General features: G+C 44.6%; 2 protein-coding genes across 2 annotated transcripts; both read right to left on the bottom strand.

Moving 5' to 3' along the window:
- Positions 1 to 13674: 13674 nt before the first annotated feature.
- Positions 13675 to 38442, bottom strand: CFL2 (cofilin 2). Its single transcript, XM_066608431.1, has 4 exons — positions 38247 to 38442; positions 24366 to 24673; positions 22867 to 22943; positions 13675 to 17780 (listed from the first exon to the last, which is right to left on the bottom strand). Exons 1-4 carry the CDS (start codon positions 38247 to 38249, stop codon positions 17665 to 17667), a joined length of 504 nt encoding a protein of 167 aa, XP_066464528.1. The 5' UTR covers positions 38250 to 38442; the 3' UTR covers positions 13675 to 17664.
- A 12284-nt stretch (positions 38443 to 50726) lies between these two features.
- BAZ1A (bromodomain adjacent to zinc finger domain 1A) lies at positions 50727 to 113684 on the bottom strand. Its single transcript, XM_066608430.1, has 28 exons — positions 113530 to 113684; positions 113235 to 113363; positions 106761 to 107039; positions 105809 to 105940; positions 104806 to 104907; positions 101770 to 101857; positions 99962 to 100087; positions 89776 to 89854; positions 86703 to 86905; positions 85599 to 85694; positions 84130 to 84268; positions 82728 to 82874; positions 81922 to 82017; positions 78565 to 78789; positions 78320 to 78485; positions 77353 to 77460; positions 75950 to 76062; positions 75238 to 75762; positions 69761 to 69918; positions 65432 to 65577; positions 64886 to 65034; positions 64177 to 64269; positions 63818 to 64065; positions 61761 to 61939; positions 59174 to 59679; positions 56889 to 57034; positions 56173 to 56260; positions 50727 to 51574 (listed from the first exon to the last, which is right to left on the bottom strand). Exons 2-28 carry the CDS (start codon positions 113345 to 113347, stop codon positions 51384 to 51386), a joined length of 4641 nt encoding a protein of 1546 aa, XP_066464527.1. The 5' UTR covers positions 113348 to 113363; positions 113530 to 113684; the 3' UTR covers positions 50727 to 51383.
- Positions 113685 to 118484: the final 4800 nt, after the last annotated feature.

Raw genomic sequence — 118484 nt, 5'->3', positions numbered from 1 at the left:
CCAATGCTGGTCCCACACGACCGGATTTGAATGGCGGAGTCCGCATAAGACGATCCGCATGTTTTTTCGAATTTTCCTTCACATTCACGGGTATTGTGTATTCTGTGAGTGGAAGAAAAATCGCAGCAACTCTATTTTAGCGTGTATTCCGCACAGAATTGATGTCAATGGAGGCGGGCTATCCTCAGCCCATACGTAATTAACATTGCGTTTGGGCTGCAAGTACCCGCGTCATCGCTAAGCGACGGCGCGGGGAATACAAAAAACCCTGTAGTGCGCATGAACGCCTGCGAGCCTCCGCGGTAATACGCAATATAGTTACTTGCCGTAGGCAGGGTCACTGGCTGGGCTCATAGTCGGAATCTGCTGAATGTAAAACCTGCTGGTGTGAGCCCGGCCTAAGACAAAGCCAAGATATGGAAAGTGAAGTGCTGGTGTAAGCCCTACTTAAAGGGGTTGTCTGCCCATTTTATTTACTGTTGCATTAACTGATCGTAGGGGTTCTCCACTCGGATTGAAATCAATGGGAACGCCGTGCTGCTACGGCACTTCCTGCTGTCCTGGACAGGACTGAATATGACATCATCAGAGTCCTCTTATGACAAAGCCTGGCCTGCGGCATTGATTGGTTAACAGGCCGGACAATCAGCTGATGGATGGGGGTCTTGACTGATGGTTCCCAGTCTATCATCTAGTGATTACCTATCCAGAGAAAGGTTTTCAGTGAAAAAGATGGACTGACAGCCCCTTTAAAGTGACCTTCCAGTTTTGGGAGAAAAGTCTATCCTGGACCCGGAGGTTGGTAGAGGTATCTTATCTGTATTCAATCTTCTCTTCTTGGCCCCATTGTTCCGCTGGGCTGGAGCCTCATTTTTGGCCATCCTCTGTCTGATAGACACAATGAACTGCTGTGAGATTGGTCAGCACTGATCATGTGGGCAGCAACTGGCCAGTTACAGAGCAGCTACAGTGCATTGGTAGTCTTAACACTACCAATGTACTAAGAAGGTTCTGGTAGTCTAAAAATGGTGGTGGCTGTCTTAGTCGCCTGAAAATTAAATTGGAAGTGGCGAAACAAAGTGCCAGGAAGAGAAGATAAGGTAGAGGTAAGCCACCCCTCCGGCCCCACGACTGAATTTTTTCCCAAAACCGGAGGGTTGCTTTAAGCTGTATTGAAAAGTATAGTCAACGAGCAAAAGAAGTATGCTTTGCAGCATGGTAGACTGTGGGGATGTATATATGTTCATACGAGGCTTAGACGCCACAAATTTGAATATCAGAGTCCGTGTAAAGATTTTTTCATTAATGACACCGTTTCAAACAGTATATAAAGATAAAAGTGAATTAAAAAATATAACAAATTAACTTTGAGATGTTGTTTTCTGTGCCCTAATACCTGGTGATGCCCCCTATAGGTAAGACCACACATGGCAGCTGTGGAGTTTTCAGAAAACAGTCAAAAATCATAGCATCATAGGGCTTTACCGGAAACGGGTGCAGTTTTCAAATACTTGTTAACGTGCAGGTAGTATTCACATGGTCGATATTTCCACGCACATTCTATCCGTGTCTGGCGCAGAACTTTCGCGAAGATTAACCCATTCATTCGTATGGGTTCAGTTACATGAGTGATTTTTCACTTGGACCAATGAAAGGTTGCTTTGTGTATTTTCATGCGAGTCTCCCATGATAACTGGAGATATAATGTGTGGAGTCCCGCCCTTAGAGCGGGTGCCCGTGTGCTGTGCAATATGAGTTGTGCCCAAAAATGCCTGGCACAACTCTCATTCACTTCCGTGTGAATACGGCCCTGACTGCAGAAACCATACAGTCTTAAGGGCGCATTCAGACTAACGTATATCGGCTGGGTTTTCACGCCCGGCCGATATACGGCGCCCCTCTCTGCAGGGGGAGGAGGCTGGAAGAGCCAGGAGCAGTGCACTGAGCTCCTGCTCACTCTCCGCTTCTCTCCACAATTTGCAATGGGAGGGGCAAGACAGGGTGGTGCTACATCCCACACTTATCTCCGCCCCATACCGCCCTCCCATTGCAAATAGTTGCGAGGGGTGGAGAGGGGGCGGGAGCTCAGTGCACTGCTTCTGGCTCTTCCAGCCTCCTCCTGCTGCAGAGAAGGGCGCCGTATATTGGCCGAGGGTGAAAACCCAGCCCATATATGGTAGTCTTAATGCGCCTTTAGGGTGGTTTCACAGCATGCTTTTTGGGGGAATAAGATACACTTTTTGTGGCAGTTTTTTGAGCCAAAGTCGAAGTGGATTCCAATATTTGATCCAGCACAACACACCGAAAAAAATAGCGCCGCACGTAGCACTTTTTCTTCTGGTAAAATGCAGAGCATCTGAGCGGAAACTAAACGGTCCCTAATATAGTCAACGGGGTCTGTTTGGCGCTGTTCGGTTGTGTCATTAGACGGACCCATTCGGCAAGGGGATTCCCCTTTCCTGCTCCCCAAACGAAGTAGGAAAACGGACCCCCCTCCCTGCAGATGTAAAAGCAGCCTATACTTCTACTTCCTGTTCCATCCACTTCTGGTTTTGGTTCATAAAGTTGGAGCAAAAACTGCCACAAAAAATTGTGTGTGAAGCCACCCTTAGGCTGGATTCACACGGGCGTCGTCGTTTTTACGGTCGCCCGCCGGCGACGTAAAAACGCATGAACGGGTGCACAAATCTAACGTTTATGCATCCGTTTAGACAGCCCTGGCCCGGCCCATATATGGCAAGTCTGCAATTCCGTTGGGTGGGGTGGGGGTGGGGGGTGGGGGGGAGACAGCTTAGCTCTGTCACGCTCCTGAACTCCCTCCCACCTCCTTTCTTCGACAGCTGTCATAGGCTCCCATAGGAGTCTATGCAGCCAGCGGCGGCATAAAAGTGTCCAGCGAAATGCCCTATCTTGGCTGACCGGCGCTTTTACGAAGCGGAAATATGCCCAATGCATCAGAGAGGCAGTGATAATCGGCCAGGCGGGAAAAACCAGCCGAAATACGCTGTGTGAATCCAGCCTTAAAGGGGTATTTCTATTTAAGCAATTCTTGGCTAAAATGAAAAACCCACGGCGGGCTTCACTACCACTGTTCTGCGTGTTAAGGAAACAGTTAACCCCAGCAGCACTACGCCATTCCATAACTCCCATTGAAGTGAATGGGAGTTTCCTAAACAGCCAAACCAAATCAAAATGAGAATTACGGAAACGGCGTGTGGCTGTTGAGTTCAGCTGTTTCCGTAACACCCGGCTGGACGGTTGGGTAACCAGCTGTTGGTTTTTCATCTTAGCCAGGAAGTGCTGAAATGGGAATACTCTTTCCCCAAACCCCTTGAGGCTAAAACCCCACCAGCTGCGGCAGCCAATGGCCACCCAAGCTTTCCAATAACATCGGCAAGATTGTGCGGCTTTTAGCAGCCACAGCTGGTGGAGTTTCAGCCGCAAGCTGTTTTTCCTGTTTACAAATGCAGCCTGACAAGCATTTGAACAGAGTGACGATTTGCTCTAAACCCACAGATTGTTATGGTCAGCGTCGTGTAGCCTTATCCTACAGCTCTCTGGGCATTGACTTGGGAATTTGACATTACTGGAATGGTTAGAGTCATATAACCATATAGCAGAGGGCAAAGAGGAGAACTGTGCTTAGTGCCCTTTCTTAAATAGGTTGTCCCATGATTTGTAGCTAAATCCAGCCAATGGTTATAAACATTTTTGTCTTTACACTTCTAAATTAATTGTTTCTATCCTGAGATATTCCAGGACCAATGTTAGAATAGCGCCACCTGCTGTTTCTGCTACACAGCAATCTAGTATGTTAGGCTGAAGGGAGACAATGTCCTTCTAGTTCAGCTTGTTTCCACCCCAATTTGTTGATCCAAAGGAAGGCAAAGAAAAACCCAATGAGGCAGAAGCCAATTAGTCCATTTGGGGGGGGTGGGGGGGGAATTCCTTCCCGACTCCATAATGGCAGTCAGAATAATACCTGGATCAAAATTTTGAAAGTTCCTACCTGACTCCAAGACCCGGATCAACAACTCTGCTGTTTATTTAATGTCTATATCCTGCAATGTCGTAGCACGCTAAAAAGACGTCTTGTCCCCTCTTAATCTTCTTTATGGATTTTGCCATCACCATGTCCTCAGGCAGAGAGTTCCATAGTCTCACTGCTCTTACAGTAAAGAAGCCCCTTCTATGTTGGTGATGGAACCTTCTTTCCTCTAGATGTAGAGGGCGCCCTCTTGTTGGCGTCGCAGTCCTGGGTATAAACAGATCATGTGTCTGGCTGCTGCTACTGATTAAATGCAAGGTTCTCCAAAACTACTGCACAAATACACAGCAGACATATTACTGTAATCAGTGAGACAGGCACTACCTTATGGTGCTCTCAGTGAGGGCTGCAAAAAGATGATGGTGATAGTCTCTTTTACCCCTTAATGACAGGGCCTTTTTTTTTTTACATTTTCGTTTCCACCCCCTTTTAAAAAAAATCATAATTCCTTTATTTATCACATCAACGTAGCTGTATGAGGGCTTGTTTTTTTGCGGGACGAGTTGTATTTTTCAGTGGCACTATTTAATGTACCATATAATGTACTGAAAAACGTAAAAAAAATTCTAAGTGGAGTAAAATGAAAAAATAAAAGAACTTCCACCATCTTTCGGTGCGTCTTGTTTCTATGGCGCTCAAACTGCAACAAAAATGACATGATAACTTTATTCTAGGGGTCAGTACGACTACTACAATTCCAAACATATAGTTTTTTTTGTTCTGTACTACTTTTATTTTTTTTCAAAGTCATTTATTTTCTTTTTATTATTTTCTGCCGCCATCTTGTGCATACAATAACTTTTTTGCAGACGCAGCGATATCACATATGTATTTTTGTTTCATAATTTAGATTCTTTTATTGTAAAACATCGCAAAAGATTTTTTTTTTTTTTACTTTTATTACTTTTTTTTTCAACAGTTAGTACAACTTTATTGTTCTTATTTTTCCATTTTTTTAATCCCCAGAGGGGACAACAACTGCTTTGATCGCTCCTGCAGTATGATGTAATGCCGTAGCATTACATCATACTGTGATCGGGCAGGCAGTCTATCAAGACAGCCCTGGCGCCTTTCAGAAGGCGCCCGGCTGCCATGACACCCGCACGGCTCCCTGCAATCTCTTTGCGGAGGGCCGTACAGGACCCCCCAAGATTGTTCGGGGGATTTAAATGCCGCTGTCAGAATTGACAGTGGCACTTAAATGGTTAACAGCTCCGTTCAGCTGCACAGAGCTGTTGCGACCGGGTGTCAGCTGTAACAAACAGTCTGCACCCACGCTGTGTGAAGGGAGATCGCCCAACGGTCTCCCTTCATAACTCGTACATACCCGACCCCGCAGGAGATAACTGTACATTCTATAGTGGGAAGGGGTTAAATTAAAGCGAGTCTCACAGTTTAAACATGCTGTCAAAACTGCAGGCAGATTATAATAGAGCAGGAGGAGCTGAGCAGGTTGCATATAATTCAGTGGAAAAAGATTCAGTATCACTTGTATTTGACGTAGGGCTAATGCCCACGGCTGGATTTCTGCCGCATGCCCCGTGGCGGAAATCTGCATGGAATAACGCAGCTATTAGGTTTTATTGAACCTAATAGTTTTTCTGCCTGTCAGTGCTTGCCTGCGTGCTTCTGGTATGCTTCTGGCAGCTTGAGAAAGACTCTGTTTTTGTGAGTTGAAACGTCGCTGCATTTTGGTGTGTGGGAATAAAAGATACCATACTTTGAGACATACAAGCTGTGTCTGCTATACATTTGATGTCTTCAGTTTAACATCGTTGGATGCTGCTTCTTTTTCTATCACTGTGCTTCTGGAATGGATTTCCACTGCGGCAAAAAAAATTCAGAGCATCTTCTATTTCACCGTGCTTTTCCGCAGTGGAGGTCTCCATTAATATAATATTGAGACTGCAGAAAGACACACGTTTTTCTGCAATCACCAGCGGGGACTTTTTGTTTACTACTGCAGTACTCCCATGGCATAACTCTGAGGGCGTATCTTGCTCTGTCCGTGGGCATGAGCCCTTATTTAACCTGAAGACGGAAGCGGTTTCTAACTGCTTTTTCCATCTCTTTTCCAGCCTACATAGCGTTCAATGAGTATTATGTAGTGAATAGAGGAAGCCGCACTGCAGTTTCCTCTGTTGGACCCGACGGTCACATGATGCCAGGGATCCAGCACATGGCAGAGCTGAGAGGCGCGTACACGGGACTCTCAAAAGTGTCTCAAAAGATTTTCCAGTTCGCCATGATGTTTAGTGAGCAGGAACGGGTGTGGAGGAGTATAAAATTACATGATCCGGCTCCCTGTCATGACCCCTTACAGCACTATAACTTAGTTTATAGTGCAGTGGGGATGTGACAGCTTCCCTTTAACCTGAGAGCAGAACACAAGATGCTTAAAAGGGTTTTCCCAGTCTTAACTATTGATGACCCTATCCTCAGGACCGGTCAACTATAGTCAATTGGTTCAGGACCTTTGGCAATCAGCTGTTCCCAATGTCAGTGTAGACAGAGCCGGTGATCGTGGCCTCCCACAGTTGGTAAGACACCTGAAAGGCAGTTACTAACAACCTGTTTGGGTGCTGTCATCCGGACCTAATAGGTTCAAGTCCCGATGACATCATCACTGCCATTCAATCACAGTACTGGCTGGGAAAGAGACTGGTGCACAACTCGCATCCGACAGTCCGTGTGCTGTCTGATATACACGTTCGCAGCACGCTGACATGCGTTGCCATGTCATATTTCTTGTCCGTAAAACTGCCATATTGTGCTAAATGAATTTGACAATAAGTGTGCTATTAAACGAGCATTTCTCCGGCACTAAGCGCAGGTTGAGCTCCTCTGATTGCAGCCCGTGCCTGTACTTGTCATGCTGCTTGAAGTGATCAGTCCAGCTGTCGGTTGCAGATAAACTGCTGTTTGTGCAACCTGAAAAAAATTGAAACCATGTAGTTATGTGAAAGAAACAATTAAGAAGACAACTCCATAACTAACCTACTGTGTGCAAGTGATTAGCTAGTTTTTGCTACTTCATACTCAGCCATATCAGGACAAGTGGGTGATCGCAGTATTTGACATTCATCAGATGAGCAGCAGTCATAGATGGACTGATAAATCAGCAGATATTATTAGCTACTGTAGTTTCAGTTGTGGCAATCATTGCATCGATAGGGACAATGTTATTGCTCCAGGCAGACCAGACCAACAGAGAATATATCAGATCTGGTCAAGATTATGGTTTTGGAATGATTATTGCATTTGGGAAGATTTGACCTTCGAAAAAAAAAAAAAATCATCCAGAACCAACGATCACATTGTACAAATTGGATCTTGATCGCTGATATCAGTCTGCATTCTTTTCATGGGTCTGCAGGGAATGAGCAGCGAATATAAAATTCTCTGTAGTCATGTGGGATTAGTAAAACTGCCACAGCCAAAAGGGGAAGATAAAATAAATATAGTAATAAGGTTCTAATGGAAAAGCTTTACTTTAAGATAACCCGCCGATGTCTGTAATATTAATCCTTTCCAATCCAATTTTGGATTCAGGGTTTCCTAAAAGGCTTTCTCTTTTTGCTGTTATACAACGATGCCATCTGTTGGCTAAACCCAGTGTGTGTGCACCAGAGAGGCTCCGACCGCGGAGTGGCTGGCAATAGATGGTAAGAATATCCTGTCGGACGTCTTCTGACATTGGAGCTGTACAAGCTTCAATCAGAATGCAGAAAGACGGCAGGCAATGGATTTGTAAGGGTTAATAGGATGGAACAGAAGAATGCTATGTACTCAGCAGTGACAATATACTGTCCACCACTATAGTCCTGTATCACACATTCTACTTGCACACAGCTAACTTACCTTTATCTACACTTGCTTGTAGCAATGTCCCTATGACTCCAGCGTCACGTCACTGTCCCTCCAACTCCTTCCTGATCGCATCACGCAAATATACGTATTACAATTACAAAGGGTGTATGGCGCAGGCTAGGGAGGCAATTAATTTAGCCATTTTTGACAGCTGCTGGCAACTACCGCAATCGGAAGCAGCAGTTAACTATTTAGATGCCACAATCAAAACTGACCGTAGAACTTCACAGCCAGCTGGAGGTTGGATGCAATTGCAGGGTGCCGGTGGGTTAACAACGGAGCCTGTACCCTAGTGAAAGCTTCCAGGGTTGCCATCCATGAATTCCCCAAAAGTCCTGTCTATTGCAAGGTTTAATAGGCAACACTTAAAATTATTATACTGAAGTAGGAACATAAAAAATTAATGTGAGAACAAGTGTGCCTGCAGGTTTTTCTTTTATTATGTCGCTCGGTTGCCTTTCAGTGCTGGGGTTCTAGGTTCATATCCCATCCAGGGCACCATCTGCATGGACTTTAAAAAGCTCCATCCAGATGATACCGAAGTCAGATTTAACCTATAACTCCGAATAAACAGTATAAGTCAACTGCAGCACTCACATAGATTCAATCCAATCCAATTTCTGTTATTCTGCTGTATATGCAGCGAAGAGCAAATGGATGCAGCAGCCCAGTTAGGTCCGGATCACAACCTAATAGTCATCAGAATTACAAAGCGTAGACCAGACAGCATCAGATGAGTTTTCAAGATAGTTTTCAAACCTTTATTCCTCCATCAAAGGAAGACCAAAGCAGTGGCCGAAACGTCGCTGGTCTTCCTTTGATGGAGGAATAAAGGTTTGAAAACTATCTTGAAAACTCATCTGATGCTGCCTGGGTCTACGCTTTGTAATTCTTAACCTATAACTCCAGCGCCGCAAAGAAACAGCACTAACAACTGAGCCACCACACGTCTGTAGTCAAAGGACTGATTTGAACCTAGGACTCCAACCCTGCAACAGTGCTAATGTCTGAGCCACCACACCTGTTCTTGCAGACAAGTGTTGTTGCTCAATTGTTAGTGCTACTGCTTTTCAGTGCTGCAGTTATTCGTTCAAATCTGTCCAAGAGCAACAGCTGGATGGGATTCTTCTCTGTGTTTATTCTTGCTCCTCCTCTACAGCAGAACAGGCAAGTGTGGTGGTCCAGTTTTTAGTGCTGAAGGTGTAGGTTCAAATCTAGCCAAGGGCAACATCTGGATGGGGTTTTCCCTTTCTCCTTGCTGTTCATCTCCTCTGGAGGAGGACAGATAGGTGTGGTGGTTCAATTATTAGAGCTGCAGCTTTGCAGTGCTGGAGCTGTAGGTTCAAATTCAGCCAAGGGTATCATCTGAATGGGATTTGTTCAGTTTGTTCTTGCTGTTCTCCTTTGGCACAGGATAGACAATTGTGGTTGCTCAGTTGTTAGTACTGCTACCATACTTTGCAATGCTGGAGTTATAGGTTCAAATGTGACTAAGGGCAACATCCGGATGGAGTTCTTCAAAGTCCATTACAGGCCCTTGTGTCAGTCGGAACCATTTCCAGGTGCTTGGCTGAAGGTCATTTAGTCTTTAGCCCGTTACATGTACTGCCTTTGACATCCATTCTCTGTTTACAGTGATGTTGTGAATCTGTGCAGAAGCAAACATGCTCCGGTAGCTGTAGCACCTGGTTGAGATTGTGTAGGTGAGCAGCACAAGCCACTGATCTTATTTACCTCAAAATTAACACCTTTTGCCAGTCTTCTGCTGCGATATCTACTCCCAGCTCCCACACCCTAGTAAAATCAGGGCCAATCCCACAGTTCTCCTGGATCAACATGTTCTAAAGAAGGGATATTGTGTGCCTGGGTGAGGATATGTTTAGGAAAAGTGCTTCAAAAAGGCCTTGGGAGAGCCTGGAAAAAGCACTACCCCCCTGTGACCCTTGATACAGGATTGTAACTGAATATATTTCAGCCAAGAAAGTCTAACCACACTATCTCGTGATCCCAACTCTTGAAAGGAGTGCAAGAATATGATGGAACCGTGAGTCTTTCGACACCTGCCATCCTAAAATGCTTCCCCTCTTCTACCCAGAAGAAAATGCCAGGTGCGTTCACAGAAAAACATGCTGGAGATGGCTTTTGGCTGACCACTTCCATGCACAGTAAACAGGTAGTCGTTCATAGATGAATGACTGCCTGACGTTGTATAACCAACCGTGAAATAAGAGAAAAGGCAATGATAAGGCAACCGGGCGATGGCTAGATTCGTAAGTATTGAGCATAAACAGTTACCCCCACCTGAAGATCTACTTACCTACTCCGTAACCCACTGTCAAAATAGGAGTCTTGGTCCACCCATGGTGTACAGGATGCCTCTCTGAGGGCAACGAGCTAGAAGCAAAACACAATTAAAAATCTTTTCTACAAATGCCCACTGTTGAAACCTGAAGACCCTGGCAGAGAAAGAATAGAAAACCATTACCACCTAGGCAGTTATACAGGGCTATTCAAAAAGAGCTGATTTGGGGATTTAATTACAAACTGCAGAAGACAAATACACAACACACACATCACTGAAAAGAGGAAGATTAAAGGGGTTGTCCCGCGCCGAAACGTTTTTTGTTTTTTTTTCAACCCCCCCCCCCCGTTCGGCGCGAGACAACCCCGATGCAGGGACCTAAAGAAAAATCCGCACAGCGCTTACCTGAATCCCCGCGCTCCAGTGACTTCTTACTTACTGGCTGAAGATGGCCGCCGGCATCTTCTCCCTCCGTGGACCGCAGGGCTTCTGTGCGGTCCATTGCCGATTCCAGCCTCCTGATTGGCTGGAATCGGCACGTGACGGGGCGGAGCTACACGGAGCCCCATTGAGAACAGAAGACCCGGACTGCGCAAGCGCGGCTAATTTGGCCATTAGACGGCGAAAATTAGTCGGCTCCATGGGAACGAGGACGCTAGCAACGGAGCAGGTAAGTGAAAAACTTCTTATAACTTCTGTATGGCTCATAATTAATGCACAATGTACATTACAAAGTGCATTAATATGGCCATACAGAAGTGTATAGACCCACTTGCTGCCGCGGGACAACCCCTTTAAGTTTTTTAACAAACGAGCAAGTTGCATTTTCTGCCACATTGCAGAGCATTTTCACAAGACGTGCCGTGGGCAACCAGTGCTCTTCTATTGGTATATGCAGCCAAGTGCACAACTTTTCTGTGCCCCTCGTAGATTTGCTTACAATGAGACGGGGGTTTCTGGAATAGACAGCGGAATTCCCCTTGCACTTGAACAATGGATTCCCACTTGGCCAAATCAAGCACACAAAACAATTTCTCCTGTGGCGTCGCCATTTTCCTATACTTGAAACAAAAAAAAAAAAAACACAGCACTGTAATGTGGCAGAAAATGGAACTTACTGGGATGCCAAAAAAAAACCGCCAAACCTTTGAACCTTAGTCTGCTCACACAGCCCGCGGCTTTTGAAATGCCACGCTAAATTGCAGTACAATGCCTCAATTGATTTCAATGGGGCTTTGCAGACTAGCGCTCAACAGTGGCCTTTTTAATGCTGCAATTTCCCAGCGCTGTTTTCTCTATTCTTGTTAATTTCAGCACTTTTTAATGCACCGCATCACCCATTACAATGTTTGGGTGCGTTAAAAAAAAAAAAAAAAAGCTGCAAAATGCATTCAAAAACCTGGCTCGAAATTGCGGTAAAATGCCGCAGTTGTGAACACGTATACTTTTCAGTAATGTTTGATCAAAGGGCAGAGAAATGACTGGATATGAAGGCAGGTGGGTCTAAACATTTATTCAGGAGATTAGACTCATATGGCCTAATTGCTAGACTTTAGTGCAATTAAAAAGTGTACTTCATATGGTGCACTCTCATAAAAGGGGATTGGAGACATGTTTAGGAGTCGCAGCAGTTGCCCAATAAGTGTTGTCAGCATATGATGTGGAGTGCCATGTAGATTTTATACTTTGAGCCCGACTAGTGGTTCCAAATGTTTTAGTTTGGAACAATTCTAGTCATAGTCAACATTAAGAGCCTAGCGCTACCATTTCTGTCCAGCGATGACAAGATTAGGAATGTGTCTGCTATTAATAGGACTGGTGTATGAGGGCCTGCAGGCTATATCATGTTACAAGCTAATGTTCCTACAGATTGCTTGTCCTGTAGCCTAAATGGCATTTTACAAAGAATACATTAGGAAATCATATTGTGGACTCGAGTACCTGTAGGTCATTTATGCGGGTTTACAGAATTCTTTTAGTGCAGGTCAAAATATACTGCATATCATATGTTCAGTGGAGATTTGTATACAAGGTACAGTAGTCTCAAAAGTGTGAAAACTCCCACAGAATGAAAATGGTTTAGAAGATGGTAATCCAATTTTGCAAACAAACAGCAGGGAAATGTGTTCGGCTGTGTCACAATAGGACCGCCATTGTGAACGCCACTAGCCTGGATGAGACTAAATTTTTCAAAAAGAAGGCAAATATGTAGTATATCAAACTGGCACAGGATTGCAACAGAAAAATAATGGTGTGCTTTATTTTAAATGAAAGAATAGTAAAACAGCGCCTCGTACGTCCTGAATATTCAATGTATAATGGGAACGTGTACATATACAAAAAGGTCCCTTTCCATGATCCAGCAGGTAGGCTAGAGAAGCGTCCTGGAGTAAATCAAGGCTCACCAGCCTGGGGAGCCTTGTAGCAAATAGAAATCCATATAAAAATCCAAATAAAAAGTAGAACTACTTATACCCATTTGAAATATCTTTTCAACAATCTCCCCAGACCCGTGGAGGGCAGGGTATATACTTTTTCTTCACTTGCGTCATTTTAACACGACGACTATTTGTTCTCATGTTAACACAGGGATTTTTCTTCATTCCAGGCAATGTGAATGATGGTATTATCTCAAGCAGTACGTGTTGTTGCCGGTCTAGTGAACGAATCACATGTATCATCACAGCAGATTTAAAAACACCCCCCCCACCACCACCAGACCTCCCATTACCCACAGTGTAGATGCCAAACTTCTTTCCGAATTCTGAGAAACCACTTCTGTCACTGATAAACCGAATATAAACCAATGTCTGGAGAAGAGCCGACATGACACATTTATAGCGCCATTGCATGATTTGACACCAATGTATGTGAGGACACTGTTTAATACCTTTATAAAAGTAAGGATGGTTTCACAACTGTGTGGCGGTTCAACTTTCCAGCTCCATTTGGGGAGGAGCAAAGGAACTTCCAACCATATTGAGATGCAAAAATGGGCTTTAGGCCCAATGTCTACAGACGCATTATTGCTGCAGATTTCGTGGCCAGACGCGTGAGGCTAATTCCTCAGCAATGTCCGTCCATAGACATGCCATGTTACAAGATTCTCCCCTGCCGAGCAGAAGTCAACTGCGAATTTTTCGCTTGCGGGGGAGAAAAATCGCAACATGTCCTATTTTCCATTGCGGTCAATGGAAGCAGGCTGTCCCATGATACTTCTGCAGTGAGCTCTGCGGAAATATTGCAGGAATCCACGTCATAGCCCAGTGCATCATGCGCTGCACTGCGCATGCGTGCCAGCCAAGACACTCGCAGCGGATCCGGACAGCTGAGAATAGCATCCCTGGGGGGCACTGGGTCGGGTTCCTCTGTGATATTTCGCAGTCGGAATCCGACCCGGCCATGGGCACGAGGACTTAAGAGTATTATAAAGTATAACACTGTAAGAAAACTGTAATAATCAAATATATGGTTTATTATTGTTTGGCACAAAAGTCAACAAAAACAATACTTTGGTTTAACAACGGATGTCTGCAATCAAAATCTAATATCATTTGGCATGGTTTCTTAGAACATTGAAATCTGGAACAGCAGGAAAATGTGTGTTATACAAAAGGTCTTGATTATAGGAAGTATAAAGGCACATGTTTGGTCTAATATACATACCAATAATACAGTGTGGAAACCATATTTGGGACCATTTAGTGGATTATGTTACTGCATGTAGTTTTAGAAATAATAGTGTCAAGTGCAACAATATATCTATTGATCTCTGATGACTGGCTGGTTACTCTAGCACAATGTGTCTTAGGCAGCTTTAAAGTGAATGTGTCCGTTCCTATGAGCACCATAAGCACAGATACATCAGGACATTAGTCATTAAATGGGCATATTCTGCTATGATGAGAAGGTCTTTCCCTGTCAAACTACTTCTCGTTGATTTAAATTGGTAATGAACAAGAAAAAAATCCTATTCATCTTATAACAGATGCAAAAAATTTCCATTGGTTGGGACTGATCATTTAAGTACCATAGACATGTTAAATAACTTTCCCTACAGTTATGGCGAGCTTTAGGCAACTTTTTTTGTAATGTCAGTGTTCAGTTTCATAAGCGTGAAAAAAGAACAGGTGGCAGATAGTGGTGTTAAATATAAAGATAGCCATACAATATGATGGCCATTGTGAATGCTGCCATCTCCTATCCAGCACCACCACCTACCCAGAGGTGACTGCAGCCGTCACATGCCATTCATGTGACTTCTAAGCCATTTACTGACCTTACAGTTCAGTTCATGCACAGATGCCTGTTGTAGCCAAGTGTTCGCATGACTGATGAACCGTATAGGACCACTCCAGTCACTTCCAGGATTGGAGCTGTGGCACTGGACAGGGAAGAGGCGGGTGTTTTTTTTTTTATATTTTAAAAACTTACCTGCTGCCTGTAATTGTTTTTCTTAATGTCATAAAAACCCGTTAATATAAAAGTAATTCATATAATCTATTTGTCATCATGTTAAACGAAATGGTTTGTATACATTGTTTCTTAAGAAATTTAAAAGGGATATTTCAGGCTTTTACTACTGATGACCTATCCTCAGGACAGGTCATTAATAGTTGAATCAAAGGGGGTCCACCTCTTGGGATCCCCGCCAATCAGCTGATAGTCTGGCCTGTTGCCAGTACAGAGGGGCTGGATGTCATCAGTGGTCAGGGCCTAAAGTGTAATGGACAGCTTCACTCCCATTGAAATCAGCGGGAATGATGCCTCCTATTACACGTCTGGCTCTGTGTTGCAGCACTGAAAGTGGGCCTAAGGATCCCAAGTGGGATCCTGAGGATATGTCATCAATAGAAAAAAAGCTCTGAATCCCCCTTTTGAATTCTATGCTATTGGTTGAAGAATACTTGTAAGTTTGATGTTTATCTAGTACTTTGGCTCTTTATTTACCTCTTTTTTGGCTTACACACGACGTCTTGCTTAGCAAATATGCCTGTTTTTTTTAATTGCATTAATCTAACTGTAAATAGGTTATTTTCACCAACTACTAGTTTCCTTAATTATTGTTGTGCCACTTGTAGCCCCCACTATGGATTTGTAGGATTCTTCTAGAGAAAGCAGTAAATTAAATAAGGAGATGTTTCATTACTGTTGCATGGATAATATAAGACTTTCTACTTGACCAAGGTCTGCCTAGAACCTGCATTCTGGGATGTTCAATCTTTACTTATAGCAAGTTAGAGAAGCTTTTAGGAATAAAGGCTGGTTTACATGCAATGATTATCGGTCAAAATTAGTCCGAATCATGGCTTTTGAGCGATAGCCGTTGCATGTAAATGTGTGCCCATCGTGCACTCTTCGTCCATCACTGAGTTCAGCCCAGCATAAAAGCCATTGTCCCTGATAACAGGGATGGCATGCTGTGTCCTCCGCAGGCAGTGCTGATAGCATTGTATGCAGCCAGCAGCTAATGGCAGAACAAAAGCAATGTATATAGAGAACAGACCACCCGCTGTTCTCTAAATACATGCAAATGAAGCTAGTTTGCAAAAACGAAGGATGGTGCTTTAGTCGGTCCACAAACGTGTTAGATATTTCCAATAGATACCAACAGAATTGTGAATGCAGCTCTGGACTAGAATTCAAGCTGTAATACAGGATCAGTACAACTTAAAGAGGACCCATAACCTCTCCCAGCATGTCTGCTTTTGTAAATATTTGTATTTCCCATAGAATAACAATTCTGCAGAATAACTCTGGGTTGGCCGTTCCTTTGTTATTACTCTTCAAAATTGATGAATAGATAACTGGATGTTACTATTCTCCTTGCCTAAGGGGCGTGTCCCTACACAGTCATACTGCCAGCAATGATTGGACAACAGTGTAGGGACACACTCAACTGCTAACACCCAGTTGGCAATGTACTCATTCATTTCTAGGAGGAACAACAGAGGAACAGCTCATACAAAGTTATAAGAAAACATGCTCCAGAATTGTTATATTACAGGGGAATACAAGTATTTACTAAAACAGACCTGTCAGGACAGGTGACAGGTCATCTTTAAGTAATACATGTTTTAAAGAGCTGGTCTGCTTTGGACAATCTTTTCTCGAAAGGTGCCCTAACAATAAACAGATCACGGCAATCAGCTCTAACCTGGGGAAACTCTGCAGCAAGTTTTCAGTTTTAATGCAGCTCCACCATAGGGGAAATGAAGCATTACAAAGTGCTTGTTTAAAGCAATGGGCTACCTGTTTATTACATGTACATGTCTGGACCTCCAAAACGAGAGACATCCTTTGTAGCTGCTGTCAACTCTGATAGAGGAGGGGATTAAAAATACCCTAATAGCGCATTTGAAAATGGATTTTAAAGGGATTATCTGGTTTAGAAAAACCCAACTCTGAATTTTCTTTCATTCTTAAATCCAAAATTAATTAATTCTATGTCGTGTCCTTTTAGGGGTCAGAACGTCATTTTCCTAATACAGGCTCCCTTTGTGAAACACTGCTGTTGATTTCTTTGCATAAACCCTTCCATGACTATGCTTTGCCAGCTCTGCATGGTCACAGGGAAACTGTCTTTGGGAAAACCACTGCAGACAAAACATGGAGGAGTTTTCTATAGACTAACTTGAGTTAGAAATGATTTGCCAAAAGGCAGTTTTTTTTTACATTTTAAATATACTAAGAAGTGTTCTTAAATTTACTAAATAGGACTTGTCATATCTGCATAGCTTTGCAGCCATGGCCAGCCAACTTAAACAATTTCTCCGCCCCCCCCCCCCAATCTACTTTCTCCCACCCTCTTAGTTTCTGTGTGAATGTGTCAAGTGGGTGGTCCTCACTTCTCACTGTCAATCAATCCAACATCATCCATTAACAGTGAACATTGGGACCACCCACCTAACATTTACAGCTCTGGGAACTGAAACTGAGAAGAGCTTTTACACATTGGCAATTGCAAATCCAAAGTGATCCACCACAAAGCCATGTTAGATATGTGGATTTTGGTGCATACATGTTCCACGCAGAATATCACAGTTCACGTGAAAGCAACCACTACCCAAGGAACTTGCTTAAATCGTGCATACTATGTATAATTTATACTTGCATTTTACAGCTCCTTTTTAGCTTCTGTTTTTAAGAAAACTAGAAAGGTATCCAAATGACTGGATTGGGTTATGCTTTGCTAGGTTCAATTCCAAGGCTGTGTGAACAAACCCTTAATGCTGTTCCATTTAGTTTGACTATTGCAATGCAACTTGTGCTTTTGTTAGTTCTTCACTTCATTTCTCAAGCACCAAAATGGTTTATTCAGTTCGTACAGGTAAAAGGAAATGAAAACAAAATCAATAAATTAAAAAAGAAAAAATAATTTCCTATGGTCATAACAGGAATTGCTACTTAAATACTGTAAGCTTCCAAAATACAGGAATTGCTCTCATTTTAATGGAAAACCTTCCAATGAAGTAACCACATTCCCTCCTAGTTTATCTGCCAGGGTGGTTCGGTCTCTAATGTCGTCCATGCCGTTCACTTGCCACTCATGTTTGATACCTAAAAATAGTAAATACATGTGAGATAAAATCCACATAATACATATAATATACAAGTCAAAATTGTTCACTCCAGTGTTAAAGCTTTCCGCCTCTGATCTGTTTTTGGAGCACAGAGAATTAAAAGCAGAATTAAACTCTTCCATTTTGTTTCCCCACCGATTTTAATGAGGCTTAAAAAATTAATAACGACTTTCAGGTCGCTTCCACTCTTAGGCTGCATGCCCACGAACGTATATCGGCTCGGTTTTCACGCTGAGCCGATATACGTCCTCCCCATCTGTGGGGGGGGGGGGGGGTGGATGGATGGAAGAGCCAGGAGCAGGAACTGAGCTCCCACCCCCTCTCTGCCTCCTCTCCGCCCCTCTGCACTATTTGCAATGGGGAGAGGCAGGATGGGGCTAATTCTCAGAACTTAGCCCCACCCCCGTCCCGCCTCCTTTCATTGCAAATAGTGCAGTCGGGTGGAGAGGAGGCGGAGAGGGGGCGGGAGCTCAGTTCCTGCTCCTGGCTCTTCCATCCTACCCCCCTTCAGATGGGGAGGACGTATATCAGCTCGGCGTGAAAACCAAGCCGATATACGTTCGTGGAAATGCAGCCTTAGACTTCTTTCATATAAAAGAAATATATAGTGCATGGTTATTTGTTCTGTTTAAAAACGGGAACTAAATATAGCGGAAGGAAAAAATTAATTTAATTTAAATTAAATTGTGGAATAAATAAATAAATAAAAAAAACAGGAGCATTTAATTCTGTTCTAATTCCGTCTGCTCCAAATAACTGAAAGACAAAATGCCAATGCAGGCTGAACACAGGTGTGATTAATCCCTAATAGAAGATGGGGTTAAAGGCTATGTTCACTTTTGCAAGTGCATTTTTGATCCAATGCATCTAAAATAAGTAGAAAATTAAGGCCAGTTTCACATCTGCATTGGAGCACCTCCGGTTGGAGGTTCCATAACAGATCTGTCTCAAAATACCAGAAGGAAGAGCACTGCATGCAGTGCTTTTTGTGCTGTCCAAAAGCCAGGCAGCTGAGTGAAAAATGGACAGACACAATTAGTCACAATGGGGTCTGTCTGGCGCTGTTGAGTTCCGTTCAGAGACTGAGCCATTCGGCCGCAGGGACTTCTGCTTTTCTGCTCAATTTGGGGAGCAAGAAAGGGAACCCCAGATACAGGTGTTAAACCACCCTAAAGCGTCTTTGCAAACATTCTTGTTGAAAAATACAATGCAGACGTACATAGGAGCTGTAACCAGAAAATGGAAAGGTAACAATCACCAACAAACCCTGTATGGTCTAATCCAGCAGTTCTATTTCCTTCATCGGTCCCTACTTCTTGCCAACTTTCCAAATATGGGGGAAGGTAATGCAATAGCTGGATGATAGTACACTAAGTTTATAGTCTGTAGCAGTGGTTGCGAACCTACGACACGCAGAGCCCTCCCTGCTGGCTCGCACCGCCGTCAGCCACTCACGTTAGTGAAAACTGGCAAGAGCCGCAGCTCCCCTGCCAGTATTCACTCAGCTGGGCTGCTAGCGGCACACACTGATGTCAGTGTGCAGCCGGAATCCTCCTCCCCCGTCCCCTGATGTCTGCTACTTGGTTCCCCGAGAGCAGGGCAGGAGGCGTCCAGCAGCACACAGACATCACACTGTGCACTGGGATCATCGCCGAGCAGAGGAGCAGTGGAGCTTCCATGAGGAGGAGAGAAAAAGTATGTGGGTCTCAGAGGGTGAGAAGGTGGGCCGCTGTGGGGGTGTCACCACTACTACTGGGGGCCGCTGTGGAGTGTCACTGCTACTACTGGGGGCTGCTATGGAGTGTCACTATTAACGCTGGGGTTGCTGAGGGGGGGGGGGGGGGTCAGATTTTGACTGCCTTTGAATGCGGAAATGCTGCAGAATTTTCCACAGAAATTTCCGCTGCAGCATCCAAAAAGCAGTCAAAATCTGCACCCTGTCTATTTTGAAGCGGCCCTGACCCTTTCAGAATGACAGGGGTAAAATCATACGTTGTGATAAGCACCGCCCCCTGATGTGTTGGTACGTTGCGATAAATAAGTGGGTTTTGGGTTGCAGTTTGGGCACTTGGTCTCTAAATGGTTTGCCATCACTGGTCTATAGCCATGGAGACAGAAGACGTCAAAAGTAGCTGTAGAACTAAATGGTAAGGTCATTTTAAATCAAGACAATCTGCAAAGATTTTTTTTATTATAACTACAAAAAATGGTTGCAATGGTGGACATAGCTTTCAAGAGTTTGTTCCCACAAGACAGACCTACTGTGAATTGTCTGCAGCGGCAAAAACTGCACCAAATATTGCAGCTTTTGCCGTGAATTTAGTTGAAAAAAAATGCACAGATTTGTCAGAGTGGAAACCCCAGAATCCGAAGCATAAAATAGACATGTAATACAAGTCCGTACCATGCCAATTTCCATGCTGTTTTTTTCTCGGGGTGTGAATAAGATTTGCTTAAATCTCATCTATTATGCTGCTACTGTAAATGCAGGGTTGCCAACCATCCAAAGAACTCTGGACAGTCTGTAAAGATAGACTTTTTTCCATTGCCTGACAATTATTCGTTGGCTCTGATGTTTTTGAGGCTGCTGGCAATTGAGGAATTATGACTCCAATTATCATTTTACAGCTCATAAGTGAATGCTGGTAATGGGATCATATCAGTATCTGAACTGATAGGTGAACTAATTTTTATGTTTCAGTATGACTTTCAGATGCATCTGTAAAAAAAAGTGTTGGCTAGCTGTAATTTTTGGATAAGTTGTCTATAAAAATATCAGGTTGCCAACCCAGTGTAAATGCTGTGGATTAGCATAACAGAATCACTTCAGTAGAACAGGCCATTAAAAGGGGTATTCCGGAGACTGGGCAAAAGTTTCAAAATTTCCCACTTAACATTTTTTTCAAAAACGCCCATCTAAATCATCAAGCTACCCTTTTTTTTGCCAATCTGCTCCACCTCTGCTTTCCAGCCAACTTTAGATTTCTACATTTAAAGTGGTAACCAGGGAGTACAAAAACTACATTTCCCAAAATGCCCCACTGCCAGTGCACATTTACAACCATATGAACTGTGTCGTCATTACGGAAGTTGAAGGCACTGAGCAATGCCTGACCAGTAGAACGTACAGGTCATAACCAACTAAGCAGGGGGAAGACCACATGTAAAGCAATATCTCTCTAGCTTTGTAAAACAGGTTATAATATTGTATTACAAAATTACACTTCATTGCCTTATGAAGCATATAACTTTCACTTTGAATCGCCGGAATACCCCTTAAAAGGGTTTCTCTGAAAGTTTAATAATGGACTATTATCAGACTGCTGGGGGTCTGACTTCTGGCACCCAGCTCGATTAGTAGATTGACGTGAAGAAGCCACAGCTCTTGGGCGAACGCTGCAGCCGTTTCATTTTTACTAGGCACAGTGCAATACATTTTGTAGCTGTTGACCAGCAGTACAAGACACGGCAATCAGCTGTACAGAGGTGCCTGGTAAACTATGAAGTGACCACATTGCTCATCCAAGTGCCACTGTCCTTCGATCTGCTGATCAGTCAGGGTGCTGGACCCCCACTGATCTCATATTGTTGGCCTATGTCAAGGGTAGCGGGAAAAAGATAAAACACCAGACTTTAGTACACAAGGTTAAAGGATAGGCCTTCAATATTCGAGTACAGGAAAACCCCTTTATGTCACAAAGTAAAACTTGCCACTGTCTATGAACGTTTCCTAACCCCTTAATAATCAATGACAAATCTACATTGATACTGCCTAGTGTACCTACAAGATTGCAGCAGGGGCATGGCTGTAGTAGACAGTTAGGTCCCTGCCATAGCTACCAGGATTTGAGAACTTATCGCAGTAGTTTAAAGGCGTTGTACTAAGATCACAAGTTATCCCCTAGCCACAAGATTGGGAATAACTTGCTGATTAGTGGGGGGTCTCACCGTGAAAATTCACGTCGATCTAAAGAACAGGGAGTTCCGTGTAACCCTCTCTCCAAGGTTTGCTTCTGATTCAGCAGTGATGTCAGAATGAATGTAGCACTGGCGAAGCTTGCACGGTCAATGTTCCATTCATTTCAGTGGGGCTGATGGAAATGTACCAGAGCGCTTGCAGTTGGGATATCTGCAGTCCCATTGAAAGTGAATGGAGCGGCAGTACGCTTGCATGACAAGCTCTCCATTTAGTCATATCCTCACTGCAAGGGTTGCAGTAAGCCAGCAGTAAGGAGGACAAGGAACAAGACACCCTTGTTCTTTGGATCAGTATGGGTCTCAGCGGCAAGACCCCGACTGATCAGCAAGTTGTCCCCTATCCCAATAACTTTGATCAATCAAGCAGGTGTATAGTGTCCTTGACTAATGATGCATACTTGTGCATCTGGTAGTCAGAGAAGCTGGTGAGGCCATTTTTGTTCCTGGACCAGAGGGTTGCTTTAAGGCCAGTTTAACACAATTGCATTTGTGCTGTAAATCCCAGCCCTCCTGAGGGTCTAATGACCTGAATTGACAGCAACAAATTCCTATGATGCTGTTCAGAACATTAGAACCGCAGTTGTTTCAGGAATTGCGATCATATGGCTGCAGAAATGGGTCTGTATTATGCTCATGTGACTCTGGCTATAGGCTGAAAAACACAGAATACGGTTTTAGTGGCAGCTTTTGGTGCGTTTTGTGAGCCATGGCCAAAGGAGGATTCAAAAAGAAGGGCAAGTATATAGAAAAACGATTACTTTTAATTATGTCTTCTCTCATGTTTAAAAAAAAAAAAAATGCAATACATGTAATACAAACTGGCATCCAACCAGCATCTGTATATGACACTGGCCATAAACATAGTTTCCCAATCAAATGTTAACCATTGGATGCCCAGTTTTCAATTGACCCAATTGCAAAGGCATGAACTTGTTACTATTTGTAGGCTAAGAAAAATTTACTTGCTCTTTGGGCAAACCATATTATAGCCAACCCTTACAACAAAACATACAACATGCATTTGGAAATGATCACCATATTAAACATGTTAGGCTGACACAAAGATAATAAGTACTACAACACACCCGTGAACTTCTTCTTAATTGCATCTTTTGAACTGGCATAAATCATCTTGCTTTTTAGAGGTGCATTGTCAGGCGCCCTAGAAAACAACATAAAAAGCAAAAAGCAAGGGGTATAACAACAAATCTTTCACTATATGGCGTATAGAAAAAAACAATGTAGCAGAATACTTCATTAAAGATTTGTTCTTTTCTTAATTAAAATTGACAGACACTAGTGTTACATATAGGTGGAGATTATTTTATTGGCTTTTTAGCATTTGTGATGCTGTCATTTTGTATGCCACACTCTGGTATTATGTGTGGGTCAATAGGAGACTACGAAATGCACTATAAACACTATTTTTCCGGTATTTTTTTCATAGGCTTTTCTGTAGAAAATAAAAAAATTGACAAAAAGAAAAAAAATACACAAAGTGTGACATCAGCATCAGTGAGTGGGGGGAAAAAGTGGATTTAAAGCAATTTTGTTTTTACAAGCTAGAAAGAAAGATCACCAGAAAAAAAGCCTGAGTGTGAAGGAAGCCTGACACTGTTTTAAGGGGGTATTTTAACAGACACTTTTAGAAGGGCATTACATCAAAACACATAGCCCTTCAAAAAGGTATCGTGTGTAAAGCTACCCTTAAAGGGGTTTTACCATTACAAAAAAAAAAAAGCACTTAACTATTGCTCCCCAGGCAGCCTTCTTACTGCATCTTTTCCTCACTGATCTTCTCCAGTCCCCCGGGTCACTTCACCGCAAGCTAGCCGGATCCTCCTCTTGTTATGAGCTATTCTCTGCAGTTTTCTTCCTGCAGGTTAGTGTAGGTTACGCAATGTTCACCGCCTAGGAAGGAATGCCGATCTATTGCAAAGACTACACATGCGCGCTGTCTTGCTGCAAGAGTTCATATACTATTACAGAGAGACAGCACACATGCACAGTCTCAGCAATAGCTTGTCATTCCCCGCTAGGTTATGAACACTACATCACTAGTGACGGAGCATACATTGCCCTGCAGGATGGAGACTGTAGAGAATGTATGCTTTGTCACCAGAAGAAGAATCATCCAGTTGGAGGTGACGTGACTCGGGGGGGGGGGGGGGGGGGGAACTGCTGGAGCCAGGAGAAGATGCCGTAAGAAGACTGATTGGGGAGGAATAGGCAAGTATAGAATTTTTGCTTTTTAATGACAGAACCCCTTTGAGTAGATGAGGTGTGTGATATGGACTTTACGTAAAGGAGTTGTCTAAATAAGAACTCCTTTTTAGAGGTATCCTGTGTACGCCACCCCTATTATGAATTGGAGCCACATTATTTCCGGCCTTTATCTATGAAACGGTCCCCAATCCTAAAATGGTTCCATCAACAAAACCTCCTCCACAACCCAATTACAAGATCTTCAAATTAAGTGCTATTGTGAAAATTATGTACCCCTTTTTACAGTATTGCTATCACACTGTTTAGGGATAAGAAGGAGCATCTGCTCTTATTTTCCACACCATTTTAAGGAATGTACCAGAAGATGAAGACAAGATCCTCTTTCTTGGACTCCTTGGTCTCATAAGTAGCATCATACAGTCCATATCGACAGTCGTCAAGTGGCAGTAGATTGACAAAGGTCCTGTAAGGGTCCTCAACTGTATCTCCAATGTCTCCTACCAAGATTTGCTTGGCCTCCTCCACAATTATCTCACGTTTATCAGGGCTTAGACAAAACAGAACAGCCTTCTTCCTTTTCTTTATCTCGTCAGGAGATTGAGCTTTTCTCACCTTCATCTCATTGAATACTTTGATAACTTCATCATTTACGGTGACACCAGATGCCTGTTTAAAACATGAACACAGATTAATAGTTCCTCTTTGCTCATATTAATACAAACTGCAGTCCTGTGCAAAAGTTTTAGGCAGGTGTGGAAAAATGCTGCAAAAAGATTTTTTTTCAAAAATAGGTGTCTGATTAGCTCCAAATTTATTCTGCAGCACGACAACACCAAACATACAGCCAATGTCATTAAGAACTATCAAAATACTAACGACCACCAGTCTGAGTGATGAGCGACAGTGTGAGTTACATGTTATGTCACTGTCATGTGATCAGTCACTGGGGCTCTGAGCACCACCCCTGATCACATTATGGTGACATCATAACAGGTATGAAAACATGCAGAGTCTGACAGCAGCTGTGTACTTACATGACCTGCGAGGGCGTCAGTCATTTGATCAGGGGCGGAGCTCAGAGCCCTGGTGACTGATCACATGACGGTGACATCACAGGTCCTGTAAACACATGGCTGCTGTCTGGCTCTGCTGGTTTAGGACCAGTGACCAACTCCAATCCCGTTCACTATATTATATTAGTAAGTGGCGCATTAAGCCATCAGAAACACTGGTACTAGTCTTCAATATAAAGAAGAACAGTGGGTCCTGGAAGTGATGATATGGCCCCACTGAGACCTGATCTCAACATAATCCAGTCTGTCTGGGATTACATGGAGAGACAGAGGGATTTGTACAAACCTTCAAAAATCAGCAGAAGATCTGTGGTTAGTTCTACAAGATGTTTGGAACAACCTCCCTGTTTACTTAGGCAAACTGGAGCAAGTTCAGAGAAGAGTAAGGGCTCCTTCCCACGGACGGATTTCCGCCGCGTTGCCCGTAGCTATTAGGTTCTATTGAACCTAATAGCTCAATGCTCACGCTGCGGAATTCCGCACTGTGAAATCACCCGACCTCACCCGCGGCGGGCATGCTTCATTTGCCGCAGGTTTACACGGTCGTGTGCAGCCGGCCTTACCAAGATGGTGAGCGGTCTTCAAATCATGTCCTATGAAGAACGAATAAAGGATCTGGGAAGGTTTAGCTTGCAAAAAAGAAGGCCGAGAGGAGACTTAATAGCAGTCTACAAAAATCTGAAGGGCGGTCAGAGTGCAGAGGGATCAGCCCTATTCTCATTTGTATAAGGAAAGACTAGAAGCAATGGGATGAAACTGAGGAGACACATTATATATTAGAAAAAAAACTTTCTGACAGTGAGGGTGATCAATGAGTGGAACAGGTTACCACGCAAGGTGGTGAGTTTTCAGTCAATGGAAGTGTTCAAACAAGGCTGGACAGACCTTGGTCTGGGATGATTTAGTGATCCTGTACTGAGCAGGGGGTTGGACCAGATGACCCTGGAGGTCCCTTCCAACTTTACCATTCTATGATATGATTCTAGGAGTTCATTTAAAAACTGTGTGCAAGTGTACCTAGGAGAATTGATGCTATTGTGAAGACCACACCTTCCTAAAACTTGTGTACAGTATTGTACATCTGCTCAGGAAGGTTGCTGGTTGCATAGTGTTCCAGATCTGTAATTTGGGGAAAAGAAGTTGAAATCATAGTCCAGCATTTATGAGCTCTGAACAAAAACATGAGACTTTTGGTTATGCATTAGCATAGAAGAACATTGACAATTTTTAGGTATATTCTGCCTTTTGATTGCCATTGTGATGCCTTAGACTGTTCTCTTCCAAACTGCATTAGTACACAAAGGGGAGGCACTCCTCCACTCATATTCCATTTTTATGGAAATTGGGTCCTTGGCAACTTTTTTTTCTTAGACAATTGCTCATGCAATTTCAAAAACAAATAAACAATTTGGTAAAAAGGGCATATGTGTTTAAAACAATACTGCCATACAATGCTAAATAATTCTTCTATACAATGTCCCCATAATACTGCCACTCAACCCCAGAAGAACCTGAGCTGCAACCTGAGCCTGAAGCATATAAAAACCTTCTAGCCCTGGACTACAAGGAACTTTTCTATTATTCCCTTCACTAAGCAGACATCTTGAAAAACCCGAGAAAGTCATGCAGAATGTATACTGAAAAAAAATCTCATTATACAAAAGAACAGTTAGCTAAAACTGGAATACTCCCTTTAACAAAAAAAAATAAAAATGTCTGTTTCTAGCTATGCTTTTTTGGGGCCTCTGACTGTTTTGTCGCCGACATGTCTTATGCCATTACGATTTGGTTCCAGTTTTATTTTGGTTTCTATGCACATCTAATTAATCTGCTGGCTTCCCAGTCTATCAGCTGACAACAAGTGTTATAATGTATCATGTTTACTTAGCATTAGCATACAATCCATAATCTCCCTCTTGACAACCAATGCCAAATGAGAATCCAAAAGACACTTCTATCACATGGACAAGATTAGAGTAGCTAATATGATGACTACGTGTTGCTGTACTGTAAAGTATTAGGGTATAGGAGAGATACATTTTACTTATTCTGTGTGCAGCCTGTATCACAGATGCACATTTGATACCGAACAGAATGGACACATTATATGACATTTTACATGCATCAATGAACTTGTTACATGAGGCCCTCAGAATGGTATTGATGACGGGAAGTGGTCAAACATGAAAGGAGCAATAGTCGCACCGAAAAGTCCTTCTGCCATCCAGATGTCACATCAGTTAAGGCTTATTCATGCACTATCCAAGGATTTGGACACAAAGGAAAAAAAAAAAAATCATAGCACACAGAGCCACATGCACCGAATGCCCATTTGTCATCCGTGAAATTGAACAAGACGACGGCACCCAGCGATTTGTTTTCACACGGACCATCAGTCATCATCACAATCTATCAGGTTCTAAGTTCTGGTCACTGGACCTGCAGTTGGGCCAGGACAGTGGTCCGTATTAAGGGCGCATAAATCCATCCGTAATACGCTTGTGTGAAATTGGCCTATTGGCAGGTTCTCAGAGTTCTGTTGTGGATTTGCATGTGGATCCACACATGGATTTAGCTTCATTTAATGGGGCAGATCTACGTGCAACTCCCTAATGCAGTTTCCAGATGGATGCTACATCAAGAAGGGACACGTCAATTATTTTTCTTTGCGAAACACATTTTAAAACCCATGCCATATAAAGCTGAAGAAGTTTAGGAGAAGTGTCACAGCGCCACTGGTGTCAACAAATTTCTGGTTCAGGCACGCTGCATAAACTGTCATTCTGCACTGGGCGCCAACGGAGTAGCGCCTCCGGTCTTGTCTTTTAGCTGATGGGCTGGGATGATTGACAGCACAGCCAGCCAATCAGTAACTTTCTTAAGGCACTTAGTCCGGTTCCTTTTAACAGAAGATGCCAGTAATACTTTGGATACTATTGTATAGTGGTCTGGTGTGTTCTAGTGTGACTTTGCCCTGTTTTTTTTTTTTTGTAATTCTTCTGCGTACCATTTTTGTACTTTGACTCAGATTTTCTACTGCCTGACTTAGTTACTTTCCTAGATTCTCTTACCCTTTAAATCGCTTACTACTATTCATTAGTCTTCTCTGCCTTGCCCTGCTCTGGTACTCATTATATTCTCCATATTACAACTAGAGACTGTTTGGAAATAGAGGAGATCTCAGGCCGTGGTGTTGCCCTTTGTAGAGCCGGTGCTCCAATTTGTTGCCGGGATCAGTCAGAGCATATCCTGGGAAAGAGCTTTCCATTCCTTCACTGTCTCATACATCTAGTTACTCGGTTAGCTTCCTTGTTTTGCATGCCCTCCAGCCTGTCCTCACACTTTGTCTCTTTATTTGTCATTTGCTCCGTTGATTGATTAGTGGAAGTTTTCAGTGCTGCTTAAAATCTCTCTATACGTATACACGAAAGCACTCACTCGCCACTAATTCTCCAACTTCCCGATGTCGTAGAAACATGAAATATGGTGCAAGCATAGATTATGTCATAAATAGGAAAAGTAAAGGGGTCCCAACTCGATTATTCAATTCTAGCATAAAAGAATTAGCATCCAAATTTTACGTACAAAAGCATTCTCTCACTTCCCGATGTCATAGAAACATGAAATTTGGCACGAGCATTGATTATGTCATAAATAGGAAACGTTAATGGGTCCCACCTAGAGATGAGCGAGTATACTCACTAAAGACAATTGCTCGAGCGAGCATTGCCTTTAGCGAGTATCTCCCCCGCTCAAGACGGAAGGTTCGGGTGCCGGCGCGGGGGAGCAGTGAGTAGCGGCTGTCAGCAGGAGGGAGCGGGTGGGGGGGGGGGGGGAAAGAGATCTCCCTTTGTTCCGCTCTCCCCCGCCGGCACCCGAACCTTCTGTCTCGAGTGGGGGAGATACTCGCTTAAGGCAATGCTCGCTCGAGCAATTGCCTTTAGCGAGTATACTTGCTCATCTATAGTCCCAACAAGATTATTCAATTCTAGCACAAAAGAATTAGCGTCCAAATTTTATGTATGAAATCTAATTCTCTCACTTCCTGATGTCATTTTATATAAAGGAAACGTCGCATGGTTACCTCCCCGTGGTGTTTCCTGGGTAACGCAAAGAACCATGCAAAATGTTGAACATATTTTTTTCCCGATATCTCTAAAGTAACCACGACTTCATAAGATTTTCAGTGTGAACCCCAGATAAACACCAGTTCCAAATTAACTCGGGCGAAGCTGGGTATATCAGCTAGTAATTCATAAAGAGTAATCTTTTGTCAGCACCTGCATTTGCCATTGTTGTTCTGGACTCTGTGAAAATGTCTGTTGGAGCTGCAGTGAAGCCATATTTATTTATTTTTTTTTGTGAAAAGAAAAAGCTTTTCCATGTCAACGAGCACAGAAATCTATTGCAATTTGTGCCCACAGATGGAAAGTCGCAGCATGCTCTATTTCAGCTTGGATTCCGTGCGCACGGCTTCCATTAAAGTCAATGGAAGCCGTCCAATCCGTGGCCTGTCCACAGCCAACACTCTGGATGGGCCATGGAACCCGTGTAATCGCCTAGCGACAGCTGGCACATCCGCAGCACTGATCTTACAGTTAAACAAGGGTTGGATTCCGCTGCGGAATCCCGCCTGCAGAATCCAATCCGGCCATGTGCATTCGGTCTGAACTTTCTACAAAAACAAACAAACCTCATTTTCTTAATTGCATCAGATAGTGTCCAGTTTGGTATATGACATTTTCAAGGACTTATGAATGAAATCATTCCCTATATTTGGAAGGATCTATTAGTACTTTAGAACATAATAAAACTATTAGTCATAGTACAGATATACTGGGATTATTATTAAAGGGGGATTTCCAGGTCTTAAACATTGGTGGCCAGTACTGCAGCCGAATCATTCTTGACACAGGCACAGTGCTTGTCCATACATGATGCTGCAGCTCACTCCCAGTCCCTTGAATGGAGTTGAGCTGCAGTAACAAGCACAGCCACACTTGTATGTTTTGTGCCTAGTTTGCATAAACAATAAGGGGGCCATTCTGGAGCTCCACAACCCTGCTGATTAGACAAGGGTGCTGTCGTCTAAAACCCAGAATATGCCAGTTATTGGACCTTGGAGGCCAGTGCCAAGTCTTCACATCGTCCCACAACAACTTTACCGATAGTAATACATGAGTGGCGTAGGCCACCGATTTATCTGATGGGCTGCCATTTGCACTCACTTTGCCGAAAAATGGTACTATGTTGATGTGTAGGAAATACTAGATTGCAGCAGATGAATACTTGCGTATGACTAGTGATTGGAAGACAATACCACAGAAAAGGAACTTGCAATTTGAAAGATTTTTCATCTGTAGGATGATGCAAATTGAACACATAGGATGGCATTGCCCATCACCCATCACATCTGTTATTCCATCCCCCTGATGGGGGTGGGGAAAGGCAAAAATAGCGAATTTTACCTATCTCACCTTACAAAAAACAAGCATGATGTTTTGGTCGCTTTCTATTATATGGATCAACAAATGTTTACGACGTGGCTGCGGGGTACTTAACACACCAGGACGTAAACTTACGTCCTGTGGATAGCACAGGCTCAGATTGCTATGTAGATCACGGCATGTAAAGGGTTCACAGAAGTAGCATGTAATTGTGGAGGGCCGATGGGTTGCCGTAACAACTCGGCACCATCTACTGGTGTCCCAGCTTGCCATTGCCCATGATTGCTATTGTGAGTAATATGGCATTGCAGTACAGAAGTCCTGCAATGCATTTTCATAGCGATTATAGATGCTATTGTTCAAATCCCCTACAGGGACATAAAAATGAAAAAAAATTCCCACACTTGGCATCATCGTATCCATAATAACCTGTACAATAAAACGAACACACTATCCTGCAGAGCAAAAACTTTAAAAAGAAAAAAAATCTCCTTTTTCTTAATCATAAAACCACCTAGATGCCACGGTTGGCAATGACCACAATACCTGCAAGTTGAAACGGCACACAGTAAATAGATGACCATCAAAATGTGACAATCAGAGCAAATAGGTTGTCAGATTGAGAAGGGGGTGATAACATGAACACAGTCCATATCATCCTTCGCCTGGGACAGGAAAATAACAGATTGTGCTCTACTGGCTGTCCCCTGCTCAGTTATTCCCTGCCCACAGGATAAGGGATAAGTGTCTGATCACTGACTGTGCCCACTGGAATTTCTGGCAATTCCGAGAGCTATGCCTTTGTGAATGACGTGGCAGTCAAGTAATGTGCACTGACATTCCATTCATACAGGCATTTTGGGGGTGCAGTTCTTGGGATCATTGAATGACCAGAGGGTTTGACCTGTGGATAAGGGATACGTGTCATTAGTGGAAAAACATTTTGAAAATTGTAGGTTTATTTATTTTTTTTTTTTTTACAGTGTACATGTAGATTACATCCATATCATTAGTAAATATATGGCATTGCTCATTACTGTGTTACTGTAGTGGACACATTAAGTTAGCATCTGGTAATTATGACCCTTGTAGAAATCTTGTGTCTGGCCTTTCTTAGAAAGTTGGTGATTATTACGTATTGTAGAAAAACAAAACCAACTAAAGAATGCAACAGGAAATTGGCTAAAATGTTTCTTAGAACTAGTAATAACAGCACTACTTTTCTTTAACTGAACACAGTAGAATCTGTAATATAGATTCTGCTTCAAGCATATGACATATAGACATAACTTATAGCTCTTGAAGAAAAAATGCGATAGAGATATCCATCTGTACATCTCTCTTATTTGTTTGGCTTCTATTTTAAAACGTATTGTAATCTGGGTTTTTAGAAAAGCAAAAAAATTGAATATAAATTCAGAAAAATCATTGTACTTGCTGTACCTTTTGTTCTCTGCGTTTTATTAGGCCGAATGCCCATGGACGGATTATCGCTGCGGAAGTCGCAGTCAGGACACCTGCTGTGATTTCCGCAGCAATGTCTGTCCATAGACCTGTGTAAAATGATTCTCCCCTGCCCCTGAGTGGAAATCAGCTACGATTTTCTTCTCGCGAGGTGAGAATCGCAGCACGTTCTAATTTGTGCAGAAAAAAAACCCCGCACAGATGGCTTCCATTGCAGTCAATGGAAGCCATCTGTCCCTCGATACTCTGCACTGTGGGTACAGTGGAAGTATTGCGGGAATCTGCATCATACTCTGGTGTGTAATGCACTGCACTGCGCGCTGGCCAACACTCTCGCAGCGGATCTGGACTGGAGAGTATGAGGTCCTTGGGTGGGGGGGGGGGGGGGGGGGGGCGGCCGGGTCTAATTCTGCTGCGAGATATTGCAGGTGGAATCCGACCGGCCATGGGCATGAGGCCTTACAGGATGTGGGATATCGTGATCTTTAAAATGCAGGCCTGGAGAAGTCCCAGGTAAGATTTTGAGGGGGGAGAAGTTAACCCCAACCTTGAGCAACAACTGCTTAAAGGTGTTGTCTGATATCAAGCTTCTTTATAAAACTAGGTGCCTTGTCTGCAAAACATAATAAAGAGCTCCTACTCCTCACTCGTCCCCTGCAGGGAGCTCTGGATCTCCCGGCTGACGTAGTGCTTACAGGCTTCAGTCAGCCTGTGAGATCCCGTGAATCTGCTGCTGCAGCCAATGGCAGAACTCATCAATGATTGCTGAGCTCCGTTATTGGCTGCAGCAGCCTGTTTAGGAACAACTCAGGCTGACTGCAGCCTGCAAACATTACATCAGCAGAGAGACCCAGGGCCCCTGGTAGTAGTATAAGGTTTTTGTTACGTTGAGGCCATGGTGATCCGGTTATATAAAGAACCTGCATCTCGGACAACACCTTTAAAATTTTCCTGAATGCAAACGTACATAGTGTATTTTTTTTTTACTTTTGTGGCAACATATGGAAGGATCACCCTAACCATCAGCCACAGTAATGCCAGTTTGCCAAATAAACCAAGAGGGGCTAAGTAATATTTTTAAGAAATACATCTATGTATCTGGATATGTTCAAGCTGCAGTATGCTCTTGGCAGATGTCTGTATTGCTATTTTTTTCCATTGTACTTCTTACATAACTTCTGACTCCACAATGGGTGGCTCCAAGTCCACTTCATGCAATGGTCCTGGTATGTACTTGCAGGCATATAGTTCCTCTGTGTACTTCCTCCAGTTATCCTTGATACTCTTCGTGCCAGTACCAATGAAAACCATCAGTGCTGTGCCAGGTAGTATGGGCATCCACGCAATGGCCACAGGACTGGAAAAAAAATCTGCCTTCACCACTCTACCAAAGAAAGGCGACTCCCAGAATTGCTCCAACTACCATACAATATCGCTCATTCCGCATGCAAGGAAGATCCTTTTCAAAATTCTACAAGACGACTGAGATCAGTAGTTGAGGTGGCACTCCCTGATGTGCAGGCAGCATTCCAGTGAAGACGTGGCACCCGCGACCATATTGCACGCCTGCGATGGATCATGGAAAAAGCTCAAGAATACCAAAAGACTATCTATATGTGCTTCATCGACTATATCAAGGCCTTTGACTGCGTCGACCATGACAAGCAATGGCGTCCGACGGGGCTGCATCCTCTCACCCTTCTTGTTTAACCTATATGCAGAAGTGATCATGCCTAAAGTGGGCCTAGATGAATTGGAAATTGGGGTGAACGTAGGTGGCAGAAACATCAACAATCTCTGTGGAAGATAACTCTACTTGCAGAAGCTGGTCTGAAGCAGCTGATATGTAAAAAAAAAAAAAAAAACTATGTGGAAAAACGGGCCTCTACCTGAATTTAACAGACCAGGCTGTTTTGGTCCTAAAGGACCAGATACTTTAGAGATTTTACTCATGTGGTGGTTTTACTGCCCTATTATTTTTACCCCTCAACTACCAAACTTCTTATGCTGCGTTTTATGATGCGTTTGAGCTGTGGTGCTGGCGAACGCTGCTGCGTATACACAGAGAGAGAGAAATAAGAAGAAGTCCTGAACGTTATAAGACCCGATATATCACTGGGGGACAAGGGGACTAGACTCAGGCTCACGTATTTTGGCCATGTAATGTGAGCAGAGTCATTAGAAAAAAATCTATAATGCTTGGACAGCTCAGTGGCAAAAGACCCGGCGACCAAAGGACACGTTGGCTGATACTGTCAAGAGCGATACTGGCATGGATATCACACAAAACCAAAAAACATGTAGGGAGCTTGCCTTTAGGGTCACCGAGGGTCGTGAACGACTGAACGGCTAACAACTTCTCACATGCTCGTCAGAATTCAGTAGGTGTTTCCTTCAAAACATTCACTCTCTGCCCCCTTATCTCTTGGTGGTGGGGTTACAGAGACTTTCAGCAATGCTTCATGGGAAACCATTACGCATATTCTGATTTGGCCGACATTGAGCTACTTTGCACACCTTACTTATCTGAATGCTGTGGCCTGTTTGACTGTATTTTCTCATCTTGACACAAGTGTAAGCTGTGCCTGCAATACAACATTGGACCACTGCACAGTGCATGGAGCCATCTGCTTCCTCTCCATACAGGGTAAGAGCTGGCCCAGCAAACAGGTGATTGGTTGGGGTCCTGGCAGTGGATCCCCGACGATCAACTATTTATGGCATAGGCTGTGACTAGGTCATCCACTTTTTAAGACCTGGAAAACCTCTTGAGGCTACATTAACACAGGTGAGCAAAATATCAGGTTGAGTTTTTAAGCCCGATATCGTGCTTGCCAGAGTATGTTTTTTACGCAACTGTAAAGCGTTTTTCATTCAAAAAAGCCTCCTATCACTTCTGTGAAATTGCTATCCTCAGGTGCGTGTTTCACGCGTGTCAGAGGATTGCGTTTCCCATTAATTTCAATGGGAGACATTGCACATCACATGACATGCAAGAGCTATGCAATGTTCTTAAGGTCCCATTGAAAACACTGAGCAAGGTTTTCTGAGAGAATGCCATAAGATGGAAAGTGCAGCAGTTTTTATCCTTGCAGCTTCACTGCAAGGGGGAAGGAAATAAAAAAAAAAAAATGCTCATGTGAATAAGTCCATTCAAAAGAATAGAGTGGATATTCATGCTAGTTTTCTGCATCTTGCAATGAAATGCTCACTGGTGTGAATAAGCCCTTAAGAATACATAACATGCTCTGGTGTGACCGCTGACCTCAGCAGTGCCTAGCAGGAGGTTAACAAGAAGGCAAAGAGGGGGCAGTGTTAAGTGACTAATATATGGCGCTACACAAGGTATGCTAATCAGGGAGCAGCAGTTGTGTTAACCTGGAGAACTGTAGGCTTGTATAGGGAAAGAAATGTAGTATAAGAAAGGGCAAGCCACAGAAAGGATAAAGCTAATAAAAAGCTATCTAACACTTCCCAGCCAACTCTGTTGATGACTTGCACTTAGGAAAGCTCAATCCCTCAGCTATAGATAGAATCCTATATTTACTCCTCGGTCATGTTCACACAGGATAACTGTGTGGTAGTTTTTCTACTGCGGTATCTTTCTATATAGGCCTTATGTGCCAGGTCAGTCATCATTTACATGTTGCATTTGTTGAGTAGCCTGAATCACAAAACTCCAACATCCCTAACTTGGATGCTTTTAACCTCCAAGGTAGAGAGAAGCAATAATTATGGAAACAATGTAATAGGTGCAGTTTTAATAGAAACCGGTCCAGGACACAGTAGTTTTAGTTGCTGCAAATGCCAATATGGGTTTCCTGAGTTTTTAATGGTGGTTTCATATTTGTGTTGGAACCTCAGTTCCATCGCAGATCCATCACAAAATACCAGAAGAAAGAAAGAGTTGCATGCAGCCTTTTATTTATTCCGGTAAGATGTCAGGCAGCTGAGTGAAAACCGAATGGACCCCATTATAGACAATGGGGTCTGTTTAGCATTGTTCGGTTCCGTCCCTTGGCTGATCGGATCCTTCTCGGGATTCCCCTTTCCTGCTCCCCAAAAAAGACAGGAAAAACGGAATCCTGAGCAGAGATATGAAAGCAGCCTTAGGCCAGCTGCACACGACTGGGTCACATGCGGGAGCCCGCAGCAGAAACTGACCCTGTGTCCAGCCGGCACATACCTGCTTTCTTCTATTGCCGACTATACTGCGGATTGTCTGCACGGCTCGCTGTCGGACACCTGCAATACAGTTTTTTTGTTTAAATCCCAGCTTTTCCTGCATCATTGGTAGGTGATGACGCAGAATCCACGACCTTTCTGTAATGTCACTGTATAAGAGCCGCGGATCAGATGGCTTCTATTGACTTCAATGGAAGCAGTCCTTGCGGCATCCGCACAGAAGTGGAGCCTGCTGTGACTTCTCCTCCGCAATGGAAAATGACAGTTGATTTCCGCTGGTGGAGAGGAAAACGCGTTTTGCCATAGCATGCTATGGGCGGTATTTCCTGCGGAATTTGGAGGCGGATGCCCGCTCCAGTTTCCACAGTGCAAATCCACCCGTGTGCAGCCAGCCTTAAACTGGAATCATACATGCAGCAATTTGAGCCAAACACAGGAGAGGAATCAAAAATGGAGCATCAGTGTTTTGTTTATACTTTTTGTTCTTTTGGGTCCAGTTTTTGCACCAAATTCTGCATGTCCGATTCTAGCCTTAAAGGGTTTTTTGCCTAGATGATCTGCCTGATCACTGAAATGAATGAGAGATACAGGAATAGCTGAGTGCATGTCAGTTTGTTGTGAAGCAGTCACCCCCACTAATCAAGGGTGTAACTATGATGAGTGCAGAAGATGCAATTGCATCCAGGCCCTGGAGCCTTAGAGGGCCCATATTGATCTTGCTCATAGAAGGAGAGCAGTACTATGAATGCAGCATCATCGAGGGGGTCTGTTACAAATTTTGCATAGGGGCCCAGCAGCTTCAAATTATATCTCTTACTAATCACATTAATGCCACAAATTTTAGTGGACTTTTCACTATTTAATAAGTAAACCGCTATCACCCTGTCTACAAGGTACAGTGGTACTTTTTCAATCCTGTTAGATCCAAAAAAGGTGTTTTATTGCTAGTTCCTTTACCATTGCTATCCGATTGCAATGGAGTGGCCGTACGTTTATGTATTTGTAAGTTATAATTGTACTATAGTGTGGTATATAAAATGCTCAAATACCACCATGCCATTGCGGATTACCATCCAATTTTCCTTCCACTTACATACCGGTACATAGATATTAATGTTAGTACATAGCACTATACTGGTATAAATTCACCATTAAGTACTATAGTGTGTATTTAGTACATAAGGGAAGCAAAAAAGTAAGCGTTAATATAAGCCAACGTAATTCAAATGCATTAAATCTCACAGATATACATATCTAAGTAAATGCTATATGTTTGTAAGGGAGTGCGGTATAATACAGTATTTGTCTTCAATACACAGGTCTAATAATATAAAGTTACACACAGGAGAAACAAATTGAACATCCCCTCTCCCTCTCGCTGTGTCTACACCACCTGTCAAACAATAACTATGGTAAGGATTATTCTCCATTACTTGACCTTTTAAGGCATTCTCCTATGCTGTAGTCATTGTGAAAGTAATAGCTGTACAGTAGCACGCGTATACCACCATATACATTATCCTGCTACTCACCGAGTCTAGAAAGTTTACCACATGCGTTCTGAGTCATAGTATTCACCATGTGAAGATCATAAATGAAATATTTCTTTAAGATCACCGAAATTTAGCAATTAATAAATAACTATTAGCATTCGAATTAGTGGAAGTGGTACAAATAATATGTATTTTAGAAGATTACAACTAACTTTAAGTAACTGATGGGGGAGGGGGACCTGGAAAATGTCACCTTTCAAGAGTTACCCCTAATAGTATTACAGGAGAAGAGGCTATCTGGCTTATGAAGGATCATGCGCCACCGATATTGGTTATAGATTATATAAAAAGTTTACAAGAAAAGTCAAAGAGTAAAATGTCAAATCCTTGCAACACCAAAGATACATTTTACATCATAGTTCCATATACAATGTTTCTATAGAAAATAAAAAATAAAAAAGGTAGGTAAAATTATTTTGGGTCAGTGAACTTTTTCAAAACGTTTCCAAAAAGATAAGTACAAAAAAAAAAAATTTAAAAAACTATAATATGAGAAACACATTGTTGAGCCGCTTACCATGCTGGGCTTTGTGTAAGGAGAGCTCTATGTATCCGCGGCTTGCGCCTACTTCCAAACTTGCCAAGAACTCCAGTAAATGATGCGGAGTGTAGAGTGTCAGACAACTGTGTTAAAGAAGAAAGACCAGGAAAGGAGAGCAAAAGGGAAGTGTTGGAGGGTCACAGTGTAAGGGAAGAGTGAGAAAGGAAAAGAGAGGGTAGCCTGCTGAGTACAAGTGTAATATAGTTCAGAGGAGGGTGGGTCATTGGAGAAGGCAGGCAGCCAGTCACTCAATGCCCTGCTCATGCTCATAGCACACATGCTGTCCTGACAGCTGCACTGTGCCTAGGTCATCTACACCAAGACACGCTTAACTCTTTATGGGCAGGTTGGAGATGAAAGAGCATGTCTTGCTAGTACCAAATAATTGTACTATGTAACATGCTACATAGTCCCAAATATAAGTCTTATGTAGTTCAAGGGTTGCAGGATGCCAGACTGTATAACTAGGTACTTCAGTAGTTGGAAAACAACCAATGTGGCTTATTTTATAACATCCACCTGGAAATAAGAAGCTGCTAGGCTTCCTTCAAGCCATAGATTTTTATCTAATGTCTGTTTATAGTGTTTTTTTAATATTTTACTTCTGGAGGAGACAGTTTTTGCTGCAAAAGTACAAAAAACACCTGCAACAAAAATAGCCAAGAGCGGAAGTTTTTGCAGAGAAGACTGTGTGATACTGTCCTAATAAGGGCCGTATAGAATATATGAAGGTTATTCCACCTAATTCATTTAGCACTTATCCACAGGACAGTGAGGTGATACATGACCACTGCTCTATTCACTTCTATGGGACTGCAGGAGATAACTGAGTGCATTACTTGGTTATCCATATAGCAGTTTTTCTCAACTCCAGTCCTCAGCATCCCCTAACAGGTCATGTTTTCAGGATATCCTATAGTAAGAACACTTGTGGCAATGTCTGAGGCACTGACAATAATTACATCACCTGTGCAATACTGAGGAAATCCTGACCTGTTGGGTGGGGAAGGGGGGGCCTGAGGACTGGAGTTGGGAAACACTTCTCTATAGAAAGTGAATTTAAAATAACTGAAAAAGGGAATATACAGAAAAAATCACAGAAAGCGGCCATGTAGTTAAGGGCTTATTCAGATGACCGTATATCAGCCGGGTATTCACACCCGGCTGATATACGGTGTCTCTCTCTGCAGGGAGAGAAGGCTGGAAGAGAGCAGAGCAGAGCAGAGCAGAGCAGAGCAGAGCAGAGCAGAGCAGAGCAGAGCAGAGCAGAGCAGAGCAGAGCAGAGCAGAGCAGAGCAGAGCAGAGCAGAGCAGAGCAGAGCAGAGCAGAGCAGAGCAGAGCAGAGCAGAGCAGAGCAGAGCAGAGCAGAGCAGAGCAGAGCAGAGCAGAGCAGAGCAGAGCAGAGCAGAGCAGAGCAGAGCAGAGCAGAGCAGAGCGCTCCCGACTCCTCTCCGCCCCTCGGCACTATTTGCAATGGGAGGGGCAGAGCTAAGTACCGGAACTTAGCTCCGCCCCCACCCCCCTCTCATTGCAAATAGTGCCGAGGGGCGGAAGCTCAGTTCCTGCTCCTGGCTTTTCCAGCCCCCCCCCCCTGCAGAGAGGGACACCGTATATCAGCCAGTTGTGAATACCCGGACGATATACGGTCGTCTGAATAAGCCCTAATAATGTACTGTTAGAAGAGGGCAGGTAGAAGCACCACATCCCCCATCATGCAGCCAAACTGTTAAATGGAGGAGCGACCAAATACGTCAGCCGGAAAAGATAGGTCTGGCCCTATCTTTCAGCCAATATACAATGGCGACTCCTATGGGAGCCGAACAAAAAGGGAGGGGGAAGGAGTTTAGCAGCGTTCCGCGTAAAAGCGTGTCGCTCGTATGAAAGAGGCCTTAGGCTGCATTCAGACGAACGTATATCGGCTCGGTTTTCACGCCGAGCCGATATACGTCGTCCTCATGTGCAGAGGGGGAAGGATGGAAGAGCAAGGAGCAAGAACTGAGCTCCCGCCCCCTCTCTACCTCCTCTCCGCCCCTCTGCACTATTTGCAATGGGGAGAGGCGGAACGGGGGCAGGGCTAATTCTCAGAACTTAGCCCTGCCCCCGTCCTGCCTCCTTTCATTGCAAATAGTGCAGAGGGGCGGAGAGGAGGCAGAGAGGGGGCGAGAGCTCAGTTCCTGCTCCTTGCTCTTCCACCCCCCCCCCTGCACATGAGGACGACGTATATCGGCTCGGCGTGAAAACCGAGCCGATATACATTCGTGGGAATGCAGCCTTATACTGAGGGGGCAGCTGCTTAGCATTATACTTGCACGGAAATGTAGGGTGTCAACCCACATAGTATGTATAGTGCACCTTGCTGGCTTACAACCTATTACCCAGTAACGCTATATTTCAGTTCTATGGGGTGCAGGGCAGCCCGCTGGATTGAAATATGGCATTACTAATAGTTGTGAGCCTGTGTGGTGCATTACACTACTATGTGGCCTGACAATCATTGTATGATATATCTATGTGCAAGTATAGTGCTAAGCAGCCACCATCTGCGTCGCAGTGCAAAAAAAAAATAACGCATGTCCTATCTTTGGCATTCCCTCAGAATGCATCGCCCAATGCTTTCAATGGGCGATTTTCAAAACATATTGAAAGCAAGGGGAAATACTTGCCGATCTTCGGATGTGGCTGAAAGCTGTGCTGGAGCATCACAATCTCACCAAAGTAATGGGAGGCGTTTGTTTTTAGGGAAACATGCCTCGCAACTGTGGGAAATTGCATGAGCGCGATACCGGGCTGAATTTCACAGCCTGATATCGCACATGACCATGTATAGGAAGCCTAAAGCTACATTCACACGAGCTTTGTGCGTTGCGAGATGCGCAAATATGAATTCCATTCTTTTGAATGGAGTCATACACATGAGCGATGTTTTCACTGCGAGGTGGAAAAAAATCGATGCATTATTTTTTCCACGTTCCAAGGAGCGCACCGCCCATTATTTTCAATGGGACAGTCAAACACATTGCATGCTGGGTGCTGTGATGTATCCCAATGAAATGAATGGGAAACCCATGCCGATCCTCCGACGAGCATTAAACCTGCGCTGGAGGATCGGAATTCCAGGGAAGTGATGCAAAGCACTTTTGGAGGCAATGATGCTTGATGCTTGCATTCACTGCCGAATCATGTCAGATACAGAGTCTAACAAGATATGAGTACTCCTATAGGAAGGGGTAACAGAGTATAGCAGGTACACATTTATCCCTCCTGTGGAGGGAGTATTGCGGCTGCCCTACACTTCTATGCCTGCCTTTGTGAATGTACTCTACAGCTAATTTTACTTGGGCAAGTGTGACACCAGGCCTTATATCGCGCTCAACAACATGCGATATTCTCATGAATGTGAGGCATTCTTGTGTTAAAACCTCGTCTCAACAGTTTGGGGAAGTAGCGATCCTCAACCGCAGCGGAGGATTGTGAAGTGTTTCCCATTGTTTTCAATGGGGAAACCTTGCATTCGCATGCGATGCTGTCTGTTGTGGGGGATGTAGTGATTCTTTCTGCCCTCTTGTATCAGTACATTATTAAGTACATGACCGCTTTTTGTGACTTTTTTATAGGCAGTGAATGGGGCGCTGGTAACACATGCACATTGTCACTTCATTCACAAGGGGGACTTGGGGCATGCCATTCTTGAGATTGAAGGGGATCCCAGTGGTTGTACCCCCTGCAATCATACACAGATAATTTTGGTGGGAAACCCCTTTTAAGCCCTCTGCTAACAACAGCTGAAATAGGGGCTGTTTTTTTTTAACTCCTAACACAGCAACACTCTTGTCTATGAGCTGCCCTTCTTAGAAGACAATGGAGCTGAGCTACAATACCAGACAGCCCGTGGACAAGAGTGGTGATGGGGGGAGGGGGATGCAGGTCTACTTTTTATATTTTAGACTACTCCTTTAAATTTAGAGGTGTTTTTGCCTTAGTAATTGATCCTCAGTGTCTCAACATGATTGCTAGAAGTAGATTGTAGCAACAATAACACATGATTGACAATTACTTCATCGTCTCAGTTTTCATCATGGCATGATATAGTCAAACACTTTCCTGTGTATGTCATGAGAATGTACACACCAAGAGGCATGACGAAATATCTGGTCACAGTGAAGAAAGTGATGATGCAATAAACCACTGGTATGGTTTCAGCACGTGGCCTAGGTGCTTACCAGTATCTCCTTATTTATGTCCCTGAGGGTTCCTTCACACTTGCGATGAAAAAGCGCGCTGCAAGAATGAAAACGCAGAATAATAAAACCAATGATTTTCAATAGTTTCCTTTACATTTGCAATGTTTTAACTCGATGCTGTGAGGAAAAAAATTGTGGCATGCCCTATCTTTCTGCGTTTTGTGTTTTTTTTTTTGTAATCTCCTATAGCACGAACTTGTGATTTTCGTGCGATGCGTTTCTAACATTAGAAAGGCCTATTGACTTTTGCGTTAAAAAATCCCGCCAAAAATGCACAAAAAAATTGCAAATGGCAGTAACGTTTTTGTGAAAAAAACTGTGCTGAAGCTCATTTTCTTGCAGCAATATCGCGATCGCCAGTGTGAAGGAGCCCTAAGGCCAGTTTCCAAACATAAAGCACCTGACAGTGGCCATGTCATAGAGTCTTCATGTGTAAGGCTCCGCTGTGTACACAAGCCCTAAGGCTACCTTCACGCTGGCGAGAAAATAGTGCAAGATATGTGAGTTGTGAGAAAACACTTGCCGATCCTCTAATGCATCTGAAAGCCGCGCCGGAGGATTTCACAGAAGACGACTACACCGAAGCAATGGGAGGCATCTTTGACAGAAAAATGGCTTGCATCGGCGTGAAATCACACATTGGCAAATTCTATATCCGGATGAGAAGCTCGCGCTCGCACCCATGTGTAGGTACCTATAGACTCGAAAACTCAAGAAAGAACATGACAAACCCCCCCCCCCAATGTTTGTATTTTAAATAAATGATGTGAACAGTGCTATAAAAAGGCAGCGCTTTTCCATAAAATACACACTTTTGTTTCTTCATATTAAACTACATGTAAACCCCCACCATGACCACCACTTCTATTAAGTGCATTCCCTAAGCCTGTCTTAAAGAAAATTGTCCCAAATGTATTAAAAGATGCATGCTTCTTAATAAATTTGGTACATTTTGGTCTGTTCTAAAGTCAAGAAAGGAAATCTGTGTACTATGAGCCGATGCAGATTTGCACTAATTGATCGCCATTTTCTGTAGAATTCATAAATCTGTCAAAAAGATGCTGGTAACTTTTATTGCCACTTTACGAAATGTTAGCGTTTGGCTGGATTAAGACGAACGTATATCGGCTGGGTTTTCATGCCCAGCCGATATACATCATCCCTCTCTGCAGGGGGGTCGCCTGGAATAGCCAGGAGCAGTGCTCTGAGCTCCCGCCCCCTCTCTGCCCCTCTGCACTATTTGCAATGGGGAGAGGCGGGATGGGGCAGGGCTAATTCTCAGAACTTAGCCCCGCCCCACCCCCTTTCATTGCAAATAGTGCAGAGGGGTGGAGAGGGGGTGGAGAGGAGGCAGAGAGGGGACGGGAGCTCAGTTCCTGCTCCTGGCTCTTCTATCCCCCCCTTGCAGATGAGGACACCGTATATCGGCTGGGCGTGAAAACCGAGCCGATATACGTTCGTCTGAATCCAGCCTCAAAATGTATAACTTTTTTATTCTAAATAAATTGGTGCAAAACAGTCGATAAATTTCCCATAAATTGCCAGACAAAAAACATATTACTTAGAATATTATGCGCTTTGATAAAAATACACAAAAAAATCCAATTGTGTAGACTTCTCAGTATTTTAGGGTGCATTCACACAGGGCTGTTTAGATGAGACTGAAGCTGCTTCAGATAGAAAGTAGGTGTTTCTCCGATGTAGTTTTTACTGCATCCAAACGACCCCATGTGAATGCACTCCTGCTGCACTCATAACATCTGGTAACAGTCCATTTTAAGGGAAAAAAGTGAAAAGAACAGGAAAAACACCACCATCAAAAAATTTGAGTGACAGTCAAGCAAGACTATGTTCACTTCCACTTCATAGCTTCTGTTTATAACCAATGTCACAATCTTGTTCTGGATCATTTGTACGATGGATTCCAACAGCACCCATTGATTTATAAAGGGGGTCTATCTATGTGCTACCGAACTACTGATGGAGTCTCTTGTAGACCAGAGGAGAATTACAGGCTATGGGCTCATTCACACAGGTATATGTGTACAATGCTGTAAGTTTCCCGCAGCATTGTAGCCCATTTGCTGTACCGTCAGAGACAGTGTATGGCCTGTGATTGGCACTGTGCATGCTCGGGAATCTGATGTCACAGACATGCGCAATGTGATATTTTTTTTCTTAAAATTCCCCGTTCTGTTAGAGCGGGATGCAATTTGAAACGCTGCCTCTTCGCAATGCATGTGTATGGATAGCCCATTCAAGAGCTGCATTTGATATCCGGAGAAATAGAACATGCTGTGATTTATTTCTCCTGTGTTTCGATGCACAGTGTCCACACGCAGATGTGAATGGAAGTCCATAGACTTCCATTGCCTCCATTGGAAATGTGCGTGCGTAAAACGCAGTGACAATACACCCATGTGAATGAGCCCCAATAAAAAGATATGTAACAAAAACCCTAACACCTGAGACTCCTAAGCAGCAGAAAACACACAAACACAGGCAGCACATGTCCCAAAAATACAGCCGTGTGCCTTTCGCCAAAGTATGTTTTAAAAAGTTTTAAAAAGTATAAGGCAAGAAATCAGAAAATTCTGCAAGTCACATGACCAGTTGCCAAGCACTGCCCTACAGACACAAACTATTTATTATCTAATGTTTAATTCCACATATGGTCCTGGATTGTGATTGACTACAGAAGGGTATGTGCACATGGTAGATTTATTGCACAAATTGAAAATCTATCGATTACATGTGACCATGTGCATAGACGTCTGCAAACCCCGTTCAGATGAATGGTACATGGTGGACATTTCTGCTGTGCGTGGGCTGTGTCTCTGCAGATCAGGAACTCTAATGATACAATGTTCCACAATGTATCTTTAGAGTTTGAGATCTGCAGAGACACAGCCCTTCCCACATTTCATCCAGAAGTACTAAGCGGTACAGTAGGAGAGTGTGGGGCATGTTATGTATTGGTAACAATCCTTGCTGCTCATGCAGCTGTCCCTGCCAGTCCTCCCTTCATGTCATAGGTTCTCCACTCCCCCACAAGTCAGCCCATGCTTCAGCCCTGACACTCTTCAGTGAAACAGACCCAGGGAAGAACACGATAACTACATGATGATAGAAACATTAGAAGAGCTTATAGTTACCTGTTGCACAAGCCATAGAATACATTTAGAGATGATATATTGACGGCTCATGGATGCACCAGGTGCTTAGCCATGTAATGTGTCATGAGCTCCTGGTAATGCAGTTGATGTATTTGATTTGTTTTTGCAGTGTAGCCACATATTAGTCCTTCACCAAGACCAGTCAATGGTGCTTGCTAAAGAAAAAAAAATTGATGGGATATATTTTTTCTTCTAGTTATATTTTCAAATTTTTTTGGAAAGATGTGCCTCACCATTGACCAACACTGCACATAGGCTGTTCAGAGGATAAAACTTTTAGTGTAGTAGTAGCTATTTTCTTTGTTTACTGATTCAAGAAGGTAAACTATGGTAGATACATTCCAAGCACTGATGGGCATGATGTAAAGATCAATTATTCCTGGATGAGACGCTCTACAGTACAAATGTTTATGTACACAGAGCCTATGGAGAACCACTTGAACTCTGTAACTCTGTGCTATGCTGATATGGAAGTAGTGTCCCCTACACTAATTGGTTTTACGGAGAATATCTCTGTAACACACTCTTCAATAGAACATTATTTTCTTGATCAGAGAAGTATAATTCCTTCAAGAAAAAACCTGTATGGTATCCAACGCAAATGAAGGGTACAGTATGGCCCATAACCTTTTATGGGTGGCATAAGTACAGTTTTGTACACTTAAGATCTTGTATGGCGCGGTTAGTGCTACAGGTATATTCTTGCGTTTCAAATTGGTGGGTGAATATACGAGCTGTTTGGTGAGAATCATTGACAGGTCATACAGCACTCTGTGTAATTCCGATGGATTCTGTTTATTTGTTAACAGGCCAAAGTATTTATAGTCTTTTTAGATAAATGCATTGGAAGCAAGGCTAGAGGGCACCTGACAGAGCTTATTTACACGAGCGTATATCAGCCATAGTTTTCACAGCCGGCCGATATACGCTTCCATCTGAGCAGTTCCCCCCTTCCCCCCCCCCTCACCGTCTCTCTCCCCCATGCCGGCATTTGCAACAGGTGGGGGGGGGGACTGAGCTCCGTTCTGTTCCGCCCACTCCCATTGCTGGCTGCAGACAAGGGGCGGGAGCTTAGCTGCACCCTCTCCCATTGCAAACTGCTTGGAGGGAAGGAGAGTGACAGAGAGCCAGTGAGGGAAAGAGGGGGCTGCTCAGATAGAGGCGTATATTAGCCAGCTGTGAAAACGCCGGCCGATATAAGCACGTGTAAATAAGCCCTTATACATATGCATAACTTGATACGATTAATTTTTTTAGTCGTTATTAAAACTTTTCCTGTTGGTCTCTGGGCAGAACGCCTCTCTGGTCCCATGCTGTTTGCCAATTGTCTAAGACTGTTAATTGGTAATCTATAAGCATTCCTGAGCTTGGTTAAGGCTTATATAGTTAAATATATGTATAGAAGATCTAATGAAGAACTCTATCATCTGTTTCACTATTTGTTAAGCAGAGTACATTTCTAAACAAAGTCGATGTTTAATCAGCCATCTTTCCTTGAGCACACACTTGTCAATTGCAGCTTTTCTTCTTCAGGCTTTGGAAATTTCTGATTGTCCTGTTCAGGAGTCAAGCCATCTGGGTACTTGTTAAGCAAAATGGAGTAGAGAACAATATGAAGGGCAGCAGACGTTAAAGTTTCTCTCACCGAGCCTCAAGACAGCCTTTTACATGAGCCAATAAATTGTTCAGATTCTCACATCCAGTGGGAATGTAAATGATGTTCATTCAGTGTAAATGCATGCCCTGACTGAATGACAAATGAGAATTTGTCTACTTCTCATTCGTTCTTCAGTTTCTGCATGCAGAACACTGCAGGAGGGATCGGCCCATGTAACCCGACAACTAACTGTTTACTGTGAAAGGAGGCAGGCTGGCTGGACTGATCCCTGGCCTGCTCTGCCTTCATTTACTAGCGATGCTCATTCCCTGGCCTACTCTGCCTCCATTTACTAGCGATGCTCATTCCTGTGCAAAAGAATAGGAACGGTTGTCACTGGGGTGACCTGTTGGGCATTTGCACCTAACAAGTCATCCCGTGTAAAAGGACCCTAATACTGTCCAGAAAAGGAAAAGAAAAATTTCATAAATTTTAGCTTTTGGATGAAAAAAAGTGGCTTTATTTCTTTCCTTTAATGTACTATTATACTCCAGCAGGATGATGATTAACAAAAGCTAGCATAATAGTATGATACTGGAGGTGCAGGCATAGAAGCGGTGCTAACACCATGACTTGTGAGTGCCAGCTGTATCTTACAATTGACACGGTGCTCTAACAGATAGAATCAAATTCTAGGGTGCGATTGATTGTTATGAAAGTTCAGGGCCTAACAGTGGCCTGCCATATACAGGAGTCTTACAGCGCTGTGGAATATTTGTAGATGGCGTAGTAGTGAGTATGAGAGTCAAGGGAATTGGATCAGAGTCCTATAAGGCAAATTGAGAGATCGCCTACAGGGAGCGAAACAGCAGTAACAAAATTAAAAGGATGAATGAAAAGGAGAGGGACATACGAAGGAGACAATGGAGAATCTGGAGAGAGCAGAGAATTTCCAAATACATAATGATAAATCGAGAAATGCAAAGTAAATCAAAAGTTAGATAAGGGTATATCAGCTTACAGGAATGGGTATTATAGAAAGGGTGTAGGACTGAAAGGATTCCATGTGAAACCAGGTATATCTATTAGCTTCCTTCTCAGGCCTTAGTCAGACGGGCGTTTTTTGCCGCGATTTGCGGATCGCATGACGGATGCGCATCCGCAAATCGCGTGACCGGTGCGCGCAAGTCGCCCGCAAATCTGCTCCTAGCCGCGTTTCATTAGAAACGGGCCGGAGCTGTCCAGCGCATTGCATTCAATGGAGACGGCAATACAGCCGTCTCCATTGAAAGCAATGCGCTGCGGGTGAGCCCGGGATGAATTGTCGGTAAGGGCTTAAATATATAAGCCCTTACCTGCAATCCATCCTAAAATGTGTTAAAATAAAAAAAAATTGCATTCTCACCTTCTGCCTGCAGCTCCGGGCAGCCGTCCTGCAGTGGGTGTGAAGGGGGTGTGAGTCAGACCTGCCCCCTGATTGGCTCAGCGCTGAGCCAATCAGAGGCATGCCTCACTCACACCCATTCATGAATGGATGTGAGTCAGACCTGCCCCTGATTGGCTCAGCGCTGAGAGGCAGCAGTCACTCACCCATTCATGAATTCATGAATGGGTGTGTGAGTGAAACCGGCCTCTGATTGGTCAGGCTGTGACCAATCAGAGCAGATCATTCAGCAGGCGGGGATTTTAAAGCCCCGCCGGCTGAATAGTGCCAAGAAGCAGTTCAGGAGAACTAACAGCGGCCGCGGCTGGACTCCGGCTGCAGCGGAAAGGTGTATACAATTTTTTTTTATTTTAACACATTTTAGCATGAATTGCAGGGAAGGGTTTATATATTTAACCCCTTCCCGACAATTAACCCCGCGCACGCCGGCAGCCCATTGCTTTCAATGGAGCGGCTGTATTGCCGCTCCATTGAATTCAATGGGCAAACATCGTTCTTCTCTGCCACAGCTGTTACAGCTGTGGCAGAGAAGAATGATTTGTCTTCTATATATTCTCAATGGGGTCGGCGCTGCTGCCGCCGGCCCCATTGAGCGCATATACAGAAGCGAACAGGAATCGCAGATAGGTGCGATCTGCGATTTTTTGTTCTATAATTTTTCGGACGAGCGCATAAAAAGCGCTCATGTGTCCGATACCATTGCGAAGCAATGGTTTTAAAAAATCGCCGGACGCATGCGCAAATCGCGGCAAAAAACGCCCGTCTGACTAAGCCCTCAGGGGTTAAGTAATTAGTTCTTCCATATGTTAGCTTTGAGCCACCTCTGTGTACCATTCCCCTAGAGTAAGGAGCCACTGATTTCCAATGGAATAATGGTTTTGGCAGCTTCAGAATAGTGGCCAGGGAGGGATTTTTTGGTAGGAGCATTAAGATTGGGTCCTGTTAAACTTTAAAGGAAGAGTGGCTTCAGGAGTGTTTGAGATTCTGCCACCAGTACCTTTATGCACATTACGGAGATCAGCAACTTTGAAACCTCCCAGACTAGGGTAACGTCACCAAATACGAGTATATGGTTTTGGAACCTTTTTTTTTCTGAATCTGTGCATTCAAAGTCCTATAACTTTTTTTCCCCATGTACGGAGCTCTGTGAGGGCTTAATTTTTGCGAGACGAGCTGTAGTTTTTATTGGTATATTGGTGTATTGGCTGCGGAATAAGTTGGCGCTATACAAATAAAGATTATTATAGGTATAATTTTCGGGTACATACGGCTTTTTAAATCACTTTTATTGCATTTTGTGGGAGGTATACCCTTTCCACGCCGTGATCCCATACATAGATCGCGGCAGGGAATGGGGTTAACAGTGGGGTTCGTATCTCTGATGCACCCTCACTGTTGCAGCGGGAGGTCGGCTATCAGTGACGTACCCTTACGTCCTTTGGAGGAAAGGGGTTAAAAACACAAAGCTCTTGTGCTTTTTTCAAAATGCTTTTTTTTTCTTTTTCAAAAAGTTATTTTTGGTGCATTTGATGTAGATTTTTAAAAGCTGGCATTTACTAGCAGCCTTAGGCTGGGCTCACAGCCCAGCCTAAGGCTGGGTTGGATTTCCACAGCGGAAGACCTGCGATCATTTTGTTTTCACGTGGATGTACAGTATGCACAGCTTGTCGTTCGTGCGAAGCGTGCGCTCTCTTTCCCCTCCAGCTGTCATTATGGCTTTTCTATTGAAGTTGCAAGTGTTTCCACCCCTCATATGCAATGTTAATTGTGTATGGGTGACAAAACACTTGCATCCATTGACTTTAATGGTGACTGTCCGCTCAAAAATAAGCATGCTGCGATTTTTCTTCCACTCATGGAAACTGCAGTGCCTATCCACACGTCTGAGCGACGCTGCAAAAATTCAGGTCTTTCACAGACTCTTACTTCGCACTGCAGTTGGAAGCGCAATGTAACAAATATAATTTAACATATCTTAAGGAGACATTAGACCGAGAGAAAAAACAAACATTTTTTATTGCTTTTAAACACAGGTATCTGCATATGAAGATCTCACTGTGCTAGTAACCTGTAACAGCCCTCAAATACGTTGATCACATGGGGAGGGGGAAGGTAGACATGTTATATGGAAAAGTTTGTCATAACAAACAGTTTAACCTCAAATACAAAAGATTCATAAATACAAACAAGTCAAACATCGGTTTTAAATGCTAAATAAATAGCTAGGATTTTCAAAATACTCTTAAGTGTGTATAGTCCATACCTCAAAAATATACCCCAGTCTATTCCTCAAGTAGTGTTCAGGTAGAAAATCTATAGTCACTTTGCCCACCCTCCATTCTGGATATAAACAGTAAGTTTCAATGAGAAAATACAAAAAACCTACATTAACAGATTAGAAAAAGGTCATGGCAATTAAACAGTACGCTGTATCTCTGATATACATATATACCTCTATAAACATACATGTATGTGGCTTGGACCCTATTGAGCAGTTGGTGCATTTGCCCTGAGTGCTGAAAGGTGTGAGGAATCAGTGCTTGTTCGCTCTGTGGATGGCCAAGTGGTACTGCTTGGCGAGCGAGTTCAGCAGGACAACACAATTATAAATAACAAAACTTTGATGGCCTCTGAGAGAACTTGTCTGACACAAGTCAGATGCGGGACTTTTTTGCAGGCGGTGCAATTGCACCAGGCGTGCTTTTATTGACTTCCAGGCCCAACTTCTGAGCTTCACTTGTGAAGAAGGATTGTAGCCGCACTCCTGCTTTAGATTCATTGCTGGTAACATGGTTATACTCAAAGCAATTGGAGAACATCAATTCGACGTCAGCTACAAATTCAGCTGTTTAAAAAAAAAAAAAAGGGGGTTAGAAAACTTATTATTCTGTCTGTTTAGTCGAAAAATGTTAAGGTTTTACAGTCACAACAGCATACAGAGAAGATTTTGCAAGTAAACACTAATGACAGGATTATAAATGTTTAAAATCGGGGAGGCTCTGATCACAGAGTCCCCCAGCTGTAAGAATAGGGGAACACAGTCAGTCATTCTGCCATTCCATACAATTCTATAATAAATATTAAAAGGAGTTTTCTGGGCAAAAACTATTGATGCCCTATCCTTAGAATAGCTAATCAATTACAGGATTTTTGTTACTTACCGTAAAATCCATTTCTCATCTTGTTCATTAGGGGACATAGCAAGACATTAGGGGTATAGCTGCTACCGCATTTTCCCGAAAATAAGAGTGTCTTATATTAATTTTTGTTCAAAAAGGTTTAAAGGGGTTGTCCCGCGCCGAAACGGGTTTTTTTTTTTTCAACCCCCCCCCCGTTCGGCGCGAGACAACCCCGATGCAGGGAGGTAAAGAAAGCTCACCGGAGCGCTTACCTGAATCCCCGCGCTCCGGTGACTTCTCTACTCACCGCTGAAGATGGCCTCTTCCTCCGTGGACCGCAGCTCTTCTGTGCGGTCCACTGCCGATTCCAGCCTCCTGATTGGCTGGAATCGGCACGTGACGGGGCGGAGCTACACGGAGCTACACGGAGCCCCATAGAAGACTGCAGAAGACCCGGACTGCGCAAGCGCGGCTAATTTGGCCATCGGAGGGCGAAAATTAGTCGGCACCATGGAGACGAGGACGCCAGCAACGGAGCAGGTAAGTATAAAACTTTTTATAACTTCTGCATGGCTCATAATTAATGCACAATGTACATTACAAAGTGCATTATTATGGCCATGCAGAAGTGTACAGACCCACTTGCTGCCTCGGGACAACCCCTTTAACCATTTTACATGTATAGCTACCTGGACACTATTTAAATTGACTTTTTTAATTAACTGTTAGCAGGGCTTATATTTCAAGCATCCTCAAAAAGCCTGAAAAATCATTTTGCCTCCTCAAAAATTCTGGAAAACCATGCTAGATCTTATTTTCAGGGTATGTCTTATTTTCAGGGAAACAGGATATCACTAGGTGGCAGACACTAAGCATAAGAGTGTGTTCATTCCTCCGCACTAGCTATGCCCCTCCTGCAGGCGCTATGCTAATCAGTTTATATATAAGCAGTACAAGAAACAAATTCACACATTACATCAAATACAGACCGTAATAAGAAAACAATGGAACAGTGTAAGATTCAGAAAAGACTGAGGATCCGTTCTAGAAAAACAAGCAGGGCCCATGAAAAATGAATATTGGGTGGGAGCCGTGTCCCCCAATGAACTAGACGAGAAATGGATTTTAAGGCAAGTAACAAAAATCCAGTTTTCTTGTTTATGTCATTGAAGGACACAGCGAAACATCTGGATGTTCCAAAGCAGATTCCAAGGGGTAAGAGAAAAGGAGATGGTGGATAAAGCTCTTGTCATAATGGAATGACCTTCAGTGGATATGCCCTGCCAAAAACTAGGTGAAGGCAGATAGAACAGTACACCAAAACACAGAAGATGGGAGGCCTTAATAGGTAGGGAAGGCCAGGCAGATTATGTGTGCAAGAAGCTTCATGAAACACATCACAGCTTAGATCCCATGAAAACCTGTAGAGTAGAAGGTACCTACAGTATGACCCATGGCTTGCAGAGGATACCGGATATCTGAGAAGACAGAGAAGGGACAGAACTCAACCTTCAAGAAAGCTGAACAGGCAGAAAAAAAGAAAAAGCAAAACTACAGTTCATCTCTCCTTTGTTAGTGGCCAAGGCAAGCCAAGTTTATAGAGGAATCAATGTTAAAAAAGAACTTCCTACTTCTCAAAAGGAGAAGACCCCACCCTCTGAGCTGGTGTGATCTCAACTGCAGATGTTTGCCATCTAGCTATCCACTCCTGGATTATAGCAGACCAAGAGAAGCGCCATGTGGGACTCAATCAGCCGTAGGATGCTGGACAACTCTACCATAACACTGGTGTCACAGGTCCTTCTTAGACTGCCTAGGAAGGCCATTACTGTAGCGTTCTTCAACAGACCCAAGCAAGGAAAGGGCAGTGGGGAGATGTAGTTAATGAGTGGTAGAGGGAAGACAAAGTAGCAGGACAAGGAGTACAAGTGGGGATTCTGGAGGGATCTGTATCGAGCTCTGGAAAGGATGGAGCAGACTCTCCTTGGGGAGGAAGGCAGCCCATTGGAAAGCAATAAGCTAAGAGAATTAGAAAGGCCAGATGGGTCCAGGATCTGCACTAGCAAGTTAAAATGGTTCCCAAAAGGGAGAGTGCAAAATTAAGAGAGAAGGATCACCTCAAAATGAGAAGTGCAAAATTAAGAGAAGGATCACTTCTCTGGGTGGAGACAAGTCTACCAAAGGCGTACCTGCAGTGTGACATTTCTTTTCCTGTTTAAAGGATGAGAATCTAACAAACGTGTCCAGTCTGGATGAAACTGCCATTGAAAAGGACAAGAAGAGTGAAAATTTCTTATTGTACAGCTATGACATGTCAAGGATGGCAATTAAAAGGAGGTAGACACTTTGACCCAAGTACTGAGACATTAGAGGTGATGGAAAGCACCTACCAGGCAAGATTATATTCCGCAGAGCCTAACTACTCCACCAAGAGGAGGGATGACACTCATTGGCATTCACATAACTGCCAGTATTGAACACTCTACTTAGTAGCAGAAAAGAGGCAAAACTGCAGTAACGATAATTAGGGGAAGAGGGTCATCTAGCATAAGAGGATTAGTTACTAGCCCCTCAGACTTCCCCCAAAAAAGGGCGACTTAATGCTTGCAGCAACCACTAGAAGTAATGATAGGGAAATGTTCCTCTCTTATGCGCTCCATAAATGTGTAGGTTATTCAGTTACTGATGACAGAAATATACGATTTACTCTTCCTATGGGAGAGATTGCAGAGACTGACCGATACGGATGCAGACTGCTTAGTGTGGTCAATGCGCAGGGCAATAATGGAGGGCAATCACTCACCAGGCAAATATACCAACCCTAAGGTCTTACGCAACTTTCACTGGTGTTATCCAGATGAGCCTGGTGAAGCCTTGCAGACAGCACCTTCCTCGAGAAGAAGTATTGCAAGAAACTGTTAGCTTGAGCTTTAACCCTTTCCAATCCACTGTCTGACGTCTAAAGACATTCTGATTGAAGGCTGTACAGCTCCCATGTCGGAAGAAGTCAGGCAGGAAATTCTTACTGTAGGTTACTGGCCGCTCTGTTGTCAGGGGCCTCTCCAGTATGTCCTATACCGCAGTACTGGCTTTAGCCAGCAGATGGCGCCATTGTATAATGGCAGAAAGAGAAAGTCCCCTAGGAAACCCTGAATCCAAAATTGGATTGCAAAAGGATTAATTCAGGTCTTTCCCCAGTACAGAGATAACTAACTGTGCCCCTATGGGAAAGGTTACTGATGCTGTATGGTGGTTGCAACAATAGAGTAGCCATGTCAGAGTTAAGCAGCAAAAGTATAACCTGTTCTGCGGGAGGAGGAAATGAGCAGTCTGGCATTCGTCATAACAGTGTGGTCATGAAGATATTGGCTGACTAGTATCTGTGACCATGATATAACCTTGTTAAATAGAGACTGGCCATATGGAACGGTTTAAAAAACTACCAAAATACATCCAAGATGGAGAGTGACATGCAATAATGCTTTCATGGAAGAAAGCAGTAAAACAAGCTGATGTCCAATTGCGATCATGGTACATAGAATCTAGTTGTAATGTAGTTATTTGTCCTATGGAAGGCAGTAACGTAGACTATGTTGGATACAGTGTCTCACAGTAATAGATGGCGGACATAATGCGACTGCCTGATGCTAGTAACCATTTCCGATACAGAGCCTAGCAGTAATACAGATACCCAATGTATGAAGGCAGCATGGGACTCGTGGATACTTGCAAGCACTGCTTGCAGTAGGGGCATAGCTGGTGGGAGGAACGCACACTTATTTTCCGTGTCCAACTCCTAGTGGTAGCAGCTATACTAAAGGCCTTGCTGTGCCCCCCAATGAGACGAGACGAGACATTAAATTGCCGCAAACCAGCCCCTTGGGATCCCCGGTGATTAGCTGATCAGCTAGCCCCCTGTTAGTGCAGTGGGGCCAGACATAATCATTCGGGATGGGAGAGGAAGTGCCATAACTGGCTTCACTTGCATTGAAATCAACGGGAGCTGAAGCAGCTATAACACTTCCAGCACTTCTGCCTCAGACACCGGTGTTGGATGAGAATGTGTAACACGACTCTTCAGCTCCCATTGATTTCAATGAGAGTGAATTCAGCTATGGTATTTCCACTACCGTCCCTGATGATGATGCCCAGCCTGCTGCAATGACATTGGTCTGGACGATCAGCTAATCACGGAGGATCCTGAGCAGCAGGACAGGGAAGCAAAATCAAAATATTAAGCAATACCAATAAACTACACAATGGAAATAGGAGAGTCCGCACTTAAGGAAAATGAATAAACCAGGGCATGGTTTTATTAACTTACATGCAGAATTGTATTCACATTTGTTCACTTTCTCACGGATTATATTTAAGGCAATTGGTCTCTTGATAATGTCAAAGTAGTCTGGAACCTGTAAATAACGATAAAACATACACAGATTATACGTTGAATACACAGTAAAGCTCCTCACACTGCATTTGTGTGATCCATTTGACCAGCATACACTTCAATGGATCCATAGACCTCCTATTTACTGGATAGGGGCCCATTTGGTTGGTATCACTCAGGAATGCAAGTGTTTTTTGGATCTGTTAAATGGAGACCCCAAATTTTTGAATGATGGATGCCACTTAATAGCATCAATCACAAGCTTCTTATACAAGGTCATCAAAATCTACTAAAAGGCTCATGATGCATCAGTTAAATGGATATTATAGTCTATTGGTAACAGATGCATTAAACTGCCACCCAACACTGGCATCCATCACCTATAGGCTATAATAGAATCCATTTAACAGGTAAATTTTTTAAAATTCCTTAACGGGATACCATTGTATCCTATGAGTGACTGATGGGCATGATCGCAGTCTCCGTTAAACATGTATGGCATGAGCTTGTCCTGGCGTATATTGGGTTATGGACTTCCTGTTAAATGTATGGAAGAGCCTGAGCAGTTCAGACACATGTATCTACATAGTAACTGTAGTAATCTTATATCATAATTATCCAAGCAACGTGTATTGACAGCTTTACAATACCTGGATCTTGGACACCAGTCTCATGAAAGGCCAGCTGTCATCGTGCCTCACCAACTCTACCACCAGCTGCTCACAAGCAGATAGCTCATGTACTCCCTGGTTTCTCCCAGAACTCCTCCTGTTTCCTTGATCCCCAGTAGAAAGATCTGGCAGAATAAGCAGGTATAGCAGTCAGTACAGGTGAATAGTCAGTAATTCTATGCAAAGAGAAACATTGCTACTATTTTAAGGGGTTATTTTACGCAAATACGTTGGAGTACGATATGCCAATTAAAAGCTGCACGTCTCTTAGCCCCTTAAGGATGCTGCCATTTTGTTTTTTCATAGTTTTTTTTTTTAACCTCTCTACTTTCCAAGAACTCATAACTTCTTTCATTTTTCTATTAACATAACCATCTGAGGGCTTGTTTTTTTGCGGGACGAGTTGTATTTTTCAATGGTACAATTTAATGTACCATATAATGTACTGAAACACTTTTAAAGAATGGCAAAAACTTGTGTGTGTCTGGTTTAGGTGTATAATGTGCAGCAAAAATGACACGTTCACCTGATTCTGTGGGTCAGTATTACAGCCCTACCAAATTTATATAGCTTTTTTTTTTATTTAAATCAGCAGCATACACTGACATAACGCAGATTTAGGCCCAATGTCCACGTGCGGATATTTATTTGTAAAATCTGTGCGTGGCCCCCGCATGGAGATCTGTGCATCGTGCTGCCCATAGGGATGCATTAGCATCCATAGCGCAGCTAAAAGCATGCGGATGTGATTTCTTCCCTGTGTGCGGGTCGCACGCACGGGAAGAAATCACAGCATTGTCCATTTTACTACAGGTCTCCCGCAGCTTCCACTGAAGCCAATAGAAGCCATCCATAACCGCAGCACCACCACAGCTGTTTTTGTGCTGTGCCGCGGATACGCAGGAGAGCAAGAGATTAAAAATGAAAAAGAAAAAAAAAGCACTGCACATGCGCCAGGAGTGTCCGCCATGCTGATGAAAGAAGATCCGGCTGGCGCAGAGGAGACCCGCACTGGACCCTGAGAGGTAAGTAATAGTTTTCTTTCTTTCCATGTCCTCGGGCACGCACGGATACCATTGCAGGATTCTGCAGTAGTATCCGTGCGTGCAAGTGGACATGAGGCCTTAGACTCCACAGTGTATTTCAAATCAGCTGCAGATTCCATGCAGAATTTTTGTGCTCCCTGTGGCAGAAATTTTTTAAGTCTCATTCATACAGCTTATATTGTAAATACTGCGAGTTTTGCACGGCAAATTCCGCTGAGTGAAGGCAACTCATACTACAATAGAAGCTACTAAAACCTATCAGATGAGTTTTCTATCAGGTCAGTCTCCTGCCTCGCACTCTCTGGAATGCTAATGTACAGTTTTGCAATTGATTGTAAGGATATCGGATTTGGCTCTGAGTCACAAATCACTCGCATAAGCGAATGATGACAGAGTTCAGTTGTGTAGCCCGTTTACACAGGCAGATAAATAGTTCGCAGTTTCATACAAAATTGCGTTCGCAAATAGTTTAGTCGTTCACACTTACTGGTACAGTGAAAGTGAAGGACTAAACGATCGCTGTTCACACACATCGTGTAAACGTGTGATTATTTTTATGCCTGCATAAAATGAACAAGAAGCAAAACTAATTCTTGTTGGTCATTGACTCAGTCATATTTAAATTGAATGATCATAGTTCAAATGTCCAGAAGCTCCAGTGATGTTTGAACGATCTTCATTCTACGTAAAAGGGCCCTTAGATTAGCGTTCAGGAAAGCAAAGAAGGACTGGAAATGGACCTGACAGAATGAGCACTGAATGGGATCAAACAGCTCGTATTAACTGCGAACAACAGTTTTAAAGTTCAGTAGGGTGAAAGCTTTGGGAAAGTAGTTTCTGACCTCACAAGACAGAATCCGATTGTGTTGGGTGTTTTACAAGTCTGCTGGACCCATACTGTTAGAACTGTGTGAACAGAGCCTTAAAAAGGAGTCGTACACAATTATAAAACTACGTGCCATGCCTGTCTGAAGACTGTTTGGTATGGGTCTCAGCTCCATTAAAGTGAATTGAGCTAAGCTCCAATGCCTCACACAACTTGTGGACACGTGTGGTGCCATTTCTAAAAAACATCAACCGAGTTGATGCAGCACAATCCCTTTAAGCAAGGTTTCCCATCAAGCAACCCAAGATCTGAAAGGTCAGGATCAGCCACTGCATACCTGGCAACAAAGTTCAGAATAAATTTCTAGTTACGAAGAATCAGAGGAAACTTACCGGCCGTTAAAAGTCTTTTGCCTCTTCCTCCGGCTTCCGCAACGGTAGGTGTCGAATTCTGCATCTGTGCCTTTTTTCCTTTTGGCGTCTGCTCAACACCATCAAGGGTAAATGGACGGAAGGCAAATGGGCTTCCTACAGGAGTACTATCCACAGATTTCATTTTTTTGCCTCTACCTCGGCCCCTGCCCCGACCTCTGCCTTGTCCAGGAACTGAAACCAGCTCCACAAGGGACGTTTCATGGGCTTCTGCATCTGCCTGTGAACTGTGAAAGGATAAACGGGAACCAGGTTTCGTTTCCAATGGGGGAGCAGAACTGGCCTTTTTGCCTCTGCCTCTTCCTTTCGGAGTTTGTAAGCTGTTTTTGGGCGTTACTGGTTGACTTTTAGGAGTCTTCCCAGAATCTTTCTTTCCGCTTCCTTTCTTAGGTCCCGGTTTTCTACCAGGTTTTCCTTTTTTAGTCTTTAAAGGTAATTGTATCTTGGCTTTACCTTTCTTAGTGGCACTGTAAGAAGAAAAAAAAATTAAACAGCGAAACTTAAGTGAATGTAAAAAAATCAGGGCAACTGATTTTTGTAGTTTTCAGTTCTTGGGGGAACAGCGCGGATAATGCTAGGCTCTTCCCTCCATTCTCCGATATCAGGAGATCTGTGACAACTTGGCTGTTGGGAGGGATATTGTGCCTACAAGTTGGGTTCTAAAATCAAAAATGTGATGGACCTTTGGTAAGCAGTTTACAATGAAATGATGAAATATTTGAGACAAAATTTCCTTGATTTTGAATCACTTGGCTTTGTTCACACCAACGTTATGACTTCTTTCTTCGCAGTCTTACAGATTTGTCACATTTTTTTTTTAAACTGTCCCCATCAACTTTTAAAAGTTTTCCTATTCTTGCCGGATATAATACCACAGCTTTCTACAGTATGAACAGAGACTCAGATCTCAAAAACAAAATTGTGTTAATTTCTTAACGACCCCCAATGGCATATTGTGTCACTGTGAACTGAACCATTTGTGCAAATTGATATAATAACCACACCATTATAGCAATAGCTGTAACCAAGCCATCTGCAGCAGGAGTCAGCTCTAATATACTACCATCTCCTGCTGCAATGGCCAATATTGGAGCTAGCATGGATACTGGCTGTTTAACACCTTAGATGCTGTGGTCAATTGCAGAGTGCTGATGGATTTAATCACTTATTATGGCAGCCAGGTCTTCCATCTTACTATACAAAGTACACTGTTTGTCAGCATTTAGGCCCATTTACATGCAAAGAGAATTGCTCAAAATTCGTTCAAAAGATAGGGAGTTTGACAGTTTTAGTGATCGTTTTGCATAAGCTGCTAATGGACACTTCATTTGCATGTAAATGAGCCTCAAGGAGCTGTATGCAGAGAACAGCAGGTGGTCTGAATACAGTGTAATTAGTGCTACCTGTGGAGAACACAGCATGCAGTTTCGGCCATCAGCTCTCTAGCTGAACAATGGATTTTATGCTCATCTAAAAATTAATCATTCGGACGAAAAGTAAATAAATGATGGTAGCATTTACACGCAACAATTATCACTTAAAAGACATGGTTTGTTAATAGTTACGTGTAAATGGGCCTTTACTCCGTCAATAATTCAGGTGGATTCCACAAAAGAAAAGTCACCATATTGCAGATTAGCTTTTTTGTGGATCTGCAGTGCATTAAACTGAACATTCATGGCAGAAATCTGAGGATCCACCTTGAATTCTTTCACAAATCCAAGTCATATTTTTTTAATGATGTTCTTGTTAGATTAAATAAAAAGCCTTAAAGGGGTTGTCTCGCAAAAGCAAGTGGGGTTCAGCACTTCTGTATGGCCATATTAATGCACTTTGTAATATACATCGTGCATTAAATATGAGCCATACAGAAGTTATTCACTTACCTTCCCTGCGCTGGCGTCCCCGTCTCCATGGCTCCGTCTAACTTCAGCGTCTAATTGCCCGATTAGACGCGCTTGCGCAGAAGGGTCTTCTGCCTTCGGCTCAGTTCGGCAGCAGCGGCGTTCTGGCTCCGCCCCCTTCTACGCATCATTGCGTAGCTCCGCCCCATCACGTGTGCCGATTCCAGCCAATCAGGAGGCTGGAATCGGCACATGTGACGGGGCGGAGCTACACGATGACGCGTAGAAGGGGGCAGAGCCAGAACGCCGCTGCTGCCGAACAGACCCGATGGCAGAAGACCCTTCTGCGCAAGCGCGTCTAATTGGGCGATTAGACACTGAAGTTAGACGGAGCCATGGAGACGGGGACGCCAGCGCAGGGAAGGTAAGTGAATAACTTCTGTATGGCTCATATTTAATGCACGATGTATATTACAAAGTGCATTAATATGGCCATACAGAAGTGCTGAACCCCACTTGCTTTCGCGAGACAACCCCTTTAACCGCATAAAATAAATAAATAAAAATCTGAGGTGTTTTGTTCAAGAGTGTAATCATTGTGTGAACATAACCTTAATACAATGGGCCCAGTTATTAAAATTGTGTTATGTACAGTTGCACACGAAAATACACCACATGGATGCTCCCGTCTCTGACTAGCTAACCTCTCTTCTTCGGATATGGCAGTCTCATCTTCATTCTCTGACTGCTCTTGCACATCATCTTCTAGCAGATCTTCCTCTTCTTCCTCATCATTGTCCACTGAAGGCTTCTTCTGTTTAGTCCAGTGGGTCCTTTGTCTCGGTTTACACTCTGGACAAAACCAGTCACCATCCGGAATAAACTGCACAGGAAGCAAAAAAAAGGCCATTAAGAAAAAAAAAAGAAAACCGATTTTCAAAGTAGTGAAAGTATCAATTGACAGAAAAGATCCTGATTTATATGGTCTCCCCACAGGGCAGCATTTTAAATGTGCCCATACACAGACTAAAATTGATGAAAATGATTTCAAATACTGTGTTTTTTTTTTTTTAGAGTGCATATGGAGGGTGATGCTTACCAGCGCCAGATATGCTGGTGAAATGATTGTTCACCAGATGATTGCTTATTTAACCTACTTCTAATGTGTATGTCTATCCATAAGATAGGTGATACAAGTCTTATTGTGGTGGTCTCAATGCTAAGAGGTCCCAAGTCACCCCCTTCTCATCACTGTGGGCTCACTGTACCCACCCGCAGTGACCTCACACTGAACAGAGCAGTGGCTGAGCATGCATGGCCACCACTCCACGTCAATAGGGCTGACAGAAATAGCCAGAATTCATGCCATCATGCATGAATTTCCTATAATGGTGCGAGAATATGTTGCCTCCATAGCATACATTCGTATGAGTGAATGCGTGGCATTGTATGGCAAGTGCGAGTATGAGTGCACGTGTGAACGCTTGAAGATGCACATACTTGAAGCAAGAATGGATTGGAATCGCTGAGGGCACTTCATGATGGAGTTTCACTTAGTCACATGAAATAGCGCCGTGTTGTCTTGGGTAACACTATGGAATGGCTGAAGCTAAGTGACGTTTATATTTCCCGCTTGTGCAGGGGTAAATCACATCACCACCTGGATGTCATACTATCAGGAGGTTATATTGCAATTGCCTTTAATTTCATTAAGTCCCCTGGTGATTCCAGGAGTTTAGACCCTTTTACACACAACGATTATTGCTCAAAATTCGCTCAAAAGCCATCTTGAGTGTAAATGTGCCCAACTTTTACTTTTCTGCCGAACAATGATTTTCAGTTCAGCATGAAATCATTGTTTGGCAGAAGAGCTGATAAGAAGGACCACACGCTGTGTTCTGCCCGGGAACACCTGATAACATTGTCTCAGTTATCAGCCCCATGGCAGAACAGGGAATTTATTCAGACAACAGTGGGTGGTCTGTTCCATAAATACAGCTCCTGGCAGCTTACATTAATAATTGGTACTTAAAGGCAATAGTACCAAGTAGTAGTTTTATGCAAAATGCTCCCTCAAATTCATCTTTTGAGAGATCATCTTTGTGTATAAATGGGCTGTTACTGTTCTGGAGGAAATGCGTTGGGAAATGAATAGGTGATGGGCATGTGAGTAGAGTGCAATAGGCACAGTGTAGGTGACAAGACACCGGTGAATGGGGGGCACTCTTATCAGGACGATAGCCCCACAGTTAGGCAGGGTGCATGCAGTTGCAAGAACAGGGAGTGTTGTCATCATGCATTAAAGCTCCTGTCTACACTACTCCTGCTGAGGATGTAGGGAGAATATATTGACCTCTTTAAAAGCCCCTGGTGAATATTCTGGTCATCGGATCGTGAGTAATTAGTGGATATTTGTACATTATGGATAGGTGATATGTTCCATTTAGACGACAGTTGTCTAAAACAGTGTTTCTTAACTCCAGTCCTCAAGAATCCCCCAACAGTTCATATTTTCAGGATTTCCTCAGTATTGCACAGGTGATGCAATTATGGTCAGGGCCTCAGACATTGCCACAGGTGTTCTTACTATAGGGTGTCCTGAAAACATGACCTGTTGGGGGCCCCCCCAAGGACCAGAGTTGAGAAACACTGGTCTAAATGACTGCATGAGCGCTGACGTCACCACTAAGGTCGTTAGCACCCGTGTAGAGCGTTTAGACAGGCAGACTTTCATTATGTTGAATACAGTAGCTTAAATTACCTTCAGCTTTGGCCTCACACAGAAAATGTGGTGCCCTCTCTCACAGCCATCACACAGGATCATGCTCTCACCATCTCCTTTCTTGCGGCATACTTTGCACCTGGTATTACAAATGGATCGGGACCACAAGATACTGCGTTCCAACGTGGATAGGTTAAGGAAGATTTGAGATAAACTGCTAGATGCAAGTAAAGATTCTCGCCAGCGGTCCAGCACTGTCCTGTGAGCACGACCATTGTCACTACCATCTACAATGAGACAAAAGCCCAGTCAGCAATTCTTGTCGCCATTGTTTAGAAATGAGGCATAACAAAACCTAAGTTACCAGCATTAAGATAGGAGTTGCTAATCTTACTTACCATCCCTTTCACTAATATGTTCTTCATCTTTCTTTTTTTTGTCATCCTTCTTTTTATCAGACTTGGAGGTTTTCTTATTGTCTTCTGCATCACCTATAAAATGGATGATCACAAATTGATGAGCAGCTACTAGCAGTACTACCTGCCCATTTTCTTCTGCGCTGGCTCTTTTAGTTCAGCTGCACTGGAGCATTGATCATCTGCTGAGATAATGAGGTGGTCTTGCAATAAAGGCATTTACTAATTTTACCCCACTCAGTAAAAGCTTGAGACTTGCTTACCCGTCATCTGTCGCTCTGGGGAACCCTGCCATCCATGCAATACAGAGTGGCCCATTCATTGGAATGGCTGTCATGTTCTACTAGTGTCTGGCCAGAAACGTTTGATCATCAGGCCATTTTCTGTTTAAAGGCGGCCATACATATTAGACAGAAGGTGATGGTTGAATGAACCATCATCGCCCGTTGAACAAGTGTATTGCAGACGCAGTGACACATTTTCGTCCATGTACGGCCAGATTAAACAACTGCATTGGCCAATATGTTCACCACCACCAGGCGACAGACGAATGATATTTCTGGGAACATTCTTTCAAAAGAAACATCTTTCGTCTGACCACCATCTTTGCGGAAAACAGATAATGATTAGATTTTGTAGTTAGGTCTTATGGAGGGTACGTCCTTTTACGGGACAGTCGCTGCCGACTTACCAAGTGGAGCCTTTAGGTATCTGCGTTCCACTCCTTGCTCTATTTGTAATAATGCTTGTGCCAGGTAACATACAGAATTAGCTGCTGCTTGCGGAGTGCTGGCGTTTGTAGACGGGGCACTTTGGATGTCCGTTTTCAAATTCTGGAGGCTGCAGGAAAATGGTGTATTCAATATACAAGGTTCCAGTAAGACAGCAAAGTATAAAGCTCTGCACTAATCTCCAGGGTATTGTACCATAAGCTGGCATTTATGTGCAATAGACTACTGTGCAGATGCAACTATATATTTTTTAAGCTCTGAACATAAAAAAATACTCAACAGAAGTATTTCTATGCATTTAATTAGAAACATATACAAGGTAGAGAAGGAGTCTAGACCAAGAATGGATCCCATAAACCACTACTAACTAAAGGGGCACACTGATGGATCCTAGGTGTTAGCTTATTATAGGAGGAGAGCGTCAGGACAGGGTGATGTCCTTGATTTACAACCCCTTTAAGCACGGAATGCTTAATTATAATTAAATTTTCAGAAAGGTCCCCAACCTGTCCTTGTCGCTTTGATTTATGTTGTTTTCCATTTCAATGTCATTATCCTCCAGTTTCATCGTTCCATTTTCTTTTGTTTCATTATCCAGAAGTTCATATGAGCAGTTCTCAAGAGCGTACCTCCATGACTGCCTGTCAGGTACCTGGATCAAGAAAACAGGTGGATATTACTGCAGCAGCAAAATACAACAACCACACGAAGAGCAAACTAGTAGTATTCACAAGCCAGATTTTGTATAAGTTTGTGTTCACAAGTGGCGGATTTGCTGCACGATTTGACACAGAGCTGCCACGGATGTCATCCCAGCAATGAAAATATATGCACCCCAAAACGCTTTTCAAAAGATACTCGCACACCCCAGCATATCGCATTGACCTTAATGGGGTCCCTTGGGTGGTGGTCAGGGCCATTTTTCATGGAGGGGGGGAAAAAAACACAAAAAAAAAACGCGCTCTCAAAAGTATCAAGAGGCTGACTGAATTTAGATGATCTCAATGCAGATGTGATCAGAACTTAAACTATTTGTGGGTGAAAAAAAAAAAGCCACATGTAAGTCATGCTACCATGTCATGACGATTAACTGAACCACATTTCTTATGATCTTACAACAGTGAAAAGAAAATTAGTTTAAAGTTACATGACGCACGGCTTAAGTCATTGATTGTGCTTTTAAAAACAGACTCGGGAGTTGTGGACACAGCATATCACAGCTAGCTCAGCCGATTGTGAATGGAAAGCTAGCCAGATTACACAGTGGCTACCTCAACAGGTGGCACATCAGACATTTATGGTATGTCTTGTGGATATTCCATGACTGTCCAAGATGAGAATACCTCAACTGTTAACCCCTTAGTGACGAAGCCTGTTTGCGCCTTAGTGACGGAGCCAAATTTTGGAAATCTAACATGCGTCGTTCAACGTAGCATAACTCCGTAAAGGCTTTACATATCCAAGTGATTCTGACATTGTTTTTTCGCCACATGTTGTACTTCATTTTGGTTGTAAAAAGAGACCAATATAATGTGTATATTTATTAAAAGCGCCAAAATTGGGAAAATTTTGAAAAAACCATTGTCATTTTTTCACATTTTCAACTGTAATATCTCAAATATGTCCAAACATACTGTACAAATTTTTGATAAGATATATAGTTCTGTTTACTTTATTCTGAATGCACATTTGAAAAACTTGTGTTTTTTTTAACCATTTAGATGACATACAAATTTAACATTACTTTTCAGCATTTTGAGGAACAATTTGTTTTCCTGCACCAAGCCAAGTTTGTAAAGGCTCATAGGTGTCAGAATTATAGATAACCCCACAAATGACCCCATTTTAAAAACTACACCCCCTTAATGTATTTACTGAAGGGGGGGGGGGGGGTCAGGAGTATTTTGACCCCACCGTTTTTTTTCAGGAATTAATTAAATTTAGAGGAGAAAAATTAAAATTTCATATTTTTGCAAATAGGTCATTTTAAAGATATATTTTTTTCCTATAGTGCCCATGAAAATGAGGATTTACACCCCAAAATGGATACCCCCGTTTCTCCCGTGTTCAGAAACATACCCATTGTGGCCCTAATCTTATGTCTGGATGCACAACAGGGCCCAAGCCGAAAGGGGCAGCAGGTGGCTTTCAGAACAGACATTTTGCTTGAAGGCGTTTTAGGCCCCATAGCACTTTTGTAGAGCTCTTGAGCGGCCAAAACCATAGAGAACCCCCACAAATGACGCCATTTTGAAAACTAGACTCCTTAACAAATTTATCTAGGGGTGTACTGCCCATTTTGAGCCCACAGTTTTTGAATGAATTCTAGCAAAGCAAAAGGAAAAAAAATTGTGATTTTCGTTTTTTTGTCAATTCTGTCATTTTAAAAACAGCTTTTTTTGTACAGCACACACATGAATGAAGCCTTGCACCCCAAAATGGATACCCCTGTTTCTCCCGTGTTCAGAGACATACCCATTGTGGCCCTAATCTTTTATCTGGATGCACAACGGGGCCCAAAATGAAAGGAGTAATCGGTGGCTTTCAGAACTGAAATTTAGCATGAAGGTGATTTAGGCTCCATTGCCCACTTGTAGAGCCCTTGAGCGGCCAAAAACGACAAAGAACCCCAACAAATGAGCCCATTTTGAAAACTAGACCCCTTAACGAATTAATCTGGGGGTGTACTGTGTATTTTAAGCCTACAATTTTTGAATAAATCTAAGCAAAGCAGTAGGAAAAAAAATTACAATTTTCATTTTTTTGGCAGTTGTATCAATTTAAAAACAGTTTTTTTTGTACAGCACACATAGGAATGAAGACTTTCACCCCAAAATGGATACCTCTGTTTGTCCCGTGTTCAGATACATACCCCTAGTGGCCCTAATCTACTTAAAGGACACATGGCTAGGCTTATAATGGAAGGAGCACCCGTTGGATTTCAGGGTACAACGGAATAAATTCCAGGCCCCATTGCCCACTTGTAGAGCCATTGAGCATCCAAAACGATAAAGAACCCCCTTAAATGACCCCATTGAAAAAACTAGACCCCTTAACGAATTCATCTAGGGGTGTACTGCGTATTTTGACCCCACAGTATTTGAATGAATCTAAGCAAAGCAGAAGGAAAAAATAACAATTTTCATTTTTTTGTCAATTTTGTCAATTTAAAAACTGTTTTTTTTTTGTACAGGGTACATAGGAATGAAGATGTTCACCCCAAAATGGATCCCCCCTTTTGTCCCGTGTTCAAAAACATTCCCGTTGTGGCCCTAATCTACTTATAGGACACATGGTTAGGCCTATAATGGAGGGAACACCCGTTGGATTTCAGGGCACAACTGAATACATTCCAGGCCCCATTGCCCACTTGTATGGAATAAAAATTGACTCCCTAAAAATACCCCCCCCCCCCCCCCCGCGCCCTTTTCGGCGTTCCACAAATCTTAGATAAAAGTAATAATGTGAACTGTGTAGTATTTCCGAAGACAAGGGTAACTACGGAGGCTGGTTGGGATGGGCCCATGGGGCAATAAATGCTTCATGCTCTCATGCTTTTTGGGGGTATTTCGTGACCTCAGTAGCGGGTATGGGGTGTAAAAAGTGGCGCTCTGTGAGTCTCCGTAAGCTTGCGGAGGTGCGGCGGTCTCGCACAGAAGACGCTCAACAAGCGAGCGTTCCCGGGGCTTCTTGTAAATTGCGTATTACAGGTAGCGTTCTGAATAACGCCGGGCTCACACGGCCGTAGGTGGAATCCGCTTGCGGAGGCCCGCAGCGGATCCCAGCTGTGAGCCGGCCGTGACCCTGCGTACGGCCGCGTTATGTACTGCGCATAACTGCGTACTCACACAGGCGGTCATGCGCAGTATTTATTTTTTGTTGTTGTTTGTATTTCCCGCACCGTCGCTTAGCGATGACGCGGGTACCCGCAGCCCGTATACAATGTAGTTGCGTATGGGCAGCGGGTATATCCGCGACCACGGAGCACAATGGGCTCTATGTTGCGGATATCCCCAGTAAAATAGAACCTGCTCCGTTCTCTTTTCTGCGAGTGGATTACACAGTTCCGACCCACTAATGTGAGCGGAATTGTGTAATCCAATGCCCTTCATCTGCGTATTACCGCGGATCAGACGCATGCGGAATCTGTAATTCCTATCCGGTCATGTGAGACCGGCCTAAGGTAGATCGCTACCTTTTTTTCATGTGACCGGGGACCGCTCAACGAGGCCACCTGTCACTGCTGCAGGCTCTCGGCGACCGTTGGTCGCTGGGAGCAAGGAGATTTTAATTTTCCTGGGCTCCCCGACTCCTGCACAGGTGTCCGGTATTTTGCCAGCGGTCGCATGTGCAGAATCCAGGAAAGTTCATGAAGATCGCGTCGGGGTGCAAATACGGAGGCCTCCGTTAAAAAGTTTCATCTCCTCTCACCGATCGCATCGGTGAGGGGAGATGAACCTTCACATTTTTTTTACTTTTACGTGATCGCCATTATCCAATGGATCCTCAGGCAAGTGGGCATTAATCCTAAGAGGATGCATAAAACTACGTCCTCTAGGATTAAAGCCCACTTTCTGAGGACGTAATTTCCCGATGGGGCAGTTGTTAAGGGGTTAAAGACTTTAAAACTTCCGCTTTGAGTTTTTTTCACTTAGACATTTTGTGTGACGACCCTTGATGAAATGGTTCCACTTACTAGGGTAACACATTAGGGCATCCATGGAAAGTAAAGGGAGAGTAGCAAAATCACACAATCATAGTAGAGACTGTATGAAAACGTTAGAGGATTTCCACCCAGAATGTAAAAATGGTCTTAGAATTGTATTGATGAATACCTTAATATAACCAAGGGTGCCCTGGTAAATCCGTTCTTCAATATCCAGGAGGAGCTCACAGAGTCGTCGTTCTAGCTGTTTTTCGGCAGATGTCGGTGTAGAATCCTGCACTTTTGGTGGTCTCCCCCTCACAGGTTTAATATCAGTTGTTGGACTGTCTACAGAAGTAAACGTATTATCATAAGTAATTTATATGACAGCTGCTCAAAACTATACAGTTCTTATCAGTAAGCCTCGGGCCTTGTATAAGTAAAAGCAAATACTTCATCATTATTCTATACAATTTATAAAAAACTTTAAGATCAGAAAATTGTATCATTTTTCATTTGAAGAGAATGTGTCAGCAGAAAATGGCCTATTGTATACAACACATTCTGGCTTTAAACGTGTTCAAGAATTTGACAATTTTTTCTATTTTCAGTCACAATCTAGGATTAAAAAAATCCTGCATTTTTCAAACTGACCACAAAGCCCAATATGCAGATACTTTCCAATTTGTAGAGAAAACTTTGCATCAGTCATCTCACTTGGGCCACATGCAGATGGCATAGCCCATGTCGAATCTGGCCCTGACAGCAGCTGCGTCCGTGCATACCTGCTTTTCTTGATCTTCGCCTGTACTGCTTAGCTTGCTGTCGGACATGCGCAGTGCAGATTTTTTTCATTAAAATCCTGCTTAAACTTCATTAAACTCCGTCCGCAATTTCAATGGAAGCCGACCGCAGGAAAATAGAGCATGCAGTGATTTTTCATATGCGAGCGGAAACTGCAATTGGTTTCTGCTCGTGTGCATGAAGAACCACTTTTGCATTGCATGCTATGGCGTTTTTTCCTGCATAATCCGGAGGTGGTCGCTCGCTTCGGATTCTGTAATTCAAATCTGCCTGTGTGCGTTCGGCCTAAGGCTGGTTTCACACAGCCAAGAATCTCGTGCGAGTTTGGTGTGTTGTGAGACTCACAAAACTTGCGCAAATATGAACTCCATTGTTTGGAGTGGAAACCTAGACATTAGCGACATTTTGCGCAACAAATCGTGGCGCGTCCCATCTTTATGCATTCCTTGGAACGCATCGCCCATTGTTTTCAATGCGACAGTAGAACACATTGCGCGCGAATGCAATAGGAGGTTTCCCATTGAAAACAATAGGAATCACTAGCTGATCCTCTAACGCGCCTGAAAACCGCGTTAAAGGATCAGCGTGAAAACGCATGTTGGCGAGCATGGTATCAGGCAGAGTTTCTCAGCCTAATATCGCACTCACTCGTGTGTAGGTGCTTTTACATGAGACAACCCATCAGGCATAATACGCCCCACAGGTCGTTCTAGCAATAATTGTACCTGTTTTTACACACAAAATGTTTACTAGTTAATAAAGGCGGATCATTCCAGCCTGCCCACCTCTGTTCACAGCAAGCAAGCAATTCTCCATGGAGAATCCGTAGCGGGCCTGATTTTCCCCCGTGGATATGAGGCCTAAAAGATGCTTTTAAACTGAATGATGTGTGTTCTAAACGCAGCCAAAGATTAACCAAAATCCTTCTTTTCGTTTGGCTTCACTTTCTGCAGGCATAAAAACCATCGTTGGTTAAACCAAACGATAGGTGAACGAGCCAACGCTCGCTCTGTCCCTCTCATTCACTTATACAGCAAATGTGAAAAACTGAAGGATTCCTGTGTGAACGAGCCAACAATGTATCTGCCGGTATAAACCAGCTACACGAGAGCGAATGAGTTAGCGGTAACATCACTCATTCGTTCAAACGAGAATGGTCTTGTCTCAAAAGGACCCCAAGACCACCCCTTAATCCAAACCACATATCTTGATAGATGCTGCTTTCATTGTATACTGACCATCTTTGTGAGCACCATCCTTTAAAAGACGATTTTCAATCTTGTTTGTTACGGTCATCTCAGAAGGTTGCGCCTACTAAGCGAAGCATTGGAAGCCAATACTGCGTTGCTCAACATGTAACAGCAGTAACAATGCAGCTGCGGCTCGTATAGTAAGATAGACCACCGCTCTGTAGAGAGGCCATCTCATCCAATAAATCCAACGCTGTATTTATTCGGAGCCAAGTCTTTATTAGTGGCAATGTGACCAGAATAAAGGTCCATTAACACGGGACGACTGTCGGGCAAACGATGCCCGGCACTTGTCCCTGTGTCTCCGTGCTCCTGCACGGGAGCTAGCAGAGTTGGCTGGTTCACGGAGTGGCCAGCTGAGGGCCGGGGCAGTGCAGGAGATCTCTCCTGTCGCTCCCGCCCCCCTCCATTTACGTAACACAGCCACTGTTCACTACTGAACAGCGGCTGTTTAAACTGGATAAGCGATGAGCTGATCGTTCATAATTTATGCTGCATAAAAGATCAGCAATGAAGCTCATTGTGCAGTTTAAACAGCGTCCGTTTAGTAGTGAACGGCGCCTGTGTTATGTGAATGGAGGGGGGCGGGGAAGCGAGAGGAGAGAAATCTCCTGCACTGCCGCCCCCCCCCCCTCCTGCTGGCCGCTCCGTGAACCAGCCAGCTGTGCTAGCTCCCGTGCAGGAGCACGGAGACACAGGGACGAGTGTCGGGCATCGTTTGCCTGACACTTGTCACGTGTAAATGGACCTTAAGTGATCGTTGTACGAAGTGAGGATGCAATGTATGGTTGAGCCACGGCTGCATGGTTTGCAGTTAACAAAGAGACATAAAAGCAGCATTAAAGTTTAACCCTTTCCAATCCACTGTGACATCTGAAGACATTATGATTTAAGGCTGTACAGCTCCGATGTTGGAAGACTCCCATCGGGGTTCTCTTACTGTATATTGCCGGCCTCTCTGCTCTCGAAGCCTATCAAACGTGTCACCCCATGCAGTACTGGCTCTAGCCAGCAGATGTATAATGGCAGGGGAAAAAAAAAAAAAGTAATCCCGCTACATAAAGATAAACCCAGCACTCGTCTCTCTGCTGCTGTGATGTTCCCCGCCGCACTCTGGTCTTCGGGTCTCAGATTTAGGAGCGTAGCTAAAGGCTCATGCGCCCGGGTGCAAACGTTTATCTTGGGACTCCCCAATGTCTCTTAACCCCTTAAAGGGGTTGTCCCGCGCCGAAACGGGTTTTTTTTTTTTTCCCCAACCCCCCCCCCCCCCCCCCCCCCGTTTGGCGCGAGACAACCCCGATGCAGGGACTTAAAAAAAAAAACGCACAGCGCTTACCTGAATCCCCACGCTCCGGTGACTTCTTACTTACCGGTTGAAGATGGCCGCCGGATTCTTCTCCCTTGGTGGACCGCAGGGCTTCTGTGCGGTCCATTGCCAATTCCAGCCTCCTGATTGGCTGGAAACAGCACGTTACGGGGCGGAGCTACACGGAGCCCCATTGAGAAAAGAAGACGACCCGGACTGCGCAAGTGCGGCTAATTTGGCCATTAGACGCCGAAAATTAGTCGGCTCCATGGAAACGAGGACGCTAGCAACGGAGCAGGTAAGTGAAAAACTTCTTATAACTTCTGTATGGCTCATAATTAATGCACAATGTGCATTACAAAGTGCATTAATATGGCCATACAGAAGTGTATAGACCCACTTGCTGCCGCGGGACAACCCCTTTAACGCAGAGGCGTAACTTGAAAGTCCTGGGCCCCAATGCAAAGCCTGTAACAGGGCCCCCCAACTATAATGCTTTATTCATAGTACTGGGCTCCCTATATGGAGAAGGGAGACCTTATGGGCCCCCTAAGGCTGCTAGGCCTGGGTGCAATCGCATCCCCTTCAGTTATGCCAGTGCTCAGATTTACTTTGGCTGAAGTGTTAACATGCGTTGTTTACCCACATGACCACTGCAGCCAACAGGGACCATCAGTAACATCCTGTATGCCTGTCACATGACAGATGCCTTGGCGTTGGAGCGACGGTCCAATACTACGGTCAGTATATTACTTTTATATAGTTTTGGGTATGGGGTGCAAAGCTATCTAAAAAATGTAAGTCCGACAGCTCTTTTAATAAACAATTTAAAAAACTACACTGCTTCTAAGAAAAATCACACTTAATACTTTTGTCGCAGCATTATGCAATTTTCAGCACATATTCAGAAAAATGAATTATGCAGTTTTGGGGCAATCATATGATCTGGGAGCATGATAAACAGGGAATGCCAGTCTGTGAAGCTGAAGGGGACGAATATTGTTCAGATGCCCACGCTCTCGCGAAAATCTTACCAGTAATGGCCCTGTGTAAACTCATCCAGCAACTGAATGACATGCTGTTCAAAAGTGAACGACTGCCATTTACACTAAATGACTGTCTGCTTACAGTGAATGGAAGCGGCGGGAGGAGAACGCTCCCGTCCCGCTCCGCCTCCATGCCGGCAGTACTCTGAGCGATGCAAGTGATACTCGCTCCTGTGTAACAGCACAGGAGCGAGCATCTCTGGGACGAACTGCTGAGCATAGTTTGCCCGACAGCTCATCCCGTGTAAATAGGCCATAACTTTGGAGAGGAGGCCACGACCACAGAAACTTGTTTTGTGTATCATCAAAAGGCCGAGTTTACTAAAGTTTTCGTCAAAAGACTATGTACATCTGGTTGATCTCCATGTGGTAATGCAGCAGATATCCAACAGGATGCCACAACAGTGGACCGCATGACATGTGTACTGTTGTGGTGGCATTGGAGCACCGAGACAAAAGTCACAACGCACAGCTAGACGCACCTGGCATTATACAGAAGCAGTTTTACAATCCACATCTGGCAACATTCTGTAGTATAAAGAAAAAGTTGGATACTCTAATATTGATGATGCCATTTTCACATCGATTGGCTGAGACAGGTTAGCAGTGAAGCCGTCCATTGCAAAGACTGGCCCTCACACCGCACTATCCTAGAGAACGCTTGCAGCATCACTTCAGAGCTATCTGGCCTAATGAATGTAGGCTATGGGCAATACTGCATGGTCAACACTACCCCAGGACAGTATTCAAGCGCTCATTGAAAATCGATGCTACATCGCTTTAACTACCATCACCCAATATAGCGGACCCACAATTTAGTGATAAACCTGTTAATTTGGCCACAGAAAACCTGTAAGTGTTAAAAATGTATTATTCAAAACGCAATTCTCTGTATGCAGGGTTATCTAATTTAATTTTGAGCATTTCTTCATGGTGTGGCATTTTCAATGTGAAGCAGGCCAGGAACGCTACCTTTTCTCCTTAGGGAGAGCACCTAGAAGGTGAGTGAGGAGACTTGTAAAGCCATTCATGCTACTCTGGTAATATGCAAAACAGGGAGATGGAATAATACCTCTGCAACGCCACCTATTGGAAGGCAGCTTTCCTGCAAGTCAATGTTAGACTTTATACAAGCCTTGTAACACAGTGACTGGGATTTGAACATAGCCACATATTACTGATAAAGTTACATAAACCCACATAGCACAGAGAATGGACATCATTCTACACCATGCTAGATACAACAATGGTAAAGAAATACCTGATATATTGAAACGACTTGCTGGGAAGTTACCGAGTCTCTGGCTGATTCTCGTCTTCTCCTGTATCAGCATCTCTCGGAGTGTACTTTCTCTATATCCTCGTGTGTTCAAGCATTCGATGAGTTCCTCCAAGTGTTCTACTGTGCTGTAGTAGCTCCAGCGGTTGGGCTTGTCTACTGGTTTTGGAAGCTCCACTTTCTCCTCTGTATCTTTTACAGGCGAGTCGTGACCGTTCAACTTCGGATGATCTTCGCTTTCTTTTTCAGAAAGTGGTTGATGTTGCAGCATATCCTCCGTTATACCAGTATAATCCTCCTCTACAAAAAGCCCCGGTATAGAAAAGAATGTCCAGAATCGCCTGTACCAACGGTCTCGGCCCAAAGGGATGATGTTGGTGCAGGCTGTTACATGTTGCATTTTTTTCAACAATTCCTGCTCTTTTTTCTCCTGTTTCCGCCTCAGTTCTTCATCTACTGCAGTCGGTTCTTTCTTTTCCAGGGAATCTGTACTTTTCTCTTTATGACCTATGAAAAGTAAAAGAAAACTCTTACTTTGTGAACATTGATGGTAATCGGACACTCCATACATCAACTACGTAAATGTTACTTCCTACTAAATGTGAGTCTACAGCATGTACAAAAATGAATTATGGCCATATAAGAAGGAATGGATGTAAAGAATGAATGTTCACGCAGCATGAACCATGACTACCTTTTTTCTTGCCTCCCGATGCCAACCCTCCATCTTCAGTGGCCATGTCTTGGTCTCCCTGCTCAGCATCTTTATTCTCAGAACGGGTGTCCAAGTCATCTTGTTCTTCATTTCTGTTTCAAGTGAAATGACTGAATTCTTAGGGGGCAACATAAAATACTTCGACTTGAAATTAAAACAGCTATAGCATTAGGTAAATGTGCTAATTTCATGGTTTTAGATTTTGCTATAAACTTTTTGTAAAATAAAATAAAAAAGTGCTTTTAAAAAAACAAACAAAAAAAACCTTTTAAAAACCCTTCAGTTAATAGAGAGCTACTGGCAATTTATTCAGAAACCAACTGTTTTGTAAGAATAGGAGAGGAGATAATTTGTTGACTCCCACCGATCGAGAACAGGGGTCCTGTGTCCAATTTCCCAGTCACCGTGGGGGTCACTTCTCATCTCGCAGGGACGTCACTATGAATAGAGGAGCGCTGGCCTTGCATGTGCAATCAGCGTTCTATTCATTTCAATGTGGCTGTTGGAAACAGCCGAGCGCTAGCTACTCTGGGATCTCCCCAGTCCCACTGAAAGTGAATCAACTTGCTTGACGTGCACTTTATTTAGTCCCCTCCTCACTGCAGGGGGTGCAATACCCTCGCAGTGAGGACAACAGTGACACGGGCACACCTGTTCGGGGTAGGAGGGAGTCTCCACAGCAGGGCCTGCATGATCAGCAAGTTATCTCCTATACATAACTTGTAATTCTGGTACAAACCCTTTAACATTTCTCACTCATAGGAAAACATCAACCATCCACAGTATAGGTGACAAATGTCTGAATCTTGGGGGCCTAACGGCTGGCTTGGACCCCTACAAAAATCACTAAAATGGAGGTCGTAAGTTCTGCCTAAAAGCGTCACAGCAAATCCTCTTATAAAATCCACTGTCACCAAAGGCTCATGCTCTGACCATCTGTGAAGAGCATTAAAAAAACTTGAGTTCTTCTATCTCTTCACTCATTCTGGTTGTTTTAGGTCAATTCATATATGAATAGATTTACTTTACTTTTGCACCATTCTTTCAGAATCGCCCTGTATTACACTATGTAAACTTCAAGTGAGTGGAAGCCCAAGAAGACTCTTAATTTAATCTACTGGGTTTTTCGGAAGTACTAGCGTCACTCTGTTGACTTTTTTTTTACAATCTATTATGCAACCACCCTCGTTTACTTATTCTTTTCTAACAATTCTCTTCAGTTGGGTCATGTAATCTCATGGTGTTCTCCTTGGGAATTACTTGCCTTTCTGTCCTCTCAAGCGGTCACCAGAACAGTTAGGTGAGGGGTGCAGGGATGTAAAAAAGAAAAAAAAAAAAAAGTATTTTCACAGGAGGGCTACTTTAATATAAATGCTGCTCACCCTGCACTTTTATTTGAACTGTTGTTCTCGTCTTCTCTCAGTTTATCTTCCTTATCCTTCATCTTCAGCTCTTGCTCCTTCAACTTCTCCTCTTTCCGCTTTCGAATTCTAAAATAAGTTTGTCGTTAGTTTCTTTCTTTTACCATTTTATACTTTATACTCACATCAATAAGACACACATTCTTAAAAGGAGTTTTCCCAGGGAGAATACGATTAGCTTTCCTCAGGATAGGTCATAAATAATTGATCACTGGGGTCCCGTCACTCTGGACCCCGACTGACCAGCTGATTGTGTGCCCTGCCGATAGATGCATGCTTACTGCCAATTACTAAAACACCTGTGACACCTGTTTTAGTAATCAGCAATAAGCATACATCACCTGCTCTGCAATTAGGCAAAAAATACTTTTCATGAGATAACCTTTTTATTCTTGTACGATTTGATAACAGCCGGCTTATACATTTCTTTTTTGCACTAAACTCATCTATACTATTAAAGCTGTGTACATTACGGTCTTCAGGTACAGACAGCTTATCAATCGAGTCTGACACTGAAGTGCCTTAGGCCGCAAGCACATGACCGCATCGAATTCCGCATGCGGGATCCTGCAGCGGAATCCGGCTCTGCGCCCGGCCGGTGAGCCCTGCGTACCTGTCCGGATTCTTCATTCTGTACTGCAGATGTGCCATCCGTCACGCCAGCGCACACGCGCAGTACAGATTATGCCACGCCATCGCTAGACGATGATGCAGATCCCGCAATGATGATTGAGGAAGGGCCGCGGGTCGGACCTCTTTCACTGACTTCAATTGAAGCCGTCCGCACAGAATCTGCCCAGAGATATAGCATGCTGCGTCTTTCCTCCAACGAGCGGAAAATTACACTTGATTTCCACTCATGGGTAGGAAAAAACACGTTTCCATAACATGCTATGTCCACTCCGGATGGATTTAATTTTATACTAACCTAGCAGCAGCCTCTTCCTTTTCTTTCCGGTTCTGTTCAGCTTTTAGTTCCCTGAATTCTTGCTTCGCCTGACGCAGCTCTTCAATGCAATCCTCAATATAGTCTCTGGTGGAAACTAATGTAAGCAGCTTCCCACACAGGGCATGCAGAATTTTCAACTTTTCATCTAAATAGGAGATGAACCAAAATAACTAACTGAAGATCTATCTTTTAAACAAGCATTACTCCATTTCACCATTTCTCACCAGGTAACAAGTCGTACACGGACGTAATAGACAGCTTCTTTAAGAGTGGAGGATGATTCATACGAAGCTCCAAACAGGCATCGTCTGTTGCAATAAAACCACCCTGTTTTTGGTACCGATATTTTGCATTGGCAGAGTTTGATTCAGCCCCAGAAGCCAAAATATGGAGACGGAGAATCTCCGATAGAGTGCAGCTATCTAAATCCAACTCTTTTAGACTGCAGCCTGAAAGTGCAAAATTAAAAAAATTAAATTTCTCCTCTTTTCATTTTTTAATGCAATCATTCATTTCCAAATAACTTCCAAGATCTCTAATGAAATGTTTTTCAAAGACACAGTAAAACCTCTGAGACAACCACCAAAAACCGCTCACCTATATGGAGAGCAGCTTAAAGTATGCAGATGTGATTTTATTTCCTGGCGTGTGTAAAGAAATTGCAGCAAGCCCCATTCTCCTGCGGATCCCGCAGGGACAGCTTCCATTGAAATCAATGTAAGCTGTCCGGTCTGCGGCACACCCGCATCTGGCACTGTGGATGTACCGCGGATTCGCTAGAAAGGAGATTCGAAAGAAGAAAAAAAAAAAGGTACTGCGCATGCATTTTGGCCGGCGTGCCTAGACACATCTGCCATGCTGAAGAAAGAACATCCAGCTGCGACGTAAGAGACCTGCACTGGATCGGGAGAGTTAAAAAAAAAGTCTTTTAATGCAGGCACGGGCGGATTCTGCTGCGGGATTGAGCAGTGGAATCCGTGCGTATCTGTGTGCATGAGGCTTAACACACATCAAATACCTGGACTGGCTAGAGGGCTTTGCTGACTGACATTTGATTGTATGTTAAAAATATGGATCAAGTCAAGAGAACTGTCCAAAAAGAAAGCACTGCTTTGCACAAAGAAAAGGATAGCAAAGGGACTGAATGTCCCTAGAGATAAAGTTGGAAGCACAGGTGCTTATTTACTAATACTTTTTAAAAGTTTAACCATGCAAACTTAGGCCGGGTCGGATCCGGCGGCGAGAATTCTTGCAGCGGGACCCGACCCGAGCGTCTGCAGAGAGCAGCGCGGATACTCACCTCTCCTGCGGCCCCGGATCTTTCATGGCCCTGGTGGCCGGTGAGTGACGTTTCTGTGCATGGCTCTGTGAGCCCTGCACAGAAATAGAGCATGCCGCAATTTGTTTGCTGCGCGAGGTTTTGCACGGCCAAATCGCGGCCATCTGCAGAGGATCGCAATCCTATGGCAGCTTCCAGGGGCTGAAATTCAGCGGGAAATCACGCCACAGAATTTTTGCTTGTGTGCAGGCGCCCTTACATTAGACAGCCTTAAAATGTGGCAGTTTGAATGATAAATCTGTTGCATTTTAAGACTGTCTAGTCCAAGTTTAGACCACCTATTTGTTCGAATGATTTATGCCAAAAATTGCACGAAAATTGTGGCGCAATTCACGGCACTTTAGGCCGCACCACTTTGTCAAACAAGTCAGAAAAACTGTCTGAAAGTTTAAAAAAGGCATGATAAATGTGACGCAAGCATGCAAGATGCTTTTCTGGCGTAATTTGTGCCAGAAAATGGTCGTATTTTGAATAGTAAATAAGCGCCATAGTTCCCAAGTTCAAAGTTGAAAGAATACTGGCTACAGTACCTGGGCATGACAGAAAGAGGAAGCTATTAACAGCTGTCATCAGATTCCCAATGAGGTTGATGGTCAAAAATCCTTAAGGGACTGCAAAGATCTGGTGACACAGAAGTTGCCATTTGCACAGTAAGGTGCACACGCAACACTTAAGGGGTTGTCTCGCGAAAGCAAGTGGGGTTAAGCACTTCTGTATGGCCATATTAATGCACTTTGTAATATACATCGTGCATTAAATATGAGCCATACAGAAGTTATTCACTTACCCACTCCGTTGCTGGCGTCCCCATCTCCATGGCTCAGTCTAATTTCAGCGTCTAATCGCCCGATTAGACGCGTTTGCGCAGAAAGGTCTTCTCTCCCTTCTGGTCGTTCCGGGCACGAGCGGCGTTCTGGCTCCGCCCCCTTCTACGCGTCATCGCGTAGCTCCGCCCCATCACGCGTGTCGATTCCAGCCAATCAGGAGGCTGGAATCGGCAATGGAACGCAAGACATCCACGGTGCAACATGGGAGAAGACCTGCGGTGCACGATGGGAGAAAACCGCAGTGCATCCCTGGGAAAGGACCTGCGGCCATCTTTGGAAGAAGTTTTATAAGTTGCTGAAACGCTAGAACGGTGAGTAGAAACCATCGTTAAAAGCCATTTACACTTGTGCATAGTAATGTTTGCTTTAGAAGGGGGACTGGGCAAAAATAAATAAATTTCACTTTTGCCTCGAGACAACCCCTTTAAGGACTTCATGCTCAAAACCCTAAGACATACACCACAACTGACCCAAAAGCACAGGAAAAGTTGACTGCAATATGCTCAAAACCATGTAAGCAAGTCACAGAGGTTTTGGGACTCTGTCCTGTGAAATAATGAAACAAATCTGGAACTTTCTTATCATATAGATCAGCGATACGCCTGGAGGAGGAAGAATGAAGCATACGCTAAAAACTCCCTGTCTACAGTAAAGCATGGTGGTGGCCTGGTGATGCTCGGCCTCCTCTGGCACTGGAAACCTGCTGTGAAAGGCAAGATGGGTTCAATTAAATATCAGTAAATCCTAGCAGAAACAGTCATGCCTTCTGTGAAGAAGCTAAAGCTTGGGCATGATAAGGACCTTCCAACACGACTGATCCCAAGATATACCTGAAAGTCCACCAAGGTTAAGTTTCAGAAGTAGTCCTGCAAGATTATGGAGAGGCTGTCACAGCCGCCCGACTTGAACCCTGAATTGCACTAAATTTAAAAAAAAAAAAAAAAGGCACAAAACTACGCTGCATGCAGCACTACTTCATACAGTACAATGCCAGACAGAAACAGTACTAACACCATTATCTTTGATTGGGTGCATTTGGTTCCATCATAAGACAGATCTGTTTGGGCAGCGAGCCCTTAGTAGTGTTGAGCTATTGATATTGCTTGTTTGGTTATTTTTTGCAAACATGTGAAAGTTGGTGAATTTTGCAAACAATTTGTAATGGGTGGTTGAATAAATTTGATTGCAACTGTATAGTGGAGCTAAAAATCTGGTCTGATTGAGGCGTCATCTGGCCCCCACCAAATAATAGTAACATAAGAAAAGCTATTTATACTATTCTAATCGGCCACCACACGGGTATACTCCAGTCTCACTTGAAAATGTTGGGCCTGATAGTTACATTCCATTACACTGAAGACAATCTCAAGTTACTAATACGATCTTAGAGTCAGAACATTACAAGGCCAACATACCATAATTTAATTGGGGCCAAGCTGCTGCTAGAGAGGCTACTGCATATAGAGCAGACTTTGTTGTGTCCGTATCCTCACCCAAAGCTTCTGTTAGGCCTGCAAAACACAAAATGTAAAAACACAAACTAAAGAGAAAATTAAGCCTGCTATATTACAGGTTGAACAGGAATAAAAAGTCAAAAAACAGAAACATCTAAAAGATTCAATAAGTCCTTAAAGGGGTTTTGTTAAAAGAAAAAAAAAATAAAATCTATACTCTCCTTTTAGTCCACAGCCAGTCCACTTACCACATCTTCTCATCGCTGATCTTCTCCAGTACTCGTCGGCTCACAGCACGCTGGGCGGCTTGTTAGAAAGCCTGCATTCCTCACATATTTCTTCTGGCCGGTTCAGTGAAGGTCACGTCCCTGTGACGCAGCGTTCAATGGCTAGGAAGGAATGCTAATCTATTCCAGAGACAGTGTGCATGAGCAGTCTCTGCAATAGCTCAGCACTCCCCCTGCTGGCCTGTGACGCAACATACATTGGCTAGCAGGAAGAAGACTACCACCAAGAGACAGGAGAAGATAGGTGAGGAAGCTCTGTTAAGTAGACCAACGGTGGAGGAATAGCAATTTAACAGAATTTTTTTTAAATGACAGAACCCCTTTAAAACTGTGTACAGTGAGGCCTTATTTACACAAGCGAGTGTGATTGAAATTGGTGAAAAAACAAACTGATTTTTTGTGTGTGATTTTCATGCACTTTTGCGTTATTCATGCACGAGTGGTTTGTTTTTTTTAACTGGAAAAACACACAGAACTTACCTTTTGCTTCTGCGTCTGTTATTTGGTCATTGGCCACATCCTCCTCTTCTTCTGCCAAAGCCTGGAAAATGGCACTCAGGAAAAAGAAAAGCAGCTCACAAAGTGGTCCTTCCGGATCATTGCCGACCAAAGCCTCCTCAAGAATTTCTGGCAAGAGGAAGAAAAGAACGGCTTTATTTTATTCAAATATGACCCAGCATTATTAAGAAAAAAAAACACAACACAAAGTAATTGTGTTGTTTAGACAGCTCAATCTGAGATTGCAGGTCGAATGTAGGCAGAGACCCCACACTCTTGAAGTTTCCGTGATCAACCGTTCAAAGTGACTTAATATAAACTTCTCAATGTCCTAGTAGCATCATTGCAAATTAAAAAAAAAGACAGATTACAGCAATACCACTGAGTGGACGTCAATTATTTTCTATGAACCCCTGTAGTTCAACACAATTGCAGGTCAGTAGCCTACCTTCCACTAAGAGGAAGATTCTGGTCTGAGACGTCAATCCCCACAGCAGCACTATGTTCTAGCACAGCTTATAACAAAAAGTAGTTTATGACAAACTTTTACCATGAGCCCCACTATCACCCCCCCCCCCCATCCCAAGGAACTAGAGCCAAAAAATGACATTGATCGTTCTAAAAAGGACAAGGCGCACCCCTTTATGGTAGGCCAGAACTTCGAACCGTCAATATTTAAAAGGGAATTTGTCACAAGGTTTATATGCTGTCCGATCTGAAGGTAGCATTAAGTTTTGACAGATACATCTCAGTCTCCCCCCTCCCGTGGAAAGGGGGGTTGGGAAGAGGCAGGGTGCATGGGATTTAAAAAGACTATAAACCACCAAAATGTTTTTGTATTAGTTAAAACTATAGTAAAACTTTTCTCTATTTTTCTAATCCGTTTTTATTTTAGGATTATTGATTTCTTTATTCTCTTGTCTGTACATGACTATGGGGGGTGGGGGTGGGGGTGGTATATCTTTCCTGAGCTACATTTAACAGCATTAAGAGCAATTAGAAGATCCGCTGATAAGCTTTACGGCTACTTCATGGGTCATTCGTACAATGGACAGGAGCTGACCCAATTACTTGTAGTACCCAGAGCCGCAGGATCAATGGAATGGCAGAGAACAAAAACTACAGGTTATCCACGGGTTTTGTCCCGAAACCAGTTGCTTTAAGTTTTTACTTCTAGTTATTTTTCAAGCAATTAGGAAGCATTAGAATATAGCTACATTTGTTGCAAACATTTGAGACTGAAAATTAATTTACAATTATTTGAATAGGATTATTTTTAATGCAAGGACAAGGATTTTTTCAAATCATATTCATATAAGAGACAGCGGCAATTTCAGCTACAAATCTGCATCTGTGACTATACGATGAACCACAAGCCACCTACCTAATGTCATTCCTTCCGGAAACTCATCTTGAAGGTCAAACAGATCCCCAAATGCATGAAGGAATTCTAAAACCATAATTGCATCCCCAAAACAATCAGGAGGGAGTCTTGTTTTCACTGGCACCGGAGCAGGAAGATCCTAAGTGGAAAAGGGAGGAAAACAGATACATACTAAGAAGTTAAACTAAGTGGGCAGCTAGTTTAAGGGGAAACTCATGTCCCCACAGCAACATAAACTAACGTATGGTGCTGTTAGGGAACAGATCAGGGAGCTGGGTGATTCTTACTCACCCGTTCCTGCGATCCAGTGCTTTACATATAATTTTTTTTTTAAACACTAGTTCAGTCCCTCAAGGGAACTTGAAGATAGTCGTTTGATCGCAAGCACGGTACATTGCATTACTTATATAGTGCTGTGTACCATGCATAGGACAGTAATCTATCACTGTAAACTGCTGGAAGCAGGGTCTGATAGGCTGAGTTACATGTCGGACAGAAGCATTTGTCAAGGTTGCCATGGAAACTAATCAATTCCGTTGCGGGGTTCCAATGGGTGACAAGGGGAACCCCCTCCCAGTCACCTACTTATATGCCGTAATCACTATTAATAGGATGATTCATAGGAGGTTTCTCCGCTCCCGTCCCTTAGAACAGGAGCCCAGCTGTCAGTAAACAACAGAATACCAGAAATAAACGGCCTTGCCAGGTTAAACCTGCACCTCTGTAAAAAGGCATATGTGCTTGTTTTAAGCCTATTAGTGACAGCCATAAAAAGATGCATTGTCAGTCACAAAGGTGTTAAATCTGTATCTCCTGTATAAAACTCTTCTTCATTGAGTTCTAAGAAAGATGACATTCCTAAAAATGCCATGTTCAAGACCAATTAAAGTACTGTAATTTGTTCTCCCGCTATTTAGGGAAGCACCTAATCTGGTTGCTTGAATATAAAGTGGCGTGCAGACAAAACCCTTCAATAATTGTTATGCTAATAGGATGGTGCAAGTTACTGATCGGCCAGTTAAGGGGCGGAAAGAGGTAGGCAATTAGAACAAAGTTACTTTTAAACTGGATGACTATTTACTAAATAAATCGAATGAACAAAGCAAATGCAAAAACACGGCCACATACAAGGCGACAAGCAATAATTCGCTCAACGTCGTGTTTCATTAGATGGAGTCACCCGGTGTTGGAGGATAGTCATTTAGATTTGAACAACTTGCGAATGAATCTGCCTGAAGAAACATTCGCACTGAATGATTTCTTGTAGACCTAATAATGAACAATTCTCGCTCGACGAAAAAGCTTCCAACCATCCTTCACACTTTTCAGCGACTTTTCTGGGTGACTAATTGGACAATTGTTGCCCTTAGCTGTTCTTGATCTGCGCCCAGAAACTTGTTTTTGGGACAAATGTTCAGAAAATTCTAGCGTCAGAGTTAAAAATAAAGTAACTGATCACTAGCACTTACTTTCAAGTCATCACACTCTATGTCATCACGTCGTTGATTCCACATTTTTAAGCGCTCTGCATATTTACGTTTTTCCTCACGAATCTTCTCTCTCTCCTGCAACAAGAAGGAACATAAAATTATATATGGAAAAGCTGATGAATTGGTAGCATAAAAATCTTATAGACAAGTTATACAACGTTAAATAAGCACCAGAATGCAATCGCATTCCAAATCGCCAATATACAGATGCAGAAAAAACTAAAGCCCAAAGTAGAGGAGTATTATCCCTTTGCAATCCAATTTTGGATTCAGGGTTTCCTAGGGGGCTTTCTCTTTCTGCCATTATACAATGGTGACATCTGCTGGCTAGAGCCAGTACTGCGGTATGTGACATGCCAGAGAGGCCCCTGACAACAGAGCAGCCAGTAACCTACAGTAAGAATACCCTGCTGAACGTCTTTCGATATCGGAGTTATACAGCCTTCATATCAGAATTTCTTTAAACGTCAGAGTGGATTGGAAAGGGTTAACTGCATACCACTAGTTTTGGTAGCAGTATAATAGCTTTTCATCTCTGCCCATTTTTTATGAGGCGAGCTGTACTAATTGGTATCATTTGACATTTTGATTGCTTTTTATAAAAAAAAATAAAAAAAATTTAGGGACGTGGCAAGGTAACAAATCAAAATACAAAAAAACATGCAATTGGGTATTTTTATATATTTATTTTTTTAAGCAGTCTTCAGTGTGGGATTAATAATGTGATACTTTTAACACATTTCAACATAATACCAGATTATGCTAAAATTATGAAGCTTTCCTCTGGGCTGGAAGCCCAAAACCTCCCAGGTCATAAAAGGGTTACATTTATTTTTGCTTCATTGTGGTTTTCCACAGCATTTTTTTTTGGGGGGGGGAAACGTAGTTCTTATAGCCAAAGCCAGAAATACATACCGGCTTCATGGTAAATGGAATGGAAGGACTTATCCTTTCTGCTGGTTACAACTTCTGGCTTTGGCTTAAGACACTGTGTCAAGGATGGAAATGAGGGGTTTCCAACAAAACTGTTCATGAAACTACCCTGAATAACCAGAGAAGTGGCAAAGCCAAAAAACACATTACTTTGTCCTTTTCAAGTTTTCTCATCTTTTTTTCTTCTCTCTTTTTCAGTCGCTGGTCCTCAATGGTCTTTTTGAATTCTTCCTTTTGTAGTACTTTATCGTGCTTTTCTCTGTTTCTAGATTCTATACGTCCAGCACGTTCCTCTCGGTTTCTGGATTGTATACGTTCAGCGCGTTCCTTTTTCAATTTTTCCTTTTCCAATTCTAAGTAGGAGAAAAATTAAAAAATCTAAATAAAAAATTTGAAGTATTGCAATCCTGAGCTCCAATCTAGCTTAAAGGAGTTTTACAGGCAAAATACTTTTGATAACCTATCCCTGTTCATCAACAGGTGATAGGCCAGGGTCATTGATGTGAATGGGAGCAGCATTTGCACTTATAACCTATTCAGAGGATAGGTCATCAATAGCATATTGCCTGGAAAAACCCTTTAAATCTCTGGTAACATGGACAGTGTATATAAGGTGCTGGCGCCAATGGCTCTGCACTATGGCGCTGGCTCATCTTCGGCATATTACAGCTGATGCTTTTCTGTATAACTTTAACCCCAGCTGTCTAATACTTTAAGGCCGCCTGCACACGGGCGGAAATCCCACCGCGGGATTTCCGCCACTGAAAGCCTGCATAGGAGTGCATTACAATACGCACTCCTATGCAGACAGCCGCGGTTTGGCCGCGTCACTCACCCGGCCGCCGGCTCCGGTCTGCGCATACGCCGGCTGCCCGGCAGATGAAAGAGCCGGGGCCGCTGGGCGCGGGCGAGTACGCGCTCGTCTCTGCAGGCGCTCGGGTCGGGTCCCGCGGCGAGAATTCTTGCCGCCGGATCCGACCCGCTCGTCTGCAAGCGGCCTAAATGTCACAGTCAGTAGCGACTGGACATAAAAGTTACTGACAGAATTATTAGGTCACATATCCTCTGATATAACACACTGGGCAGAACTTTCCAATAGAGGTTTCTATGAAAAAAAAGTAGTCCATATGAATAAGAATATCCTATCTTTATTTTTCTATATCTAAACTCCTCCCCTTAGACTCATCCTGGGTTTCCACAAGGGAAAACAAGCTCTTTGGGAAGTGGAATATGAAGGTAATTAAAATGGTCAATCAATTTTTACATGATACCAAAGGCAGGTGAAGGACCATGACAAACTAATTGCCAAATCTAGACAGCGCTTTTAAAGACATACAATATTCTCAAATTAGGAGGTTATTTATGGGGAAATGGCATATTAGAAGGGAAACAGTGAGAAAACCAACTAGATAAGAAGTTTTGTTCACAGCTCCCAGCCCCACTTCCATAAGGCCGGCTGCACAAGACCCGGTCGGATTCTGCATGTGTGAGCCTGCAGCAAAATCAGACCCTGTGCCCGGCCAGTGACCCAGTGTACTTTTCCTTTTTCTGTACTGCGGATGGTCTGCACGGCGAGCCGTCAGACATGAGCAGTACAGATTTTCCCACGCCTTTCTGCAAAGTCAACTGCGGAAGGGCCGTGGGTCGGACGGCTTTCATTGACTTCAATGGAAGCAGTCTGTGCGGATTCCACACTAGAGAAAAAGAGCATACTGTGATATTTTTACTCCGCGAGCAATCAATTTCCACTTGTCTACAGGAAAAAAAATGCTTTTCCATAGCTATGGGCAGTATTTGCTGCAGAATCCGGAGGCGGATGCCCGGTCCAGGTTCCACAATGCAAATCCAGCCGTGTGCAGGTGGCCTTAGGGCTCCTGCACACGGCCAGATTTGATTTGAGGAATCCGGGGCTGGTGGCTGTCCCCAGATTCCGCAGCAAATACCGCCCGCAGCCTCCTATGGAGACCCACTGCTTCCTGTACACGAGTGGAAATTTCCACATGTGGCAGGAAAAACTCAGCATGCTCCATTCTGTGCGGTTTTCTGTTCCGCAGCTCTTCTGCAGTGAGCACTGCAGAAGAGTCGCGGGATCCGCGTCATTGCCTGGCAACAGCTCAGTTTCCTCTGCGCAGTGCATGCGCGCCGGCTGGCACTCCCGCAGTACAGAGAGAGAAGGACAAGGACAGGTACGCAGGGTCATTGGACGGGAACAGGGTTGGATCCCCCTGCGGGATCTGACCCAGCCGTGTGCAGGAGGCCTTACTGCTTATACAGCACACAGACCCCTTGTAACATGGCTTTCCTGATCAATATTTTTACCATATGGGCTAGGCAACTAAAAAAAAAAATGGCAAAGTTGGTGACAAGCTGCAGGGATGGCATGTTATGTTGGCATGTATTGAAGGAAGTATAGAGGGCAATTTTTTGATTCCAATTTGTCAGAAATCGGACAGACTGGTAAACTGCCCAAAGCGCCAGGAACACAACATTGATTTGCTTTGTGTTCTTTGGGGCTGTAGTGTGGTTATGTGATCTTGGGATCAAGTGAAGTCTTTGATGCCCATTAACCAGATTTTTTTTTTCTATCATTGTGGCGAAGCAAAAAGTAATGTGCTAAAGAAAAGGGAGAGGATTCCTAGACTTTCATTCTGTCTTGTTGCTAAAAGATTTATATTACAGCAATGCTTGCAGCCTCCAATGGCTTCAGTTTGGCTGTTGTGCACGGTTATGGCATATCTATGTAAAGTCATTACACTTCTGCCGTAATAAGCAGAAAATCCTCACCACTCCACACAGGACTATTACTGGGGAATCTATAGATCAAAAAAGTTCTCCTCATTCACCAATGGTAAAAAAAAAAAAATGCCTCAGGAACACATAATAGCGTCACCAAGAATGGAATGGGCATGGTTTTTAACCTCTGGGTAGGGAGAGAGCCGGACTGCAGGCAGAGGTGGACCGCCAATTCGCATATAGAGTGCTGCACACTTCGCCAACGATATCTGGACAGTGCAGACGGAGACACACAGTAAAAAAGGTACCAATATGTTCTGAGTATTGTCGGACATCCTCCAGTATATTCAGCCCAAAAAGTGGTGACAGAATTCCTTTAAGCTGTAAATAATGATATAAAACTCAAGGTTTGACCAGAATAGTGATCCTGATGCAAGATAGAAGATGGGGACTTCAGATCTGCTCCAGGATCAGAATATAGAATTCTTACCCATTGCTTTCAACTCTCTCTTGTGCTGCAGGATTCTCTCACGCTCCCTTGCGGCTGCCGCCTTCTTGCTTGCATTAAACTAAAGTAACACGATTTTAAAAAATAAATAAAAAAGTTTATAGAAGTTAAAAAAAAATACACACAAACACACAAAATACCCAGCAATGCCCCTGTCCATGAGTTCTAAAGCCCATGCCCCCAAAACTAAAGGGATTCTGTACAAAGAATGATCGATCAACACGTGACTGTTCAGGTCTTATGCAGCAAAGGTCACATCATTTAGTGGAGCAGACCGAGCTGCTGTTTTTTACAGTACATTTATGGGTAAACATGGTTACAAGTGTTTAATTCCCCTGCAGAGCCATTAGAGGGAGAATGAATTATTACATGGTACCCACTCAAATGACAGGCATGCTAGGTCCTTGATGCAGACTACCTTTATAATCACTCTGCACTCCCACCACATGAAGTTCCCCAAAATCATCCCTCTAATAAAGCACTATACCCTCTTGTTACTGGAAAGATATTGATTACTTACCGGTAGTCCCATTTCCAGGAGTCATCACGACGGCCCCATTACATATGGAGGTTGCCCTCTGACCCAGGTAGGGACAGGAAGAGTTTAAAAGCACCTCCCCTTCCATCATGCTTTAGTGACTTACAAATTATTACGGTGGACAATGTTTACTAAACCAAATTTTGCCTTTATTCGGTCATATTTACATTAAAGAACATAAATTATTCTAAAAGGGAGGGAACTATGGGCCGTCGTGATGACTCCTGGAAATGGGACTACCGGTAAGTAATCCGTATCTTTCTAGAGCGTCATCCCGACGGCCCCATTACCTATGGAGTATACCCAATTATACGTGGCTTTAGGGCGGGACTACTGCCTGAAGGACTTTTCGTCCATAGCCTAGGTCTTTGTCCGACTGGACGTGAACCCTGTAGTGTCGGATAAATGTATGTATGCTTGACCAGGTGGCTGCTTTGCAAATTTGCTCGGCAGACGCCTGGCCTTTTTCTGCCCAAGAGGAGGAGAGAGAGCGTGTGGAGTGGGCTCTAATTTTCCCCGGAGGATCGAGATCCCTGGCTTTATATGCCTCTTAGATGCAGTCTTTCCTTTTGCCGGCCCCTGAAATTGGATAAAGAGGTTATTATTTTTACGAAAAGAGCGGGTAGCCTCTAGATATGCTAGAACGGCTCTAACGTCTAGGCTATGAAATTCTCGTTCTTTTTCATAGCGGGGATTTTGACAGAAGGAGGGCAGAGTGATTGTCTGCTCCCTATGAAAATCTGACACTACCTTCGGTAGGAAGGCTGGGTCCAATTTGAAGTTAATTATGTCATCTTGTATTACCATGTATGGTTCAATACAGTATAATGCTTGTAATTCCCCTATTCTCCGAGCCGAAGTTATAGCGACTAAAAGGGTAACTTTTAGCGTGAGTAGTCTCAGGGAAAGTTGGGAGAGGGGTTCAAAGGGGGGTTGGCAAAAACTATTTAGGACTATATTTAGGTCCCAGGTAGGGAAAGTTTCTCTAACAAAGGGTCGAAGTCGTTCTGCCCCTTTGAGAACCTACGTACCCAGCGGTGTTCTGCAAAAGGGAAGTCTAGGTAGGACCCTAGTGCTGCTGTATGAACTTTAGGGGTTCTAGGGCCTTTCTCTAGGCCTGCCTGTAAAAATTCCAGGATTACAGGTATGTCAATCCCTGGGATTTTCCCTGGCTCTATTTTGCAGAAGTCTGTGAACTTCCTCCAAATCCTATCATAGATGGCTGTAGTGATAGGTTTACGGCTCTTTGTCAGGGTGGTAATTACTTTATGGGAGAGTCCCTTCCCACGCAGTATCATGCTTTCAGCATCCATGCTGCTAGATTCAATTTTCCGACCCCCGGGTATTTTAGCGGGCCCTGGAGCAGGAGATCTTCCACGGCTGGTAGTAGGAGTGGACCCCGAATAGTCAAGGCTTTTAGCAGGGGATACCAGGGCCTTTTGTCCCACATAGGGGCAACTAGTATGACTGACACCCCGCTGGTTTGGATTTTCCTGAGGGTGTGGGGGATCAGTGGGAAGGGATGAAAGGCGTAGGCTAGGTCCATGTCCGAGCTTTGGGACAGGGCATCTACCCCGCACGGATTGTCTCTTGGATTCAGCGAGTAAAAGTCCCGGCACTTTGAATTTTTCCTCGTGGCGAACAGGTCTATCTGCGGTTCTCCCCACTGGCAGATTAGTTGGTCGAAGACTCGCTGGTTCAGCCCCCATTCTCCTGGAAGGATGCTCTGTCTGCTCAGGAAGTCGGCAATGACGTTTGTGGACCCTTTTAGATGGATCGCTGAGAGAGACAGCACGTTGGATTCCGCCCAGCGGAGTATCTTTGTCGCCAGTTGTTGCAGGTGTGGGTGTCGCGTTCCCCCCTGGTGACGAACAAACGACAGAGCTGTCATATTATCAGTTAGAATTTTGATATGCCTTCCTCTTACAAGGGGTTCTGCTGCCTGAAGGGCCTCCCAGATTGCCCTTAATTCTCAGAAATTCGATGAGCGCTTAGCTACTTGGGGGTCCCAGATTCCCTGTAGATTTAGGTCGGTTACTTGCGCTCCCCATCCTGTTTTGCTGGCATCTGGTGATGGGTACAGTAGGTTCTTGCGACCAGGAGGTACCTTTGCTTAGGTTCCTCTGCGAGGTCCACCAGCGTAGGGACTCTGACTCGGACGGACAGGCTCACCTTCTTATCCAGGGATGTCTGCCGTTTGTCCCAGTTGGCAAGGATGAATCCTTGTAGCTGTCAAGTATGGGCTTGTGTCCATGGGACTATCTGAATGCAGGCTGTTAGAATGCCCAGCACCTTCACTGTTTCTCTGATAGAAACAGTCGTAGCCTGACAGAGGGAGGTTACTCTTTGGATGAGGTCTTCCTTCCTAGATGATGGAAGCCAAGATTCCTGGATGTGGGAGTCTAGTAATACACCCAGGTATACCTTCTGTGTACCTGGGTTCAGGTCGGACTTTTGTTTGTTGACTATCCACCCTAAACTGTTTAGGGTAGACAAGACCATGGATAGGTCTATACGTATAGTCTTTTCTGTCCTTGACACTAGCAAGAAGTCATCCAGATATGGGAATATACAGATTTGGTTCCGTCTGAAATAGGCTACCATCTCTATTACTATTTTTGTGAACACCCGAGGGGCGGTGGAGATTCCGAATGGAAGGGCCGTAAATTGATAATGCTGGATCCTGCAGAGCGAATCTCAAGTACTTGTGATGGACTGCAGCTATTGGGACATGGTAATATGCATCTTTGAGATCTATAGTGCACATTACACTATCCCGGTCTATTAGTGAGATGATAGATCTCACTGTTTCCATCTTAAATTTTTTGTATGAAATAAATTTATTTAGGGCTTTAAGGTTAAAGATAGTCTGTTTGGTTTTTTGATTAGAACCGTTTGGTTTTTTGATTAGAAATAGGGGGGGGGGAATAGAATCCCTCACCCCTTTCATGATCAGGGACTTGTGCAATGACCCCTAAGTCCTTGAGTTCCTGTACACCTTTTATGAGGTTCCCTTGTTCCTGTAGGGGAGGTTATGAGGAATCTCCTAGGGGGTAGAGTGGAACTCAATTCGGTACCCTGCTTCGATTATTTGGAGCACCCAGGGGTTAGATGTTATCCCCTGCCACTGGCTTAGATAGCCCGCTAATCTACCCCCTGTTTGTTCAGGAGAGGGTTAAGCTTCCTTACCCCGACCTCCCTTGGGGTACGACCAGCTTCCAGTCTTCCCTTTAACTTCGGGAGGTGGCTGGCGTGTCCTCCTCGGAAAGGATGGTTTCCTGAAAGGTTGTCTGTCGGGAAGGGTCTTGCTCTTGTCGACGACTTTCTCTAGGATTTTGTCCAGGACGGGCCCACACATGTATTCCCCTTGGAAGGGGATGGCGCAGAGCTTGTTTTTAGATGTTATGTCTGCGGCCCATGTCTTCAGCCATAATGCCCTTCTTGCTGAATTACTAAGGACTCCGGTTTTTGCACCGTATCTCACTGTCTCCGCTGATGCGTCAGCCAGGAAAGCGGTAGCCATTTTTAGGAGGGGAAGACAACTGGCTAACTCCTCTCTGGGGGCCCGATCTTTGATGGAGGCTTCCCGGCTGTTTAGCCATAGCACCATGGATCTGGCCACAGAAGTTGAGGCTATGTTGGCCTCAACGGTAAAGGATGTTGCCTCCCAGGCTTTCTTCATTAATCCGTCGATCTTTTTATCCATCGGATCAGACAGCTGAGAAGTGTCCTCAAAGGGCAAGAGGGTTTTCTTGGCCACTTTTGCAATTTGTATGTCACCTTAGGGGTCTCCCTGTACAGGCGGACGTCCTCAGTGGCGAACGTGAGCCGGTTTCGGATTGCTCTTGAAACCGCTATTCTTTTTTCCAGCTCCTGCCATTCGTCTGCAATTATTTGTTGCAGGGTCTGATTGACCGGGAACATGGTCTTTCTCCTGGACCGGAGGCCGCCGAACATCTCATCTTGGATTGTCCTAGGCTAGTTATCCTCTTCTATTTGCATTGTTTCCCTTAACCGCCTTGATGAGGTGCGCAATGTCGCTTGATGAGAAAAAAATAGATTATACCTACCCGATAATCGGGTTTCCAGTAGTCTCCACAACAGCACCAATTGAGATTGCCTCCTCCTGATAGAGCAGGAACACAGAGGTTAAAAGCTCCCCCCCTTCCCTCAGTGGATTCTAACGAATTGCCGGGGTAGGAGCTCAACTTAAATTTTTTCCCTTAACCAGGGTTTTGGTTTTTTTTAATTATTATAAAAAATATATATTATATTCTATAGTTTCTTTTCTATCAATTTAGGGGGGGGAAGGTACAGGTGCTGTCGTGGAGACTACTGGAAACCTGATTATCGGGTAGGTATAATCTATTTTTTCCCCAGTCGTCTCCACGACAGCACCAATTGAGATGTACCAACTAAAGTTTCCCTAGGGTGGGATTGCTGCCAAGAGGACTTTGCGGCCGAAGGCCATGTCCTCGTCCTGCTGCACTTTTACCCTATAGTGTTTAACGAACGTGTGGGGTTTCTTCCAGACTGCGGCTTTGCATATATGCTCGACCGAAGCTGAGGTATGTTCGGCCCATGAGGATGCTACTGCCCTTGTAGAATGGGCTTTAAGAGCTAAAGGGATTTCCTTCCCGAGGGCCTTATAGGACTCTATGATGGCTAGGCGGATCGTCCCCTTCAAGTGGGTTGCCGTGATCGAGAGGATCCGGCCCTCTGCCCAGTGGAAAATTTTCAGTGCGTTGTTTTGCAGGGCGGGAGATCTTGTGCCCCCTTGGTGTCGTATATGGGCGACCGCGGTGATATTGTCTGACAGTATCTTTATATGCTGGTCCCGTAGCGAGTTCCCTAACTGCTGTAGGACCTGCCATACGGCCTGTAGTTCCCTGCAATTTGAGGACTGTTCTTTTGTCCTTTGAGGCCATGGGCCCTGAAAGAACTGGTTCCCCACATGCGCTCCCCATCCCCAGGCGCTTGCGTCCGTTGTGATGCGAGTGGCTGGGTTTTGTAGCCAATGAACCCCTCTCCGCAGGTTCTCTGGGGATGTCCACCAACGCAGGGATGTTTTCACCGCGCTTGGGATGTACATTCTTGTCCCTAGAGAGGACTGCCTTTTGTCCCACGTGGATAGGACTGAGGCTTGCAGGGCTCTGGTGTGAGCCTGGGCCCATGTCACTCCTGGAATGCATGACGTCAAGCTTCCCAGGAGAGACATGGCTTCCCGAATTGTGCATAATCGTCTCCGTAGAAAGGTTTTGACTAGCCGTCGGATTTTTTGTATTTTCTCCTCGGGTAGGCAGGATCATTGCGATTCTGAGTCGAGCGTTATACCCAGAAACGTTTTCTGCTTGTCGGGATGTAGGCTGGATTTTTCCCAGTTTATGATCCATCCTAAGGATTGGAGAAGTTCTATCACTATCCTCAGGTGTTTCGTTAGGAGTTCTCTGGACTCTGCTATTATTAAAATATCGTCCAGGTAGGGTATTATTAGGACCGACTTCTTCCTCAGGTAGGCGGCTACCTCTGCCATAATTTTGGTGAAGATTCTGGGTGCTGAGGAGATCCCGAAGGGCAGGCCTCTGAATTGATGGTGCTCTCTTCCTTTGCCCATATCCACTGCGAACCTTAGGTATTTCCGGGACCCCTCGTGGATCGGTACGTGAAAATAAGCATCCTTTAAATCGATGGATGCCATGTAGGCTCCTTTGGGAATCAACTTTATCGTTGAGGAGATGGACTCCATCTTGAATTTTCTGTATCTGATGCAGGTGTTCAGAGGTTTCAGGTTCACTATCATCCGCTGTTTCCCTTACTAGGAAGAACCTTTAATAATGGCCCTGGGTTTCCTCGTTTTGCGGTACGGGGGATATTGCGTTTAGTTGTTGCAGGTCCCGAACGCTTTGCCTTAGTAGGTGTAATTGTTGTTTGGAGCCTCCCGTGATAACGAATTTTCTTCTGGGGAGGGACACCAGCTCTATCCGGTATCCCTGCTGTAAGATCTTTGGGATCCGCCCCGGAGCCAAGAACCCCCCCCCCCCTCCCCTGTCCTACACCCATCTCTCTTAACGCTTCATAGACCCTTGCACAACATGCGCATACAATTAGGCACGGTCCACAACTGCCATCCTCCGCACCCCCGCCACCTCCCCTATTAGGGGTCCAGGGGATGCCGAGGCAAGGCTGGGGACCAACCCCTACCCCATGTCTCAAATATTCTCCCCCCCCCCCCCCCCATTACTAACCCACCTTAGACCCCTCCTACCCCTTTTCCCTTCTATGATGTTACAAAGTTTTAGAATAAGACGATCATAAAAGTTTACTAGAAGCAACTATAAGCGTAACTAGCAGGGGTGGGCGGGATGAAAACCTTTATTGAGTACAAGCAAGAAGTTTAATGAGCAAGAAAGTAATAGATGCTGTTGAAATGTTTTTGAAAATGATTGTACAACTGAGTATTGAAAATTAATAAAGCACTTTTAAACAAAAAGATCTTTGGGATCCATGGGCCTTCGCAAATCGCGGCCCATTGATCCACAAAGCTCCCCAGCCTTGCCCCTACGGGGATGGCGTCAGGGTCTCTGCTTTGGCTCCCCCTGGTGGGGGTTAAAGAGGACGTTCCTTCCTCTGCCCCCCTTGGGGTAACTCCAGCGGCCTGTCTTGCCCTTGCCTCGGTAGGCCTCTGGCTGTTGCACTGGGGCCCGGAAGAAGGTCTTCCCTCTCTGTGGCTTTTCTTCCGGGAATCCCTTCTTTTTGTCGGCCGCCTTCTCTAGAATCTTGTCAAGGTCCGGTCCGAACAAAAACTGGCCGCAGAACGGGAGGGCGCATAGCTTATTTTTTGAGGCTAGTTCGCCTGACCACGATTTCAGCCATAACACTCTTCTGGCTGAGTTAGACCGGGCTGCAGCTTTCGCCGAGAGTTTGACGGTTTTGGCCGCGGCGTCCGCTAGGAAATTTGTTGCCATACGCAGGATCGGAAGGGAATTTAGGATCTGTTCCCTCGGCGTCTTATTGGTTAGGTCTAGCTGTAGCTGTACTAGCCATACCCCCAGAGTCCGCGCCACACAAGTGGCTGCGATCCCTGGCCTAAATATGTTTGCCGCTGCCTCCCATGATTTCTTTAGAAGGCCCTCAGCTTTGCGATCCATGGGATCTTTTAACTGTGCGGCGTCCTCAAAAGGGCAGGGTCGTTTTCCTGGCTACTTTGGCCACAGGGAAGTCTACCTTAGGTACCTCCTCCCAGCTTGCGCAAACTTCCTCCTCGAATGGGTACCTTCTTTTTACCCCTTTAGTGGAGAAGGAGCTTGCGTCTGGTTTCCTCCACTCTTTATGGATTATTTTGGTGATCTTCTTATGGACAGGGAAGGTATGCCTGCACCTCTACCCTAGTCCCCCGAATATCTCATCTTGTAAGGTACGTGGTTCTCTGGGCTCTTCCATTTTTAGTGTAGCCCTGACTGACTTAATCAATTCCGTTAAGTCGTCCTGATGGAATAAGTATCTTTTGTAATCCTACTCATCTGAGGACTCCTCGGCCACCTGTTCCTCTTGCTCCGACCCAATAGAACTCTCGGAGTTGGAAGGCTCGTCAGGAACATACGCCCTTTTCTGGCGTTTCGCTGGCGGTGCCAGCTGTGACGTTAGGGCTGATCTAACCTCTTTCACCAGCTTCCTAACGTCCGCCATGAATCCCCCCGATTCCTCTTTGACTAGCCTAGCTACGCATGCCTTGCATAGAGGCCTCTGGTACGTAGCTGGCAGTCTTATCCCGCATTCCACGCATTTTCTGAGTTTTGTTCGGGGGGGGGGGGGGGGGGGATGCCATTTTTATCCCCCTGACAAATAAAGCATTTTTGCGGGTAAATATGCAATTTTTCCCATACACAATACACTGGATATTTGCATAGAATTTTTTGCCGCACTGGCTACTTACGGCCACTGAGGCTGAGGTTTCAGCTGTCTCTGGGGCTGGAGCACTCATTACTATACAGGTGCTGCAGACACCTTGCGACCTGTAGTGCTGGTTTGTTCTGGCTTCTCTCAGGTTACTATCTTTTTAAATTTTCGCGCTCCTGCGCTAAGCCCCGCCCCCTCCGCTCCTGATGCAGACGCGATGACGTCATCACGCTGGATACGTGACGCAGCGCCCCGCCACCCCCCCCCCCCCCCCCCCCCCCGTGTCAAAGGGCTTCCTGGAGCACCGCGCTGTAACTCTGCAGGGAGGACGAGGGGGAGTGAGGCTCCCGCTTTGTCCCCCCCCATGGGCCGCCGCGGGAGGAACCTGGCCCAGGGGTTACCACCCCATGTGGCGTCCCGGGAGTCGTCTGGCTTGGAAGGAAGGACAGGCTGACCCACTGCCCTCCGATCCGCCTGTAAGTAATCCTGGCTGGCTTCTCCACCAGCCCCTCTCAGAGATCCTGCCCCCTGGCAGGACAGGAAGACACTGAGGAAAGTGGGGAAGGGGGGGGGGAGCTTTTAACCTCTCAGTGTGTTCCTGTCCTATCAGGAGGAGGCAATCTCAATTGGTGCTGTCGTGGAGACGACTGGGGAAATAATATTTTCTCTCATCTTCTATAGGAACTGGTGGGTCCTCTAATTCTCCTTCAGACAGGAGCTCCAGTGATTCACCGGAGAGTGAGCTCGCCGATTCGGTCTGCCTTGGCCTTTTAGGGACCCGTGACGGACCTGGCTGGGCCTGGGGAAGGGATGCCATAGAGGCCTGCAATTCTTCCCCGATCATACAGCGGATGTCAGATTTAAACGCCGCTTTTTCTTCTGCAAGTATTTTCCCCGTGCATTCCTCGCATAGGGGCTTTTTATAATTTTCCTCGAGCCTTTTGCTGCAGAGGACGCATTTTTTTTACTTTTTTCTTGGGTCCGTTTTCTTTGGACCTTCCTTATCCATCTACCCATGCAAAGTGGGGGAGAGGGGAGAGAAAAAAGGGGAACATATATGCATCCGACTTGGTACAAGTGGCAATTTTTGCGCATTTCCTTTTGGCATATAGCCTACTTACAGTTTGTAGGGTATCAGTCTCTCCCTCTCGTGCTGAGCTGTCGCGGGTAGACATACTCACATGCACTGTCTGGCAGTCAGCAGGATCCTCCATGGAGCTTAGCCTGCTTATATGGGGTGGATTTTTGAATTTGGCGCCCATTTCCGGGTTCTCGCCGGTAGCCACGCCCCCTACGTTGAGCACGTGACGTCACCATGCCGGATGACGTCACCGCTATGTGCGCCGAGGACCAGGGAGGCCGCCGCCGCCGCCCCCCTGCCAGGAGGAACTATCCCATCGCGGCAGCGGCGGCCCGAACATGCGGACTGCGCGAGGGAGACCAGCGCTGCTGCAGGGACTCGGGAGTATGCGGCCCCGACCTCTACCCCTCCAGGGGGATCGCACAGCGTGTGGTAAGTTTTCTTTTTTACCTCCGCAGCATGCTTGGAGCTTGTTCATCTGTCCCACCGTAGGGACAGGAAGACACTAAAGCATGGTGGAAGGGGAGGTGCTTTTAAACTCTTCCTGTCCCTACCTGGGTCAGAGGGCAACCTCCATATGTAATGGGGCCGTCGGGATGACGCTCTGGAAAACCTGTTTCATAAACCAATGTCTTACCCTTCAGACCACTTACCCTTCTCAAGTGCTTTCTGGCTGCTGCAGCTTTTTTTTCTGCGGATACTACGAATCGAGGAGGCTCATCAGGAAAATAATGAAAGTAATTTTTCTCCAAGATGTGATACTTTGCAATACTACTTGCCTGCAAATTAGTGAGAGTGGAAACATACAGGACATTGTAGGATTAAATCTGGAAATTTGCCTCACATATAGCCATTGCTTATTTGCAAGTTTGAGAATGTAATAGAAACCAACTTTATTCCAATTTAAAAAAAAACAACATACTACATGACTCCTAAACAAAGCACCTTTACTTGCGATGGCATATAAGAGAAAGGTTACAGTTTCCCTATGGCAGGGGGTTCTACTCTTCCTTGTGAATAAAAGTCGCAAAAACTACCGCGTTTCCACGAAAATAAGCCCTACCCTGATTTTAGGGAAAGGGGAGGGGTTTGGGCTTTGACTGGTTTATCCTATCACTGCAGCTCAGCCAATCTGAGCAATCATTTGCTAGAGGCCGGGTTTAAAAGCCCGTTACCAACAAGCAATCTTCTGTTGGCGCAATGATGACAGGCAATGGCAAACCACTCTGCAAAAACAAGCTGCCAAGAAAACATGCGACATCCCCCGAGGAGTCACCAGGGGAATTTACCTATATCAAGGGATCTTCAGTAAACGGCACAAGATGATATCAGGTGGTGTCAGATGCTATTTGATCAGCCACAGATTTTTGAAAATTAATTGATCACAGAAATTTCTTTCATGCTTGCATTAGATGTCAGTCTGCAGCATTTTCTTTTTTTTTTTTTGATTGTGAAGAAATAGTAGAAGTCCTGCAGAGAACATGGGCTTAATCTCCTGCTGATGGCTACCTTTAGGCCTCATGTCCACGGGCAAAATAATAAATTAAAATCTGCAGCGGATCACCCGCACGCGGATCCGCACCCCATAGGGATGCATTGACCACCCGCGGGTAGATAAATACCCGCGGATGGTCAATAAAAGGGAATTAGAAAAAATATGGAGCATGAAAAAATCCGGACCATGCTCCATTTAGGTGCGGGTCTCCCGTGGGGACGGCTCCCGCAGGCTTCTATTGAAGCCTATGGAAGCCGTCCGGATCCGCGGGAGACCTAAAATCAGAATACACTCACCTGTTCTGGATCTTCCCTTCTTCGCGGCTTGATCTTCTCTCCGTCGCGGTCGGATCTTTTTTCTTCTGGCTGGCGCATGCGCGCGGCACGCAGCCGGCGTGCCGTGCACACCCGCCAGGCCGAAGAAAGAAGATCCGGCAGTGATGGAGAGAAGATCAAGCCGCGCAGAAGGGAAGATCCGGAGCATGCAGAGAGGTGAGTAATTGCTATTTTCAGCCCTCATGTCCGAGGGGCAGCAGGAACCCGCTACGGATTCCCATGGAGAATCCGTAGCGGGCCTGATTTTCCCCATGACATGAGGCCTTAGGCCAAATGCCCACGAAAGGATTATCGCTTTGGAATTTGCGGCCAGACGCCCGCCACAAATTCCGTCCATAGACATGCTATGATACAAGATTCTCCCCTCCACACAAGCGGAAATCAGCTGCGATTTTCCACTAGCAAGGGAGAATCGCAGCATGTTCTAGTCTGTGCTGGGGAAAAAAATAAATTAAAATCACATAGGACAACCCCGCGATTCAGCGATGGTTTTTAAGCTGACAGAGTCAGTGATAAAACCTGTGAAAAGTGAGAGATAATAGTCCTGTGTAAATGGCCCATTAGGGGCTGCAGGGTCAAAAAAATAGATAGACGCACTTTAAATCTACATAATTATAAACATAAAAGTTACCTTGGGCTTCACTATCCCATTTTGTATTTCACAGTGAAGTTTCAAGAAGTGTTTCAATCTATCTTGTGAAAATATAGAAGATTTCCGACTAGAAGGAAGAAAGAAGCAAGTTAATAGTATTTAGCACACAAATTAGACATTTGCTGTCAATTATGACATTGAAGACCTGATTAGCTTTTTTTGCTGCAGATGGAATTTGGCAAGAGTAAAGTGGAGCAGAGTTTTATATTACGAAGGCCTAAAAACAGGATCATGCCTTGTAAAAGCTGCACAAATCTATGACAGGTCAGGCAATGACAATAGGGTCCCATGATGTTTAACAGGCCATGACAATAATAAGACAACATCTAATTCAAACAGCATGCATTCCTGATTTCTAACTTTCTTTAGAAGAAAAAAAAAAAACACCCACAAAAAAAACTTTTACATGTAAATAATGTCTGTTTAGCACTGATGCAGTATTCAGCTTCGTACAAACAGGCTGTAACTGGATACACAGCAAAAAAAAATGTTTTTTTGCGCACTTACCATAAAATCTTTCTCCTAACGTTCACTGGGAGACAGCTCAAGACTGTGGGTATAGCTGCTGCTACTAGGAGGCAGACACTAGGCAAGAGGGTTAGCTTCTCCTACCAGCTTTACCCTTCCTGCAGACGTCAGGCTAATGAGTTTGTATGCAAGTAGTAGAAGCCAGGCAGGGTGAAAACAGTGAAAAATGTAAACAGTTCACCACCATGTGAGACACTTGGAACAAATGCTCCAACAAGGACAATAGTCTTGGAGAGTCATAAGAAGCAAAGTGGGCAGGTGCTGTCTCCCCCAATGAACGTGATGAGAAAGATTTTACGGTAAAGAAAAAGAAACTCCAATTCTCTCGTCTGCGTCATTGGGAGACACAGTTGAAGACCGCGGGTAAATCTAGAGCAGTCCCTGAGGGTGGGAAAATTATGTATGAAACGGCAAAACTCACCAAAAGAAAAGCGTCAGCGGATGCACGTGTCAACTTTATGTAGAGGCCTACATGGCGGGCCTTACAGATTTGAAGAGTGGAAGCACAATTGTGCGCTGCCCAAGAGGTGCCCACAGCCCAAGTTGAATCTGCAGTAATGCGGAAGGGAGGTTCCCTGACCTTAGGAGAGTATGCCTCTACCACAGCCGACTTGATCTAACATGAAATAACTTCAGAAGCTACAAGGTCCCATCTCGGACCATCAAGAATTAAGAAAAGGGAGTTGGAGAGTCTTCAGGTGGACAGTTAAGACAAGTAAATTTGCAGAACACAAACTAAATACAACTTATGGAGTGTGTGTCTTCAGGTGAGTGTGTGAAGGACAGAAGGAGGGTAGAACAACGTCCTCATTGATGTGGAAGGACGATACCACCTACGGTAGGAAGGAGGGAACAGGATGGATGACCACCTAGTCCCGATGTAGTACGGTGAATAGAAGCTTAGCCATCAGGGCTGCAAGTTCGGAAAACTGGAGAATTGAGGCAACAGACACCAAAACCACCACTATGCAGGCAAGGAGGGAAGTCGGAATGTCGCGCAGAGGGATGCGACTACAAGGTGCCTAGGACCAGATTAAAATTTCAAGGCGGAACTGGAGCACAGTAAGTAGGGAAAGCGTACACAACTCCCTTTATGAAAGTGCGAACAAATGCTTTTGATGTCAAAGGGAGCTGTAAAAGAATGGACAGAGCCAGTACCTGACCTTTCAAAGGACTGAGGCCCAAGTAAAAGTCAAGATCTTCTTGGAGAAAGGACAGTAGTCGGAATAGAAAAAGCACATGGGATGAATACATTACTTGCAGCAGAGGATGAAAGCTTTTCCCACACAGTAGTAAACCTGAAAGGATGAGAGCTTGCTAACCTTCAGCATAGTCTGGTTTCATAAAACCACAAGCTATTAAAATTGCATCTTCAGCCACCACACCGCAAAACAAAGTGTGTCTAGACTTAGATGGAAGAGGGGCCTCGAACAGTAATGCACCATGGAGAATCTATGAGTAGGTCATATGCTATAAGCACACAGATGACGGTCCACTTAGTCTGAGGACCATGCCTCCTTATCCTTTGAGGGTAAAGCATACAACCGGGTGGTTGACTCCACGTTGTTAACTCTCCTCTGTGGGCTAACAGGAAGAGTCTAGTACCAGCCCTGTACTCCCAGTCCTGAAGGAAAAGACCAGTTGAAAATTGGTGAAGGAAGCAGACTGCCTCCTAAGGACACCAAGATAAAACAGATTAGCTTGGTGCCTGCAGGAGGGGTATAAGCTGCGAGCAGGAAATAACGCTCTTTTGCTTAGTGTCTGCCTTGCAGCAGCTATACCCACGGTCTTCAGGTATGTCCCCAAATGACATGGACGAGAAAAACCATTTGCAGGATACAGACCTAACACTGTACTGTATAGCTACACTCTTTAGTAAAATTTAGGAAATTACATGACTGAAAATAGTCAAACCATTAAAAGAGGGTACTACCATCAACGGCTTTCCATAGGAACTCACTGCCATGGCTACCAACCACCTGGCTGGAGCCTACAAAAGAACAGAGTACTTAGGGCTGTGTTCTTTCCACAGCTCTCATTGCAGTGAATGAGAGCTATGGAAACAGCGTAGCACAGCTGTGCTACACTGTTTCCATAGTTGCCATTCACTTCAACAAGAGCTACAAAAAGAGGGCAGGGCTAAGCTCTTTCCTACAGTAAGTCAGAGTACAGCTTCCAGGTTTTCCTATCTGGGCCATGAAAAGCCAAAATAGGAATATACCTTTGAATTAAGCCAGCCATCAGCATATGTCGGGGTTCGAAGAATTAGGCATGTTGGATTTCAACATGCCCAATCTTATTGTTCTCTGAGGCATAAGCTGCTGCCAGAGGAGTCTCCCTATTGAAAACACATGCACACTCAGGCAGTGGTAACATAATGGGCCAGCAGGCTGCCATAAAGTCAGCCAAGGGAGAACAAAGCTGTATTGTAACATACTTTATAGTCATATTATCAAACCAGTACTGTATTACAGACGGCATACATACCTGACTTGGCATTGTTTCACAGTCACAGATTCATACATTTCTTGTACAATCGGTTTAACTTTGTATTTCAATAAAGTTGGGTCAATAGGCTCTATTTTCTTCCTGAATGAGAGGAGAAAAGACCATTATTCTTTCCGTAGCTTTGATCACTTCTGCTACAATCCACAACCATAGTCATGGTTTTCAAAGCTAAGATAAGAGGTTAATATTCAGTAGTCTGGAACTACTCAATAGTAATACTTCTGGAACCCTTACCCACTTACTGCCCACACGTAAAATTATACAAGAAATCTAAAGAACAAGGAGATTAAGTAAAGAAATCCTGAAGTTGCTAAAATATTGGAGATTAAATTATTAAAGCGTCTAAACATCACCTATCAGAAGAAAGCTGCTAATCAGTGTCAGGTGGATTCACAAGCTGGGCTCATGCGATACACAGAAATTTATTTAATATATACACAAGTACTGCCGGGCTCACACAGGCGGATTTGGATTGCAGATTCCGCGGTAGATCCGTGGCACAAATCATGCAACGAAAGGCATGCATTTCCGCTTTTTCATTAACATTCGCAGATATGAATTGTGTATTCTGTGAATGGAATTAAAAAATGTCACAGCATGCTCCATTTTAGAGCGGATTCCGCGTGGATGGCCCCAACTGAAGCCAATAGATGCGAGGGTTCCATCGCCCATACGCTGGCAAGTTCAAAATAAAATACATAGAAGAGCCGGAATGCTGGCTGAAGAGGAGAGTTTTCTTAAGCTGGGGCGATACGCTGTGCCTAGTGTACATCCACGTGAAAAACACTTGCATCCATGATCATGCACAATTACTTTCCGCAAGTGATCGCAAGTCTTCCGCTGCTGAATCTAACCCGTTCGTGTGAGGCCGGTTTAATATGGTAAATCACACACAAGGCTTCTGTCACTAGTTTATGGTGGCCTCACATAGGACAGCATAAATCTGGTGACAGACTCCCTTTAACAACTTCTTTATCATTACCAGCTATCTGGGACAACCGGAGAGTCATCATCGCTGTCACTGATTACAATTGTGTCGCTGTGGATATTGTGCCCATTTGTCATCCCGTTCTCCTGTGGCGGAAGTTTAATTTCCAAGACCGTACACTCCAACCTGACACAAAGAAAAGTGAGTCAGTAAGAAGCGCTCCATGGAAGGCAAGTTTTCACAGGTTGTCCCAGCTTCAGGGATACTTGCAGACACACAGAGGCTGATAACATTCATGCAACTTGCATTGTCACATCTATTGTTCTCTACCACGTGGAATCTGAAGAGGAACGCAACAATGAAGGCTTTCATGTTGGACAAACTGTTAAAAATCATGTTAAGAGTAATGAAAGTGGAATGTGGCAGCATAAATGGTGTAGAGCTTCTTTAATCAAAAAGCCTTTATTATTCCATAATCAGATATACAGGCAACGTTTCAACCTTCCAGGTCTTTTTCAAGCGGCTATCTGACGGCACAGAACAGCAGGTCCATGCTCCCTATACATTGACAGTAGCCCAAGAAAATGCTGATCGCTGGGGGCCCCCCCAAGTAACAGACCGCTGCCAATCAACTACTGATTAGTTAGCCCAAGGATAGTCACCATGGCTGTGCTCTTGGTGCCTTTATGCACAGTACAATAAGGGTATGTAGAAATCCCTCAGCAAACCCACACCAAAATGCGCCCCGTTTGCTGTGGATTTTGACTACAGATCAGCAGCAAATGTCACTCCTTCTATTCAATTTAATTGAAGGGGTGAAAACTGCTACGCATGGCTTGAAAAATCTGCAGTCATGAGGACTATTCCTTTTTTTTTTTCCACTTCTTGAGTTTGGGACTTGCCAAAAATGCAACCTTTTAAAGCAGCTAGAAGATGCAGCTTTACTGCAAATTATCCAATTTCAGTAGTGAATCAGATACCACCAATATTCATAAAAATACGTTACCTTGCACCGCTGTTTCTCACCACAGTTACGGTTTCCCCGATAAAGAATCGGTCCTTCACATACTCATAGATGTCATCACACAGATCAGACACCCTCTCATGATTGGCGAGTGTGGCAAGATATAACACGGACACGATTATAGGCTCGGGGAAATTCAGCAAGCTTTTTTTCACTTTTTTCTCAGATTCAAGTGCCTCTTGATAAGTAAGTCCAGACTTCCCAGTGAAGGAGCAGCTCCAGACAAGACTGTTGCATAGGATAGTGCGTTCGAAAAACTCGCTGTAATAAGAAAGCAAAGAGGGAAAATGTATCACTTACATTACAGATTAATACAGAAGTTGTCACAAAACTTCAAAGATAAAGAAATGCTCATCTAGAATTACAGGGGAATCCACTTTTTATCTATCCAGAGATCTTTGTTCTAACATGTTCAGTTGAGCAATACTGGATTGGAGACACATTGTTGCAGGAAAGAGCATGTAACAAGATATCAAAGCACCACACAGTTCTTAGGCCTCATGTCCACGGGGAAAATCAGGCCCGCTACAAATTCTCCATGGAGAATCCGTAGCAGGTTCCTCCTGCCCCGCGGACATGAGCGCTGAAAAGAAGAATAAATAAGAATAAACTTACCCGCAGCGGACCGGGAAGGTCTTATCTTCTTCACGGCCAGATCTTCTTTCTTCGTCCGGCGGATGTACTCGGCACGCCGGCAGCGTGCCGCGCGCATGCGCCGGGCACATCCGCCGGGCCGAAGCAAGAAGATCCGGCCGTGAAGAAGAGAAGACCTGCCCGGTCCGCTGCGGGTAAGTTATTCTTATTTTAGGTCTACCGCGGATTTGGACGGCTTCCAAAGGCTTCAATAGAAGCCTGCAGGAGCCGTCCCCGCGGGAGACCCGCACAAAAATGGAGCATGTCACGTTTTTATTTTTCATGCTCCATTTTTTAAAAATTCACTTTTATTGACCATCCGCGGGTATTTATCTACCCGCAGGTGGTCAATGCATCCCTATGGGATGCGGATCCGCATGCGGGTGATCCGCTGCGGATTTAAAATCCTATTTTTCCCGTGGACATGAGGCCTTATAGATAAGGCTAGGGCTACCCAGCAATTTGGGCCACATGACCAAAAATTACTGTGTAGCCTGCCACCTCAGAGTCTCTAACGTCATTAATGTCACGGTGTGACTTTAAAAGTTGCTGTGACCAACACATCACAAAATAATCGAGAGGTTGGAATTTTTGACAATTTTTGGGTCGCAGCAACTTGAAATCACGACCCTACAGACTTCAATGAACGTGTAAGGTAATAGGGTTTTGCAGTGATCTTTGCTCCACGTCCCCTGGGGCAGCCAAAGTTGCCACGTAGCCCTAGCCTAACCGGACCGTCCTCCAGACTCCATTAAGTGAGCGAGGGACTTCATGGCTCCTCGGAGGTTCCTTACACCTTCTTTTGGCAGGAAGGGGTTTAACAGTTTTAAAAAATGAGGCCCACTATATGCGTGCAGTGACAAGTTATATAAACCTATCCTGGGTGGAACGGGATTCCCAAGAAATGACTTATATCTACATCATTTAGTCGGCATGGGCACAGCTCCTGAGCTAACGCCATCCGCAACAGGAGGTGGCTGTAACTGACAGCTGGCCTTACATTACCACAGCGGGGAATCTGTGAGAATACTGATCTCGGCTGTTAACCCCTTAAATATTGCAATCAAATTTGATCAGGTTAACAGAGAGAGGGCGCTTCTTCTGTGACTTCATCAGTTCTTCAACATGAAATCACAAAGGGCTGATGTGTCTGGGTCTGCCATGGACTGTCCTATACAAGAATAGTGATAATACACTACAGAAGTACTGGAGTCTATTATCAGAATGATCATGAGATAGCAGGTTCAAAAAAAAAAGTTTTGAAAGTGCGTTGTGGAGGCAGGATTTATGAATTGGCCGAGCTGTGGCATTGATTGACCAATTAATAAATCAGGCTTCCACAATGCGATAGCTGTGATTGGTTCTTCGGCCGCTGCTCAGCCAATCAATGCAGTGCTGGATGAACCAATCAGAGCCATCGCATTGGTTCATCCAGCATTGCATTGGTTGGCTGAGCAGTGCTCGAGGACCAATCAGAGCCATCGCTTCCTGGAGACGGGATTTATGAATCCCGCAACCAGGAAATGATCTTCTGTGGGTGAACGAGGACTGCAGGAGCTCCGGAGAGCAGTGGGAGAACCTGGCCCAAACCTTTTAGGCATGTATTCCTTTAATTTTTTTGGGGGGGAGGGAGTGCAGCAAGGGCTTAACCTGCTGGGAATAAATTGCGCTATTTTAGCACAGGCAACAGCAATGCGATATTTTTCACAATGAAACGCATCGCTGATGCTACAAAATGGCAAGGACAAAGCTGCAATATTGCCGCAATATTGCAGTTGCCTGTGTGAAAGAGGCCTTAAAGTAAATCACCAGAAGACCAGACTACAAGTGGCAGATAAGCTCACTTGACAGCCAGTTGCAGCAAGGTAACCCAGCAGCACCAAGATGGAGTCTGTTGCACGGCTGCTGCCAAGTAATAGATGGAGTCCATCACACAATATATAAAAAATAAATAAAAATAAAGAGTAAAAAAAACAAATACATACAAGGTAAGCCATGCGATACTTGGGCTTAGAAGCTCTCAAACAATGAAAGAACAAAGGACAACCTAACAGAAGAGTAGAACAAGTTATACAGGCTCGTGGCCTTCAGCTAAACCCAAGAATACTTTAAGATACTAATAACCGCATAATCATCTTCAAAGAGCAAAAAATTAAAAACACACTTTTCCTTAGAAAACACAGGACAGCAGCAGCAGGAACAATGAGTCCCGTCTACACAATCGTCTCCAGTTACACACAGGCTTTGTGCAGTCAGCTGCAAGGTTCCCTGCATGTCTGCAGACCCGTCCGGCTTACACAAAAGCAGCCGAAAACAAAAGGGCGAAAGCAGAAGGAAAACAGTGGACTAATGCAAGAATAAGACTTTCAGAGCAAGCAGATACAAGACTGGGTGCATGAAAAACAAAAATAAGGAAAAAAAAAAAAAAAAGTTACAAAACTCCCCCCGCCACGTCACTGTCATATTAGCTGCCTGGCATTTAAGATGGTCTATAAGATGCAATAGGTGCAGTCTAGGCAGCACAATGGGCGCTGTATTAGGAGTCCCACTGCGCTGACATGGTACCACTGAAAATGATAATTAGGGAAGAAAGCATTTATTAACAAAAAAAGGAAAAAGATAGATAACCTATACTCTTTACCCAAGCTCCATTACAAACAGAAAAATATTTTCCTCAAAGCGTTGCTCTTTAAAAAAAACCAAAAAAAACAAACATTTACACAGAAAGACTAGCCACTGGATGGCGCGCGGGTTTCTTGCTTTCTGGTAATTTATTTATTACCCCACCACCATCACCAAGCTGGGTACTCATTTTACCAACCTCAGAATAATGGAAGGCTGAGTCAAACTTGAGCCGGCTACCTGAACCAAGCGGGGATTGAACTCGCAACCTTCAGGTCATGAGTGAGAGCTTAGGACTGCATTTCTGCTGCCTTAACACTGTGCCTAACAAACAGTGTACGACAAGTGAGCGATTTTTGTGCATTTACGCTGAACAACTATCGCTCAAATTTGTTCAATTAAAACACATTTTGAGTAATCATTGTACGTGTAAATGGGCCTTAGCCCATATTTTTTTCTTTCCATACTCTTCACCCAGACAGGCTCTTAGGTCCAGTTCCTAGAGCTGTCAGTGTCAAGTGGGTGTCCCCACTGCTCCCAATGGGTGACATCAGACTGTCAATCCAGTCTAATATTTCCCAACTAACAGCAAGCAGTGGAATTGTCCGCTTGACAACATTGACAGCGCTGGAAGCTTGACCCATAGACAAGTGGAGAGGAGTATGAAGAAAAAATATAAAGAGATGGGGATAGTGTGGGCGGGTCGCAGAGCCCTGCATCTAACCTTGCTGACCTTTTCCCAGGTCCTCTATGTAAAAAAAAAAAAAAAAAATCACTCTCCAATCCCTGACAAGGATATATTCTACAGTGATGTCAGGACCTGCACAGGACTAGAGCGAAGATCTATGTCAATACAGACATCAGAGCACATTTTTCAAAACTAGTGAAAAAACGAACAGTGGAACAGGTAGGCCATGTTCACACAGCGGATTCCGCAGCAGAACTTTCCACACACCTGTAAATCCATGGCTATTCTGCCACACATCCATATGCGGATTGAGCCCTGTCCATGGGAAAATCTCCATGCACAATTTGGACACATTTAAGCACGGATCCTGGTCAAGTAGTGACATGTTACTTCTTCGTACAGAATTGCGCAGCTGATTTTGTCCATCGACAGAACTAAATCTGCCTGCAGATCTACGGCAGAGGTGTGAGACAAGACCATTGATTTCTTATAGGCCAATTCCATGGCAGAATCCGCAGTGTGAACATGGCTTAAGGGGGTTGTCTCACGAAAGCAAGTGGGTCTATACACTTCTGTACGGCCATATTAATGCACTTTGTAATATACATCGTGCATTAAATATGAGCCATACAGAAGTTATTCACTTACCTGCTCCGTTGCTAGCGTCCCCGTTGCCATGGTTCCGTCTAACTTCGGTGTCTTCTTGCTTTTTTAGACGCGCTTGCGCAGATGGATCTTCTCCCTTCGGCTGGTCTTGGAAGCATCGGCGTTTTGGCTCCGCCCCCTTGTATGCGTCATCGCGTAGCTCCGCCCCATGACGTGTGCCGGTTCTAGCCTCCTGATTGGCTGGAACCGGCACATGACGGGGGCGGAGCTACGCGATGACGCGTACAAGGGGCGGAGCCAAAACGCCGATGCTTCCAAGACCAGCCGAAGGGAGAAGATCCATCTGCGCAAGCGCGTCTAAAAAAGCAAGAAGACACCGAAGTTAGACGGAACCATGGCAACGGGGACGCTAGCAACGGAGCAGGTAAGTGAATAACTTCTGTATGGCTCATATTTAATGCACGATGTATATTACAAAGTGCATTAATATGGCCATACAGAAGTGTATAGACCCACTTGCTTTCGTGAGACAACCCCTTTAAGGCCAGTTCCATACATGCAAATGGGACTGTTTGGCAACAAGAACATAGATGTACGCAGGCTCCACTCGGGGTAACGGGACGATCACAGAAATTTCTGCAACAAGTCTGCCGTGTGCATTTCACCCTTATGGCTCATTCACATCTGTGTTAGGGCTACCCGGCTGTTCCATTTTTGGAACAGAAAAATGGAATTAAAAATTAAATGTACCCCACACCCCCATCGATTTAATTTTTTTTTAAATAAACAGGAGAGACACCACTCACCTCTCTTCAGCTGTCTGGGAAGGACCTGAGCAGCTCCAGCAGGTGACCGCTGCAGCCAATCAGAGGGCACAGCATCACCGTCCCTGGCATCATGGCACCCAGGATGTGAGTGCTGATGCCAGGAGAAATCCCCAAATAACGAGGCAGTTTTCACACGACTGATAAAAATCGCACAAGATTTGTGTGTTGCGAGATTCACAACTATGAACCGCATGCTTTTGAATAGGGTCATACATTTGAGCGATTCTTTCCCATGGCACGATGCGGAAAACAAATTGTGCCATATCCTAACTCTGGGTGCGCCCTCACATCACCCATCGTTTTCAATGGAGCTGGCAGCAGTATTGTGCCACGTGCTGGGTGCACACGGTGCGATGCGAGGTTTCCCGATTTCCCCAAGCAAATGCTTGCTCCTCAGCTGATCATGTCTTTTTAGCAAGCACAAAGATGCTCCTGCGTAGAGGGAGAAGTGCAGCTGACCAATGGTGGGCCAGGAAATGGTTGGTCCCCACACAGGTGATGCTGTGCTGCGTGTAAACAAGCTCTGAGCATCATGCCTTGCCTTGGCTACATGGGCCGACTTGCGGCCAGTCTATTGGAATGCTCACATGGGATAGATTTGCTGCGGAATGTTCGCAGTTGGGCATTCCGCAGCAGATGAAAGCGTGCAGAATTCACCCCTCATGGAGAACAAGTACAATCCGCAGAACATCCGATACCCTCCATTGACACGTTGAGGGAGGATTTAAATTGCGCATCACATGTCAATTTCCGCAGGCGTTTGTGAGAATTGTTTCTACTGCAAGTGGATGAGATCTTGAACATCTCATCCACTTTGTTGCTAGTGTGTTCTATATATATATATATATACACATACATACAGATACACACACACCCTGAGACGAGCAATAATAAGCAGCCATGCCCATTAGTGCTACATGTCAGATCTCACTAGTGTGGGGGAACCAATGATATTCACAGCCCTGGCATAGACGTGCAGCCATCATGGCCTATACTAGTGCGGCCATGTAATAACACTGCATGTATTGACGAGCAGCGCGGAGGAGTACAGCCGAACAACAAAGAGAGGAGCCGTCTTACTCGTAGTCCCTGAAGACCTCGTTGGTTACCCGGCAGTAGAAGAGGCGCTCCCCGGGCTGCAGCTCGGCCGGCGGCGGGGCCCGTATGAACGGCTTTCGGTGCAGCTGCGGCATCTTCTCTAGCAGCACACTGTGGAGACAGACAGGCGTTATTCACACAGCTCATTCCGGCCCGAGCTGTAATGTCACTAATACACGGGCACTTGCCGGGCTGCTCAGGCCCCAAGCCCTCAAATACGGGGTATTACGGTAAAGCACACCGGGCTTATAAATAGGGAGAAAATAAATTACGGTACCCATGTGCGGCGGTCGAGCGTCACAGATGGCCGGGCCGGTGCTCTCCGCGCGCTGTGTGTCCCGCCAGGTACTTCCGGTTGTGAGGCGCTGGAGGAGGTCCGGGAGGCGGGAAGAGCCGAGCTGGCGGGCTGCTGGCTTGTGTCGGTGCAGCTGCTGGCGGGAGAGGGAAGTAGGCGCCGGATCTTCCCCTATTGTGTGTGACGGGGCCGCGCTGATTGGTGCGCGCTGGGATGCTCTCCTACAGGGGAGCGGGGAAGCGTTGTCTGCTAGTCCGCCTTCCATCAGTAAGGTGGAGGGTCTGCTACAGTAGTAGGCAGGAAGCAGCTGTCTGGGCTCAGCTCCGTGTCAGAGGAGCCTGTGGCGGCCAGTGTCAAGGCCTCTGTACACATTAGGCTTCTATGTTCTGGCTTCCATAAGGGAATCTGCCCCCACCTTATGTGATGGAACCAAATGTCTTAGAATCCCTGCTTAGAACATACAACTTTACTTATTCCCTTGCCCAACTGGCTTCCTCACCCTCATACCACCTCCACCCCTCATCTCCTCACCCCCTCAGTATCCAATCCAAAAGACTGACCCTTCTCACCCCCCCCCCCTCAGCCGCAAAGTACACCCCCTTCATGACGGATCTCCGTGCTGAAGAGATGTCAATTTTTCTCCTTGAAATAAGCGGCCAACATCGGGCAGGAAATCCCTTCCAGCCCCTGGTTAGCTGTGATCCCCTTCTCTCCTCCACCATCAACAGTTGACCAAAGAGAAGACCTCTCCAGTCTCCTCTTCTCACATGACCAGATTCCCCTCTCCTGGTGGCATCGGTCACCTTACAACATTCAACCTGTCTTTCTTCTGCGTTAAACATGCTGTCATATCCCCATTACTAAAAAAAACATCTCGACTCCTCCTGTGCTGCCAACTACCGACTTGTCTCAAATCTCACCTTCATCTCCAAACTCCTAGACCATCCGGTCCAGTCTCCTCTAATAAGCTGTTTCTCAGATAACTCTCTCCTTGATTCCTTCCAGTTTGGTTTTTGCTCTCTATATTCTACAGAAACTGTTCCTATCAAACTGCCAAAAACGTATCGGACAGCTAAATGGAGTGGTGACCACTCCTTACTGATCCTTCTGGATCTCTGTGACATTCGATATTGTAGATCACCAAATGTTCAGTATGCTCAGATCTAACGGCTTTAAGGACACTGCGCTCTTCTGGTTTTCTTCCTACATCTCTGACCGCTCATTCATTGTCTGCTTCGTCAGCTCTACTTCTCCTCTTCCCCTTGCTGTTGGGTTCCTCAGGCTTCGGTTCTTGGTCCTCTCCTCTTTTCCATCTATACGGCCCCTATTGGGCTAACAGTAAATTTGGGTTTTAATACTATCTCTACATTTAATACCCCCAATTATATACTACTTGTGCCATCACACCCCCACTACTACAAAATGCCAGTGACTCTAACACCTTGTCCTCTTTTATCTAAAACTGAATCTCAAAAACTGAACACTGTGTTTCCACCGCCTACTAACCGACTGACAACCTGATATCTCCATCTCAGGCTGAGGTCCCACCATAATTCCTCATCAGCACGCCTGCTGTCTTGGGGTCATATTTGATTTTGACTTTTCCTTCGCTCCCCATATTTAGTCACCTGCACCTCAAAAACCTCTCCAGAATCCACTCTTTCCTGAATGGAGACATCAAAAAACTCTTATTTCCCCTCGTCATCCTGACAGCATACACCTGGAGGTTGTCCGCTGGACACCTGTTGGGACAGGAAGCGGAAAAACACAAAAGGTAACTCCCACCACCGGCTCACCAGTGTCTTCCTGTCCCTACAGGACAGTCCAAGCAGAGCCTCCAGGTGTATGCTGGAGGTGAACAAAGAAAAAAGAAGACTCCCATGCAGCCTGTCCGCCCCTGGGGGGACGACTCTCTGGTCGGGCTGACAGAGCTTGCGCGGGTGAGACCCTACGAGGGGACCCTCACTCGCAGGATCCACCAGCACTGTTTCCCCTGTGGAAAATCCTCCTCCAGTACGCTGCCCAGAGGGTAGTCGTACTGGTAGAAGCAGCCTCGGTACCTGGAGGGCCTGGAACAGAAGCCTGGCCTCTCCAGCCGGGATCCAGCAGCACCATCAGGCAGAGGTATGCGGGGAATAGCAGGGGCTCAGGGCCGGTCCGGACGGCGTGTGCACGGCAACGGCTCCATGTGTTCCTCCTGGTCGGCGTCCCTCTCTATGCGGCGCATCCCCCGGGTCCGGCGTGGCAGCGTGACGTCAGCGCGGCCGTATCACGCAGGGGGCGGGGCCTCGCTTAAAGGGGGTGTGTCGGCACCAAATTTGAAATTTAAAAGGCTGGATTCCCCTGCATTTCTCCTGTCTGCACCTTTACTGAAGATGTCAGCCAGAGAGGACGCTGAGAGCAGCCTGCTGGTGAGTAGACCTCCTTTGGGTCTGGTACCGGGGGGGAGGAAGGAGAAACAAATTATCAAGGTGCTGGAAGTTCCTTTTGCTGTCTCCGTCTCTTAGGACAGAGATGCGCAAAAGGTTAGAGAGGCCAAAAAGCGAGTGCGCAAATGTCCGGTCTGCTTGCGGAGGCTAGAAGAGGGCCACACCAAGCCACCATGTGCGGACTGTACAGAAAAAGTGGTACGTGAAGAGGGCTCCTCTGCCATGACGGACATCCGATCCATGATTCGCGAGGAAATTGAAGCCTCTCTCTCCTCTCTTTCTCTTCCGCCCCTTATGAAAAGGGCGAGGTGGACACACATAGAGGAGTCTGACTCTGAGGAAGGACTCCTGGAAGATTCTCCCTCAGAATCCATGCCACCAATGGAAGATGTAAGGAAATACTTCTCATCGGCGGACCTGGGTCAGCTGTTAAACGCGGTCCGAAGCACCATGCAGGTGGAGGAAGAGGTGCCGCAGCAGCCATCCTTTCAAGATAGCCTGTTTCGGGGGCTCCTACTGCAACAAAAACCGTCATTCCCGGTTAATGACATTTTAAAACAGTTGATCCTGACAGAATGGAAGCAGGCAGAACAAAAATTCTTCCTGTCCAAAGAATTTAAGGATCGAATGGTCTTCACACCAGAAGATATCGACTTCCTGGAAACCGTCCCTAAGGTGGACCTGGCGGTTGCCAGGGTCTCAAAGAAAGCAGCCCTCCCCTTTGAGGACATTTCCCAACTGCGGGATCCACTAGATACCAAAGTGGATGCAGCGATGAAAAAGGCCTGGGAGATGGCAGCCCTGACCGTTAAAGCTAACATCATGGCCAAATCTGTGGCAAGGTCTATGATGGTCTGGTTGGACCAACTTCAGACGCTGATCTCTGAGGGGCTCAAGGGAAGACTTCTCCAACTGCCTTCTCCTCCTCCAACAAGCAACAGACTTTCTGGCAGACGCCTCTATGGAGTCGGTGAGGTTCGGGGCCCGTTCAGCAGCCCTCTCTAACACAGCCAGGCGGGCCGTCTGGGTTAAGGCCTGGACAGGGGATAACGCATCGAAGAACAGGCTCTGTTCCCTGCCCTTCCAGGGACATAGAATCTTTGGGCCTTCCTTGGATACCCTCCTGGAGAAGGCATCGGATAAAAGCCAGGGACTACCAACGGAGAAGTCCTTCAAGCGGCCTTCCTCCTACCCTCCATCCTTTATTCCCTCTAGAACATACAAGGGAAAACTGGACGCTGGTCCTATCCCAAAGGTGGAAAGGGTGAGAATCCGCCTGCCAAGACCCTGCAAGTAGGGGGTAGGCTGATGGGGTTCGCCCTTAAATGGAATGAGGTGACTTCCAATCCCTGGGCCTTACGCTTAGTCTCGGAAGGCTATAAAATCGAATTTTCCTCCTCTCCTCCCCGGAGGTTCGTGGTCACCCCCTGCCAGTCACCCTTGTCCGCTCAGGCCCTCCAGTTGGGGGGTGCAGGAGCTGTTGTCCCTAGGGGCCATCACTCGGGTTCCCACAGAAGAACGGTTCAAGGGGTGCTACTCCCCTTTGTTTCTCGTTAAAAAAAACAACGGGTCTTATAGAACCATCATTAATTTGAAATTCCTAAATAAATCTCATATCAAAGGTTTAAAATGAAATCGGTGCGGTCAGCAATCCCACCAGATTGCGTCATGGCCACCGTGGACTTAAAGGATGCCTACTACCATGTCCCTATACACACAGATTTCCAGCAGTTTCTGCGATTTGCCCTGGTGATTGATGGGTCAGTCTCTCACTTCCAGTTTACGTGCTTGCCGTTCGGGATTTCCTCCGCACCCCGGTTGTTCTCCAAACTGGTGTTAGAGATGGTGGCGGCACTAAGGACTAGTAAGGTGTTGATCGTCCCGTACCTCGATGATTTCCTGATCATAGCAGGATCAGCCTCAGAACTCCGGTTCCAGGTCAATCTCACACTCCGTCTGTTCGAATCACTGGGCTGGATCATCAACACCATTAAATCTAGTCTCCTGCCCGAACAAAAGAAAAAATTCCTGGGAGTTATTCTGGATTCACACCGCCAGTGTTCATCCCTTCCCCTAGAAAGGCAAAAAGCGATCCTGGACGGGTGTCGGGCACTTTCTCTCGCCACCAAAGTCTCCCTTAGGAGAGGCATGAGGGTCCTCGGCCTCATGACATCCTGCATCTGGGTAGTCCTTTGGGCCCAATTACCTTGTAGAACCCTCCAGGACTTCATCCTGAGCAACTGGGATAAATCGCCCGCTTCCCTGGATCAGATAGTCGTCCTTTCCCACAAGATAAAGTCCTCCTTAGAATGGTGGATGTCCATTACCAACCTTGCCAGAGCCACGGTTTGGTACCCGCAATCCCCAGTATCCATCTTTACCGACGCGAGTGCAACTGACTGGGGGGCCCACTTAGGCCATCATTATGTCCAAGGGGGCTGGAACCGGGAGGAAGCTACTCAGTCCTCCAACTACGAAAAAACTTTGCGCTGTCTGGAAGGCCATTCG

Source organism: Eleutherodactylus coqui, chromosome 6 (genome assembly GCF_035609145.1).
Source record: "Eleutherodactylus coqui strain aEleCoq1 chromosome 6, aEleCoq1.hap1, whole genome shotgun sequence".
Lineage (NCBI taxonomy): Eukaryota > Metazoa > Chordata > Amphibia > Anura > Eleutherodactylidae > Eleutherodactylus > Eleutherodactylus coqui.
Note: the sequence above shows the minus strand (reverse complement) of the source record. Positions and strands in the feature narration are given on the sequence as shown.

Coding starts and splice junctions, on each gene's coding strand:
- CFL2 (XM_066608431.1), bottom strand. Junction 22,944..24,365: donor GATCTTGTCTTCATCTTCTG/GTACATTCCTTA, acceptor GTTGTTTTCTAG/GGCGCCTGACAATGCACCTC. Junction 17,781..22,866: donor AATTAAGAAGAAGTTCACGG/GTGTGTTGTAGT, acceptor TACTATTTTTAG/GTATCAAACATGAGTGGCAA.
- BAZ1A (XM_066608430.1), bottom strand. CDS start 113,347: ATGCCGCAGCTGCACCGAAAGCCGTTCATACGGGCCCCGCCGCCGGCC. Junction 104,908..105,808: donor CCGGTTGTCCCAGATAGCTG/GTAATGATAAAG, acceptor CCTCTCATTCAG/GAAGAAAATAGAGCCTATTG. Junction 82,875..84,129: donor TCCGGAAGGAATGACATTAG/GTAGGTGGCTTG, acceptor TCCTCTTGCCAG/AAATTCTTGAGGAGGCTTTG.